General features: G+C 36.3%; 2 protein-coding genes across 2 annotated transcripts; both read right to left on the reverse strand.

Annotated features, from left to right (window-relative positions):
• Window positions 1–8,598: 8,598 nt before the first annotated feature.
• MS3_00009767 (uncharacterized protein) lies at window positions 8,599–78,413 on the reverse strand (the record flags this gene model as incomplete). Its single annotated transcript, XM_035733923.2, has 12 exons — window positions 78,298–78,413; window positions 75,366–75,461; window positions 63,782–64,062; window positions 49,202–49,427; window positions 46,996–47,254; window positions 43,844–44,404; window positions 32,505–36,044; window positions 27,915–28,669; window positions 25,618–26,052; window positions 16,016–16,084; window positions 12,567–12,767; window positions 8,599–8,846 (listed from the first exon to the last, which is right to left on the reverse strand). Exons 1-12 carry the CDS (start codon window positions 78,380–78,382, stop codon window positions 8,599–8,601), a joined length of 6,756 nt encoding a protein of 2,251 aa, XP_035590249.1. The 5' UTR covers window positions 78,383–78,413.
• A 9,652-nt stretch (window positions 78,414–88,065) lies between these two features.
• Window positions 88,066–120,949, reverse strand: TPD52_2 (tumor protein D52). The gene is made up of 7 exons (XM_051218166.1): window positions 120,821–120,949; window positions 115,433–115,557; window positions 105,264–105,412; window positions 104,473–104,553; window positions 94,022–94,082; window positions 91,035–91,094; window positions 88,066–88,972 (listed from the first exon to the last, which is right to left on the reverse strand). Exons 1-7 carry the CDS (start codon window positions 120,840–120,842, stop codon window positions 88,709–88,711), a joined length of 762 nt encoding a protein of 253 aa, XP_051064612.1. The 5' UTR covers window positions 120,843–120,949; the 3' UTR covers window positions 88,066–88,708.
• Between the last annotated feature and the right edge of the window lie 23,230 nt (window positions 120,950–144,179).

The following is a 144,179-nucleotide window of genomic DNA, read 5'->3' on the forward strand; positions in this document are numbered from 1 at the left end:
AATTAGCCGAAAATCATGTACTTTACATCCTGGAAATGTATTTCATATGAATTAGACTTTTAGTGGAATGACTAACAGTCTAAGTATCCATTTCACATTCTCTCTCTCTTTTCTTTTTTCTCTAAGATATTATTCTACAAATCAATTCATATTGTCTGGTTATTGTATTTAATTTTCTTTCCTTTACCCTGGATAATTCATCTCGTTAAGTTGATCGGGTAGTTTATTACTCTGGTTTACACAATTTTTAGAAATCAATCAGTATCATCAATGATCATGAATCCTAAATATGATTGGCTATTGAAGCAGAATGTAAGAGTGAAGTAAAAAACAAAAAAAAATTTTGTCCTATACATTTTTTTCTGGTCAAGGGAATGGGAATGTAGAATAAACGTCCTTTCACAAGAATTGTGTCTCTGATTATTCTGTATTAAATTTTATTATAAATGACAAGTTCTATTAATCTATTTATGTTTTCATTAGAAGCTGTAATGTTCACAGCATGAAGGGTTTAAAGTTAGTTTAGATCACATTTACCTCCATATTATTTTCAGCGATCTTCAATGATTAGAATAACAACGAATCTCTTGTAGTGGTAGTGATTTAAGTCATTTAAGTGGTACTAAGGTACTCACCATGGTTTGACATTACTTGAAGAAAAGTGAAATATATGAATCCATTGAAGAGGAAGAGAGCAGTATTATTTTACAATTTACAACCACTGAGAACCAGGAAGCATATGACAGTTGTCTAGTTCTATAATGGAAATCCTCATCAGTGGTCAACTACAACCCTTTGATGATCGAGCCCTGGACATTCAGGTTTTGCGCTGGACTCATAGCTTTTGGACTACTGAGTTAGCTCATCGGAAGGAAAAAAGTGTTTGGTCATTACACAACCAGACATTCATTGTCTCATGTATACAACAATGGCAACTGACTGGTCACTGAGTAGTAATCAATGTCATGTATGTCAATTCCCTCTTAGTGCTGATTGAATTCTATCGATCAAGTTACACCGCGGCCACGTAGTAGGGACTCTACATTGCAGGTACTATGTGCACTATGCCCTATGTAAGTTGATGGTTAGATGTAGTCATCAAAAAGCTCAGCCACCACCTTAGATCTTGTCGACTTAACTCTTGTTGATGCTTGTCGAAACGTAAGCCCATAATTTCCCGTTGACCAACTCAAAACCACCACCTTACATAGTGCACACGATATGGAGTCATTTAGATTGGCGGCCACTTCTCAACTTGATCGACGGAATTCGATCAGCACTTAGAGGGGATTGAAATATGTAAGATTAATCACTGTTTGGTGATCAATAAAATGCAAATACTTCTGTCCTAAAGAAAATCAGTAGCAGACTGTATAGCTCAGTGTTTGTGTATCTGGCTGTGAAGGTGGGTGGAACAGGATCAAAACAGCCAGGGAACATCAGTCCCCTCAAGACCACAGGTACGACTTACTGATGAGTGTTAAACAGCACGAAACTTGGGTTCAGAGTTTCCTGTCGACTACCTCTAACCATAGCCATATAATAAACACAGCTCAGTTTTTGGAAATAGTCAATAGGCGACTCTGGACATACATTTCATGCTAGTTGGGACTTCTTACCAACTCATACTTTAAATCTTGATGGAACTGGTGCTCCCTGTGGGATACGCAATCACATCGTCCAACTTCACAGTTTGAGACACCACCTATAAGTCTTGGGATAGTGACCAACTTACTTCAGAACTGCGAGAAACATTGGTTCTTTTAAGATTACTGGTACGCATTTTAAACGAGTACCAACTAGAACAAAACCTGATTCCATGGTTGCCTGTTCGCTGCCTACAAACATCAAACATCTCGAAGCAGTGAACGCCATGCCCTATCATGTAGACTAGCGGCTACATCTGAACTTGGTGCATAAAAACTGGTCAAAGCTAAAGGACTTGACAAACATGACAATGGTTACCACATAGTGATCAATCATTGATTGATTAACAATCAATTCCACGCATTTACTAACATTTTCCATGTATATTTCTACTCATTTCAGAATTTTTTACGCATTTTCAAATAAGAGCGGTTATTTCTACAGGAAACGATTGATCTTTACATGTATAGCTTTGCTTTTCTACTCCAACTCGATAAAGCTATCAGAAGAAAACTATTACCCTGTTACATAAATAAATAAGACAACCCACTCAAATTTCTGTATCTAACTGTGTAAACATTCCAAATAGAGTTTCTATTTTAGATTTCTTTTAGTCAAGAACATTATGAATATATGTATTGAATGTTTTAATGTTATATTATAAAAGGCTTATGCATTATTATGATTCTAGGGACTGGAAAACTTAAGTGGAAACATTGTAGTGATCAATGAATTTCCTTCCTTTTCTATCCTTTGGAAAAAACCCAGCGATGGATATATTCGAATTTATGCATCTTCTATATGACAGATAGAAAAAAAACTTGTAACTGAACTGATAGAAAACATTATTGAATGATGATGGGCGGTAAATAGTGACTGCTAGAAACATTAATAAAACAAGTTTGTTTTGAAAGATTACAAGTTGAATAGATGTTAAAAAGAAATTTGTTGCAATATTGTACAACCGATGATATTCATCTCTTACTACGATAAAATTTATAGTATCGAATAACGCTATTATTATTGAATAATTTAATCTTATTGTTCTATGACAACTAAATAAGTTATGCTTTAAAAGCGAAGATGGATAGTGGCTAGCAGTGGAATCTAAGAGTTATTCACTCAGGGACTCAAGATTCAGGTACGTCCAGCCGACGAGTCTGAAATAGGACAAAACGCATACTTTAAACTCCACCGCTAGCCACTATCCATCTTTTCTTAAAAAGCTTGTAGCTGAACGAAATATTGAATCAATTCCCACAGGATGCACATATACCAACAAGAGACTGATCAATGGCAGTCATAAGTATCAATGAGAAGATACAAACAAACAATACCAAGTGAATCTAAGTTATACTTTATCCTCATTTAGATTTGATATTATCAACCAATAGTTTATTGATCAAAGTCATAATCAATTGTACTCTTGTTATATTTGGATGCACATATTGAGGAAAGCACCCAACTGCGTCACAAGACAAGCCCTCACATGGAATTCTCAAAAACAACGAAAAAGAGGAAGACCAAAGAACACATTACGCCGGGAAATGGAGATAGACATCAGTAAAATGAACAAGAATTGGATAGAACTAGAAAGGAAGGCCCAGGACAGAGTGGGTTGGAGAATGCTGGTTGGCGGCCTATGCTCCATTAGGAGTAACAGGCGTAAGTAAGTAAGTGTATTTGAATGATAGTTATCCATTGGCTAGATTAATTGTGTAATCAATCTTTTCTTTTTTCATTTACTTTTCAATTTTATATTTTCTGAAAAAAAAATAAAACTGGATATGTTGAAATAAGATTGGTTGTAAATTAAAAAAATAAAAATAAAATAATATAAAAGGGTTTCCTAAATCAAAAAGAAAGTATTCACGGAACGTACATGAGCAGGAAAATCGATGGTTCAACCATAACGATATACATTAATGAATTACACTTTACTTCTATCTGAAGTTTGTACTGATGATGTTCAGAAGAACGATGAAAGCTCCATGATCAAATCAACAAAACTTCATCAATATCATTCACCTGAATTACAAATCTTCATCATTTCAAAATTACAAAAATAATAAAAATTCTAATTTCTTTATATCTAAAAATAAAAGAGAAGTAAAGAGAAATACTTCTTTGAAATTCGATTTTCTTCATAACTTTACATGAATAAATATTTATTTTACAATAAAAAAAACACTAATCAAGTAGTGTAGTGTGTACTACTGATGTCAACAGATATAAGTAGTATGTGTCGTCGATTGAAAGTGAAATATCTTGTAGCAGAAGGTTAAGAAGATCAAGGAAAAGAGAACGAGAACAGACAATGATTGGTGTGGAAACGAAAGAACAATGAAGTGTGAGACGATCGATCGACATTTTGTAAATGAAGTATTTACTGTATGGTTCTCAAATTTTAGTAAGATGATCTGTAATTTGAATGTTCAAATACATTCGATTGTTCCCATTTATGTTCTCGTTTACTACAGTGGTATTGGGATGCATGAAAAAAATACTGTAAATTCACGTGTACCCGTAGAAATTATGTCTAATGAATAAGGATATGATATGGAATGTAAATGAAGAGAACACGCTAATTGTTATATCCAGACTAATTAATATTAAGTGAATTTCAACATGTAATCAAAGAATTGAAGGACTATCTCATAGACAAATAATATAGAGAAAACTATAATAAAAATAACCCCGTTGGGTGTATAATTTCTATTTCACTAACAATTGTTTACAGAAAACAGTGAAATTTATTTGTAGTGAACTAATAGATAGATTTATAGAAACTGGAATTTACGTGGATATTATAGTAATTTGATATTTGAATTCATGAGTCATTTGAAGCTAGACCACCATGGAGAAGCTGGAGGTTGAGTCGTGGATGTGAACTGCTGAGGGATCCCATACTAAGACGAAACGGCCGTCCAGTGATTCCAGGTTTTCCATAGTGGCCTAGCTTCAATCGACTCATGAATTCAACTTTTAAACTACTATAATATCCACAAAACCCCTTTCTGATTATAATAATCATATGCTAGCTAGTGACGGTCTCTAAGAGGTATTTCCTGGAGTTCTAGTGAGATACAGAGACCAGTGAAGTTCAGCCGGGTCAGTTGTGAGATAGTAACCCACTGAAGATAATAGTGGACGGTGTCACAATTTCGTGAATTAGTCGGAGTTGGACATTAACACCATTGAATGCTGGCTCGGTGGCCTAGGGGTTAAACGTTCGCGCACGAGACTGATAGGTCGTGGGTTAAAATCTCGCTATGCAGGATCGTGAATGCGCGCTGCTGAAGAGCCCCATACTAGAACGAAACGGCCGTTCAGTGTTTCCAGGTTTTCCATAATGATCTAGCTTCAAATAACTCATGAATTCAACTATTTAATTTTTTTATTATTAATATTCGACTTATTAAAAAATATTGTTAATTCGTTTATTAAACATTATATAATCTCGTAATTCTTTGATTATATCTTTGAATGCATTCAACATTATTTCTTTTGATTATAATAATTACCTTATTCTCTTCCCCGTTTACAATTCTGATTATATCATTAATCATTTGATATAATTGTCATGGATACTTGTGAATTTACAATTTACAGTTTATGTATCACACTAAATTAAAGTGAATTATGATTAGCTCGATTTTCATCAGCTTTCGAGTCCATAATCCCATATCCTCAGGAGTTTGTATAATCTCTTTGGACAACTAACTTTATTATTCAAAATATTTCTAGTGCTTAATTCAAGTGATAAAATGAGTAAGAATTTCTTATCATTGGATAAAATTTATCAGCTTGATAACATATAACTAATATATCTACCAGGGAAGTCCTACTCACTGCCTTCTCGCACTATGGGTGTTGTTTACGAAATTGAGAGGATGGAAAGCGAATGTCCGGCGCTTTAACCGGGTTAGTGGACACGGAGAGTTCACATAGGAGAGTTGGAAAACCCTCATTCCAAACCAAGGGTGCACATGGGCTCCAGTATCCTGAAGGAACAAATAGCGTATGGTCACCAGCTACCATGAAACTGCATCTTCTTACGATATTCCACTGCCTTGTGGATCAGACATTTATATCGAAGGCTCTAGGTGTGGCTCTCTAAGAAAACTACGTGCATCGGTTTGGGCACTCGGGCAGTATCACAGCCTTCACACAAATCGAATGATTTATGTGGCGCATATGTGTTTGGTGCCTCCTTGTATCAATATCTATGTGTTCAAATAATAATAAATAAAATAAATGATACTTTATTTATATTTCTAATAGTTTGTATTTCCATGGTAATGTTAAACATTGTAAGTGGTCAGTCTCTGTCAATATATATAGATTCTGAACCAACTGTCTCAAAACTGTCGTTTAGTTATAAGTTTCAAGATTGACTACTGGCTACCAGTTGGGTCTAGAATGCCTGTTTTATCCCATTTGGAACTTGGCACGTAGACCTCTATGTTGATACTCACAATGAGACTCGCTTTTGATATAATTCACCTTAAATACCAATGTGTTATCCACTGAGCCACTGGTAAAATACAAATTTTTACATATAGAACATACACTAATTGCATAAGATAGTTGATATCTCGACTCAGTAACTCAGTGAGTAACGCTTTGGCGATTGAAGCAAATAGGATTTAGTTCAAGTTTCAGTTTGGGAATCAAAGTTGAGATTTAGGCATAATCAGCTAATGAGCCTCAAAGAAAAGGAAGCATTCATTGTAGATTCTACTGGAAGCTACTATTCAATTTCAATAAGATGTTTCTTTAAAGTTCATAAAACATTTCCTTAATAAATTCATCGATTTTCTAGCAAAATACAATTTATTGGCTAATAAGTTGTTCTTCCTTTAAGGAACTATTTAAGGAGTTCGAAATGAATACGAATGTCTTAAAATCATACGGAAAATTATTTGTACAACCCTCAATTCAGTTATAAACAATTAAAATATTCACACGAAATCTAGTTCAGTTTACCAGCCATATAGAAGGATTACGTGTATTATATTATTTAATCCATCGATCTGTATACTTATTGGGTTATTATACATCAAAAGATGACCCAAGAATAATCTCAATAGTTGAGATCATGAGTCAGTTGAAGCTAGACCATCATGAAAAATCTGTAAGAACTGGAAGGCTGTTTCGTCCCATTGTGGGACTCCTCAGCAGTGCGCATCTACGACTTCGCCTCGCGATTCGAACCCAGGACCTATCAGTCTCGTGCACAAACGCTCACGTACTAGATCATGAACTCATGACTCATAATCTCAACTATTGTAATTACTATAATATGCTTAAAAACCCTTCTGATATTAATCAAGAATAATCATTATGAAAAATTAAACACTTCAGTTGAACATGACAATAATTCTATTTTATCAACCAAATGATACATGGCAACTTCTTCATTTCTACACATAGATTTAAATGTGTAAAATTAATTTTGGAGAAAATGATTTAGCAAGGAGAAAAAAAACAATTATACAAATGACAAAGCGCAAACAAAACAAGACAAAAATAATAAACATCTACAACTCAAGCTAACAATGAACTGATCATTTCCAGTTGAACACAATGAGCAGTCGATTTTTTGAAGATATTTTTTTCATTGATTAATAAAAATGTAATTTGTTGTCACATAATTAACTAAGTTGCAATGAAAGATAAGTATAGAGTAATCGTAGCAATGATGATCTTTATGACTGGTGAATATGCTGTTGAAGAAAAAAGAAAAAGAAACAAAAATCAACAACGAATACAAGCAAACTTAATGTGGAACAATGAGAAAAATCAACACAACTAAAGATAAGCAAACAATTCGTTTGAAAGAGGAAAAGAAAAAGTAATTGAAATCCATTGAATTAATAAAGAATAAAGAAGAACAGAAAAGAGTAAATGTAAAATAACAGATCAAAATCAAGTTTTTTTTTGCTTTTTTGTTTGATGTTCTCCCCTTCATTTCTACGGTATTCATGAGAAATTTTTTTTAAAAAGTACAAGATATTGTCAATAGAGTAAAACTTCACAGATCAAAAAACAAAAAGAAAAAAAAGAAACTGCACAAAGAAAAGCTACACATAAACAATAACGACAACAACAACAAATGGACAAGAACTTTAATGGTTCAACTATGTAGTACCACAATAGAATAGTCAACTTCCTCATTAATAATATCCATTTACTTGATATTGTGAAATGACATAACCCGAATGCATCTTAATAATCAAGCTTTAACTATTCAAACAAATAAACTTCCATCTAGATTCAAGGCTAAATTTAATAAAATACAAAAGAAAATAAAGATAATTAAACGAAAGAAAAAAATGAAAAATAAAAATGGCATTATTAAATAGATAGAAAATGATAGAGAAGGCAAATGAATTAAATCGTTGTGTGTATAGTTCAGTTAAAAGTAGTTGAATTGAAAGAATACAAAGGAATAAGTTTATGTATATATATATGAGCTATAAAGTACATCAGTCAACAGATTATTCCCATTGACATGTTTCACCGTTTAATAAGCATTGGCGAGAAAAAGTAATCAGTTAAATACTAACATCATGTATACTTGAGTGTAGTCTTAAAGAAAGAGACAAACATTTCACCAACAATTAATATGCTTAACAAGTATAGAGCTGAACTGTATGCATTTGTGTGTGTGTGTGTTTATATATATTTGTACGATTTTGAACAATTAGCACAGCATGAATGTTGAGAAGAGGGAACGTGAAACTATGAGATTATTAGATATTCGCAGTTTACATGATGTGTTGATGAACTTAAAAACAGAAAAAACAGAAGCAAATATGACTTTTTTCAAAATTTTGATGACACAGTTCACCTTGTTCAACATGATTAATTTAATGAATACAGTACAACACGTTTAACTAATTCAATAACGTTAAGTCTATAGCCGTATAATTTTCTTATGGACATTCAAAGTTCAACACGTAATCCTTCACACTCAAATATCGTATCACCAGCATTAAATTGAGTACTGCATAGATTAGCTGCAGGTAACAGATGAAAATGATTTGCCTTTAAACGATCAGAGCCTTTCTGTTCGTCTAATCGACCACATGGTGTTTCTAACCAACGTATCCATTCTTTTGGTTCATCTGTTGGGAGTATCGTTATAGAGGCATCAGGTGAATTAGCGTCACAACGACAGAGATATGAAACATCTAAAAGAAACAGAAAATTAACAGTTAATTAGTTTAAAAATCAGTGTATTTAAGAAAACTGCATGTTACTCATAATTATTTAGCTGGAGATTCAAATTTCTGAGGATTTTCATGGATATTATGAATATTGAAGACAAAGACTAGATAAATGTTTCGCCGAAAATATGAGAAATATTTTGAATGGGGTAACATTAATCTACGTACACTAAATGCAGTTTATTCGAGGTTACATAACCTCAATCAGCATGTTTAAAAATTTCAGTGTCATGAAGTATGTTATGAGGTTGCATTATTACGAATGAAATGTAAACTTAACAGCCAACACTGTCACTATCCTAACTAAACATTTATTATCATTTTATGTTCTATAAATGCATAGATAAAGAAAAGCTTTCTTTACATAGGCCATTCATTGACAAAATGTGCCGCTACACATAAGGAAGCAGCCACCATCATCAATCAATACAGAATAAGTATAAAAATATCTATTCTACAATACAGATCACTATGAACATGCAGGATCGAACTCGACATCATTTATAAGATTATACCGAATCTACTGAAAAGCGTACGCACATATCTCCTTTGCTTTACAGAAGCACTGACGATGGACAAAATAAAACTATATATACGTGTACAGAACCAGTTAATATATGATAACATTCATTATTATCACCCTAGTTACCATCAGATTTCTGAATTTTCTTTTACGCACCATTTCATAATCATTTTATATGCTGTATACTACCCCTTTTATCTCCAAGTTACATTTTGCTTTATTGTTGATTTTTTACACCCAACTATATCCTACTAACATCCACTCGTTACATTCGGCCTTCATCCTATTATCATGACCTTTAATCAATTCTTATTCTCATCTACAATGACCTTCACTTGTAGACGTAAAATCACAGTAAAATATTTCATTTTGTAATTGTATCCTTGACCTTTAATCTTTCGTATATCCTATGACTTCTAGTCAATCTAATGACCCAGTTATTTAGCTAGTATCAGTCAATCGATCGCAGTAATCTATCATGTTGGTAATTATCTGTCAAAATCTGTTATATGCAAAGTTCTCAGAACGATAGACCCAACAGTTATTCGGATTAAAAAGCTGGAGTTTAACGTGTGGAAAAATTCATCCAAATGCTTCCTTTTCCCGTAGTCACATCAAACCCAACAGTCATTCTGGACATAAGAAACTTAATTTGACTTTGATATTATTCTTATTATTAACCCTTCAAGCAAATGGAGAATTTAGTTAACGCCTTACCCACTTCACATTCTAACTTAATCCATACTTGTGTATACATAAACTATTCTTCAGGCAAATATTCTATTTGATTTATAATTGCAACTATTATTATAATCACTCCAAGTTATCAGTATTGGTTCTGATCATTAGCAGAGATGGATAGTAGCTAGCAAAGGAATCAATCACGTGCGTTTCGTCCCATTTGAGACTCGTCGACTAAATGTACGTGCATCCCAAAGTTGATCTTCACTATGAAACTCAAACCCAGTACCGTTCGCTTCAAACGCTATCGCATTATCCATTTAGCCACTAAGTCCAGATAGTGACTTGCTTGCGAGATTGGGTGAAGTTTAATTCATTTATATTGGTTATTTGAATCTTCTCATTAATTTTTAGGATTGCAACTGATCAGTCTCTTATCGGTATATTTGAGGAATGCCTCGATACTGTCTTAAGTCACAAGCATAATAAGCAGAGATGGATGGTAGCTAGCAGTGAAATCCAGTTTTTACTGTGAAATCACAGTTCCAAATGCCTCACAAACTTATTCAGGTTGATATCGCATACTACTTAATTCAATGTTATTAATTTTTTCACATTTTACTCGCAATTCTAAATCAATGCCCTGTAATTTTTAAAAGATGTATTTGCCTTAAACTCAGGCAATCCTTTGGAACATTAATTTTAGGAACTTGAGGAAAAACTATTGAAAAGAATATTCTTTGTTCAATTCATATCTTTGTTAAAATAAAATGAAAATTTTAAAATACTTGTAATCTATTTTGCTTATCATTACGAACTATAACTCCATAACTTCCATTATTGTATTCTGGGATATTGACAAACAAATTTTGTTGATTATATTAATATTAACAATAATAATAATCCCCACAACGCCATACTGATAATTACCATGTTCTCACTAGTGACTACCTTGGTGAGGGAATTCTCGCACTTCCAGTGAGAAGCTGTGACCAGTGGAACTAATCCGTGTAGGGTAGAGACAGATATTTACCTCAGTACAATAGAAGATAGTCGCGCAATTTCGTGGATTGGTTGGGGTTAGACATTCACGTCGTTGGATACCGGCTCAACGGTCTTGAAGTTAGACGTTCGCGTGCGAGACCGAAGATCCTGGGTTCGCATCCCGCGAACGGGGCGGTGGGTGTGCACTGCTGAGCAGTCCCGTGTTACGATGAATCGACCGTCTAGTGTTTCCAGGTTTCCAATGGTGGTCTAACATCAATCGGTTCATGATCTCAATCAAAAACTTAATAATCTTCACAACCCCATACTGATGATTATATTATCATCTCATATACACACTACTATGCAGCTTTTAAAAATGAAATCAATAAAGAGAGAATTTTCTCTGCCAAATAAATAATGGGTTCAATTACACAGTTAATTACAATATCTCTCTCTATATATCTGTTAAACTGTGGAATAAATTAGAATGACGAGGAAACATAAAATGAATAAAAGGATTTTACTAAAGACATACGTATACATACACTCACTAATATACATGTAATATCGAAAAATGGAGAAAAAAATGTAATGATTGAACACACACACACAGAGAATGATCGATTTTTGATAGGATGCCAAAATGAAAATATCGACCCACTACTACTAATCGAGTGATTTTATTATTTCGATTAGGAATACTGGGATACAACAAGATTTTCAGTTCATTATTACATTGGCAAATATGCTATGCAACCACTGTGAACATATATTAACCACGCTCTTTGATAATAATGATTTATACATAAATAGATAAATGACAAACAATAGCTTACATGAATTAAACAAAAGACAGAGACATGCAAGAAATTCTACCATTTGAATATATATATATATATATATCAGTAAGTGAGCTAAACATATAACTTGTATTAAATTTTCCGAAATAAACTGAAAAAAGTATTTCTTATTTTAAAACATAAAGTAAACACAACCAACAACAACGAAAAAGATTTTTACAAAACAGAACTATTTTAATAGTTGAACTCATGAGTTGATGTAAGCTAAACAACCATTGAAAACCTTGAGGCACTCAATGCTCATCCAAGACCTCTCGTGCAGGACCCGAACTCAAAACATTCGGTTTTGCGCGTGAACGCTCAACCTCTAGACCACTGAGACGGCATCCAATGGTCTTAATGTCCAACTTCAATCGATTCATGGTCTTGTAAAACCCTTCATCCATTGTCTGAAGTGGACGACTGTCTCCGCCTGACACAGATTAGACTCCACTAATCACAGCTTCGCACTGGAACTTCAGGAAATCCATCTTGAATCTAATCACTAGTGAGCACGTGATCAGTATCAGATATGGCGATTTATGGAGATTGTAGCAATATTAATAGTTGAATTCATGAGTCAATCTAAGCTAAACCACCACTGAATAGAATTACATGAGAGAATATTTATGTATTGACTTATCATTCACTTACCATCTGGATTCCACTTTGTTTTAGCTGTAATTAATGCTTCAGCGATATTAGGATGTAATGCTTCACCGGATAAAATGTATAATTTTGCTCGAACGCGAATGAAAAACTCCACAATTAAAGATTGTGGTACACGAACAAGATAACTAGGAACCCAAATAGCATCAAGATAAACTGGTGGTCCAGGTGGTAGAGTTGAATCATCTAATATGGAAGAAAGAACAAAACCATCAATTATGTATACAGGTAAGTTGATTAAATCGTGAATAAGGATGATTGGCAACAGCACTTATAGAAAAGTGATTGATAGGAACGACTCTTCGATGATATATGTATAGTCAAGTATTAACAATTTATTTATCTATTCCCAGATAAAACTCCAGAGCTATAAGTTAATACGGTGTGGACAGGTGATAAACATTTGCATTGTCATCTCGTGTAAAATCAATTCGACCACACGTTCGAAAACCATTGACAATTATGAACTAGAAAATACATTTATCCTAATAGAAAACTGTTCTTTGTACAGATCGATGCTCAAGAACTGCATAAATTAATGGGATTAAATTAAGTGAATTGAAGAGGAAAATAACTAAGTATAATAATCAGCCATGGTAATTAGTCGTTAAGTCACTGAGTATAAAGCTGAGTCGTGCGAAAAGATTCATGTAGAAATCAATGACCTATTGTGATATGAAGTTATATCAAAAGGATAGGATCCTGACGAGTAAGAAATTGTACTTCGGACGTTTCGTAACATAATGTCAGCCACATCTTCACAGTAAATAAATAAACGAGATTACATTTCGGTTACATAACAAAAAATATATTTATCATTGACGTATTACCCAATGTTCAATTTATGTTGTAACTATAAAGTTCATTCTTGGCACTGATATCTATACTGAATTATTTCGAAATCAACAGACGGTTGTTTTATTATTATTACTATTATTATTAATGGTTTTATTCAGTATAATATTTTTGGCACAATATAGAATTCTCAAAACAAAGTATTTCAACAAGTTTCCGTTTCTTATTTCTTGATCGATCCTCACGATAAATACTGAGTGATCACCAGTTACATGTCAACAGTTCACGAATCGACATCTCAATAGTGTTCATTCGTCTCAATGCATATTGCCAGAAACCACGATGTTTCTGACTGTACTTCTTTGTGACTTGTACAGCGAAAGGTCGTAAACTTTTCACAAACGCAGCTGAATAGGTTATGCGATTAATAGCCATAATGATGTATTAAAACAAACAAAATAACAGATGACTTGTTGAAATATCTAGATTGCATGAACAGGTTGTCCAGATGTTGAAGCAGGCCGTCGTCCGTAAGTCACATTTAATGAGATTGTCTATGTCATGAGTAAAATAAGTTGAGAAGTGCCAATTATTCACCAAAAAGAACACAATCACAATGATGATAAGCGGGTAGTCATATCAATTTGAACGTGTAAAAGATACATATTTGAGTCTTCAGATGGAATTAGATAGTTTGCGATTTATCCCTAACATGGTATGTTGGAATATTTTATGTATTAATCCCTTGAGTTCATGGCATAATTTTTACCCATTCGAAAATTCAAAACCTTTATCGCCTATATTTATGACGCAACACACTGTTCCGATTTTCTAGTTCTACATAATCCTTAGCTGACTGAATTTCATGCCAAAATGGAATGATTTAGTTAAGGCAAGTAGTAACAAGAGCGTGAGATCATAAAACAAAGAGATTTACAGTTGATTCATTACTAATTGCTGACTATCGCCATGTTCAACTAGTCCTCTTGTGTAGTACCAATACTCCAAAGATTACAGGTTCTCCACACTTAGACGATGCGTCAAGATAAGGGTTTTCTGTTAGCTATCTCCAACCACTTAACAAATTATTCAGCTCACATGTCTGATTTTCATAGTATTGAAAAGAAATACTTAATTTTAAAACTGTAAATTTTTTTCGCATAATGATCTACAACTTCAGGGAGGTTTTCATCTAGAATTGTAGTGAACGAGAACGTAAGTGGGGACAATCAAATGTATTTGAACACTAAAATTACAGAATCACTTGGTAAAATCTGGGAACTTTACTGTAAATACTTCATTCGCATAATGTCAATCAATCGTCATACACTTCATTGTTCTTTCGTTTCCACACCAATCATTCACTGTGCTCGTTCTCTTTTCTTTTATCTTCTTAACCTTCTGCCTCCAAACATTTCACCTTCGATTGATGAAACATATTATTTATATCTGTTGACATCAGTAGCACACACCACACAGTTATCTAGTCGACAAATGCTTCAACGACAAACCATACAAACAATATCTGATAAATTGATTGACCAAACATATTTTTTCACAAATAAACCTAATACTACTAATAAACCTCTTTAAGGCAATAATCTAAGTTGAACAGCTAGTCCGATTCACGATGCGCGTACATAATCAATTAAAATATAACATAGAAGATACAGTTTTTGTTTCGATAAAATATCTTTTGCTGGTTATTAAAATCCAAAGAACAGTGACTAAATGCAAAAATAATATTCAGCCACATGGTTTCGATTTCTTTTTCTACTATTAAACTCTCTCTTATCCCCCCCTCCTGGGTCAAGGTATTTAGCCTTGTTCCACACAGGGCAAAGCAAATAAATCCAAGACATTAAGCTTTTTATCGATTAATTATAAAAATATACCACGGTCATATAAATAGTAATGATACTAATAATAGTAATGAAAGGATAGGAACAGTAAACTAATTATTGACAACGCCTGATAATGAAAAGAACGAGTAACACGCCAGTGTTATCACTATTATCCTTATTAACATTAGAAGCTCTACCGACATAATAACATACGTACACCTACGCATACAAACCTATATCAGAAGATATATACAAATATCTAAGAGAGAGATGGGGAAAATAAGAGATCACCTTATGGCGCTGCGGTTATGAACATAAGTAAAAAAAATAGTGGAGTGACAGGGTGTGGTATTCAGTCAAAAATAATATAATAGGCACATTTTTTATCACAGACTGACTTGGGCTAAATGTATACTGAAAACGATCGAACCCCTGAATCTTCTGATCTCAAGTGGAGTGTGCTATCCTTAGATTATTGGATTTGCATCCCATCTTTCACATTTTCAATTTCATTCAATTCTCGATATCCCGCGAATATCATCAATTAATATCGGCTTTATTAGTTTCACGTTTGATACAGCTGAAATTCATCGATCACGTCTACATTCAATGAAACTTCATGAAGTAATTATGATTATGAATAAGTGTGGATAGCTGAGGGATCTTATACTTGAACAAAATAACTATTCAGTAACTAACAATTCCCAGAAGAAATTTTCAGTTTTAAGTTAATATTCCAAACAATGATGATAAAACAAACGAGAAATCGAACGAATAAATGATTATCAAACTTACCAGTATTTAATGCCTTCCCGCTTGTATCAGCTGATCGTACACGTTTAGTTAAATTCGTTTGTTGATGTACTATAATGGTAAAATAAATACAATAATCGAGATGAAATATTTATAACGCAAGTAAATTATTGAAAACTGGAAAAATTGAATAATTACATTAACGTCATTAGGAATATTTAAATGTCTTTTCTCTAACAATTGATGACACTCTTTTCCTAATGAAAAAATAATAGATTAGAACAACACTGAATTGAACGACCCATTTTCTTTTAAAACGAAGTAAAAACCGGTTTTTTTTCCCCCAAGGCTGTTAAAAAATGAAATTTTGCTTCAATAGTTGAGATCATGACTCAATTGAAGCTAGACCATCATGGAAAATATGGAAGCACTGGATGGCCGTTTCGTTCTAGTATGGGAATCTTCAGCAGTGTGAATCCACGATCCGACATCGCGAGATTTGAACCTACGACCTGTCGGTCTCGTGCACGGACGCTTGACCTATAGACCACTGAGTCGGGATCCAACAGTGGTAATGTCTAACTTCAACTAATCCACGAAATTAAGCGACGCACCCACCATTGTCATCAGTGAGTTACTATCTCAAAACTGACCCGATTGAACTCCACTGGTCACTGCTTCTCACTAGAACTAGAAATTTTATTTATCAGTTCACTGATAGTTCAACTACTCATAAACATACAACAATTAAGTAGTTGACATAGGTTGGTTAAGTAGTGAATATACGAAATGGGTTAAATGAGAATCGTAACAAACAAAAGTCTAACAAATTTTCATTCTAACTTTCAGATTTGATTTTCATCATTAAAAATAAACTGCTGACAGTAGAAACACCTCATCAACACACAAGCCAAATATGAAACAGAAGAGCCACCGATAACTTCATATCTCGCTAAGCCAAAATCCAACGGTTTATATTTCCAACTTAAATTTAATTTCAATATAAAAAGTCAAAAATTGGAACGAAATAGCCGTTTTTTTAATAATCTACTCCGGTTAATATGCAGATCATAGTGGAAATTGTACAACAAAAAATAATTAAAAAGAATCTCTAGAAAATGTAAATTCTTTATGATGACTTGGTAAATGAGAAAATTGTAATTCAATCTAATACAATACAGTCAATAAACAACGAAATGAATCAAACTGTACTGCAAAAAATGAAATTTTCCAAAGATTAAAATTTAACATAAAAAACAACAACTGGTTTAATCATTTGCATAATACAAACACACATACAAAGTAAATACAAATTTTGTTATGTCACATTTGTCTAATCAAACAATCTTTTTTTTACTGCATATAAATGACAATATTGACTCAGTAACCAATTGATTTGGAATGTTACATTGAATAAATTTACTGAATAGAATTAAATATATAAAACATTGAAAAAGAATGTTAGATAATTGAATAAGTAATAGAAACTATGCAGATATTTGAGTACTTAAGGACTTTATTACTATTAATATCGATATCACCATTATTATTATTATTATTATTATTATTATTATTATGATTTTACGTTACATCCAAATGAAGGATAAATGGTTGGTGACTGCCAGGAATTATTTATTGAATGTAATTGCGAATATTCTTATTGGATAATTATGGTATCAATGGCGGTCTTCTTGAATATCTGGACAACCTGTTCATGCAATCTAGATATTTCAACAAGTCATCTGTTATTTTGTTTGTTTTAATACATCATTATGGCTATTAATCGCATAACCTATTCAGCTGCGTTTGTGAAAAGTTTACGACCTTTCGCTGTACAAGTCACAAAGAAGTACAGTCAGAAACATCGTGGTTTCTGGCAATATGCATTGAGACGAATGAACACTATTGAGATGTCGATTCGTGAACTGTTGACATGTAACTGGTGATCACTCAGTATTTATCGTGAGGATCGATCAAGAAATAAGAAACGGAAACTTGTTGAAATACTTTGTTTTGAGAATTCTATATTGTGCCAAAAACATAATATTGAATAAAGATAATAATAATATAACAATAATAATAAGTAACTACGTTATGAATATGTTTTCATTTAATCTATTGGCTATTATTATGCGATTTACTATTCTTAATTAATTCCCAATGTATTGGTTACAGTCTCCCTTACTCACAGCCACTTTCAGGTTGGTCTTGTATGATTGCTATTTTTCATTTTATATCGTGATGCAATCTAATTTGCTTGTATCAAATCTACATATGTTTGAAACAGATTATTGATAAAATGAAGGCTGATTATTGACTTAACGGGCAGGGTGAAATGAGGAGCTATTGTATGGAGGATCAATGCGAATATAGAGTTGTCTGAAGGTTGCTAGTGTTAGTTGACTTATCATTGGTTTAGCTCAAAAACAAGGTAATAGAAACTGATTTTTCAACAGGCAATTTCGCCAAGGATACTTGACAGAACTGTAATACAACATACTGATTATTACCATAATGATTATTATGAATAACACTGACTAGCAAATATAGCCCATAAAGGTAGACAGATTGATAGTTGACTAGTGTTTTATAGCCAGCCGTGTACGCGAGATACTTTAGATCCGTTAGCTGAATATCATCAGCAACAACCTTATGGGACGAAGAAAAAATCAGCTTCCAGTTGAAGAGGAAATCAGGAAAAGACGCTGGAGGCGAATAGGAAGCATATTGCGGAAATCATCAAACTGCATCACAATACAAGGTCTAACTTGGAATCCTCGAGACAATGGAAAAGGAAAATCAAAGAAAACATTGCACCGGGAATCGGAATCAAACATCAGAAGAATGAACAGTACTTGGAAACAGGTGGAAAGCAGAGCCCAAGAGAGAGTAGGTTGGAGGTTACTATTCAGTGACCTTTGCTCTGCAAGGAGTAAAAGGCAAAATTAAGTAATTTTATCATATATTTTTTACATTAGCATGACGGGATGAATGGAAAAAAAGTCGAAATAACCATACAACTAATGATAATGAGAAAGATTGAATATTGAGAATATGGTTCAAGAAGAAATAATGAAATGGTGAGCTATTGTGACTTGGCAATATTATATAACTTTTTAATCATTTGGACCGAAACTATATAGTCTACAAATACTAACAAGATTCAAAACAAAAACAGATAATTAAATAACTGATCCCATAACTTCTAGTCTACTCCTACCTAAGATAATATTTACGTATAGACATCCTAGTCGGTAACGAATCATAACCTCATCAAACAATATACTATCGTCACTTAATACTCTTTATCTAATCTTAGCATTAGTCACTCAATTGTTCTATCCTAAGTTGGCAATCATTCCAAGATATTTTTTGTGAATTACTAGTAACTTATGCAAGACTTACAATTTCAAAGGCCATGTTTTACAGCTGGTTGCTGGGCTGTATTTCCCTCTTTTAATTAGGTAGACGGGTGTCCCTTTTTATCAATGGTGGCTCAAACTAGCTGAATTCAATCGAGATTTCCAAATTTATCTCGAGGTATAATCAACTAGTAAGTCACCAAGGCTTATGAAACTTTTAGAATGGGTTTAAACTACTTCATACTTTGTTACCTAGATTAGGAATATATGTATTCAGTGAATCTAGCTTCATACCATTCCAATCAAACACTACAATATTTAATTTACATTGTCTCTCTAACCCTCCATCAATCCGAAAATAACCTATTCTCGTATTACATACAAACAAAAGAAAAAAAACAATACAAACATTGCATAGTGAATCGAAATACGAATTATAACTTCTTGAAATAACACTAACAAACTAGTCAGCAACAGAGAGAACATATGGAAACCACTTTAAAAGATAAATGTCATGGCAACTCATCATTTTCAAAATTCATGTAGAGATGAATGTCAAAGTATACAATTCAAAAAAGACACAATGAGAATCAACTGTATTTCCCTGTGTATACACATATTCGTATTTACGCATATCTATTGCTTGTATGTAAAAATCTGAACAGATTGTACTACTACTACTACTACTACTACTACTACTACTACTACTACTACTACTACTACTACTACTACTACTACTACTACTACTACTACTACTACTACTACTACTACTACTACTACTGCTACTACTACTACTGCTACTGCTGCTGCTGCTGCTGCTGCTGCTGCTGCTGCTGCTGCTCTGCTGCTGCTGCTGCTGCTGCTGCTGCTGCTGCTGCTGCTGCTGCTGCTCACTACTGCTCTACTGCTGCTGCTGCTGCTGCTGCTGCTGCTGCTGCTGCTGCTGCTGCTGCTGCTGCTGCTGCTGCTGCTGCTGCTGCTGCTGCTGCTGCTGCTGCTGCTGCTGCTGCTGCTGCTGCTGCTGCTGCTGCTGCTGCTGCTGCTGCTGCTGCTGCTGCTGCTGCTGCTGCTGCTGCTGCTGCTGCTACTACTGCTGCTGCTGCTGCTGCTGCTGCTGCTGCTGCTGCTGCTGCTGCTGCTGCTGCTGCTGCTGCTGCTGCTGCTGCTGCTGCTGCTGCTGCTGCTGCTGCTGCTGCTGCTGCTGCTGCTGCTGCTGCTGCTGCTGCTGCTGCTGCTGCTGCTGCTGCTGCTGCTGCTGCTGCTGCTGCTGCTGCTGCTGCTGCTGCTGCTGCTGCTGCTGCTGCTGCTGCTGCTGCTGCTGCTGCTGCTGCTGCTGCTGCTGCTGCTGCTGCTGCTGCTGCTGCTGCTGCTGCTGCTGCTGCTGCTGCTGCTGCTGCTGCTGCTGCTGCTGCTGCTGCTGCTGCTGCTGCTGCTGCTGCTGCTGCTGCTGCTGCTGCTGCTGCTGCTGCTGCTGCTGCTGCTGCTGCTGCTGCTGCTGCTGCTGCTGCTGCTGCTGCTGCTGCTGCTGCTGCTGCTGCTGCTGCTGCTGCTGCTGCTGCTGCTGCTGCTGCTGCTGCTGCTGCTGCTGCTGCTGCTGCTGCTGCTGCTGCTGCTGCTGCTGCTGCTGCTGCTGCTGCTGCTGCTGCTGCTGCTGCTGCTGCTGCTGCTGCTGCTGCTGCTGCTGCTGCTGCTGCTGCTGCTGCTGCTGCTGCTGCTGCTGCTGCTGCTGCTGCTGCTGCTGCTGCTGCTGCTGCTGCTGCTGCTGCTGCTGCTGCTGCTGCTGCTGCTGCTGCTGCTGCTGCTGCTGCTGCTGCTGCTGCTGCTGCTGCTGCTGCTGCTGCTGCTGCTGCTGCTGCTGCTGCTGCTGCTGCTGCTGCTGCTGCTGCTGCTGCTGCTGCTGCTGCTGCTGCTGCTGCTGCTGCTGCTGCTGCTGCTGCTGCTGCTGCTGCTGCTGCTGCTGCTGCTGCTGCTGCTGCTGCTGCTGCTGCTGCTGCTGCTGCTGCTGCTGCTGCTGCTGCTGCTGCTGCTGCTGCTGCTGCTGCTGCTGCTGCTGCTGCTGCTGCTGCTGCTGCTGCTGCTGCTGCTGCTGCTGCTGCTGCTGCTGCTGCTGCTGCTGCTGCTGCTGCTGCTGCTGCTGCTGCTGCTGCTGCTGCTGCTGCTGCTGCTGCTGCTGCTGCTGCTGCTGCTGCTGCTGCTGCTGCTGCTGCTGCTGCTGCTGCTGCTGCTGCTGCTGCTGCTGCTGCTGCTGCTGCTGCTGCTGCTGCTGCTGCTGCTGCTGCTGCTGCTGCTGCTGCTGCTGCTGCTGCTGCTGCTGCTGCTGCTGCTGCTGCTGCTGCTGCTGCTGCTGCTGCTGCTGCTGCTGCTGCTGCTGCTGCTGCTGCTGCTGCTGCTGCTGCTGCTGCTGCTGCTGCTGCTGCTGCTGCTGCTGCTGCTGCTGCTGCTGCTGCTGCTGCTGCTGCTGCTGCTGCTGCTGCTGCTGCTGCTGCTGCTGCTGCTGCTGCTGCTGCTGCTGCTGCTGCTGCTGCTGCTGCTGCTGCTGCTGCTGCTGCTGCTGCTGCTGCTGCTGCTGCTGCTGCTGCTGCTGCTGCTGCTGCTGCTGCTGCTGCTGCTGCTGCTGCTGCTGCTGCTGCTGCTGCTGCTGCTGCTGCTGCTGCTGCTGCTGCTGCTGCTGCTGCTGCTGCTGCTGCTGCTGCTGCTGCTGCTGCTGCTGCTGCTGCTGCTGCTGCTGCTGCTGCTGCTGCTGCTGCTGCTGCTGCTGCTGCTGCTGCTGCTGCTGCTGCTGCTGCTGCTGCTGCTGCTGCTGCTGCTGCTGCTGCTGCTGCTGCTGCTGCTGCTGCTGCTGCTGCTGCTGCTGCTGCTGCTGCTGCTGCTGCTGCTGCTGCTGCTGCTGCTGCTGCTGCTGCTGCTGCTGCTGCTGCTGCTGCTGCTGCTGCTGCTGCTGCTGCTGCTGCTGCTGCTGCTGCTGCTGCTGCTGCTGCTGCTGCTGCTGCTGCTGCTGCTGCTGCTGCTGCTGCTGCTGCTGCTGCTGCTGCTGCTGCTGCTGCTGCTGCTGCTGCTGCTGCTGCTGCTGCTGCTGCTGCTGCTGCTGCTGCTGCTGCTGCTGCTGCTGCTGCTGCTGCTGCTGCTGCTGCTGCTGCTGCTGCTGCTGCTGCTGCTGCTGCTGCTGCTGCTGCTGCTGCTACTACTGCTACTACTACTACTACTACTACTACTACTACTACTACTACTACTACTACTACTACTACTACTACTACTACTACTACTACTACTACTACTACTACTACTACTACTACTACTACTACGGGCTTTGTGTTTTCATTCTTCTTATTGTCATTGTGAAAGGCTTTAATAATAATAATAATAACAATAATAATAATGTAAACGAATTTCTATTTTTAATGGTTTTACCATTACCACATTTCATTTCCAAGGTGTAAATTATGTACATGAATGAATAGAAATGAATAAAATGCAGTAAAACAAAAAACACAAGTTAAACAGACACAAACAAAAATAGATAGATGGACAGGTGATTTGAATTATTATTAAATAAATAAGATAAAGAAGGACACATTAATCAAGCATAGAGACATACAAATACAAAAATTTGGGTACATATACGCACACTCCTTTATAGGATCAGTTACATACACACACATACACACATAAAGGGATAGACTATAGCAACAGACATATACATTTATAATAGACAGAAATCAATATAGTGCTGACTAATCAAAATAACAATAACAATGAAAAGTTGTTTTTTTAATTATTTTAATTACCATGACTATTCCATGTTAGTCTAATTCACTGGTAAGAGGTTTTCCAAAAAATCAAATTAATGAACAAGACTTTTATCCTAAACTATTTATTTCACTTTTGTTAAGAATGATCATTCCAATTTCAATCCGGACAAACTGATATGTACAAACGCGAGTATACACACGCACACACATTCGGAGATAGACATACAAATACATACTGTACAAGACTGGACGAAAACAATTGAATCCTGTCATTACTTAGTAGCAAATCAAATTTTCATCCAACGGCCGAATATTCATTTTCATTAAATTAGAAATTACTGTATATCAAGTCCCAATGGACAGTTGCTTTATTCTATAGTTTCATCAAGCAACTGAAGTATGAGTAATAATGATTCAACAATCGGTCAATGTTAAACATATTATTATTATTAGTTTAAGTGACCACCACTATACATATCACATAAGGAAAACTAACTATATTTTGAGATAATAGTAGCACAATATACTCAAAGAAAAAGAAACATGAGTTTGGAAAACCAGATGAAACAGTATTGAAATTCCAGATCTCGCAAAAGAAAACAGAAGAATACATCTGTTTGGACGGCTTCGAGAAGCATAACAAAGCCTCCAGAGGCTCTAAAGAAACTGGAGAGTTTTCATCCAATTAGAGCCTGATGGAGCTTTTAAGGATATTAACGTGACATGCTGTGGTTGGATGATATCATAATTTGCCTCCTTGCGGATTGGCTGATGTTATAGCCAACGCTAATAACTATAAATACCGATGATTTTCTGTAGATTTTTGGTTCTTATCTAATAATCACTACCTCTACTTCTTCCGTCTTCTGATTTGCGGTAGTGGGGTTCTACACGTTTGAACACCGTCAGTTGTATATCGTATTCTGCCGTAATAAAGTAGAGGAAGTAACAACACCTGCTTTATCGCCCACAGAATTTAGTGTCACTTGACGGTTTCCACAAGAAATCATGACCAATACATTGATCCTGAACAGGAAATTTGTGCAGACTGACATCTCTTAAATTAATAGACAAAGACTTGATAAATTAATTCCATGTATTGATTTATCCATTTAATTTGTTTCTCTTCTAGCTAACATAAACAATGTATATGTTAACTTATACTCATGAAAACTGGAGAGCACTAAATAGATGGGCTCATTGAATTTGAGTAAAGATTGTCCGATATGTTGGAAATAAACTGAATCCAAATATTTGTATTCTTGCTTAATGATTCATAGTCTTCTAACCACGAGATCACAAGTTCCGACACTTGATTTCTTATTTTTACTTTGTAAATACTTACTGACTAGGTATTTTAAACTAATATGAAACAGTTGTCCGGTACCCTATGATTTCTAACTGTTTTCCAAAGGTAATCAAATTTGAATAACCGATATAAACCTCTCAACTATGTGTGTTAATTCATATGCTTGTATTTAAATCTGTATTCAGTAATTTGCAATACACATCTTTGTATACTGTTGAGCTTTTGTGAAAAAAAGCCAGTGACCATGACAACTCGCTATCGTATAAGTTCGATAAAAATTGTGCAATAGTAACAACGATAATAATAATAATAATACTAGTGATAATAATAATAATCACAATGACGATAGCAACACAAGTGAGTAGGTAGACCAATGTGATCTTTAGCAAGCATGACTTCGTCATATTAAATTAGTATTAGATACGAATAGAAAATATGTATCATCAAGTAAAAATTTATAACGTTCAATGATAACCTTCCCTCATGAGTTGATACATCATTTGGAGAATACTAATAGAAACTGTGAAGCATTGCAAAGTATGTTTAGCTAAAATTTAAAACCATATAAAGTTATAGACTGCAAAATCATCTAGTGAGAAGCTGTGATATGTAAAGACAACCGACTTCAGGACTTAAGTAAAGCTTATGTTCAATGTAAAGTGATAGTACAGTCGAGATGTAGACTACTGGAGAGTGGCTATTGAGTAAAAAAACTGTATGAAAGTGGAACGAATTAGCTCTTTTATACTAATAGGTAATTTCAATTATTTACTCCACTCGAAACCAATGCTCATAACGAAAACTATCGATATATTTACAGGCTGAACAACTATAAATAACAAAAGAAAATCAAATGTTTAAACATGAATAATTCCAATTAGGAATAAGTGAGAAACCAAATACACACACACACACATAAGCTGCCTTCATTTGATATTCTATGGATTTTAGTCAAGAAGTATAATCAGAGTTTCATAGGAAAAAAAGTTGAAGTTTTAAGATGAAATTCATCCAAGAATTTTCAGACTGGAAAAAATTAAAAAACTACATCATCGTGTTAAGTAAAGACACAAGAATGAATTCTGAAACATTTTAGAGAATTGAGATAATGTCTCGAAATTAGTTGTAATCCAATTCAAATATTTCTAGTCACAAAAGCTAATAATTCTCAACAAGTTTAGTCATTTCCTTGCTTTCTATCTAGAATGTTATACTACTTATAACAAAATAAAAAAAACATAATCATAAACTTGCATTTCGAATGATTTGTAGTTGGCGGAACTGGTGCTGGTAGACCCAGTGGATGACCCCAAGCTTTCAATGGATCAAATTTTTCTTCAGTTGGACTACAATGAGATGATGTATTCTGACGTATATCCTGTAAAAATTGATCTTTGTCGATGAAAAATTTCCCAAAGTTTTCCATATCTTTCGATGGAGTTGTAGTAGTGGCTGTAGTAGATGTAGCAGATGGTGGTGGAGTTGTAGTCATGATCATATATGAACGTTCTTCATCTTCTTCTTCATGACAAGAATGTGTCATATGTGCTGCTTTCATATAATCACTTTCTGAGTCTTTTGAAAAGTTCATATCATCAATTGCTGTCTCTGAAAGATAGTGATTATTACTCTTATTCCACTGATTCTGATAAATTTCATCTAAATATACAATGCACAAAATAAGTCAATAAATTACTAATTACCAACATTGTCTTACAAAAAAAAATAAAGTAATTATTGAACTTTATTCCAATACACCGACATTTAGAGAAGAAACATCTTAACAGACAAACAGAATTTCACCAGAAGATGATTCGATAATATTCCAAAGGATACCAATGTAATAAATTTCACCTATAAATTATACATTATTATCCATAAAACTGTTTCAATAAAATAAATTTTAAATTCCTGGTCACTACTGACTCACTTCAAGATGAGTACCAGACGTTCTAAGGGGTAGCGGTGACCAATAAAGTTCAGTCATACTAGGAGTAGAACAACCGACATAAGTGGTACATTATTATACTTACAATATATTACAAATTGATTGATGTTGAAAATATGTACTTATCGCAAGACATAGATGTTCTTGATTAAACTCTTGATGGGATTGTTGGTGCATAACGCTAAAGAGTCCCATACTAGGACGAGACGGCAGTTCAGTGTTTCCAGGTTTTTAATGGTGATCTACCATTAATCGGTTCATAATCTCAATAAATAACCAATCCATTCTATCCTTATTAATCATAGAAATGAAATAATTAATTGGTTAATTTTAATAAAAAGTGTCAACGATATTTTATTTACCAGATAATTTAATAAACAGAATCTATTTACTGCACGATGTGGATATCCTCTGAGTATTAATTGGTCACTTTATTCTTTCAATTCCTTAAAATATAATTAATGAACAGTTGTTCCTATCTCTATGTATAGTCCTAATTTCTAAGTGAATTTAGTATATCATTCGTTTACACTGCTGATATTTAATACCGACCATAGTGTCTTAACTCCATAGCTGATTGTTTTAATCATCATATTAAACATTCTGAATAATTATGTGATTTAATGATGTTTTCAAGAATTACTGTAAAATCTATCTGATAGAAACTCTTGCGCCTGGTGACTAGTTTTCTTTGTGATGATTACCTAAATTAGTTTTATACCAACGGTTGTTGGTTCATTTTAAATTGATTTGAATTCGTATGGAGCAGTGTTTCATTATTTAACGTAACTATCATTTAACACATAGGTTATACGTTCAAACCCCACACCATCTAACTTGGTTTGAACAATTGAGTGGTAGTAATATTAACCTTTATGCAAATATCATAGCTGAAAATAGACTACATAAACCTGTAATCGATCAGTCAATTGCATAAAATTTTGAATTTATAAAGTTCGGAGAGTTTCCCAGTTAAAAATATTACAATTGAAAGTTATTTATGTATTATACTAATTGAATTCATTATTATGGTACCATCTTTCGCAGAAATGTTTAGAAATTTCTTTGATTTAAATTCTAATAAATACTAGAAGTTTGGCTTTCCAATTGCCATCTTACTTGGTCCATAAGATTTGGACAGTACTGAACAGACTACACCAACATGAAATCGGTCACTACCCAGTGATTAACTACGTGTACATATATCTCAGTCCTACAGAAGGTCAAGTGAGTTTCAAATAGCTCAATAGTAACGCCTCAACCAGTTAAACGGAATGAAAGATGCGAGTTCACCATGAAGCATTAGTTCTCTTAAGATTGTATGCAGGTCGTGTTGAAAAGTCCCAACTGGCAGAAAACATAGGTCTAAGGTTTTCTATCGACTAATCCTAATCACCTAAAACGTGTCACTTTATTTGCTTTTAATCACATAAAATGTATTCAGTATACTTCAGTTGTTGTTGTCATTTAAATTGATTTAAACCAGGTCACCATCTCCAGATTTACACAAACATAAAATGGTAGTAGGAGCAACCGAAAGACAAAACAAAAACCGTCTATGAAAAGAAAATACCTTGATTCTCATCCTCATTGATCTCATTTGTTTTCAAGTTGGAATATTCATTACCATTGGCACAGACATTAAATCCGTTTGTATGTGCAATATAACTGTCTTGAAGATGGTGATTAGTGATTGGAGTGATATGTATGGAATGATCGATATCGTTTACATTATCATTTGTTTGATAAATAGTGTTTCCGTTGAAATACTGCTGCTCTAAATTGACGTGACTATTACCACTTTTAGTAGTAGTGGTATCATCTGTGATTTCATCATTATCGTTATTATTTACATCAACATTTGTTGACATCATCATCGTCATTCTTTGCATCATTGTTTCTTCACTGTCATCAGTCGGGATTTCTGAATACAGATGTTGTTGTTGGTGGACGGCGTTAGAATAGTTTGAAAATCCATTTATTGTAGAATTCTCAAGTAGTTTTTCATCTACATCAAATTGTTGATAATGCTGATCCTGATGACGATCTATGTCTGACTCTTTACTCATCGTTACCGCATCATTGTGATACACGACAGTATCATCCCCAACATAATCTCTATCTTCTTCTTCTTCATTTGAATGTTGTTGTGTTGAACTGACAATATTGTAATTTGGTGAGACTGAACGATTTGGACTATAAATTAATAAATCAGCTTCAGAATGTTGTTCGTCTTGTTGATGTTCACATTCCTGTACACGTTCTTCATAGTGTTGCTGCACTTGTACGGTTGAATTATCTGAGATTTCTGAATCAGGACTAATAAATCTGTAAATTTTATTCAAATAAAATAAAAAAATTTCAAATACAATAATTTATTTACGCATATGAAATGCAAGTAAATGTTGGAGAATCAGGTTACAAAGTCAGGTGTCAATTCTGAAGAACCGATTGATCACATGATGAAACACTTAGTGAAAAAGTAGGAACTCACAACTGATGGAGTTCAAACACTTTGGGATTGAGATAACAAATGATGATAATGGATGTCTATTGTCCATTATTGTTTATTAGTTGAACTTTGAGACGTCGATCAATAGGTTCCAACTGAGCGGTTTGAAGGTAGAAGGCAGGGCACAAGGTATGAAGGTCTTTGGTACACTCATTAATAGGGTTGTAAGTGAGCACTGCTGAGTAGTCTCCTGAATATGTTATTTATTTAAACACATAAACATTGGTAAAACAAGAAACCAAATAGTTATGCGCCACATGAATCATTCGATTTGTGTGAGGGCTGGGACACTGCCCGTGTGCCCAAACCGAAGCGGGTGATTTTCTTAAGGGGCCACACCCTGAACCTTTGACCTAGAGGTCTGATCCACAAGGCAGTGGAGCATCGTAAGGAGATGCTGTCACATGGTAGCAGGTGACCAACGACTGGTTCATACGCCATTTGTTCCTTCAGGATACTGTAGCCCATGTGAACCACTGGTTTGTAATGAGGGTTTTCCAACTCCCCTAGGTGGGCTCTCCATGTCCACCAACTCGGTTAAAGCGCCGGACATTCATAACTGAATAAAACAGTTATCTAATACTTCTTCGCTCTCAACAGTTGTGCAACTAAAGCTAATATGTGATGTTAAATACAAACCAGAAAATTTTCACAAATCTCTTGTACTAATTTCTACAAAGATACAAAAGTTACGAACCATAAATATCTATATATAGTCTGGTAACATATTCCCCTTTACAAGAACGAATTGATGATACATCGAAGTCAGACTTAAAGAAGATAAACATATTAAAGATTATGAAGTCTTGAGTTATAGCGACCAATCAGTTAGTCAGTCATAATCAATGTAGAAACTTGCACGTATGTGTATTGTTTCAGTTTGAAACACTCAGTTAATGCTGCAAGATGAATCTATCAGAGACAATTTTAGAGGAGAAGAGGTAGTAACAATATTAATGGTAAGAAAAAAAAGATTTTGAGATTGGCTGACAAGAAATCTACAAACCCTAATGTTTTTCATTTCGAAATATAAATTTTCAAAAACGAAATTTCCTGTGCAACATACATAAAGTAATCTAGTTTATAGATGAAAATTAATCTAAACTGATGTACATAACCATACACATTCAACATACATATATTATAGGAACAGAATAAACCATACACAGTGTGATCTCATGATGTAATCACCTGTGGTAATAAAAGATTTCACCAACATGAAATACAACATCATAAAGTGTTCTAAATTCTTTGACTAGAGTTATGATGTTATCTATTACTTAAATTCAAACAAACACTAACTTTCATTGATAAATAGAAGTACAGCCATCATGATAACTACGCATCAATGACTTGAAATCAAAAATTTGCATTTTATTTTGAAAAAAAATTTTCGATCATAATACAAGTTAGTTAAATCTGATCTAATTTAATAGTGGTACTCCAGGTCATTTATGTAAATCATAAAACATTATTATGGTGATTTCATCAAATACTGTGATCATAATGATTGTCGACAATATAGGTCACAGTTAGTTTGTTCCATTGAATGAATATTACACATATATCCATTTATGCAAATGTATGATGGTCGTATTAACAATTTCAAAAGCCTTAACAAACTAACGACGTACATTAACAGAAAAACGTGATGTATATTCGTTGGTGAAAATAACTTATCACAGACATATACATATACATATAGAAGAACACACTGAGATTTTTTGTCATTTATAAGCAAAACAGAAAATTACTCTCCCTAATTGAAGAGAACCAATTTATTTACACATGAAACTTTCAATGATGACAAATGAAAAAACTCCACAGAATTCGGATCAATATCGATGGTCTCATTAACTGCAATTGTTAGATTGTCATATCTTTCTTCATCTCTACTAATATTTAACAGGATATAAGAACAAACAAGCGGAATGAGCAATTCTCTGCTAACAGAAAAAACGAGAAAAATCTCATACTGATTCATACACATAGACACACACAAACACACTGTGACGTGTTATTTACTCTCAGATAAAAATCTCACTAGGAAAAATAGAATCACTATGAGTTTAAGAGAAATAGTTTACCCATAGATTGGGTAAACTCAAGAATAATTTAAACAAACCAGAGAAATAAGTTAGGGATGAAAGCACATAGCTTTCAACTACTGAATTAATAGTGTGGCTATCACTCCATTAACATGATTGGGTAGTATCACTAGGTTTGAACAATTAAAGTGTAGCACAATAGTGAGAGGGAAATTTTTGTGTTTTTAGTTGTAATGTCCATGAGGATTTATGTATGATTATAATGTTTAGTCAAAAAGTAAGCTTATCTATCTAGTCAATAGTGTTGTTACCTAAATACACGAAAAAGAACTATTTAGCAGTGTGTGAACAGAGGTTTAAAATGGTGTACCTGATTAATTCCAAATATACCTTATATTTGAATAGGCCATTCATTAAAGCATGTCTGGAATTGTAAGGCTGTTAAAACAAATTATCTCGCTATGGTTAACCACTTTAACACCAATAGTTAGACAAAACGTTGAGTCGTTGAGTAGTATTGCAGTAGCAGTTTGAAATATTGAGTTAAGACAGAACGTTTACAAATTCTTATCCTCAACATTAAAAGAACTGAAATTCGACAGTACACTGGATTATCATACAGATGATAATAAAATACGTTAAACTAGTTACTCTCTGATTGGAAACTTAGTATCTCACTGTAGACTATCATTTAATCAAACTAACTACTCTTTAACATTTGCAACTAATGTACCATGTATAGGTTAATGTGTTTGGCTTTGAGTCACAATGTTTTATCTATAGATCACTGGCTTTGGATCCAGTGCCTAACAAGTTATTTTAACATAATCAATATTAATTTGTTTGTTTTGGTTGTTTGAATCTCCCCACTGACATTTAAGATTGCGATTGATCAGTCTCTTTTCAGAATATGTGCATCTTGTGTAGGTTGCCACGATATCTCTATTAAGTCACAAGTATTTTAGGCAGAGATAGATAGTGGTTTGCAGTAGAATCCAGGACTCGTGTTTCGTCCTGTTTGGGACTCTCCAGCTAGATGTACAAGCATTCCACGGTTGATGTTCACTAGATTTCACCTCTGACCAACATCCATCTCTGCTTAAAATGCTTGTAACTTAATGAAACGATCGAAGTTATCCACACAAAATGCATATATTCCTATAAGAGACTAACAAATTCCAGTCCTAAACATTAATGAGAAGATTCAAACAACCAATACAAATGAATTAAACTTCACCCCATTGCACAAATCAATGGCTATTTGGTCTCAGCAGCTAAATGCATGACGCGATGGTGTTTTGAAGCGAACGATACGGTGTTCGAGTGCCGGAGTGGACATCAACCTTAGGATGTAGGTACATCCAGTTGACGAGTTCCAAATGGGACGAAACGCGCTGCTGGATCTCTTTACTAGCTACCATCTACTTTTGCTAACAGATTTATTTTACTTTACCAATAACGTATTCGCCTTAATTCCAACCATATTTTTAGAGTAATAACTGTTGGATCTGATGAGTATTTGTCGAAAAGAATATTATTCCTTCATATATCTGTGTATTGATAGGGATTAAGATAGAAACGCAACACATTAATTCTAACTTACTGCTGTTGGTGATGACCTTCAACATTTGTTGCAGTGTCAATATGTAATGAGTTATTTAGTTCTTGGTATGAATTTGAGTGGATTTCAATAGGACTATCAATATCATTATGTATATCATGACTAACGATATGTGATTCTTCGTAGGTTGTCGAATCTACTTTTTGATGTGATTCTTCGTCAATTTCATTTGTCTCGACTTTTCTTTGAATCGTAAAATTTGTTTCATCTGACAGGTAATGATTATTGTATGGAAATCCCTCTAGAGTTTGAATATTATTTATTATTTGATCTGTACTTGAATCAACTTGATATTTAGTGGGATCACTAGGATAAGTCGTTGCTGTACTAAGTAATGAATTATCTGGTAACATCTCATCGTCTTGAGCATTTCCAATATCTTGTTCTAGAGAAACATTTCCAACCTCTGATTCGATATTTTGTTGTGAGTGAATTTCATGGGAATTCATTGTTCTATTGTAGTCATCAGTTGTCATATCATAATTCACATTGTAATCAATATTTATGTGACTTAAAGAGGATTCATCACATTCAGTATTGATTTGTTTTTGTTGATATGGTATGACAAATTCTTTTTCCATTTCATCAATATCTGAATGAGTTTCTTCAATTTGTTTATGATGATCCAATTGTAGATGATCCATATCAATATGTGTTTCTTGATCTGATAGATATTGTTCATGTTTTTGTTCATATTCAGTTTCAGTGGAATTAGGTACGTAGTTCTCTTCATAGTTTGCCGTTAGTTCTGTAAATGATTTATTTAATTTTCCTTCCTCACTTTTTTCATCTAGGTGTGCATGAGTTTGGACATTATATGGTTGAGAAGAATGATCTATAACATCATCATGATATTGTATATTATCAAGATTAGTAACTTCTTCTTCTTCTTCTTCTTCTTCTTCTTCTTCATCTGCTGCAGTTTGTGTTAAGTGTGTTTGTTCACCAGCGATGAGATTGATGTGTGTTTGTTTGTAAACAGGTTCATTATCCATTGCTTTTACTACATCAGTTCGTGAAAATTTCGTCAATTTATCATCTTCATTATCATCATCATCATTTTGAAGTGAATAATCTTCAGGCACATAACTATAAGGTTGATTGACATGCACATTATTCTGCTCGTCAGATAGAGGAATAACTTCTGTGAGAAAATCAGATGGTCCGATGATGTTTACTCCTTCAATTTTATTTGAATCGATTACTTTAGGCTCAGTTTCGTTCACATCAGCTTCTTCAATTACTTTTTGTTCTGTGTCTAAGTCATTTGAGGACTGTAGTAATTCATGAGGTTCTTCAACTAACTCTTTCTCAAAAACAGATGGAGACAGTTGATCCTGTAGCTGACTTATAGTATCGTTGAAATGTTCTGCGATTTGTTCTCTTTGGACATATTGTACATCCTGCACATTTTCATCATACGTTTCTTCGGTTGGTTGTGGCTGATAGTGTATTTCACATTCATCTTCGTTTCCAGATTTCTCTTCTTCTTTAAAGTGAGGTTGTTCTGTCACGTTACTAAATCGAGGATCAGTGAAATCAGGCATCAAATCACTAGTTATATTAGCATCAATATCTGTTACAGCATGGAATGAAGATAGTTCATCTTGTGAATGATCAACTGAGTAATTTAGCAACTTTTCTCTACCTTCCATTTGTATCGTTTCACCTTCATCTGGATACTGTTTAATTTGTTCATAGTATCCTTCTTCTATTGGTCGTTGACTTTGTATCTTGTCAAAGGAATTATCCATTTCACCTGGTGTAGTTACAAAAGCATCATCATTGCATGGGAACATTTGTTCGTCCAACTTCAATGTTTTATTGGTCAACGGAGATAAACCATTCCCTATAACACTCATAGAGTTGTCATAACGATGGCAAATAATATCTTCTTTTTCATATGATAAGTCTTGAGTGCCTAAATTAAATTCCTTCTCTGGTTGTCGCTGTTCACCTCCGTCTTGGAAATTTTCTTCGTTGCGTTCAACAACCTGTTGTTCTTTTAAAACATTATTTACATTGAATTCAGACCCAAAAATATTATCATTTTGTCCCGTTTCTTGCATTGTTGTCAAATAATTTATATCGTGAGAATTTTCGACCAGCGACTGTTTGTTGACAATGAATGGTAAGGATTCTTCCTGTAAATGATTCACATAGGTTTGGTTATCTTCGATATCAACATTTCTGTTTAATTCATCTTCTACATTTTGTTCTAAATGCTGTGGTTCATGTTGTTCGATTACTACACTATTACCTATAGATTTATTACTATCAGTTTCAAAAACTGTTGACGATTCTGTTATACCTACATCAAATGGAGTATCAAATGGTGTTTTGTAAGATTGCATATCATGAAATCCTAATGAAGATACAATTTCTTCCTCGGTTACTTGATTTTGTTCATACTGATTTAGATTAAAAGAATTCATTTCCTTCTCTACCACTTCGTGATCATGTTCTTCTTCTTCTTCCACCACCTCTTCCTCCACTTCTTCACCTTCGGCTAGTGAGTCATCACACGATAATGGTGTAGTTGGTTTTAATTCACATTCTAAGTCAATAGTCAATTGCTCATCGGATTCTTCTGCCAGCATTTGATTTTCTTTTAATACTTTATGTACTTTATACTCTTCTTCTTTTTCTTCTACTTCATGTTGTGGTTGTTTTACTACTTCTCTTTGTTCTTCTTCTTCTTTTTCCCTTTGTAATGATGTTCCTGTTGAAATGATGTGTTTATTATCTGTTATGACAAACTGATTTGTAAGTGATAAATTGTCTAAATGGTTTTCTGAGTTTTCATGTATAGATGATTTCATCAAACTGTTTAACATTGGATCGACTGATGTTAGTTCATTATTAAGTGATATATTCTGAAGTGTAGCAGGAGGTAAGGAGGAATCAACCAATTCTGTCGTCTGTTCAACTGTTTCTGATTCTTCTTTAACAGGTTTAGCGCTTGGTAGACGATTACTTGTCACAGTTAAATTAGAAGTCTTCTTTGTTTGTAATTTATTTGGCAAATGTGTTGTTGGCTCTGATTTACGAGGAGGAGCTTTTGATCCATGCTGGTTAACAAGATTAGAATGTGCTGTCAAACGTTCTGCCATGGTAGTAGTTGTAGTCTTCGGTTTTGCTAGCGGTGTTGCTTTAGGCCCAGACAATGGCCGATTAGTTGTTTTCGACTCGCCATTAACAGGCTTCGTAGTTGCAACATGTGGTTTCGATGCACTAAATGTTTTCTTTGTGTCTACTGAAGACAATGGACGTTTTTGATGAGAATCAACTCCATGGGAATTATTCATTAATTTAGAGTTAGTTGTATTCTCATTAATCGGTTTTTTCAATTGATTTACTGCTAACGATGGCGTCTTTAATGGAGTAGTAGTCGCTGTTCGTTGATTATGATTAGGAGTTGATGAAATAGGCTTAGTTGGTGATGGCTTAGCATTCATTGTAGAGTTAGCTGTTTTTGATGTAATTGTCTCTTTCTGTCCTGTTGCATGTAAAGTAGGTTTACTAAAAACGAGATAACAGAAGAAATTTGAATAAAAATTACATTTATTCATTGAAATTATTAAAAAGTTAATTGAAGAAAAAAAACAAAAGGAAATGCAGATTGCAATCTCAATTCCCTTTATACACACTGTAAATAATTACCAAAGATTTTTTGAAAAAATAATGCACCAAATTAAAACCAGAGACATTTCTATTCCATTCAATTCTATTGTAAAAGAGAGATAATCGTACTTGAGTAAACTGCTCTTCTCAATTCTCACTGACACATATACACGCCATACATATACACCAATCAATGGAGATTTTATCAATTGACTTTTGTATTCAACAAAATGTTATGTAATGAAATGGTTATTGTTAAGAAAAATAAGGCCAGTACACAATGAACAGTAGAAAAAGTGTATGTATAATTTTAAATGCAAAATTATACTCCGATGGTGCTAAACTAGGATGAATCGCACACAAAAAATATACTTCCACAATAAGATGAAATGACTATTTATGGAGGTTTTCTCCTTTATAGAATACTTAAAGGGATGTTTGAAAAATCTTTTGAAAGTCAATTGTTTTAAAAAGTTCCTTGGAACATTCGAGAAGCCGTGCTCTTGTGAATCTGTTAGCTATACTATTGATACGAATTGTTTAATTTGACTGATTTCGGAATAGGGGATCAATGAAGATCCATTTGATACAAAAACGGATCTATGTGACTAAAGAGATGGACCATCAATATGCAACTACACGTCAACGATAAGATAAAAGCAGTGAGTAAGATCAAAGATAGGACATTTGATAGAGCTCTTGCCTCAAGGTCAATTAAAAGCGAAGAAAATGAAATACGTAACATCATAGCATAGCTCTACATGCTATACTTGCAACTAAAAAAGGTGGAAATAACATGAAACTAACACATTTCGGTGGTTGTAATAATACACAGATTTGAGGGTCCACAATAATATTCATTTTTTTGGTAACGGAAACAGGTCACAATAATACTGATTTGGATTAGCTCTAATAACTAGCATGTTCGCTAAAAGTTTCTACAAATTTAAAATCGTTGATATTATCTGAAACTAACCTTAAAAGTAAACATCTCATAATCTCGCTTTCTAGACTCAATCAGTGTTCAAGTGTTGAAGATTGTATGAGTCAAGAAATTATCAGCATGAAGTTAGTATCAGTGTACAGATTTTATCGATTTCTGACCATTGACGTAAAGAACAACAATTAAGGCCTACGAGAGTGATCTCAAATTTCACCGGCTTGTGAGTGTCTTTTAATCAAATCTAATTTTGTTTCTAATATTTACGCTGACTTGCTAGGAAGAAAATGTACTTTTGTCGACCAAATGTACTTCCTGTCGGGACATCATTTTATAAAGAAACCGAATTGTATCATTGGCTACAGTTCAGTGATCAGAATTCCATTCATTTTCTCCACGATTCAAAACGTACTAATAACTCATTCTTCATAACATCTACTCGTAAGGCGATTGAGTAACAGAATAAAAATTCAATAACCTGATGATTTTGAGCCAGAGTTCTGTGAGTGCTAGTGATACTAAATAGACTGCAGAAAATGTGAAATAAAATGCCAATACAAATCAATGACATAAATATGAACCTAGAGTACTATGTTGTCAAGTATATAAATTTTGCAATGACAAGAAATACTACTGATCTGTCAGTATCCCAACAGTATTATTATTAGTAGTAGTAGTAGTATCATGAGTTAAGCGATTACAATTTGATTCCTATAGATTTATTCAAGTTAATATATTTATGCCAAATATATCAGACCATATTAGAGTTGAAATTTCTTTTTTCTTTTTACAAAAACTTCTTTGCTAAATGTAATAGATAGCGGTATTTAGGTGACGAAGAAAAGTAACTTTTGTTTTCAAAATTTTCCCCGAAATCTTCAGGTCAACAAAATGTGTTGTAAACAAAATGTACACCAAAAAATACAAAACTTTGGCACAGTAAACCTTAGTATAATTAAATTAAATTACACGAAAACAGTAGGATAACAAGATAGCGGTTTCGCTCCTAATTAACTGGGTCTCGATACCAAATGCTGACTGAACAGAAAATCAATAACATAGATATTGTAAATTTATTTAATTAGCCTCTGAAAACATGAACGAATAAATTTGAAATGACTTTCAAGGTTCCAAATGGGAAGTCATAACCAGTAGAGTTCAACTATTACACAAGTGATACAATTAATCACCGACAGCATTATGTAATCATCACAACATATAACGAGTCAACTAATTTTGGGAACGTAGATTATTCGATTGTTACCCATTTGTAAAGATATTCCGTGCTTGTTACTTGACCTGAAGATCCTTGAGTTTCAGTTTGTGGAAGTTTGTGAGTCGACATTCTAGGGAAGTTTTAAATTTTAAAAAAAACGACTAAGTTGTTTTTAGATTTTTAATTTTTTATTAGACTAACCCCATTTGATCATAAATGTATTGTCACTAGCTAATTAATTTCGAGATAAAATTTCGAAGTTTTCAGAGAAAATTGATGGGATGTGAAGTAAACTGGCCAACACAAGAGAAAGTAACTCTAAAAATAACAACTGGTTGTATTATCTCAAATCGAATGAGTTTAAAAATGTGGAAAGTTAGGATTATAGATCAATGACTAAAGACTATTATGGTCACTGTGCAACCTGAAGATTTTAATGTTGGGATCAATATAAAACTGTTAACGGACAATGCTAAGGAAAAAACTTATATTCCGCTGAATACTGGATTTTAGTGATTCACTGTCAATTATGATGAAACTTAATTTTAGATTTTAATTTCAGTAGATTACTGAATTACATTGTCCTTTGTTTCGGATTGAAAGGAGAAATATAGTAAACCAGTGAGACCAGTCAAGGATTCAAGAACAGAGGAACAGATGGGTAGGATGCTTTGAGGAACTCTTGAATAGACCACCTTCACTGAATCCACCGGACACTGAAGCAGCATACACATGCATTCCTATAAATGTCACTTCTGAGTGAAGAGGAAATTCGGAAAGAACACTGGAGGTGCATGGGACATACATTGTAGAAATCATCAAACTGCATCACTAGGCAATGCATAACTTGTAATCCTAAAGAGAGAATGAAAAGTGGAAGAGCAAGGGACACACTGTATCGTGAATTGGAAGCAGACATGCAAAGAATGAATAACAACTGGAAACCACTGGAAAGTTTCGTCCAGGACAGATTTGGATGGAGGATGCTGGTGGTTGACCTGTGCTTCTCAATGAGGGATTACAGGAGTAATTAAGTAAGTATTAAATGTATTCATACCCTGGCTATACTACTTTGATATATCTACAAAGTGTTTCTTTCATTGGATGCGCACTGCTGAGGAGTCCCACAATAGGACGAAACGGCCGTTCAGTGCTTCCAGGTTTTCCATGGTGGTCTAGCTTCAACTGACTCATGATCTTAACCATTGAAATTACTACAATCTCCACAAAAACCCATCTGATATTTAAATAATTATCTAGTTAATATAGAATTTAAAGTGAATTATTAAGACTGAAAATTGATTATATGAATTTGTGTACAGATGACATTGATTATATTCTGGATCTTATATCAACTCAAAGTACATATACACAGACAACTCTCTTTGTTTAACTATTGAATTAAACGATTTAAAGGTTAGAAATTAACAACTTGTTGTTTGTAGTCTTTAAATTTTAATGATTCAGTTGCAGATTTAGATTCTATAGTGTTTATACTTTGAATCGGGTATTTAGGAATTTCTTTATGTAAGATTAATTTCACTCTACTGAGCATTATTAGATGGAGTTATTACTAACAATAAAGTGACAAACTGTAATATTGTGGTGTATGTTACTGATGTCGATAGATATTAGTAGTATGTATAATCAGTCGAAAATGAAATGCCTGGCGGTAAAAGGTTAAGAAGATCGAAGAAAAAAAAACAAGAACAGAGAATGATTGGTATGAAAACGAAGGAACAATGAAATCTGAGACGATTGATTGACATTTTGCAAATGAAGTATTTTTTACTGTATGGTTCTCAGATTTTACTAAGACTTTGTGCAATTTTATATTCGTATTCATTCAATTACATTTCTAAGGATGTTTCAAATACTTAGTAATGAATAACATTCTGAATAAGTAACTGCAAGCTCAAACTTAATTACCTATCATAGTGTTATTTGAAATGATATTATTTCAATGAATTTCAAATATCTCCTTATTTAGTACTCGCTCAACTCCGGAAACATCACTAAGAGGTATAGCAAAAATATCCTAACTAACTATTTACCATATCAACTAATGGAAAAAAAACAATCACTATGGTAACAAATTCATTTGATGTACTAAATAACATATATGACCAATAGATCAAATCATTTCAATATAGTGAAAATGGCAAATCATTTCAGTCAAAGTTCATTTGAAGACTATAAGAGTATAAATAGTAAGTTATTAAGTTTAAATCTCACGATCTATTATATGAATTAGTTACAAAAAATGGTATCCTTTCACTCAATTCATTGATCAGTATTCTTTATTACTTCGTACTTGAACAGTAAACAAAAAAATAGGTTACATAACAAATCAGCAAATTTAATCGATATGAACACTAATTTACAAAACGAAAAAAAAACAATGACAATGTACACAAATTAAACCACTTTGGTGACAATAATGGTATTTCGAAGAAATTAAAGATTGAACTCAATGAATGACGACAACTCATTGAGAAGTTAACTGTCAGAATTTATAAACACATTCACACAAACAAATAAAAACTTCATTACTTTTAACATTTGACATGATTATACATTAAAAGAGTTTACATTATGCATGTTGTTCTATTTTCTTTGATTTATGATTATCATCAAAAATGAATCAATAGTAAGTTCTTGAATAGCTTACAAATAGCTCCCTGTGAAGTGATAGCTATATTGTGGTGTGTGCTACTTATATTGACATAAGTAATATAGGATGTTAGTCGTAAACAGAAGGTCTGGAAGCAGAGAGACAAGAGGATCGAACAGCAAAGAATGGAAACAGAATGCAATTTGTATGAAAATACAAGAACAATGAAGTCTGAGTCATTATGAGACAATTGGTGGACATTTTGCAAATTAAGCATTTACTTTATGATTGTTAGATTTTATTAACAAGTCCTGTTAAATACATTAGATTGTCCCTCTTTGGTGTTCTTGTTCACTACAATATGATTAAAATATTTGACTTTCAACCAATTAGTTTGAAGGAATTACAAATTACAATCACAAGTTAAGTTAGTTGTTGTAACGGCTCCTAGACGAAGCCGAAGAAATTCCATCCTGTCACATCCTAATACAATTTCCAGGATACCGACATGGCATACTATGACTAGACAGTTTTATACACTTCATGTTTGAGGATTGAGTGAACTATAATATTCTTTACAGTCTATACCAGAAACTATAAATGCATTGAGAAAGGCCCCTCGCTAATACTTTGGGATTGTATCCTCAATTTCGTGGATTAGTTGAAGTTAGATATTAACACCTTTGGATGCCGGCTCAATGGTCTAGAGGTTAAGCATTCGCGTGGAAGACCAATAGGTCCTACGTTCGAATCTCGTGAGGTGGGATCGTAGATGTGCACTGTCACGGAGGAGTCCCATAATAGGACGAAACGGCCATCCAGTGCTCCCAAGTTTTCCCTGGTCATCTAGCTTCAATCGAATCATGGATTTAACTATAAAATTACTAAAATCTCCACAATCTCCCCATTCTGATAACTAAATGAAATGTTTGTTTTATCCAAGGAAATTCCAAATTATTCATTATTTTTGTCTGCCAAATTAATCAATCTACAAACCCTTTATGAAATATAGACATACAGACATTAGATAGATATACAAACATATAGAATACAAAACACATCTATACAGCCATACAATTCTAAAACAGGATTGAATATTGAAAATTGAATAATGATGAGTCATGTTTCATTTAAACAAACAAACAAATAAACAATCTACATCAGATTATCTCTGATAGATCGATAGCATAGAGATAGACAGAGAGAAAGTTAGATACAATTTGACGAGAGTAGGTTAATTCCGTGTGCATTCAAATGAGTAAAGCATTTCCATGACAAATTTATTCAGGTTTTTTTTGTTTTTACGAGATATAAAATCAAACAAATTCATTGTATTTGAGTGAATATGTAAAAGAAAAGAAAAAAAACATATACATTTCTATATATATCATGTGCATATCATGAATATGTGTATCTATTTTGGTGAATAATAGTAACTTAGTCACTGAAATAAAATGTAATAATAATAATAATAATACTGTAGAAAAAGATAATTGAAAAATATCACTCTAGTGTATAAACATTAAAGTTTGTTTGTTTGTGATTAAGTGAAATTTCAGTGATTTCACTTGTAATTGAATAGATTACTTTTTAGTTGTATAAATGAAATAGCCAAAATCATTTATGTGTCGAACCGAATTGCCAAGTAGTACATTTAACATAAAAAACAATCAAATGAAATGAAACAAAATTAGAGTAAAGAAAAGGCCAACTGCATAAAGAATATGGTTCATAAAGGAGTAAAATATGTGGGAAAAGAATATTGAAACATAATATTTAAAGGAAGATAGGAATATAAGTTCATACCTTACTGTTATCGATGCTCATTCATGTCATTCAATGTTGCCAAACACTGAACACTGTTATCAGCCAAGGCTTAACCAGGTCTAGTTTACAAGTACCAACACGACCTCGGACAACATTCAATGACTACTTGTATTGATTTGACAGCATATTGTTTTCTTGCAACCTACTTTTATTTCAGAGGTATTCCTCATCGTGGAAAGTGGTGGTTGGGTAAACCTAACACATTTCGTAACCTACTCATTCGACCATGATTTTATCAAGTCATGAACCAGTTTATTATCAGTACTTAATCTCATCACTGCTCACTTCATTGTTATATCGTACTTTTCAACTACTAATATATATTTGACAAAAATGTGGAATTATAAATGCTAGAAATGACAGCAACGGTTACTCTCAAACTTGTACTATTAACAGTAATGGTGGTAATGAATGACAGCAAATTATACATTACAGACAAACACTTGACAGGATCTGAGATGAACACATGAAGCCTATGATCTACCAGCTATTTAATTGACTACCATGGTATGATAGGACCTTAATGAATGAGTTTACTCTAATAAACAGAACCTTACTCGATTTTATTGTCATTATTCGTAAGCCTAGCCACTGAGATTTTGTAATAACTCTACGGGTTGATAAGCAACAAATTCTTATCAATTTTCATAGGATAAATACAGATAATGTAGCAGTATTCACATAAAGAACTGAGACTGATTAAGTTTACTTGAGGACATAAACGATTGGAACTTTCCAGTGTTGTAATAAACTCTATATTCGTTAAACCAGTTAGTTTCAATTATCACTTATTTGTCAATTGGATAATGATCTAGGGTCTGATGTTAGTCAAACTTCAGTATAAACATTGACATTCTGATGTGTAAAATCATAAACTGCACGTAACAAATCGGGTTACAGTTGAAAATACGAATCTATGGGTGTAAATATTAAACATACAATCTATGTAAATGGAATTTAATGAAAAATAATCAAAAACAATCAAGTTTTAGAAACAGTAAATCATAAATTCGGAGCGATTATAAAAACAACTACTATTATTACATACAAAAATAAATTTGTATTAAACCTGTTTTTTTAACAATTAGGCATAAACTTACGAAGGACGTGCAGGTTGAGCTCGAACTAATTGTTTCGTCCCAAGTTTAACAACTGATTTGATAGTACGATTTGATGTTGGACCAGAAAGTTGTGGAATTTGGCATAATCCTTTAATGAATCGTGTCAAATTTTGAACTGGATTAGTGTTTGTTGGTAATACAGATGGCATTACAATGCACAAAGGTTGCTGTGAAGTAAAATCGTGTACAACTGATTCCCATATAAGTACAAGACCAGAACGATGTGACAAAGGTTGTAGTTTTAATTCACCCCAACCCAACTTTGAATAAAGAACTACAGAAGAAGGAATGGTGTCATTTGAAGGATTAGACGATGAAGCCCAAGTTCCTTGATGAGGACCTGATATAAGTGAAGGTGGAGTTAATATTAAACCAGTGGATATATCGGACAATCCTTCTGTAGAGGAGGTATTTCCAGGTGGCACTAATATTTCACCTAATATACCAATTGAATCCTGTCCAGATTTTAATAATTGCGTCATGAATCGATATGTCAAAATACTTGATGGACACCAATCAGGAAGAAGTGTAACATCTAATCTATAGGATACAGAAACGAGAAATACATTTAAATGGATTCTGGAACACATTAACTAACCAACAAAAAAACAACCTCAAAACTGTTGTTGAACATAAAAACGATCTTAATTGGTCGCTAGAGAATTATGTCAATTTAATGAGATTAGTCTATTTTAACGATATTCTTTCGTTTCATGTAAGTTGGAAAACAGAAAAAGAAAACAGTTTCATGATATTAATCACCAGAGTAAACTAGAAAAAAAGGAAAACAAATCTATTGAAATTTTTTTAAAATATTGTCGTTAGAAATCAGTGCATTGTCGAATTTAGCAGATTAATTAAATAGATACTATCCAAGGAGACGACTTGATATAGGAAAATCTATCGAATTAAGATTATTTATGGTATTTTCACTGATTATTCTTAATGGTTTCTTCCATACCAGTAAGTCAACAATCTATAGCTCAACAACGTCCTTCAGTGTTTTCTTTTTTTCCTCTCTCTCTCTCCCTCCTATTTAGTTTCTAAAGTCACCCATGAAACCGCATGTTTTGTATATGATTCATACAATACAAATGTTGGTGTACTTATCTGTTAGAAGTATTTGAATATAGGCTTTATTTTAAAAAAGCAATGAAAATCCAGCATACATAGCATACTGAATATAAATTGTGACGATAGACGATGAATATATATATACGAATAAGCTGTATAATAATATCACAAGATTCTATTTGAATAAGTAAGATTATTCATTGATGTCTGATTCCGATTCACGACACAGTGCGTTCATTGGTCGTCCTCTTTTCATTCGCTCTTTAGGATTCTAAGTTACGCATTGCCTAGTGATGCAGTTTGATTATTTCTTAATTGTATGTCCTATCCACTCCCAACGTCAATTCCTAATATCCTCTTCAGCTGGAAGCTGGTCTGTTCTCTCCCACCGTAGGCTGTTGCTGATAATATTCAGTCAACGGACATTGAGTATCTTATGTAGACAATTGTATACAATTACTAATAATTTTTAATGATGGTTGTAGCTGTTCTCTAAGTTCCAGCTCCATACTATAATAGAACTAACTGTCTTGACGTTCGTATTGACGATTCTGACTTTGATGTTGGTTGACAGTTGTATTGAGTTCCGCATGTTCTTCAACTGTAGGAATGCTGCTCTTGTTTTGCGAATTCATACCTTCACATTTTCATCAGGTCGTTTATCAATGATTCTGCTCAGATATGTGGAAGTTTCCACCTCTTCTGTGGCTTTGTCATCAAGTGAGATTGTGTTAGTACTCTCTTTATCTTATTTCAGAGTCTTGCTTTTTCCCCTGTGTATGTTTCCCCTGATGCATAGGCTGGCATTAAACTGGCTGTCTTCATCTGAATTTACTCGTGTGTATGGGATAGAACCGTTAGGTGATGTGCGAAGTCCAAATAGTCTAACTATATCCGAGCTGTCCATTGTATTTCGTGCTTCCAGTGAGATGTAGAGGTGTTCATAATCCAGTCATTCACCAGAAGGAAGAGAAATGGGTAGAATAAGCAGCCTTGTATGACACCATTACTCACTTTGAGTGCATCAGTCAGCTGTCCTTTATGAACAACTTTGTAGTGTATTTTGTCCTATGAATTTCGTGCGATGTTGACAATCTTCTGAAGTACACCATAGTGTCAAAGAATGTTCAATGAGTTTCTCGTAACAACGGCGAACTCAATATAATTAATTCTAATTATAAATATTGTAAGGTTTATATTTACCCATTACTAACAACCTTGTTATAACTGTTCAATCTATATTAATTTAGGCATTGAATTTTTCCGAATAATATACTCTCTTTGTTATTATTATTATTATTATTATTATTATTATTATTATTATTGGTTAACAATACGAATAAACTTGATCATGTCTTTTAATCGGCATGTATTTTGTTTTTATTTTAAGAAAAAATACCTAATATATCACTCTATTTATAGTTAAAGATGGAATTCGGGATTTGCTACCGGGTATATTCGAATAATGTATTCTCTTGGATATATACAGAAATTGTGTACAATTCTAATACTTCAATGGTAGCGTCTTTTTGACATTAACTGATGAAGATTCAAATCCCAAGTACACTAATAACCCTCTCATTACCGTCGAAAAACTTAACAGATGGCAGATAACCTCAATATACGGCTTTATGCTAAATGGCTTTAACCATCTAAGAACAGTGTAGGGAATTTAATTACTTTCAAAGTTGAATTCACGAGTCGATATGAGCTATACCACCAGTAACAACCCGGAAGCACTCGACGACCCTTTCGTTCTAGAATGGGACTCCTCAGCAGTGCGCATCCACGATCCTGAACGCGGGACTCGGACCTAAGAGCCCTCATCTCGCGCACAAACGCACAACCTCTAGATAACTGAACCGGCATCCAACAGTGTTAATGTCCAGTGCTTCCATGTTTCCAATGACGGTCTATCTTAGATTGACTCGTCAATTTGACTGTTAAAATACTACAATTCGCATAAATCCCCATACTAATTTAATTACTAAAACAATAGAGAATAGGGTAACATTTTAGAACATAAACTGATAAGATTCAAAATTATTAAAACTAACTTTGGCAAATGCTTCACCATTGACCACCAATTTGGAACCGTTTGTGATGTATAACTTCCACCTAGAAGTGCTGTAAAACCTTGTATAGCAAATAAAGCACATGATTGTGATGCTATTCCATGTCCTGGGAATATATAGATTACAGGACGTGTAGTATTTAATGCAGTACCAGTTGATATACTATTTAAATCAGACTGTATTGTAGTAATCGGATGTTGATGTATGATATGATCAACAAATGATCGTAATCCTTCAAAACCTACATATGTAAAGTAAAATATCATTTCAATTTTAGTTGATTGAACATAATCAATAAAAGAAGGAACTATTATATTTTAAAATATTGAATATACCCTACTAGGAAGGATCAAATACTGGAAAGTTACTATTTTTTCGGGGAGAGGGGAATATCTTACAAAGTATTACTGTTTACATTTTTTTGCTTGTTAGACAAATAGATCATTGTATTCTTCTATTTGTTGTATGTTTTACTTTACTTAAATTATTGTTAATAAATTATGAATATGTTCTAATTGTTCTTTCAATTATTGGATTAATTATGAGGATATTGTAAAATTTTCTATTCAGTTTATTCTGTAGTTAGGTAATTAAATAGAGTTTTGAGTTAGAATGAGAAGATAAACACATTTGCCAACTTCATCTTTTGACTGAATGATTGGTCAAAAGTAGCTCAATTAGTCTTGGGAATATTCCATGATAAATTTAGAAAAAAGACTGATAATCCATTTCTTTGTTCTTATTGGATAAATTAGTTGATCATAACCAACATATACTCTGGTACAAATATGCATTAGCTTTTATTGCCGCAGTAGATTAACAAGACGGGATGGAATTAACAAGATGAATAGTAAATTAATTCAAATAATCATAAAAGCAAAGAAGCGATCAAAAGGTATATATGAACAAAAGTTCATAATTACCGGAGAAGAGACTAGCAGTACACTGAAACAAACACTATCCAAAATGATAAACAACAATAAATTTAGCATGGAACAAGATTTCCTAAACACAATTGCATCCTACACTAATTGAAATGCCTGTTGTATCCATACAATGCCAAATACCTAACAGGCTTGAACGTGTTAATCTATTGAACACAATTTTTTTATATTTCTAACGCATCTTGTATATCACCTTACAGTTAACTTTCATACATGTGCGCATTGAATTAAATAGTGATAATTGTGTGTATGCCTCTGCCTACGCATTCATTTAATCGTTTAAGCTGTTTAAACTACCTAAATTCACACGTAGCTGACAATGATATATATTTGCATAGTGAAAATCAACTGAACTCCTCTCTCTGTCATCGTTAACCCGTTGCACCTCTTCAGTCATGTGCTTAAGTTATACCATTCTAGTTAATTCTCTTAAATTTATAGATGCTATACACAAGTGATGATTGTAATCGTACTGTAGTGGACGCTAATCACAAAGAAATTTGTAGGTAGTGTGTAGCGGAAAGTGGTGTGAAAATTGCAATAATTGTACAACAGATTTAAAATTTTCAGTGCATCAAAAGCATAGCGTTGGCAGAACACTTAAAGGCCAATAGAGAAAACAGTTTGAATTGTAGAACACTGGAAGACGAAAATGGACGATTGATGGTTATATATAAGTTTTATGTAAATACTTTGTAACTTCTCTAAACAAAATGTACATAAGTCTTGCTTATTGTCGTGTTTTACAGTAACTGTAATCTAATTAGCTTGATATTGTTTTACTTGAATCTTCCCATTGATGTTTTAGGACTGAAATTGATCAGTCTCTTATTGGCATAAAACATCAATGGGAAGATTCAAGTAAAACAATACCAAGTGAATTAAACTTCACCCATTGTACAAGCAATTGGCTATCAGGACTCAATAGCTAAGTGGATAACGCGATGGCGTTTGAAGCAAACGGTACTGAGTTCGAGTCCCAGAGTGAACATCAAATCTGAGATGCAGGTACATCCAGCTAACAAGTCCCAAACAGGAAGAAACGCGCGTCCTGGATTCCACTGCTAGCCACTATCCATCTTTGCCAGTAACTGTAATCTGTCTGACTGATAAACGAAGTATAAAATAATCAAACAATTAGTCGCTACAACAGTTTCACATAATCCAAAATAATAAATAAATAACTTGATATAATCTCACTTTTTGCTGAAAAATTCAGCTATAAATAATTAATTACAACTTACCAGATAAATTTCCATGAATATTTAATGGCTTCCCATTCAAACGCCAACTTGCTTCTATAAGAATGTCAATTTTAGCCATACGAGTGTTGATTTGTGTAAGTACAGTATGTGGACGACCAGATTTATCCACTGGCCAACATGTTCCAGTACCAGCAATCGGTGTGATAATGTGTAATTTAATTTGGTCACCAAAATTTGAAAATTTCTTTAAATAAGGCCACCAACTCTAACAAGTAAACAAATAATGAGAAATATTTTGACTTGGTTTTGTACAATATTGATAAATGTAAAAAAATTCGAAAACTGATTGTATTAAAATAGATTCCTTATGTTAGATTATTAGGATTGATTACTTATTCTTCGTAGTTTGTTCTTTTAAATAGTAATTAAAAGGAAACATCAGATAATTTTACTCTGATCATCTTTGAAAAAATCTTCATCATTTCGAATCTGCTTTTTGTCATAATTTTACATCATCTCGAGAATTAAAGAGAACTACACAATTATTTTAATCTAGTTTGACATCTCATTCTAACGATCTTCCAAGATATCTTCTCTCCTAACTGACATACAATTACGCTACTAAGGATAAAAATTCAATGTTTGGGATGATCTACGATCAGGCTGTTTTATATCAACACAACCTTTTCGTTGGAATTATTCATCGAACCTGTAAGAGCTGAGAAGACATTACAAGTTATGCTGATCGAATAAGTTTGACCAGATGAGGGTTTTGTTTCTGATTATTATTAGTGCTAGTTTGATGTATTTTGACAAAAATTGGTTCAGGTTAGCAATGAAATCTAGGGGTGGGCGTTTCGAATATTAACAACAAGAAAACTCCAACCGTTATTTATATATGTATATATTGCCTCAAACACTGTGAACAAAATAACGGCTATTTAGAATCAGTAACTTAGTAGGTGTTGTAAACAATAAGCACTATGTTTGAGTGTCAAAGTGAACATCGACACCGGAATTCATATCCATCCAGCTGATGAATAAAAAATAAGACGAAACAAGTGCCTCAAATTTCACTGCTAGACCCTACATATCTTTATTAAAAACTTGAAAAATAATCTGATGGGAATGCATATATCCTACTAACAGAAACTAATTAAATGAAATAATTGTGATCTGTAAAATTTTGTTTAAAAACATTTGTAATACTTTTTTTGTTTTTGAAAAAACACAACTACGAAATGGTATTCAATTAATCCATCATAACAATAATTAATAATAATAATAATAGAAGTAACGATAGTAACTAAGTGCAGTGGATCAAACATAGAAGAAACTAACAATATTCCTTCTCTAAGTGGTTAAAAGAGAATGATTAGGCGAGTGTAAAAGAATTTTAAAAAAAGGATTATACTGAATTGCATCAAAAACACTTTTAATATTCCTCTTATTCAAAATTTAATCATCATCATTTGATGGTCTAGTCTATAATGAATCTTGATTTAAATTCTTTAGAAAGATGAAACTGATAAATTTTAAAGGAAAGAAAAGTGTATGCAAAAAGAATTAAATGATATGACTTGATATATCAAGGAAAATCTCGAGAAAATGTAAGAGATTTTTGTATACTAAGTTTTATTGACAACTTGATTACTAGTTTATGTAGCTGAAGACCATTGCACATGACGTTTGATGTTGCATTTATAAATGAATATAGTTTGAAATATCGGACTTCAGTTAGTATTAATTGACACTAGTCGATGAGTTGGGTTAACGGTGTCAGGATAAATAATTTACCTCATGAAATAGATTTTACTATCAAAGACACCTTGTTAACAAATGCTATTGATCATGGAACTTATGTTTGGAGATTATCCCGATTTGCCTAACTACTTGACGCTTACTACATCATAGAAACCCATACACATAGTTCCCTTTATTATCTTATCAAGAGTAAGAACGAAGATTGGTGTAGAATAACGAATGGATTCATTTTATTTCTTTAAGTTCTCATCAGCTGCTTACAACCTTAAATATTTGAAAATCAACGTTATTACAGATTTTGACATACTTATATATACGAGGGTGATTAAAGATGAATGCAATACAATACACAGCCATCTAAAGTTTGTTAACCCCATAAGTTCCAATCACTATTTCAATGTTCTGGAACTTTCCTTCGAAAACTTTATTTATCCGAAACAAATTTTTATGACCTTATTAACTCTTGAAATCTTCCGTACATCATGATACATATATTCATCTTTAATCACTATCTTATGTATAAGTGTGTCAAAATCTGTAGTAACGTTGATTTTCAAATATTTTAGGTTGTAAGCAGTTGATCAGAATCTAACGAAATGAAATGAATTCATATTATTCTGAGTCAATCTTCGTTCTTGTTCTCTTATAGAAACTCATGATGAGCGATTAGAAATGAAGCTTAAACTAACGTTGGTTACGAATTCTAAATAATTTCATATAAGATGGGTTTTGTAGATATTATAATGATTTCAATGGTTAAGATCATGAGTCAGCTGAAGCTAGACCACCATAGAAAACCTGGAAGTACTGGACGGCCATTTCGTCCTATTGTGGGACTCCTCAGCGGTGCGTACCCACGACCTCACCCCTTGCGACATTCAAACCCAGGACCTACTGGTTTCGCGCGCGAGTACTTAACCACTAGACCACCGAGCCGGCATCCGACGGTGTTGATGTCTAACCTCAACTAATCTACGAAATTCAGCGACACATCTACCATTGTCTTCAGTGAGTTACTATCTCAAAACAGATCCGATTGAACTCCACTGGTCACTACTATATAAGGACGAAATGGTCATCCAGTGGATGCACACTGCTGAGGAGTCCTACAATGGGACGAAACGGCCTTCAAGTGGTTCCAGGTTTTCTATGGTGGTCTGGCTTCAACTGACTCATGATCTTAACCATTGAAATTTCATATAAATCAATATATTATTGAATAAACTACAGAAAATTGGACACCAATGTTGATCTAACCACTTGGATTGAAACTATCGGTTGTATAAAAAAACCCAACTATTGGGCATGCATTCATATTTCAGTTCGTTTATTAAACATTAAGCAGATAAATTCTAACTGATTCCACTCAATAAATAAATGTACAGTTATACAAATGAACAATATTAGACCGTTAAAAAGAAAAGGAGAATAAAACTAAAAATACTTCTGTTTTTTATTTTGAAAACAAACAAAACATTTATAAATTCAAAGCAAAAACAAAAAAAATGGAATAAAAATAAAACTATAAGGGGGTGAAAGTTACAAAATATTATCCAATCACAATTGATGATGTAATACACAAATATTCAAATTTGCTTAGTTACATCTATAGAAACATTAGAGAAGTTTATCTGGAAATCATTTAACATTTTTAAATGGAATAAAAAAATATATACTAAAATAAAATGGGTAATAAATTCATTTTTTGTTCATTCATATAAAGTACACATAAATATACTAATCAAGGGATTTGAATGATTATATTATAAAAATAGATTGTGTACTAAAATAAAAGCTAATGTACAACACTCATGTACTTGTGTGTTTATATGAATTAATATGGGGTTTTTTTGTTTCATTTTCACAAATAATCATTCAAATGATTACCATTTACAAAGTGAACAGTTTTAAGGTTGTTAAATTATATAATGGTTTATCAGTTACTATGCACGGAAAAAAAATAATAATACGATTAGATAAATAATGATATTTTATATAGTTACTATAAAGTGAAATGATTGAATTTAGATAAATCTATCATCAAATTCTAGCTCACACGATAATATTCTTACTCCAAGACTGGATTAATTGAAATTCCATCGTGTATGAAAGTTTTGAATATATACAACGTCAGTTTACGATTGGAAATAGTCAGCAGGAAACTCAACACTTAGGTTTCATGTATCTGGTTCTCCTTATGGAATTCGAACCCGAGTCACCCATATTCCCAATCTTACACGTTACCACAAAGTGATACAGAGAGCATCAGCTAGTTTAAGATTGTAAGTAAGGTTTGCTGATGAGTGTCAACTACCATGAAACTCAAGTAAACGGTTTCCTGTTGACTAGCCCCAAATACATTAATTAAAAACAGTTTACACGATCTCGAGTTATATTGCAACTTGATCTATAGAGTTGGATCAGCGCTAAAGGTCAGATAAACGTGCTACTAATCACTAATCGGTAATTAATCAATGAAAATATCTTAGAACTCACAAGTTACCAGAAATCTACCACAAAAAAATACTAATTAGGTGCTGTATGAATAAAATTAAAATACGAACTCATCAACTCAGAGTTTTAAGCAGTGAATATATTAATCGGTATATGAAAACTCTACAACAGAGGTGAATCATACAAATTTTTTATGTGTATATTTTAAAAAAATATCTTAATAGTATTTATCTGCATACACTTCATCAAGTATATTGTGTATTGTGGAAGAAAATATTTTCCCTCAGGATAGATACACTTGTCATAACGCTTTATTATCAAAGCGAAAGCATTATTTATTAAAATAGATATGTAAACGTTTGTTTACAACTTTTTAAAATAAGCAGAGATGATGATGGCTAACAATGGAACCCATGACCCGCTTTCATCTTATTTAGGACTTGTAAGCTGGATGTACCTCCATCCCAGAGTTGTTTTCCACTCAGGGACTCGAACTCAGTACCGTTCACTTCGAACGCCATCGCATTATCCACTCAGCTACTGAGTTCAGATGGCCATTATCTTGTGCTGGCAATTGCCAAGTATAACGGAACGCGCTTCCTGGATTCCACTGCTAGACACCATCATCTTCGCTTATAATGCTTGTGACTTAAGGCAATATCGAGGCAGTCTGCGCAGGATGCCCATATGCCGATAACAGTCTGATCAATTGCAATCGTAAATATCAATGGGAAGATTCAAACAATCAAATTAAAAATGAATTAGACTTTTTGACTGTTTATATTTTATTTTCAAAGCATAATAGACTGATGTAACACAGGAGACCATGATGGAACGAACTAAAAACAATATCAACACCATTCTTAAGCGCACGGTAGAAAATCCAGCTAATAAAAGCAACTGAAGGTTAAAGCATCAAATTCTTATGGTCATTAATTGAAGACAAAGTGTTTTTTGTGGTGCAACACTGTTTGACAAAATGCTTCTTAAAAACAGAAGCATACCTAAAACATTCTACCAAGATTCTTATACATGGTTGACCGGATAACTGTTAGGCTGTTCCTTTCACATATGTTTCATTTCATTTCTCCACATATAACTCACAGCTCGTCCTGTCAATCTAGATCTCGATTACCGATTGTTGACCTTTAACCTGTTATTGTTCACTTCCTTATTTCTATAGTATTTCCCTTTGATCTGATTTTTGGTCCTATATCTGTCTATGATTTATAAAATATTGGATAGAGGAATCTCTAAGAGCAATAGAGGATTTTTAGAAGCTCGAAATGAGGTCAAGCAGTAGTCAACAAATACATCAAAATCGATCCAATTTATCAACCAATCAGCTGACCTTAATGATATCAACTTCGATTTATTGCCAAAGGTATATATTTATCAATTTTAATGATTGGATTAATGTTGATTTTAAAAAACCAATTAAGTCACATCATGAAACTCATGTAATAATTGACCCTGACCTAAGTAAATTTGCAATTTGACCACTCAGCTTCTCACCGATAAGTAAGCGGTTCAAACCTCGATCCACCTGCTCCTGTATGGGCAATCCAGAAAGTATCCTCAGCTGTCACACAACGTATTACTCACAACGGTATGCATTAATATGTACTCGACAAACATGTTATATTATGCAAGAAAAAAACTATGAGTAATAACTACAGAGTATATAGAAAAAAAGTGAGGAAGAGATTTATAACCTTGATAGCACGTCGCCAAACGCTTTGTCATCTACCATAAATTAAAATTTGATAAAAATTTATGGATAAACATAAAGCAAAAAATGACAATAACGATGAAGGAAGGCAACCACATTACTATATTCATTATTGTATAATCTATTACCATACCCCCCCACACTATCACTAGTCAATACACAATATTCAGAACTGAAACAGATTTTTATAAATCATCTCACAAACTGACAATAAATTATTTTCATGGAATAGTGCAATGAATAGAGAGAGAAAAGGAGAGGAAAATGACAACATGAGAATCACTTTTAGTAAAACCTATAAAAACATTTTCACATACACATGCATACATAAAATACATAAAGGGAACAATTATAATAGAAAGAATTATTAGACAGATAACATAAAAGGATAATAAATAAGTTGGTGAATCGTGCAACCAAGTGTTCATACACGCGTTTATAGAATTTATGTGATTAAGAAGATAATTTTGTAGGAATTATGAATAAGTCGACAGGGTAGCTTTGATATGGTGTAAACAATATCAATGAAAGTGAAAGAAATAATATTGTAAATATGAATGACAAGTAATAAAAAAATGGGCAAACTTAGTATACTTGTGGGTAGCGGTAGAATCTAGGATCCGCGTTTCATCCTAGTTGAAACACGTCAGTTACATGTACCTATACCCCAGTCTTGATTTTTACATCAGAGTTGAGAATAGTACCTATTATTCGAACCTAAACACATTGTTCACTATGCTTCTACGCTCAGAAAACCACAAACTGATAGCTAGCCAATAAGGTAAATCCTGTGAATAAATACCATATTGAGGCAATCCTCTTAGGATCCACAGAGACTGATCTATTGTAGTTTTAAAATAGCAACATCGGGAATTTTTCAACTTTTACTAAAACAAATGGCAAGGAAGAAATTAGGTATCTGGTTCTACATTCAGCTGTAGTAAAAGTGTGTAAACAAAGAGGTAAAAGTTCTTAATTGAAAAATTATTATTGCATCATGGAATATGAAACAGTCCGTAATGCTGAGTTTAAGTGTAGGATATGGGGTCAAGTAAATGCACTAATTAAGGAGGCTGTGAACACTTAACATCTAACATGGTTAGAACATGTGCTACGCATGTATAGTTAACAGCTTCTTTGATAACCTGATTGGTATATGAACAAGGTGGTCCAACGTAAACTTAGGACAATATCATTAGTTTAAATTTGATTATTATTAAGGTAATTTCTATTAATTATAACTAAAGATACTACATCCAACTGAAAAATCCAAGATTGGACGGTACAATCAATGCAGAATTCCAATTGTCAGACATTATAGGTTATACAAATTAACACTACAAACTATTCTAATGTATTAAAACATATGATTATTGAGTCGAAACTTTAGTCAGTCTTGATGACAATAAGGTAAGCAAAAACTACTTGAATTAAGACATGAACAACAATGAATACTCTGTTTTGTCTTTTATTTACCTACTTTCAACTACTTAATGTTATCTAAAAATCGGCAATACATTACGAAAATCTAATATAAAAGTAATTGGAATACACTAAGTTAGATTAATCTTTTTTTAACTGTATTTATTTTCAGTGATAGAAAATTTACTTTGTAAATGTGTTCATGAGAAAGAGAGAGAGAGAAAGAGAGGGAGAGGAAGAGTGGTACAGTAAGAGATTACTTGGCATCAAGTTCTTCCAACATACTTAGATATATTTGAAATGGATAGAAAAAAAAGGAAAATAATTAATCAATATATTCTAATCTTGACAAAATCGACTGATAAAGTTAACTAACAATAATAATAATAATATTTTACAGTCCGATTGTTTAGATGAGATACACAATAATGTAAGTTAACTTCTCACTGAATCCAGATCTATCCAATCAACAATTCAAAGAAAATATTACATACATACATACATACATACATACATACATACATACATACATATTTACATAAAGTCAAAATTAAATAATATAATCCCTTCGATGAAAAATTAGTTTTGTTTCTCAGACTATGTAAATAGAAGCTAGTGAAGTCGGATTCGTAGGTAGTTAGGTGAGTGAGTGAGATAAAAGATAACAAATTGGTAGGATTACTGTTTCTATCAAAGACCACCTGCCTGTCTTCAAAATAGACTGACTCACGTATAATTTCATTTCATGACACGGAGGGGTAGAGAATAAAAATTAAAAATCCTAGATGAAATAACACCGCGACAGATGTAAATTTATTTTCACCATAATAAAGAAACACTAGCTTATGATATTCATTCGTTAAATGACTTAATTTACTTCCCACTTGATTCAGCTAAATGTTGAACAACTGATTGACTGAATCAATGAACAAGAATCATGTCTTTTTTCAGTTTACCCATGTACCTTTGATCTTATGGTGAAGCATGAAAACTTATGCATCCTGAATTGAAATTCGATAGTGAACATTTTTGTTTTCAACCTCCTCATAGTGTAGTATGACTATTACCGTCCATTGTAGTTGGTGTTAACTGTAAAGTTTCTAACAACATTGAAATTATCTAGTCATGGCTTATTACCAGAGCTTCGAAAATTTGTCTCGAAGTAAACAAAAATATTAAGCAAATGAAAGGTATATGCATAATTAGTTCAATTTGAAGTTAGTCAGTTTATGATAAAAGTAAATCTCTTAAGTTCGATAAATTTTATTGTCATAAGTTTGTTTTTAAAATTGAAGAAAGAAAACAACTAAAACACCAGTGTATGATAGATGATAGATGGTACTAACTGTTGGTTGGCTTTCATCCAGATTCGTAGGTATGCATTATTAAGCCCAGGCAGAAAGGCTTCCAAATAAAGACAATCCATGATATGAGCAATACTTTTTAAACGGAATAATCGGTGAATAAATTCTATTCTAACAACCTATACAACAGATAAAATTAACCTAGCTTGGCTCGTAATCTCGATAAGATTCAATGTTCTCTACAAGTCCCAAAATGATAATTATCATGTACTCGCTAATCAATTAATAAATTCCAGGAGTTTTAATGAGAAGCTGTGACTAGTGGAGTTTAACAGCTGCACGGTGAGAGACAGGTATCCCCTGAAGACAATCGAAGGTGGTCGTGTAATATTGAGGAATGATTAAAATTAAGCAAGCAAACCACTGGATGATGGCCCAGTAATCTAAGTCTTAAGTTCTCGCCGAAAGACTTGTAGGTCATGGGTTCGATCCTCGGTGAGGTCTAGTACTTTCAGGTTTTCAATAATGATTTAAATGAGATTGATGCGTGATTCCAATAACAGGAATGTATTTCTGGAATAAAACTAAAAATCAAGACTTATAAGAAGGCAAAGAATAAATGCATGAATGACAGTGAAACTGATTTTCAGCTTTTTTCCCCTACTATCTCTAATGATAGATTTAGATTATCTTGCAGCCCTAAATCAAGCCCTGAATATCAATAAAATTTAAGTAGTCTGAAGGCAAACTTTAGCAATATCATTCGGAAAATAGTTGTTTCATCTTAATCACTATAATCTTAATTTTAATTACTCGATTTCAGATTTAGAAGGAACAAGTTTTCTGGCAAAAAAGGTTACTGTTCAATTATAAAAATGGAGTTAATTGGTGTCATAAATACATTGAAAGCGAAGGGCCTTGTTTTTTTATTACTTTTACTAAGAATTTCAAGTTGAAAATCATTTAGCTAAATAACTATTAGTAATTAGTATCAGAAGTCTAATCTCGCAAGGCGGGATCGTGTATGCACACTGATGAGGAATCCCACAATAGGACGAAACGACCGTCAACTGCTTCCAGGTTTTCTATGATGGTCTAACTCCGATTGACTCATGATCTCAATAATTAAAATTACCATAATATTCACAAAACACCTTCTGATATTAGTTATTAATTAGTATATAACAACAAAGCAATTAGAATATAATGAAGTTATTGAAACACGCAATGAAAATACTCAAGTAAACAATTAAAAATCAATGGACAACGCCCAATTGACTATTAATCACCTCATTTACAATCACAGATACGCATACACATATATGAATATTTTTATTCATATAATAAAGACATGCATCCACATATAAGAAGAATAGAATTCATATTGTGTTAAATACAAAGAAGGAAAAATGAGACGAAAATATTAGAACAAATGAAGTCAAGGAAATCATTATACCTATTCAATTAATAAATTGAAATTGACTACAATTTTTAGAAATATACAGGCGTACATATTTGTAATTAGTCTAATCAATAATTGAACATTATTTTTTGTAAAACATATATATGAAGGCTTATAATTGTAGTGATCAGTTCATATAAAGTTCTAAATGTTATACTTCAATAGTAATGCTTCTAACTGTGAAATGAATTCAAGAATCATTGATTATAATTATTTACCTTAAATAAGCCTGTCTGATGAATATGAACTAGAACACGAAACTTCTATCCAGAATTTCCTGTTAATTGTCTAAAGCTATTTAACTTCAAGTAGTATCCACTCTAAATACATAACTACTTAGACATAATATTCTCATATCAATTTGATTGATAGAATTCAATCAATAATAGGAAGGAAATTTTTTTTTAAATTAAAATTGTTTATTACTATACAGTGATTAATCAATATACCAGGATGATTAAAAGGATAACAATGACCACAAACAAAGTTATAACAACATTTCACGATTACACAATTAAGTAATATGGAATAAAAAGTGGAGAAGAGAATCAAGTACTCCTCTTTGTTTATCTTTGTGTCTTATAAGTTTGTTTAGTGTTATTTTTCTTCTCTTAGAAAGAAAGTGATAGCTGATGACTTTTGCATATTTAATCAATGGTAACAGTTAAATTATTGTCTCTGTTTTAAAATAACGGAAATAGAAAGAAAAACAAACAAACAAACAACCTTATTTCATTTTTGATAATTCTAAAATTAAAACAAAAAAATCAAGTGTATAATCTATAACAAAATTGATAAGAGATCAAGGTAATAAGGTAAAGATAAAGTTGTCGGTAAATAATACAACATATAATGGGGTTGTTATGCAAATAAATTTACACCATATATATGCGAATATGAATAATCATTACCATAGGGATATTAGACTAGAAGAGTTCAAGGTAATCGTTTTACTGATAATAAAGAAAATCTACAAAATGTAATGTGAATTCACTTTAAGGCAGTATAAAATAGAAATGATAAATTTACACCTTTTTTTCTCTATTTTGTATGCTAATTGCCCAAAACAACAATAAACCATGAGATCTGATTGAAAACTTATTATTTACTTCAGTTTATGATATAGAAACATGAAGCATGTGAAAGAAAGGAACTCAATATGTAAGTATAAAAGTATTTTTGATATTTTCCAATTTAGTTCTATTTATGAAATATGTTTCAATCAATTCAAAGAGTTGTGGAGGATTGATCCAAGTATTGCATTTTGAAGAAACACAGGGTTGTAGTTACAAATGTTAATTCACTTATCGATATCATGATAACTAATATCATCCATATTTACATAATTTTAATCAATGAAACTTAATGTAACTAATTAAATAAATTTACTTCAAAGATGGTTAAGTGTGTAAACTGAGCGTTTCAACAGTGAACAGTGTAATACACTGAGTAAAATTAGACAAGTTATATAATCGCTCACAACCCTATGGTAAGCTACATAGTTGAGGTATTGTTGAAACAGAACCTAGCCTAGGTTTACACAGTTATCAGAGTAAATTTATTGGTTCGCAGTTAGCAATGTTTCTCTCATTTTTTTTCGTCTTCTCCTTTTACTCAGTTGAGTTGGTCAAGAAATACAAAATAAGTCAAACAGTTGATTAGAACTAAAAAAATAAGCGGCCAAAAACATGGATCGTCTATACAAGTCACAATTTATATCAACATAGCAACGAATAACTGATAAGCTGAATTCCACAAGAGTCAAATTAGTATCTAGTATCAACAATGACAGACAAAATAAATATTGAAAACAGAGTCCTAGCAGAATAAATGAAATCGTGGAATTAAAAACATCATAAAGTAACTAACAAACTACAGATTTAGAAAAAGACAACGAATAAATCCATTTACATCATCTTGACTGATTTCAAGAACAAATAAACTTATCGATGTTTTTGATGGAGTTTTACTCCTTGAGCTGGATGATTTGGTCGTGGAGCTTTCATTGTTCTTCTGAACACCATCATCAGCACAAACTTCAGTTAGATGTTAGATTACAATTATGTCGTAGATAATAACTACAACGTCTGATAAATACAACTTTTATTTTTTGATTTTAAAAAGAACTCAATGATCTTATATCGAGACACTGTTTGTGTTTTGATCAAAATTTTCTCAAAACAATAGTTATACTATTAGATTTATCAAAATCTCAATGAAAATCTCATAAAAAACAAACAAACATATAGCATATTATTTGATAAGATAAAACAAAACAAACGATACACATTAGGTATAGAATTATTGACAGTTTATTGACAAATATAAGTATTCACTAAAGAAATTATAGTATAAATAGTAATAAACTATCGTATTGAATATTGTATAAATGTATACAGACAAAAAAGCTAAACTATCCTGCTGTGTATTCAACAAAAAGTTCACTCTCTCCCTCACTCACTCACACACACAAACAACCAACCATAACAACAACAAAACATTTAGTCTTGATTACATGATTTAACAAGAAAAAGAAAGTAATCATCTAGTAGAATAATCAAAATGTAATGTGGATAAGATATTCATATAATCGTATAATGTGAATAAATACCTTAACCTCTAACTTTAAATGACAATTAATAGATGTACCATATCGAAATTTATTTAGTCTCTTTACTTTTTATTCAACTGTCACATAGAAATAACAGTCTATATGATGTTATGATGAATAAATGTTAAAGTAATGAATAAGAATATTACTGAGAAAATTTAATTGTTTAATAATAAATATAATAAACAAAACAAACGAAAAGTTTTGAAACGATCTTCAATACATTGTTATATTGTTTGTTTGAATCTTTCAGTGAATGTTTAGGACTATAATAGATCAATCACTTATTGGCATAAATACATCCTCTACAAATTGCCTCGAGACTGCATTATAAACAATGATAGATAGTGGCTAGTAGTGAAATTCGGGACACAGGTACATTTAGTTGAAGTGTCTCAGATAGAACAAAATGCCCGTAGTAGATTTCACTGCTAGTTGCCATCCATTTTTGTTTATTAGCTTCAATACATTTAAATAAACAGTAGTTATTATATAAACTTAAAATTAAACGTTACATGATCTTAATGTTAAACTAATTGGTTATATAATGATCGTTAAAGCTTGAAAACAAGTTGGCATTACGTAATCAACATTCGAACTATAAATATACTAACTAATTTTGAAATTTATTAAGATGATTGAAATCGAAGTAGAACTAAAGAATAATTATCTGATTTGTGATCATAATTTTCAATAGTGATTACTCATTGTGTATATACTGCTAACTAATCTTCCTTAGATATTTAATAGTTCAATTCATCAGTCAATTGAAGCTAAACCATCATGGAAAACCTGGGAGCACTAGACAGCCGTTTCGTCCTATTGTGCGGCTCCTCGGCAGTGCGCATCCATGTTGCTTAGATAGTTGTGAAATATTAAAGATTGACCATTGCAGTTGCTAATTTGAATTATTAAGAGTCAGTTCAGAAGACTGCACCTTTTGAGGTAGATTGTTTGTAAGGAAAATGTAATGGACATGGATTGTTAAGGAGTTTTCTACTAAAACGAAATTGATATACTGCATTATCTAATTTTTCAATAAACTTTTTTTTAATGGTTGAGATCATGAGTCAGTTGAAGCCAGACCACCATGGGAAACCTGGAAGCACTGGACGGCCGTTTCGTCCTGTTATGATCATGATTTCAACCATTGAAATTACTATAATATCCACAAAACCCCTTCTGATATTAAAAATTTTTTTATAAGCCAACTACTCTATTTTAAAATGTCTAGTCAATAATCATCAAGTAAGAAAGAAAGATTAGTTCAGCAAAGAGTTAGCCGAAAAGAGAACTCTTCGCTGAACTAATCTTTCTTTCTTACCTAATGTCATAATTGGGTGTATTCCGTTTATTAAAAAATAATCATCAAGTCAAACGTTTGGCAGTTAATTAGTTGTGATTCAAGGATCGATTGTAGAACTAACTTACCATCAAAATCACATTAGTCGATACGGTAACTTTTTCTCAAACTTATTATTTCAGTGGCATTGGATAAGAAGTGATTAACATGAAAACCAAGTCATTAATTTCTAAGTTATGGGTTTCTCTATCTCGGATTTTCATTGAATATTCTTCCTAATTATCAGGATATAAATAACTTGAACGTACGAAATAATTACACATATCATTATAGAGAAAATATAATTACTCAACTATATTCATGAAGTGCTTTGTAAAATGAAACTCGTCAGTCACACAAATATAGATATAACTATAGTTATGAAACGAATAACTTTGTGAAATAGAAACAAAATTATCATCATGAATTAACTACATACAAAGAGAAAGACGATTAAAGGAGTAAGTATATGTATCAACGAAAGGGATAAGTAATAAACACTTTATTTTAAATTCAAAGAATTCTTACCATAGCTTCTTCACTATTAAGCCATAATAATAAATTGTTTCCACTGAAAGATGAATCTTGTAATAGCCAATCACCAGTAAAACCATGTAGTTGACCATTATACACCATACAAACTTTACCCAATGTTGATGGAGTCACTGGGTATTCAACAACTGAATTATTATTGACAATCACATGACTAAGTGCTTCTTGCAAACCAAAACGTAATTGATCTGATGTTGGATTAAATAATACACGGATGGAAATATTTTCACGAAGAACATACTCCAATGTTGAGCCATCTGAAGAAAAGAGCAACGAATATTGTTATTAATTAGATTATGAAAGTAACTAGTGCAATGTAACTCATATTGTAGTGTATGCTACTTATGCAGACAGATATAAGTAGTATGTAACAGTAATCGGAAATGGAATACCTACCGACCGAAGATTGAGTTGAAAAGGAAACAGACAGCAATTGGAATAACAACAGAATTGGAAGAATCGTGAAGTATGTAAAGGTTGACTGGAGGAAGATGTGTAAATAATGTATTTAATGTATGATTTTCATATTTTACAAAGGCACCGTAAAATTACATTTAACAATAGACTAGTTCTCCCCAATACCATATATCAAGCACAGAATGTTCAGTGTCTGATATCTGAAAGCTAATGATGCTATCACATTACCGAAATACGTGTCAAAAAGGACGGAGTCTGTGCACGGAACCCTAACTAATTGAAACTCGAGTACTTTGATCATTAGCCCAACGCTCCCCAATAAACTAAGTATTACGAAACAAATGCCATGACGTTGAGTTTTATGCATCATATGAAGAAGGTAGTCAGTATTGATGGAGCAAAAGCAATTACATTATCATTTCAATAACTATGGATGTGCATACCTAACCTCGTTTTCTAGAAATGGAATTTGCAGTCATAATGTTGCGTCTTCCAACTGAACTACATATTCAGTTAACAACAGAAGTATATAGATAGTCAAATGAATAATAGTTTTATGATTTCATTTTATCGAGAAGATTTAAGTCTATCTGTGTGCATTGCTGAGGAACTATTATGTTTTTATATGTTGATTTATCGGAATTTTATTCGGTTACAACTAGATAGTTCCTGCCAGTCATCTTATCTCTTCCATGAAGTAATGCTGGCTACTTTTATTGGGTTATTGATGAAACGGTGACTCCATCAACTTCACAGTTTTTCATTTGAGATCATATTTTTATCCAGGTAATAGATTTAAACCATAGCATACACAAAAAGCTTATAATATTCTTCTATCATTTCGTGATTGGAGGGGAGAGGTTTATATTCTTACTATTCAAACGAGAATCGGTACTTTTTTATTGTTACATGAAATTTACCTGTTATTGTCAACTCAATTATATGTACCAACTGGATTCATATGAGTCAGTTGAAAGCTATATAACATTAATATTCAACCTCACCATCATACCTTATTACTCTAGATCAACTGAACCTACAGTCGGAGGTGCACAATACCTGGTGAAAATTATAATAATTCATTTATGTAATATATAAATTATCGAATATAACTCATCCCCCAAGTACAAGTTCATATAATCAACTTTAAGCTATACTATTTGTATAGAGACTAGTGATACAACTAACCAACTACGAAAAACAATTGAATTAGAGCAGAATTTAAACCATTGAGCTGTTAGTTGAAAGTCAAATAGACCATCGTTCTATGAGAACAGTTTCGGATAGTATTACAGTGAAAATATACATGGCCATATGTAAATATAATGAAATACAAAAAGTGTCGCCATTTCTTTCATAACTGAAATCTACTTAGTAAAATAACTTAGACGTGATTGCTTTGACAACTGAAAACAATTAAATAAATTAAAAATGTTGCCAGTTAAAAAATAAGGCAATCAGTTGTGAAAAATTAGAGGAACAATAAAAAGCAAAACAATCAATTGTATCAACTAGTATTGTTTGGAACTCACTAGGCAAAGACTTGTATACTTATCTTCGAGAGCTGGAAAAACTAGTTGATCTTCTAAATGGAAGAATGTGGGTTAGGATTGGAACCTGCGACTTAGTGGTCGAAAGTCGAACGCATTAACCACTGAGCCACAATTCCATTGGTAATCATCAACTAACACGCTCATATGATGAAAACAAGTGTCAACTACAAATCCATACACACTTCATCAGAAGCAGTAATTAGGTTTTTTTTACTTTATTGTTAACTCTTCCAATATAATAACATCGGAGAAAATAGAGGCCGATCATTTGCATCACTCACTTGAATCGATTAAAAGGCTTTAACATGTTTGCTGTTTTGACTCAAGTATTTCTTGTCGAACTACACTCTCTAAATGCAAAACTCTAAGGCTACAGATAAGTCGACTTATTTCGACAAAACAGCTTCCTGACAGTAGTGAGAATATCACTCTGAAACGTTTCATACTAATGGTCTCAACAAAAAGAAACGAGATGGGAAAAACTAATAAAACCTTGCATACTCAAACAAACTTTGTGATGAACATCAATCTACAAGGTTAGTTTTTAGGTGTATTTAAGAATAACATGTTCGGTTATCAGTGTTTATGGAGTTACAGACTGAGTAACTTATTCAGTCAATAAAAATCAATTCGGGATCTATTACAAATGTGAATTGTCACAACACATTAACACAGTAAAGTAACATTAAAAAAGATGAAAACGAAGAGGATAAACAGTATGGAATAAAATTAAAACGTGAGTTTTATTGGGAGAAAACAACGAATTAACCGATTTCGAATCATATCATGAAGATAGTAAAATGAAACATTTATACAAACAATGTAATGTTATTGGTTGCATCATCATGTTACATAAACCATACATTAAATTAGCCTAAAGAAAGCTCCAGAACGAATATGTTTCACATACATTAGACTTTAATATTGTATCAGATATCATTACAAAAGGAGGATAAGGAATAAGTGCAAACTGATACGACCAATAGAAGACAAACACTGAATAATACATTTCAAAAAATACTAAAGATCATAAAAAAGAACCTGTAAAATGAAAGAATTAAGCTAAAAGAAAACTGACGCTAAGATACACCATGATGAGAGTAATAAAAAGAATGATTAAACTGATATAACAAAAACAAAACAAGAAATATAGCATAAATGGATGGGATAAAAAGGAAGCAGCGAGACTATAATTTATGGACGAACCAATCAAATTTAGGATAACAGGTCTTGGATTTTGGAGCAAAATGCACTTATCCATTCGTTTGAATAGCGTCTTGGCATTTTTGCTTATGTATAAATCCTAACCCTTACCATCAACTGTAAGTCATTATCTTTATTCTTCAAACTGCTTTATAACCATCATTTTGCTCTATTAAGTAGTTAGACACTCTCAAGGTCACTTTGGCGTCGTTCAAAGTCGTCCATAAATTATAGTCTCATCAAGGAAGTAAGTATAATGTTTATCAACAAATTCACAATATAATTAAAGAAAATTATCAATAAACTTTTTTTCTTTTCTTTTTATTGTTGACGCCGATTGTGAATAATCTCATGATCAAGATAAATATAATTGAACTAGATTAAAACTAATCCATAAAGAAGGAAAAAAACTTGAATAAAGAAAAATGTAGATTTAGTTTTTGGTGTTATTCTTCTTATCTTCCCAAATAGGATGAAACGAGCGTCCCGAATTCCACTGTTAGCCACTGTCCATCTCTGCTTATAAATTATACTTATGTTTACGATAACATAAGAGGTAGTATGTATATTTCTGTATATTTCTGATATGTAAAAGTTTGGACCAAAATGTTGAATTTCTTTTAATTTCAATCGCTGGGGCTTTTTACAAATATAATTTTCATTTTCATGTAGTACATTAACTCAGCACTCAACTGACTATCAAAGTATTCGTTCAAACTTAAACAAAAATTATTATGGTTTGATATTTTTGTTATAACTGGTGGCCTCGTGCCCTATTAACATATGATGTAATTATACTGCCAATTAGGGAATAATGCATAAACCCGTACGAGCAATCTAGATACTTTATCGGTTCTTCTCCTTGCCTGTTCAGTCCAGAACATCAATCTCAGCCTCCGTGATATGAATCATATATACCAAACATACTGGGTTTATATACTAACCAAACATACCACATCATACCATAAAATAGAAAACAACATTTGTACATGGTCTAGCCAAAAGTGGCTGTGAATGCGGGATACTGTAATTATGAGATTAGGCATAACTCGAGAAAGGAAAATCGTATAATAATTGTTCATGGGTCAAAACAGAGCTTATAACAAGAGGAATATGAATATACATAGTTTAGTTACATATGTGTGTATGTATATATGTATCGTATTAGTCCATAAAAAGATCCCAACAGTTAGCATTCATAATTCTCGTCTCATCAATTCATTCTTAGTTTACCGTCCTAAACTTATTCTATGATTATATAATTAAGTAATCGCATTTTCGACCTGCAAATTTCGAATAATGCAACTTCAGGTTGTATATATAGAATTCAGTATTAGTATAATCCCAAAGTATATTCAACTATATCATTTTAAAGAGATAATTTAGCTCTGTTAATTAATCATTTGAGTTGATACAATTTTGTATCAGCCCACATTGACAGTTTGGTTAAAAAACATTCATCATTTGACTAAGAATTCTGAATTTCCAAACAAAAAACTAAATGTCACACTCAGACAAACAACGAACTAGTAAAAAAATGCTTCACGGTTGATATTGAGATAGTCAGAGAAGGAATCGGTATTTAGATGAACAAATTACCACAATCACTAGTATCCATTCTATTGATAATGTAATAATATACACAATGATGAAAAATGTATACAGTATTTCAGAATCTAGAACTAGTCACGTAACCAAACTATCAAGATAACCAATGGGGTGATAGCTAGCAGTGGGATTCATGGACACATGTGATCCCAACCGGTATCTAACACTTCAAATGTTGACACGTTATCCACTAAGCTACTAACTCATTATCATTAACTAACCAAAAAACATAATAAACTCTTAACTGTAGATAATACCTAGATATTCACTGACTAGATTCAAATACTAGTAGAGGCTGACTTATTTTTATCTTTAAGAACAACAACTGGAAAATATAGACCAATTAGAATAAGAAAGTAACAAAACTGGTTAAAAGAGAATCGAATAGGAATTTACAAATAATAATACAAGTGCGTTGATTTAATTGTATTCTTTACAAAATCAACCGAACATAGATCCACCCACTTGCCTATTATAAACAATGTTTAATGTATTATAATTAATTTCAATTAAATAATACTTAGACTAAATTGGATAAAGAAGAAATTGAAGTTAATAACTACAGAATGAAACGAAAACATCCCATTGTAGATTCATAATAAACTAACAACAGAAAAGATGCTCAGACAACTAAATTTTTAAGATGAGTGCTGTTTGAAGTATGAGGGCGGTTATCACTTCCCGGTTGCCCACACCGTGGAAGGGTTCTTCTGGAGGTACCTGAAAAGGAAATTGGATTAGATGTGGTCTTAATGACCTGAGAGCGTGACCGCAGTGCCCAAGGGACAACTGCTTGAGGCCGGTCACACACGTCCTTTTAATGGGTAATTTTTGTGTTGGCTCCGTACTTGTTGAGACCTTACCGCCGGAGACCGATGTCCGTGGGATAAGGCGAGGTGTGCATTTTTAGGGTCGACCTTTTCTAACCCCACCCCTCCTTGTGGGAAGGCAGCATCGCTGTCATGCTGGTTGTCTGAAGGAAACACCTTACTGCTGTCACACCTCTGTACAGTCAGCATTACGACTTCGCCTTCGGACATTAGGTTTGTTGCTTTTAGTCTTACCGCTCTTCAACCGACCTGTCTGACATGGTAGGACCTAGAGGATCGGTTGTTCCAGCCAGTATAGCTCGGTTGATTCATCAGGATAGGCAAGCCCGACCACCACGTCAAGGTAGCAACAACGGTCAGGAATTTTTAAGATAAAACAATAAACAGTTAAAATTAATTGTACCTACGAAATTCAAGGATCAGATTTCTACAAACTCTCTCATTTCAAGTATTGGATTTATCTTTGAGCACCGCTATGAAAAATAAGTAGTATGATTAAGCACAAGTATATACAAGTGAAGAACGGTATACGAACATGTGATAAGAAAGCTGACATGGACTACATGTTAGACATAACCGAAAAAAAAGCTGTATTTTCTATAAATTTTTCACTAGTTTACAATAATCAAGACAACTTAACTGGAATCATAATGGAACCAGTATTCTCTATAGGATTCAAATCCAAGTCACTCACAAAACATTACTAGTATGTACTATTCAATTATGTAGCTGTCCTATCTTCTATGCAATAATCAATGTCACTCTTATTCAATTCATACTACTGATCAAAATATTTAGATTAACATTGTTGAAAAAGTGAATGTGAAGAGAAACGTACAGTGAAAAAAATGGAAAAGTTATGTACAAACTACCTACAAAAAAGTACAATTCATATGTCTAAATAGAACTGGATGAAACTAAATTATACATATAACCTGTTAAGTAGATCAATGAAGAAATTGAAATTGAATTTCATAGCACAAAAAAATGTTATCCAGAAATGATTAATTTATTAACAGGTTACAGAAATAAACAAACAAAAAACCAACTAACTATACACACTTTAAAAGAGTTTTTCAACACTTTACAATACTGAATTATCACATGTATTATATCGATAAATTCCTGAGATTAACCAAAGTAAAATCATAACAACAACAACAACAACATTAACAACGTGGATCATTTAAAGTTAAAAACATCAACACAACTATTTACTACTTGAAATATTCTTTGATGGGGGTTGATGATACAAAACAATACAGTTAACGATTCATTTCACCAATAACAAAAAAAGATTAAACTAATTAAATAAATTCAATTATCATCTTTCTATAATTATCCCCTGGTAATTACACTTCATTAAGAACAATTGGTTAATGAATGAACAATAAGAAAAAACATAAGTGATAATAAAAAATATCCTGTAGATTTTGATTCTTCAGTAAAATGATGAATTTGAAAGGGGTTATTCACATTTATTCATAAATAGAACTAAGTAATCCACATTCCTACCAGGGAAGTAAGCCAGATGCTTCCAAGAATCATAACTCAGATAAACTTTGATCTCGAGTTTCGCTCTGTTTATATGTAACCACTAACTTACATTAAACACTTGAACTACTGGTTTAATCAACACTAAAGACTATACAAGTATGACAGTGGTTACTGTTCGATGATCGATCAGAGTTAAAAATTAATCTGCTTACAAAATCCACTGAATAAAAAAGCAGCTCAATAAGAAATAAAAAAGTTTCACAACAACACAACAAAAGGTATGTATATTCTTATAGAAGTAGTAGTAGTATGTAACACCAACCACAAGTGGAATGTCTGGAAGAAGAAGGTTGAGAAGATCGAATTAAAGAAAATAAGAATGTAAACAGAGAGTAAATGTAATAACAATAGGAATGAAGTTTGCAGGAGACAATGGATGGAAGATGTGCAAATGAAATATTTAATTTATGGTTTTCATATTTTACTAAAATATCCTGTAATTTCTCAATAAACAATAAATTGATCTTCCCCAAATGACTTCTTCGTTTACTTTGTACACATGGCTTAACAGTCATCTAATGATTATAAAATCAAGAGAAGAGGTGATAGTAGTTTATTGAGTAGCGAAATAAACATCATCAGTAAGTTGAGCTATACTGATATCTTAAGACAAAAACGTTTTTAAAGACTGATATCACTTCATATATCATTTAAAATGGGAAATGGTCAACGGTTTCTTCCATGTCTGGACATTTCAATAGCTTTTTCGATCATAATTATTTATTGATAATGAAATATTGAAAACAATCTGAATTCTATTTAAGATTGATTACCTGAATAAACCAGTATCCTTATGAGGTGTAAATCATCACATTGAACATCAATACTAATACCTCTGCACAATTTGGTATTGCTGAATACTTGGAATATGTACACATAACTATGCAATCCGTTTCAACAATATATTTATTATTATACCAAAAAGTTATTATAAAATTCTGATAAAGTCACTGCTTGTCCTTAACTGGCAATTACACTTTTATATGTATAATGTATTTCAGTCATATCAAGTGTAAGTTCATGTACTATTCATGGATTCACACTTTTTGAGTACAACCTAGGGATACAAACAGGCTGCCTGAACTGAAGCTGGAGATAATTACATACCTGCAGCATAATAATTAAAAGGCAGATGACGGTTTAACTACTATCTCACTATCCTACAAGGGGTTGGAGTGGAGAATGAAAACATAATCTTTTATTTTGTGGCCTCAAACTAAAATACTAAATAGAAAGGGTTCCGGACTCATACCATGTCAAATTGAATATTACAATTACTGAGTCATCCTACTCAGCATATACACAAACACAGAGAACACTGAGAAAGATAAACACTGCCAAACTAGTCAATATTATAAAAAAATTCTACTATCTCAAATCTTTGTGATTAAAAGTAATTTGTTCCATGATTAATAGATGCTCATGCAAACAGAGACATAATTCACTTTTCATACAGACTCTATAAATGATATTTTTTTACATCTTTATTTTTGAATAACTATTTCGAAATAGAAATAGAATGAAAATGAATTACCAGTCAAACCATGAAGTAGGAACAGGAATAATTCCATGCATCATTACAAAAAATAAACATTAATGTACATATTATGCATTGTAATGACTCAGTAGACACACAAATACACATACACATGTCTATAAGTATTAAAGATAACAGTGTAATTCTTCACACTGTCATTTAGTAGAATGCAATGACCCTGTCAAATTATAGACAGGGAGAAGATTAGGTATTATCATCTTGACTTTGTACTTGTAAATATTTACAATTGATTAAAGCAAAGGATGACGCATAATGGATAAAGAAAAATAATGTTTTAAAAGAATAAAGAGTAACAAATATCCTATAACAAGGAAGAATAGTTTAAAACTGGGATATTTTTTTTCAGTGAATTCAATTTTGAAGTTGTACAATCATTAATATATCCTGTCCCTTACAATAGTAATCGATTGTATATTAATTGATTGAAGTGCCCGTGTTCTCAAGGTACTTCAATGAATGAACTTATTATGAATCCATTCAATTAAACATAATTCATGGTTCAAAGTCAGTTAGAAAGTGATTAGAAATCTATTAAGACCAATAAGATTCCAACTTCTGAAGAAGCTAGACATTTTTATACAAAACAAACTTATTCAAACTCTTTGTCTTAACATACAGCTCTTATAAAAAAAAGACATTATCCTAATCTGTTCTACTCTATTGATCTTTTACCCTGTATCGATTCACTTTTATCCTTCCTGATTGAATTTCGCTCCAATTTCAACATTTTATCTTAGCATGCATCGTAATCCTTTCTCATAATAATTAATCCTTAACAAACTCTAAAATTGATTATGGAAAATCAAGCTCTTAACAGCTAGTTTTTTTAGTTTCGTGAGAAGAATAACACATTTTAGTGTTTCAGTTTATTTTACTTCACTGTTACTATTAATGAACATATTATTGATTGTCATAGGAAACAAGTATTTATTTATGATTGTACAGTCTTAATAATCAATTCATCGAAAAGAGGACTCATCTCTGGAAAAAACGCATTTGTTCTGTCTAAATGATTGTTTCTCGTTTACTTAAAAATTTCTTATGCCTGAACACACACGTTGATATGTGAGATCGCTTTGGACTAATTTTTTGAGTTCAGTACACTTAGGATATTTCTCAGTAGTTCAGTGAATGATATATTTTAGGCCAAATATATTCTACAGTACGCTAAGAAGGGAATAATAATTTTCCCAACATATATAATTTAATAGTTAAGATCATGAATCAATTAAAGCTAGACCACCATAGAAAACCTGGAAGCAGTGAACGGCCATTTCGTCCTACCATGGGACTCTTCAGCAAATATTCACTAGTAACCGGCTTCAAGAAATATTTCCTGGAGTTTTGGTGAGAAACTGATCAATGGAGTTCAACCGGGTCTGTTGTAAGATAGTAACTCACTGGAGACAATGGTGGATGTGTCGCTGAATTTCGTGGATTCGTTGAAGTTAGAAATTAACACTATTGGATGCCGGCTCAGTGATCCAGTGGCTAAATGCCCACGCGCGAGGCTGGAAGGTCCTGGGTACGAATCTCGTCAGGCGGGATGGTGGGTGCGCACTGCTAATGAGTCCCACAATAGGACGAAACGACCGTCCAGTGCTTCCAGGTTTTCATTGGTGGTCTCGCTTTAATTGACTCATGGTTTCAACTATTAAAATTACTATAATATCCACAAAACCCCTTCTGATATATAACTTATTTACAACGTACAAAGTCCTGTGCTCGATTTCGAGCAGTATGTTTAGCAGAAGATCTGCTGATATTTTGCAGTTGATGGACCAGGGTTCGAACATGAAACCTAGGTGATGTGTATTTATAACGGCCATCCTTGCTTTTATCAACCAACTATTACATTGGTCGGCATTGCATACGAAGATAGATGGTAATTTCATATGACTAACATACATATCAACCACGTTAGTTGAATATTTACAACCTAGTCAACTCGTTTAACACTTCTATGTATCATCCTTGATATGGTTCAAAAGTATTAATCATCAAATACTAGGAAATCATAGATGTTCTCTATAATCAAAAGCAGTTTTACAAGCATAGAGTAACGTCGAATAATGAAACGATTAAATGGACTGAACACAATAACGAAATGATTAGAACAACATATAAAACTTGGGCACAGGTGAACTACTGATAATGATTTCGAGAAATATCACTTCACATTTTGTTAGCGGGACATAGACTGGATTAAAGCATGTTCAATGTACGATTGCTTTGGTGCACGCCGATTGGATAAGAATTAGCCAATACTTAGTGAACACTCTAGAAATCTTCTCATGTGAAAAAATATAAATATACTAACGTTTTCCCTATTGCGCTTACTTGATTCTTGCTTCCATCTAACCTTGTTATTTGGGATATAATCTCTTTCCTATTCAACCGTGTTCTAATTTGGGGACTTGTCGAGTGATTTGGTGTCCAATGCCCTTCTTCATGTCCACGTTTGTTGCGCACCTAACATTTATGCGTCTTCAATGGACAGAATCGTACATAGTGCCAATCACCACATAACCAGCATGCATTCGTTGGTTTGTTACGAGTTGTTATCGGCCACAAAATTAGACCCCATTAAAAGATCTAGTTAAAATGTCGACTTATTACATCAAACTCTGAATGAGTTCACATTTTAATAGTAATTTCAAATGGACTTGACAATACTTTATCACTTATTACATCTTTTTTAAATTTATTTCGATTTAAGAGTTGACAGATAAATAGATTAAGATGAATATAAAATAATATAATAAAATGAATCGAAAGAACTGCGATACATATCACTGATTGAAAGGCGCAATAAAGGTATACATACAACTCACATTCTTTACTATCAATTGCATTCACAGGCTTGGTTAAACAATTTAAAAATTGTGCATCTAACTTGTCCAGATCCTCACCAAATGCAGCCAGTAAGCCTATAGAAAGTAAAAACAGGAAATATAGAAGAAACGACGAAATAATGACACTACTTTTGCCAATTAAGACTCAACAAAAACTTAGTGGTTTGTCAACCTAGTGTTTAGGAAAACGGACTAAGAAATCTGATCAATGCTAAGTCGTATACTCAATAAAACCAATAGAGGTTTGTGTTATTGAATATAAAACACACACATGTGAAGATTATTTGTGCCAGCTCGGTCCCCAAATATCATTAGATCGGATGGGCTTGGAGCTGATACCATGTCTGAACCGTGAACAACTGATCAACCACGTCACACCACTATAGCTGCATATTCAGATGTATTGTGTTCAACATAGGATTACTATTAATTATTTACCAAGGATCAGAGCATTGATTTGAACTATTACTCATGATGACAGTAAAAACAACACAGCACATAGCAAACTGACACGTGCCTACCTATAAACTAGTACAGTATATCATAACCACAGAAAACTCTGTGACAGCACAGTTGGGTACTGAAGTCTGAACTATACGCTGACTTTGAAACCATTTTGTTCATCAAGACATAAACAACGAAGAACCTCGCACAAATGTGCATCGTTTTAAGTCTAAATCTACAAACCGTGGACCACGCACTAACTATTTTTAGGTGAATCTATCAAGAACACAATGGCCTTGTAGCCCATCTTACTTCTTAATTTAAACCGACGCAAAACTGAAATATGGACAACAAGAGTCGGGATTCCATTGTGTCTTCCAATCCATTTATTGGAAATTCACTATCTTAATAAACGAAAACATCACCTTGTATCCTAAAATAATGTATAAGACTGACAAGGCTTGCAATGGATGAGTTTTTGACTCATCAACTTATAAAAATATCAGCAACATACCAAGGCGGTTAAGTGGCTGCTAGCGCATCCAAGAACTTTATTGTGTAGCATACCATGTGTTTATGTGAACAAGTTCAAAAACAGAGCTTCCAATTTGAGAGTTCTCTTACATACAGTATCCGAACGACGGAAGTTAATGCAAATAATATACTATAGTAATCTTGACAGGAAATAATGTTTGTCATTATCTCGAAAGGGAAATTCTCAAAGCTTTAAATGAATACTAAAGTGTAGAGCACCCATTTCAGATAGACCGCTTACAAATTGAAAATATTTAGTCAACACTGCCTAACTTAATGTTACTAATTCCCGTCAAAATGAATGTGGAAGCGTTTGAGATAACTAGAACAAGACTTGTTAATAAATGAAAGTTTGATTTAATCAGTTAAAAAATCACCCTCTGATGCAAAAAATAGATAGCGCTTTAAATTGGGTGTAAAAGAGATGTTATCAATGATTCAAGTGCACAGTGCTCCACCCATGCTATCTTATGGTGTAGCATTTATCACAATTTTTTCGACAATAAAAATACCAATTTGTAGCATGTTTCTTTATCAATCATAAATTATATCAATATGTCTTATGTTTGTAGATAAATAATTAAACACTACAGAGAACGAGTTTTGTGATAGTCAAATCAGGTATGCATCATAAAATGTATCACGGTAACTATGACAGAAAACCCTCTAATGACCACAGAAAGGAAATCAATGAAGGATACTTCTAGTTAAATGAATGGGTACAAAGCTTTTGGAATGGTGGTGTTATAGACATTGAGAAAACTTCAAAATATAATAATGAAGAAATATTTTATTTCAACTCCTGAAATGGTATTAATTTCGCGTTCAGTCATTGGTGTATATTAGATCAATCAAGCAATAATAAGAGCTGGCTTCTAATGAAACCTAGATATTAAAGGATGACATGTTTCGCAGACCATTCTAAAACAAAGGTGAATTCACATGCCACAAAAATCGCCTGAAGTTAGGGTTCTGTCGTTAATTTCACGAGATTTGAGCATCGGGAAATGAAACAAAAATCAAACAAATAATAGTGATTGCTGGAAGACACAGAAATAATTTTGGTGGTAAAAACTAGTTTGAAAGATCAAACGTTTACATCCAAAATTCGGCTTCCGTTTACCGATGTGTTCAAAAGCTAACAACAAAATAGCTACTAGATACTTTACACTATAGTATATAAATATTTTAGATGTTTTACAACTCTAAAATGTTTGGAAATGTGTCTGTCAGTGGTTTTAGAAATATGCCACTGACATATTAGTATTATCTTAAAGTTCGTCGTGTCTTATAGCAACACAACACGATATACACACACTGGCACCGAGCCGAAATCATACTCGCGCAGTTACTGGAAAACTCTTAACAACAAAATGTGTTGCTTTATGTGAACTAATGAAAAAGTATTACCTACTCACAATTACACGACAATCCTTCATCTAACAAATTTCCCTATTTTGCGGAAAGTAAGAGGAATATTGCTGAAATTTTTGGGTTTTTTAAAGTCCAATGGTTTTTCTCAAAGTTTCAGGGATTTCCCCAAATCTGGAGAAATGTTGGATTTTTTGTGCCGTTCCTTCAAAACGAATAAAATTTTCCTCGAAATTGGGATACAACACATAAACGATAAAAATAGAATTCGGCAACACAGATTCAATGAGGTTAAATGAGGTTTGGTAGGTTTTCTGTAAAATACTCAAATGGCCATTACGGACAGGATCTGTCAGTTTATCAGCTATTCTGGTATTAGTTTTCAGCATAAAAATTGGAGTTAAAAGATTCCAGTAACGGTTCAAGCGATATTTTTGCGTTCCACAACTTCACTACACTTATATAAGTGCACCCATGTTTAAGATGTATCTGATACTTGGGTGCATAAGAAATACATACATTTATCCTCACAGCAACCACTTTCTCAATTTGAAATACTTACCATCGTAAAGAAGCTTCGACAACTTCTCCTGATTCGAGTCTCGGTCAATACGCCCAGCAACTATCAAAACCGATTGGCAAGCCATCGACGCGATAAATGAAGACGTTGTTTGTAAATGACCTTTCAGAAACTACTTTGTTGAACAGTTCAAACAAGTATGTGATTCAATTTTCTGAACTGACGACTATCCTGCTTTAATGACCCGAATGAATAGAGCTTAGATAAACCATGAGGATAAAATGCGAAATCTATCAACCTACTGGTTTTAGGTTGCCCTTTTTTAACCTATTTTCAATGAAACAATATCCTTTATGACTGAATATAATTAAACGAGAGTTAGACTACTGTTTTCTCGAATAAGTCACTCAAGAGCGCCGAGTTTTACACATAAAACAACAACAGTAGAACAGATGCCAATATTTCGAAATGATTTCAGCTTCGTCAGATGGGTATAATGAAATCTATCATCTTTAAGTCAACACTTATTCGTACTGAGGTCTAGTGTAGCATTGTCGTAGATAAATCACACCGTTATTGCGAAACTAAATGTTTTATGTTACTTTTAATCTGCTATAGTAATGTGGTAGAATTTCCGTCTCATTACTTGTAATTTGACTTCAGAAATGCTTTTTTAAAGTCTTAACTCAAATGGGGTTAGCGTCAACATAAAATTTTATTTCAAACATTGCCTGGTGGTGCCAAATACATTCATTCTAATAATGTAAGGAATTCAATTCTTTATGCATAACTGGATGAAGTGGAAGATACATTTATAGTTTAAACACTGGGTATTTACCACGATATCACATAGACTATAGTTCTTTTGCTCATTTTGTGACTCACATTAAGAGAGAAGTTTTGTGGTATCATTGACTGATGATGGCTCTCATTTTGCCACAGATACAATCAATACCTGGTTGAATGGAATAGTATTCAGGAATCTGTTCACTGCTCACAGGCCCTCTTGTTCTAATGACCAAAGAGAAAATTTTGGCAGGATATTAAAAACTATCATGTGATTCATTACCGCTTCAACATTTGTTGGACTTGAAGGAGAACTGGACACTTTATGCACTACAGGAACGCTAAACATTATGTACCAAAAAGGACCCTGTCGAAGTTACTGAAAGGAAGGTCTCTCCGTTAGAATATGACGTGTTTGGAGTCTACAGATGTTTCAAATTATCATGGAAATGATGTTCGACCGGCCAATGGGATAGTGACAAAGAATGCTTAAAAAATCCACAGTTCAAATCCTAAATATCAATGGTCTCGGTACACATAACCGACATGCTGATCATGTGATACTCCAGGAACCAGGTGGGTCTGCCCCAATTCTGTAAGTTAATTCTTATACTAATGGGAAAATTCTTGATCACACAGAGTCTATATCCAATACGGGACCGGACAGACACATGGTGGACCTAAAGGGAAAACATATAATCCATCACGGAAATTTGGATTCCCATTCAAGCTATGAACATTGCGGCATTTGTTACAGCTGACGATTCCTTTTTACCTCATCAAGCGCTGCTTACGAATCTCAAACAGTAAACATTCATTTGTGCTCATAAAGTTATACCTACGTTAAATAGCACTATTTCACAATTTGTTAGATGGCATTGAAATTTGAATAATTTTTATTGTCACAATTTAAACGTCAATTAAGTGACTTGTTGATTAAATAAAATAGTACAGCTAATCTTATTGCAGTATTAAGACTATAGATATCATTCCAGCAACACAACTAAGGTCAGCACATTCATTTTGTTTAACTCTTTAGTCTCATTTCAGCTTATTTGTCCTGATGCTGCATACTCACAGTGAGTTTTGAAGAACACGTGTTTAACTCTTAATGGAATAATGAATATGCAATACTAGGAAGTGAAAATTTGAGCAAATCACTGATATATATGCTTGGCAATAATGATAAACACATCAGCCAGGTGATGTACTGAATAATATTATAAATCCGAGCATTGATGAAAATAGTAGTGATTGGTTGATAAAATGATTGTAAGATGAGGTGAACAAGGCGATAAATATTTAAAAATTTAAGTTAATCGGTTTCCATTCTGATTGTCATGTTCCTATCTACAAGCAACTGTCACCGTCCCTGCTTTTCTCTAATGGCTTGGAAAGTCGATGATCTAAAAAGAGCTTCAACAAGATCAGCCATGTCGCTCAGTCAGTTATCTGTTGTTTGTGATGATCACTAGTGTCTATGTCCCAATTTACCCAGGTTAGAACCCTTCAGCAACACGATCTTCAGAAGTAGTAGACTGAAGCTTACAAAAGAAGCTGAGGACAGACACTAGAACCAAGGGTAAAAATAACTTGTTGGGAACATATAGTTTTATCTAAACACCCATCTGAATCAGATAATGTATATCAGTCGGGCAAGGAAACTTTATTCTCTAACGAGATCAGGCACCCTCACCATATGCTTAAAGGTGATGAATTCATCTCTGTCATAAATTGCTAAGCTATGATATAAACCGTTTTCCCTTAAGTTTTATTTGCGTGTGCGGACCTAACATTTTATGATTAAAGAAGGCAGTTGAATCAATATTGCGTCATCAGTGCAACTGCTTGTGGGTGTAGAGCATTCTCTTCACGGCTGGGGTACAACAGCTGCTCCTCTGAAGCTAGTCTTTTTCGTACAACTTGCGTCCAATGTGTTTCACTGATTTCAAGCATATTCAGGCTGTATCTTTTCATTTATGCAGCAATTCAGATGACTCTCCCGGTCTCCCACATTTTACGAGCACTTCATGCACCTAACTTAATGGTTGCTCTGGTTTTCAGGAGGAGCATCAGCCTCGTGACTTCCGAGGGAAATCGGCTATCATCATGAGGCATCATGACTCTTGCCTTTAACATAACACTTCTAAACCTAGGTATCCAGATTCCAACATTACGATTGCCAACACTCCCTAAACATAACATCTGGACTTTGCAAGTTACTTGTTGAATACAGTTATATGAGATCTCTTTTCTCCGTAATCGAACGCTGTGGGTGCGAGTAGATTTTTGAATCGCTGAAATCGACCTGAGGAAATCCTCACCAATCAGGAAATGCAGGACGTTTCTAGGTAAATCATTGTATCCCTGTCAATATACACACTACTTACTAGAAACTAAGCCAAGACATAGGGACAATGTTTCCTTAAACTTAGGAATAATGTACTAGATAAGGGTGGTGAATCGAATGATCAGATGGTTGTCGCGTGGCGTCGAGTCACGCCTGACTATGATCACCACGAGTAAACTGAAAATCAAAAAACGGTTGAAGATTGTAACGAGATATATTTGTTGGCGATCTCGTGTTATCGAAAGAACACCGAGACCGTGCAAAGGGAGTACAAATGGAACTACTGAGCAAATGTAAGTCCGTGCAAAGTCACAATCAACGGAAGGATGTATGTACTTTGGTAGAGTTAAACAAACAAGTACGGTAAAACAATCCCTGGTACAATTAGTTATAATAATAATTGTTTCCATTACACCTATCGCGTTCTCTTGATAAAAACAGGTCACTACATAGTAAATCTTCACCAACAGAGGTGGTTGAGAACTATGCTACTTATGCCTAACCAACTCTTATCGCGACGGGCTATGTTGTCTGGTGTAGAAGTAGGCTGAAAGCAAGCTAGCGACAACCAAATTAAAACACGGGACGAATTCACGCAGTCCTTTGTGATTAGACTGAGGCAGGTAAATCGGTGTATATTGTCTGGTTAATGCCTGCGAGATAATCGTAACCAACGTTTAGAGATTACAAGCAGAGTTGGATGGTAGCTGGCAGCGAAATCCAAGACGTATGTATCGTCTCATTTCATATTAGTTAGAGACTTGGACGACACAACTCAACGTTGACTGCACTGTAGCAAGCAGATCCATTCTTTGTCCTAAACTAGATCCCCAGCTTATTGACTCCACGTAATCTTCACATTTCGATAATTTATATTTTCTTGGATCGTTTCTGTAATACCTACCCTCTCCTACCACTACTTTTGTTGTGAAGGAGAACACAGGTGAGGAAAACGGAACTATATTTAGCACAGCATCACAGAGTTACTTGTTAAAATAGAAAAACCCTACTATAATACTTAATTTGCGAAATATCGAATAATCGTCTCGGATTTCATTGTTCTTGCATCTGTATACTAGTTGCTTTCCATTCCCGTTCACTCTTTCTTGATCTTCCCAATCTTCTGCTGCCAGACATTACACTCCTGACTCGCCTTACATGCTACCCATGTCAATATAAGTAGCACGCACCACACCCACACCATGACTACTTCAACTACTCTGTGATTCATCCTAACAACCTCATCTCAATCTGCCAGTAGACTATGGCAACTCTAACCTATGTGTACATGTAATAAGTTCTACGTTGCGCATGACTGGTCGACTAGCCTGTGTTCTTGTCCCCTGAGAAGTAGCCATGTAACAAGAAGTTCAAGACTACGTGGTGAACAAACCTATCATTTTCCGAGGGCTGAAAGTCAAAAGTCAAATGAAAATCAAATACACTACTTGAAGCATAATATAAAATGTCTTTGTGAGAATCAAAATCGATTCGTTTGGAGAGTTTTGTCAGCGGAGTCAACTTAGAACCAAATTCCTTAGTATTTAGTGCTGGTGAACTTGAGCCTTTTGTTGTTTTTAAAGGCAGTAAATTTCGCTTATCCGTGTGTCAACTGCAAACCAGGTATGTTCGGAGTATAATACTGGGACGTGATCTAAAGGCGAGCTCGAGATCACTAACACATGCTCTTCGAGCCTGACGTGACCTCTCACCAATAACCGGAAGTATTCACCTTTTCACTACGGTATTAAGCCATTTAAACACTTTCAAAGATACAAACTGCGCCTTCACCTTGCTGGTATTCAACCACAATAGTGAATCCGATAACTCTAGCCACATCAATGTCAGATCACTGTGGGGTAGGTTTGGGTATCTCAGTCACCTGCCCCCTTCCTAGTTACTTCAGTCGCAGCATACGCACATCCATTTAATTCCAAACATAGGACTTGGGAATAACTCGCTGTATTCACGCGAAGTTGCCTGCCAGTGCAGTGAAAAGTGACGCTTTAAGGTGTTTCACATAGACAACCAGCATCTGCAGCGATGCTGCCTTTCACAAGGAAGGAAAGGGTTAGAAAAGGTCGACCATAAAAATCTCACACCCCACGGATTTCCGTCTCCGGCGGTAAAACCCTTTGAAGAACGGAGCTAACACATTAAAAACCTTCCACGAAAAGGCTGTGTGCGACCGGCCTCAAGCAGTTGTCCCTTGAGCTCTGCCGTCACGCTCCCAGATCGTCAAGACCAACACTAATTCAATTTCCTTTTCCGGTTCCTCAAGAAATACCCTTCCACGGTGTGGGCAGCCGGGAAGTGACACCAGCCCTCATACCCGTAACAGCACACGGAACCAAGTTTGTCACACTCAAATCCTTCCTACACCTCCTCATACCTCTCTTATCTCCATGACTAACCCTTCTCACGTCTCTTTATCACCTCACACCGCTAGGGCAAACAATTCGAGTACGCGGGACTCTATTCCTGGTCTACTGAAACCACACTCTAAACCACACGTAGGAGCTTTTAACGTCCGAACACTGTGCCAAATAAGACAGCAGGCTTCCTTAGCTAGGACTTTAGAATCTCACGCCATCGATGTGTGCTGCGTCTTCGAAACGCGCATACAGGATCCGAGTAGCGTCATTCATTTGACCTTACCATGTCAAAATAAAGAACCGACTCGATTTACGCTTCGTGTATCTGGAAGCCCTGATTCTGCTTCCCGTGGCCTCGCCGGCGTAGTTATAGCATTGAGTCCTAGGGCAGAACTAGCTCTCTTAGAGTGGATCCCAGTAGACAGTCGTTTGTGCAAGGTCCGACTGAACGGAACAGTAAGAATCTGGAAAGATAGGGACACTCGTCGTTGCCTCTTCGTCGTCTCTGCCTATTCTCCCACTGACTGCAGCTCAGATGATGTAAAAGACGAGTTTTAGAGAAAGCTTTCCGACCTCCGAAAAGCTAGGCGCTCTGATGTAGTAATGGTGGCTGGTGACTTTAATGCTCAAGTAGGTAAACTAAGCGATAGGGAAAGAAACCTAGGTGGATCTTAGGGTGTCGTGGCTCAACAAACAGATAATGGCGACCGTCTGTTGCAAATATGCCCAGATAACCGCCTGTTCCTTGCAAATACTAACTTTAAGCATAAGGAAAACATCTTTTAACATGGCGACCCCTTAATTCGTCCCAACGTTGGACCCAAATAGATCACATCGCTATCAGCCACCGATGAAGGGGCTCGATAGAAGACTGTCGCTCATTCTGGAGCACATGCTTAGATTCAGATCATCCTCTAGTGCGAGCGCATGCCCATTTGCGTCTTACTGGACGTAGGAAAGACGCTGCAAGGAAACCTCTTAGGGGCCTACTTAATGATAGTCAAGCTAAGAGTATATTTCAGGAACAACTAGGAAAACAGTTAGGCAGCCATGTATGTGATGCCCACCCCAAGGCAGCATGGAATGATATCCGAAAAGCTGTGGAAACAGCAGTGATATCTGCTAGTAAGGTAACCCGTGGGTTTAGGGAGCAACACTGGATCTCAGCAGCATCTACCACACTGATAGATGCGCGAAAACTCATTCCACCTGGCTCTGAACATAATGAAGAGCGGAGTCAGCTTAAGCGCCAGCTGACAAGAAGTCTACGCAATGATCGTGAACAGTGGTGGGTAGCGAAAGCAAGACAGATGGAAAAGGCAGCAGCAATAGGTAATAGCAGACAATTGTTCAGACTCGTTAAGGAAACCGGAATCAGGAACCCGACTGTTAGCGAAACAATCTCAGAGAAAGATGGAGATATTATTCATTCTCAATCCAGGAGATTGGATCGATGGGCAGAACACTTTAGGGATCAGTTCAATAGGCCTTCAGCCACACTTCGGTTTCCCACGATCTCCAGTCAACCTGAATGACAAGTCAATGTCGGTCCTCCGTATCTGTACGAAGTTGAAAAAGCCATAAGAAATCTGAAGCGAGGGAGAGCAGCATGCCCTGACAGGTTTACTCCTGAGATTTTTAAGGATGATGGTCCAGTAATAGCAATGAGATTAACCGAAGTCTTAGGTAGAATCTGGGAACTGGACGTAATCCCATCTGACTGGTCTCAATCACTGACTGTGCAAGTCTATAAGAAAGGACAAAAGTCCTCTTGTGAATTTATTTATTTATTTATTTTAACACATAGATAATGGTACAAAGAGGCACCAAATACATATGCGCCACACAAATCTCATTTGATATGTGTGAGGGCTGTGATACTGACCGGGTGCCCAAACCGTACCAGGTGGTTTTCTTAGGGGTCCACACCCCGAGCCTTTGACCTGAAGGTCTGATCCACAAGGCAGTGGAGCATCGTAAGGAGATGCAGTCACATGGAAGCCGGTGACCAACAATTGGTTCATACGCCATTTGTTCCCTCAGGATACTGGAGCCCATGTACAGAGGAATCAGTTTGACTAATATAGTGTCTAAAATATTAGCTTCAATACTACTTCGACGCCTAACTAAAGCTCGTGAGGAGCAGACTAAAGAAAATCAGGCAGGTTTTCGACCTGGATGTGGTTGTATATGATAAGTCTTGTCGATGAAACGTTATATACGATTCCTAAGCTATTCCGGTAACCCGCAGTCTAGAACTACACAGCGACTTGAACACCAGAGAGAAGACACAAGTATGAGAGGAAAATACTTTATCCCAAGGTTCATTTTTGTACAGAAAATCATAGGTATTTATAGATGTTGGCGTCTGTTAAATCAACATCATATTTCAGCCAATCCGTTAACGACATATTATGCTACCGACCAATAGTAGCACGCCACGTTGGAATTCCAGAACGTTACATCATGCTCTGATTGGCTAGGTCTCTTCGGCTCCTTTTGGGCCTCTGGAGGCTCCGTTGAAGTTCTCCGGAAGCCGACTCAACAGTATAGACCAGATGCTCACACTACGTCAGGTTCTAGAACACAGACACACATTTAGACGCCACACAATGGTAGTATTTCTCGACCTTAAGGCGGCATTCGACTCTGTTGATCGTGAGGTTCTATGGCAGTGTTTGTCACTGAAAGGAGTACCAAAGAAGTACATTAACCTTATAAAGGCTCTCTACTCGAACACAACTGGTCGAGTGAGAGCTTATGGCGAACTGTCATCAGAATTGATTACCTCAAGTGGTGTTCGTCAGGGCTGTCCACTCTCTCCATTCTTGTTCAACTTTGTCATTGACGTACTTTTAGAGATAACACTTTCCTCATCTAAATTTCCAGGGGTTAAACGTCTACCAGGAGATTCACTTGTTGACTTAGAATATGCTGATGACATAGTTTTATTTGGTGAAGACGCTGACAAAGTGCAGAGTCTTCTGACCACTCTAAGCAACAATGCAAGCATGTTCGGGATGCGATTCTCTCCCTCGAAATGCAAAATGTTGCTTCAGGATTGGGTTACATCGACACCCGAACTAGTGATAGGAAGTGAAGTAGTTGAGTGTGTCGACCGCTTCACTTATCTTGGAAGTCTCATCAGCCCTTGTGGTCTGGTGTGTGACGAAATCTCAGCACGGATACAGAAAGATCAACTAGCTTTTGCCAACTTGCGTCATTTATGGTGTAGGCGAGATATCCGTCTATCAACCAAAGCATGGGTTTACTGCGCAGCAGTTCGTTCCGTCCTACTTTGTGGCAGTGAAACATGACTGGTAAGAGTACAGGTTATTCCTAAGTTACTAGTATTTGATCATAGGTGTCTTCGAAACATTGCTCGTATATCCTGGGAACACCGGGTAAGTAACACAGTTGTTAGGAAACGGGTACTAAGTAAGGATGGCAAATCGATTGATGAAGTAGTGAAACTTCATTAGTTGATATGGCTGAGACATGTGTTACGTATGCCCAACCACCGACGGCCTCGACGCGCGATGTTCAATGGTATAGGAGTAGATCAGAAGAAAGTTAGGGGTGGCCAGACCAGAACATGGCACAAGTCCATGAAGTCACTGACAAGTGGACTGAGTCATGTTGGTAGGTGTAGACTATCTGGTTGCGATCCGCGAGATGATAGCAACCGATGGTTAGAGACCTTGAATGACATGGCTCAAAATCGTTTGCAATGACACGGGTGCATCCACTCTTTGTGTTCTCCCAAATTCTAATCTTCTGAATTCTTCATGTACCTTTCTTTTTTCTCTTTCAAAATTTATTTCACTGTATTACGCTTCTTGAATAACATCTTCAAACCCTAATTTTTCTGATTACTGCTTATACTTTTACTGTCTTTACCACTACGGGATTTGAATGGACAACTTCATCTTTGTGCTAATGTGGTATAGCAACTCGAACCGACGTACGAAGTTCTACGTCGTTACTGACTGACATCAGCATAGAGCACTGGCGCAAGTTGAAATACTACATCAGCACGAATAATTTACATAATGTATAGTAAGAATGGTTGGAATAATGTAGTGCCAGTGATAGCACAAAAGACTAAGCATTAAGAACAGAGTCCGAAAAGACAGTGTAAGGACATACATGAATGCTGAATCGTGAAAACGACATACTAATCAATGTCACGTAAACTCTACAGCCACTGATTGCAGTTATTGCGAAGACCACAACCAAGTAATCTGTATTTATTAACATGATTCAGAAAAACAGCCAATGACTTTATGGACTGATAACCTTGCTTATTTCCAACGTACTTCCATACAAGTAAACATTACCCGTCGAGGTAAAGGGTAAGTAAATATACGTAACACATGTCTTAGCCACTTCAGTCTATGAAGATTCACAAACACAACATGGCAATAAAAGTTGTCATAGAAGCCGGAAAAATTCTTAAAATTCACTGAGCAGTACAAAACTCCGAAAAAAAAACGCGTATTTGCATTAGAAGTATGGTAACGCTTATTGTGAGAAAGAGACTATGGGTCGATGATAATATCCACTGTCCTATAACTTTGGTTTTTAATTGGTATAAGACAACAGAAGAGCACAAATACCACAAAATGTCAAGAATATAAGATGATTGATATTTATAAATATGATAAACACAAAAACGTTATTAATACAGATAAACTATTTAGATAATTTAAAAAAAACCAACAATTTAGTGTATGTAGAACTGAATGAAGAAAAACGATAACGGGATCACAGTTAGCGTTACAAATACTCCCCCCCCCCAAAAAAAAGAAAAATTGATATGTTGTATTAATCCTAAAAACAAGATGTACATTTATCACAAAATTAAGTTGAATAACATAACAATACAAAACTGAATATATAATGGATATTGTGAAATAGTTAAGATTTATGGTCTTTATAATTATTTCTTATTATCTATTCTATTTGAATGTAATAATATATCGTCGTTGAGTAATTGATCAAAATGTATAGAATCATTTTCATTTATTTCGATATTATTCTCATCGTAATTATTACCATTCGAATCATTGGGATTGAACGACGACGACGTTGATAATGATGATATAACTGATACTGATTGAGGAACTGAATTATTACTATTTGTCCTTAAATTACACGATTTCGTTGTGATTTCTGCTGTTGCAAAAGTAGTATTAGTAGTGTTCTGTTTATACAAGAAAATGAGTATATAAAGTTAAGCAAAAATTAATTAATGAACAATTCATAGGATGATTACAAAAGTATACGAATACCTTCTTTTCAAAAAAGGTATGCTATGAGTTTACATTAACTGATCATTGAAAACCAACTGTTATGTTTGTCTAACCCACAATGATGACAGAATTCTATTGATGAAGCTATAAGTTGGTTACTAAATAGTGACTAAACAATTTAAAAGCTCTAATCATATAGGAAATCAATAGTGGATCTGATAGCTGAATTGTAACGTGGGTTTGAACTCCAAAAGTAGCACTAATTCTCCCAAATTCCCAGGTGTCAACTAGCACGAACATAGGTGTAGAGTTCCCCACTGACTTCTTTCAATTACCTAACACAGTGTGAACATCTTGTATTAAGAAAAAGGGTTCAATAAACTACCAAAACACTACGTAAAGACCTACGACACGTTTAAAACCAAATGGTTAAATTTATCATAATTATTTGTGCTTGTACATTTCAATCCATTAATCAATATATACACAGTCATTCATATTTCTTTGTAGTGAATTGCTTCAGAAGAAAAAAAACTCTCGAGAACTATAAACTCCAGAATGGAATAAATAAAACTTTATTGTGAAATCTTTTTGTTGAGTTGTGTCAAGGAAGTCAGATTACTCATTAGCTTATGGTCAAGATCTAAGTTAAATTCGAAGTCGGTGGTTGTTACGTATGCTCAACCACCGACGGCCTCGACGCGCGATGTTCAATGGTATAGGAGTAGATCAGAAGAAAGTTAGGGGTGGCCAGACCAGAACATGGCACAAGTCCATGAAGTCACTGACAAGTGGACTGAGTCATGTTGGTAGGTGTAGACTATCTGGTTGCGATCCGCGAGATGATAGCAACCGATGGTTAGAGACCCTGAATGACATGGCTCATAATCGTTTGCAATGGCGCAGGTGCATCCACTATTTGTTATCCCAAATTCTAATATTCTGAATTTTCCATGTCCTTTTCTTTTTCCTATTTCCAAATTTATTTCACTGGATTATACTCCTTGAATAACATCTTCAAACCATAATCTTTCCGATTACTGCTTACACTCTTACTACCTCTACCACTACGGGATTTCAATCGACAACTGCATCTCTGTGCTAATGCGGTGTGGCAACTCGAACTGACGTACGTACGTACGTACGAAGTTCTACCATGTTACTGATTGACTAAATTCGAAGAAAGTGAACATATCCAGTAAGAAAGTATGTAATCAAACAGAAGAACAAGTGTTTCCCGATTACTTCATTTAAATGGAATATTTAGTGTTATACATTGAAAACAGTGAATTTCCCTTCAGTCATAATTTAACTACTTAAGAAGTATTCAAATGACCATATAATATAAAGGCTAAGACAAATTACTGTAACGTGATAGGTAAAATGATGGCAAATATAATACAGAATAGAAAATCAATATAATATTATATGGATCCAAAATAGTTTAATACATATTATGCTTTATAGGATATAGGTCAAAGAGAGAGAGAGAGAGAGAGAGAGAGAGAGAGAGAGAGAGAGAGAGTAATGATAAAATTAAAGGTTGTGAATAAGTGTTGATAATATGTGATTGAAGGTAAGTGTAAGGAGATGAACATATTGTAGATTAAAATATATTCAGCACAAACGTAATATTTCTTAGCTCATATGTACTCGGATGAATAACTGACTTTAAAAAAAAGAGATAACATAACTACAAATAATATTAGACTACAATTGACCATACAAAAGTGAACTTTCAAGGGTGGCTTTTATGGACTAGTTTGCTTTATAATGACAAAACTCAAATCATAAAATAATAACATCACCGGAAATGTAGAAATATCACAGTAATTACATTTGATATGAAAGATGAATACTTTCAAAACAACTGAGAACACACATAGTTCTCGTATATTAGCACTGGAATGAATTAATAACAATAATGAAATCTCCAAGCATTAGATTACATAACTAAGTTGAATGATTGATAGACAACAGTATGATGATGTGAGATATTAAAATATGACTTACTTCAGAATTACTGATTTGTTCAGTACCACTTGATAATGTTTTAGAACGCGTCAATTTGCCCTAAAAAGCGAAATATATACATACCGGTTATCGTTTTAAACGATAATCTGGGTACATTTAAAAGAAATTAACCAGTTTCCATCTTATAAATAACTCATTTCAAGGTTTCCCATCAATCGTAAACAGTTGAAATTTACAACGAATTACAATGGTTAAAAATAAAAATAAAACTTATTTCATTTAATCAAAACGAAGTGGATGTTTTCGTAAACGGACAGAAAAATCACACACAAAAATACATTGTAGTGGAAACTGATATGACATAAAGAACATTTAGCTGTACAAAGAGAGATGAGACTACAATTAATGATGCAAATAACTGTAATTGATTACATAATCAAGATTGCATGGACAGAAGTTAATGGGTAGAGAAAAATACTTAGGTCATAATACATGTGGTCACTGCTTTAAGGAATCAAACCGTGCAAACAGAAAGGGAGGTTAGACATGCTTTCCTTCTGTGAATATATATAATTCAACAAACAACAACATAACAAACTAATTGAATGAAAATATAAATAAAAAGTAAGGTAAACTTGATTAATTTTGAACACTAGACGGGCTAATGAATAGTTGCCTATTAGTTTTGTGGTATGTGATAATGATGTCGACAGATATAAGTAGTATGCATCATCAATCGGAAGTGACAAGCCTGGCATCATAAGGTTAAGGAGATCGAATGTGAGAGAACGAGAACCGAGAATGATTGCTGTGGAGGTGAAAGAAGAGTGAAGTCTGAGACGATTGATTGACATTTTGCAAATAAGGTATTTACTATATGGTTCTCAGATTGTACTAGAATGTTCTATAATTTTGTATTCAAATACATTCGATCGTTCCCATTTGTGTTCTCATTCACTACAATATGAAGTGTTAAAACACTCGAAAGTCAAATGGAATAAATATGAGACAAAATAAAGATCCAAACTATTTTTGTGGGTTGTTTCAACAAAGAAAGAAAACAAGAAACAAAATATTAGAATGACAGTGAAAAATAGTTTAATAGAATTCAAATCAATTTATCGAACAATGTCGAATAAGTTAATAATATATGGATCGATATTTAGATAATAAGCTTAATAATACAGTGTCATTTACTGAAGATGCAAAATACAATAGTAGTAAATAGAACAGAATATACACATGTTAACAGATGAGTGTGCGAATGAAGAATTTTTTTGAAAAACAAACAAACAAACATTTTAATACGTAAGTAGAAGATAAATTATGTAATTTGAATAGTCTATATTGCAATATGATGAAGTTGATTTCAGAATTCCATTTGACAAAATGATAATTGTATGCAACATAAATGATTGAGAACAAGCAAATGATAATGTGTGAACAAAAGGGATAGATTTCCTAAACTAAACACTAAATTATTCCCAAAATAACTATCATCTTCAATAGAGCTTACTAATAAGGAGCAATACTGATATACATATCCTAGAATGATATAGACATCTAGATAAATAACAAGGAAAAATGGATAACGAATAGCATTGCATAACTATTACGTTTGAAAATTCAGAACAATATCCACTTATTCTTTAAATTACATCCAAATCCGAAGGTCGGAAAAAATACAATGTAAATAGACTTCTTTTTAAAGAATGAACTACTCCAACTATAGTCTTACAATACCGTGGAATTCTTAGAAAATATAAATGACTGCTCAATCCAGTCTTTCTGTTATTATAGGTTCATAAAAATGTTGGCAAAAATGGTAACACAGTAGAGCTGATTGGGAAATTTAACATATGCCCTTTTACTTCCTATAAAAAATTTCGATCTATTGAGGAGAAAAAATATTAATTTTTATCAACTCCAAGTAAAACTGGATTTATAGATAGATGAGTTATGTAGTTGACTATAAGTGAAGACAGAAAGCTGTAACGCTCGTAGTTAATAGATACAGCACAGTTTGCAATTGCCTGAGTGGATAACCAAACAATTACTTGGTTACCCAATGAAGACATCCTTCAAGTTGTCTGAACATTGAAATAAACATGTATGTACACAACAGAAACTAGAGAATTTCTACAGAAGGACAGAAGAAATTACATCACAAAGCGGTCCACAACTTCAAGGAGCTAGATAGATTAAGACTCTTCTACATAGCTGAATCTATCTGGGATCAACTCCAGAAAGTCTAACTTATGCATCCAGAAGAGGTATATTAAACTTTTGTGCTTATCTGGATCTACGACTAGACCACTAGGTACCTGAACTGGATATTGTAAATCCCTTACCCACACCCAATTTTTTGTGTGTTCCTATCTTTCATAATCTACACATTGATCTTTCGCAATTCACATGAATTCTTATCATAATCACTTTGACAGCATCTTACTTATTACGTATCATATTCACACGACGTCATTATCTCTATTAACGAGGGGAAATTTGCTCACTATGCATTTTAATAACATAATTTGCTTTATCATTATCATATTGATTATAACTTGACACCTAACAACGAAGCCTTTTGATTTTTTTAAGTTTACAAATAATACAATTTCAAGGTATTTATGCTGTAACAGAGGTAAAGATTCATCAATTTTTTAAAATTCACTAGCATGCTTTATTTTGGCCTTAATAAAATAACAACAGTTACGGATTTATAACTGCAGAGACCGTTGTCGAGGTTATTGGAAACAATTCGCCCAAAAATTTTTTTGCTTTGTTTTCTTTTTGACTAATCTATAGGGATTTTGTAAGTGATTTAAAAGCTATCAGACCAGCAATAAAACATTTGCCAACAGATGTCAAGTCTTAGACAAAGTGAAAATTTTCTTATCTCTAAAACTACAGTAATTCAAAGTTGATGTTTTATTTTGATTAATCATGTTATAAAACCAGAATCAGAAGATTAAAAATACGTTTTGAGGATTATATAATCTTATTAGGTATAATTAAACACTTACGTAAACATTGAGACACGCTGAACCCACTTTATTCTCCAAGGATTTGTATGTATTAGTTTGTCTAAAATGTATCAAAGAAACTATTAAACTAAAACACATTTATCTTAGTACAATCAAATTGGTTTTTTATTCAGTTACATTAACCTATCAGTTTACGGATGAAAATATATCAACTTTCTACACACTATGGCCTATTAATTTGTATAACCTTTAAAATCATTATCTATACATTGATTTGGTTGTGTTTTTTTAGTAGGCTAATTAATGTTGAAGAATATTGTTACTCACAGAAGCTAAATTTGAGTATAACTGTTGGGGGTATGACATATTTACGTATTTCTAACTTATAAACTCACGAACTTACTTACGCCTGTTACTCCTAATAGAGCATAGGCCGCAGACCAGCATTCTCCAACCCACTCTGTCCTGAGCCCTCTCTTCTAGTTCCATCCAATTCTTGTTCATTTTTTCTCATGTCTATCTCCGTTTCCCAGCGTAATGTGTTCTTTGGTCTTCCTCTTTTCCTTTGGCCTTGAGGATTCCATGTGAGGGCTTGTCTTATGACGCAGTTGGGTGCTTTCCTCAATGCGTGTCCTATCCACTTCCAACACTTCTTCCTGATTTCTTCCTCTTCTGGGATCTGGTTTGTTTTTTCCCACAGTTGGTTATTGCTAATAGTGTACGGTCAACGGATTCGAAGTATTTTGCGTGGACAACTGCAAATAAACACCTGTATCTTCTGGATGATTGCTTTCGTAGTTCTCCAGGTTTCCGCCCCATACAGTAGAACTGTCTTGACATTTGTATTGAAAATCCTGACCTTGGTGTTGGTTGACCGTTGCTTTGAGTTCCAGATGTTCCTCAGTTGTAAATATGCTGCTCTTGTTCTGCCGATCCGCGCCTTCACATCTGCATCAGATCCACCCTGTTCATCGATGATGCTGCCCAAATATGTAAACGTTTTAACATCTTCCAAATCTTCTCCGTCAATTGTGATTGGATTGGTGCATGTTGTGTTGTATTGGAGAATCTTGCTTTTCCCTTCGTGTATATTGAGACCTACTGTTGCTGAGGTTGCTGCTACACTGTTCGTCTTCTCCTGCATTTGTTGTTGCGATTGCGATAGAATGACCAGATCATCTGCGAAGTCTAGATCGTCCAACTGCATCCTAGATGTATACTGTATCCCGCGTTTCCCTTCAGATGTTGACGTCTTCATGATCCAGTCGATCATCAGGAGAAAGAGAAAGCAACCTTGCCAGACACCAGTCTTTACTTCGGACGAGTTTGTCAATTGTCCTCCATGCACAATTTTGCAGTTTAATCCATCATATGAATTCTGTATGATATTGACTATCTTCTGAGGCACGCCGTAGTGTCGAAGAAGCTTCCATAGTGTTGTTCTGTCCACGCTATCAAATGCTTTTTCGTAGTCAATGAAGTTGATGTAGACTGATGAATTCCATTCAATTGATTGTTCCACAATTATCCGTAGAGTTGCGATTTGGTCTGTACACGATCTATCCTTACGGAATCCTGCCTGTTGGTCGTCTACTTACTCACGAACAGCCTGGGTTATTTACTGTCAACGTGTTTATTTATTTCTATCTATAAAAATATCTCAAAATAATGATCGACAGATGCAGCTTTGAAATATACAAGTAGTTATCTGACAAAGAGTTACTTGAAGAATACTTAATCTATAAAGGTTAAGTAAGATCATTTTGTGAATGCACTTAACTCCAGTTATACTTAAATTGTAGTTAAATTCTGTACATATCGTTAAAAGTAATCCAAATAATAACGAGGTTGTTTTAAACGTAAAAAAAAAGTCTAGTGCAAAATTTTTCAGGAATGTTATATTTTATGCAGAAGTAATTAGCAGACTATAAGTTGTACAGCCTTTTGTAAACAGTGAGAATCGTATGTAATGTATGGTGCATGGACCTGACGTCCCGGTTAAGATCGTGCTATTTGGATCAATTGTAAAATCAGCAAGTCTACGAATCGTTAAGTGATTTTATATAGTCTAAGTAGGTAAAAAAAAAACACAGACACATATATAAGACAAGTGCACATAGATGAAAGTTAGTGATTCAGTTAGTCAGCTACAACGTAGGACCAGGCACATATATGACTGCCGTACAGTACATTCGTCCTTTAATTGATAGACGGATATCTCGCCTTCACCACAGGAGACAAAAGTTAGCAAGAGCCATGCAGATACTTTGTCAAAAACCAACCCATTTGGGTTGATCAGACTTCCAAGTGAAGTTGTTGACGCGTTCGACTACTTCACTCCCTATCCTTAGTTCAGGTGTTGACGTAGGCCAGTTCTGGAGCAACAACTTGCATTTAAGTGAGGACAAAAGGAACCCAAACATTCTGGCATTGTTGCTCAGTGCTACCAAAAGACTCTGCATCTTATCAGAGTTTTCGCTTAACAGGACTACGTCATCTGTGTATTCCAAGTCAATAAGTGGACCACTTGCTAGGAGATCGATTCCCGAAAATTCAGACGACGAGAACGTTATTTCCAGCAGTAGGTTTATGATGAAATTGACCGAAAATGGAGATAGTGGGTAGCTTTGATGCACATCACTTGAGGTTGAAAAATCAGATGACAGTTCGCCATAAGCTCTGACTCAACTGATAGTGTTTAAGTAAGTAGCCTTCACTGGACTGTTCAGCCGAACAACACATACGCAACTGTTACCACGGGGTCCATCTTAAAAGTGCTTGTTCTGCCCTCGTACTTAGTGATATGTCCACACCCGCCAGTCCACAAGAACTTGCCATGAGGTCGCCAGATAAACTGAGGGTATATCTCGTCAGCTCCTCATTTTGGCGAAGTGAGGTTAAGTGAATGACCACACTAGGATCTTGTATGCGTGCTTTGAAGACACAGGATATGTTAATCGTACGAGATTCTGGGGTTTCAGCTAAGGAGGCCTGCTGGCCGATTTGACATACGGTACGTACGTTGAAGGCTCCAAAGAGTAGTTTAGAGAGGTTTCAGTAGACTTGGGACAGTATTTCGCGCACAAAAGTCATTGGCCACGGTGACACTTGAGGAGGAACTCGAAGGAGGAATTTTAGAGTCGATAGTGGAGGTAGGAGAAATAATAGGAATCGGAGAATGAAAGTGATTATGAACACACTGGTCTTGAGTGCTGTTAGAGGCATAAGGGCGATCATCACTTCCCGGCTGCCCACACAGTAGAAAGGTTCCTCTAGAGATACCTGGACAGGAAATTGGGTTAGGGTTGATCTTAGCGACTTGAGAGCATGACCGCAGTGCCTAAGTGACAACTGCTTGAGGCCGGTCACACGACCTTTTTGTGTTAGCTCCGTACTAGTCCAGACGCTACCGTCGGAGACGGATATCCGTGAGATAAGACAGTGTATATTTTTATGGTCGAGCTTTTGGGAAGGCAGTATTGCTGTTACGCTGGTTTTCTGAGGGAAATACCTTACTGCTAACACACCTGTTGTACAGTCAGCAGTACGACTGTTTCAGTCACTATAACCACCACATCAAGGTAGCCGTTAAACTAAGTAAACTTGCTTTCCATAATTCTAGTTCTGATAAAAATTTCATAAGTTACATGTTTAACTTTGTCTTGTCAATTTTTATAGGGATGAAATAAATTGAATAGAAACTGTTAAATATCGTACGAGAACTACATACTTTTTCAACACTAGGGAGAACCGATAGCAGCACCACATGCGTTGAAGAATCACGATGTTTTTAATCGTGCTTATAAAGAACGAATATCTCCTGGTCTCGGTCATTCATGAATGTTAGATATACTACTAGTTACTTTTTCACCTGAAAAGTCCAATGAAGATGAAGTTAGGACGAAAAGCCCGACCGAAGCTGCTACCTTGACGCGGTGGTCGGGCTTGCCTATCGTGATGACCCAACAGAGCTATATTGGCTGGAACATATGTTCCTGTAGGTCCTACCATGCCAGGCAAGTCGATTGGAGAACGGTAAGACTAAAAGCAGCAACTCAAGGTCTGAGGGCGAAGTCGTACTGCTGACTGTACAGAAATGTGACAGCAGTAAGGTCTTTCCCTCGGACAACCAGAATCTGCAGCGATGCTGCCTTTCACAAGGAAGGAAAGGGTTAGAAAAGGTCGACCATAAAAATCTCACACCCCACGGATTTCCGTCTCCGGCGGTAAAACCCTTTGAAGAACGGAGCTAACACATTAAAAACCTTCCACGAAAAGGCTGTGTGCGACCGGCCTCAAGCAGTTGTCCCTTGAGCTCTGCCGTCACGCTCCCAGATCGTCAAGACCAACACTAATTCAATTTCCTTTTCCGGTTCCTCAAGAAATACCCTTCCACGGTGTGGGCAGCCGGGAAGTGACACCAGCCCTCATACCCGTAACAGCACACGGAACCAAGTTTGTCACACTCAAATCCTTCCTACACCTCCTCATACCTCTCTTATCTCCATGACTAACCCTTCTCACGTCTCTTTATCACCTCACACCGCTAGGGCAAACAATTCGAGTACGCGGGACTCTATTCCTGGTCTACTGAAACCACACTCTAAACCACACGTAGGAGCTTTTAACGTCCGAACACTGTGCCAAATAAGACAGCAGGCTTCCTTAGCTAGGACTTTAGAATCTCACGCCATCGATGTGTGCTGCGTCTTCGAAACGCGCATACAGGATCCGAGTAGCGTCATTCATTTGACCTTACCATGTCAAAATAAAGAACCGACTCGATTTACGCTTCGTGTATCTGGAAGCCCTGATTCTGCTTCCCGTGGCCTCGCCGGCGTAGTTATAGCATTGAGTCCTAGGGCAGAACTAGCTCTCTTAGAGTGGATCCCAGTAGACAGTCGTTTGTGCAAGGTCCGACTGAACGGAACAGTAAGAATCCGGAAAGATAGGGACACTCGTCGTTGCCTCTTCGTCGTCTCTGCCTATTCTCCCACTGACTGCAGCTCAGATGATGTAAAAGACGAGTTTTAGAGAAAGCTTTCCGACCTCCGAAAAGCTAGGCGCTCTGATGTAGTAATGGTGGCTGGTGACTTTAATGCTCAAGTAGGTAAACTAAGCGATAGGGAAAGAAACCTAGGTGGATCTTAGGGTGTCGTGGCTCAACAAACAGATAATGGCGACCGTCTGTTGCAAATATGCCCAGATAACCGCCTGTTCCTTGCAAATACTAACTTTAAGCATAAGGAAAAACATCTTTTAACATGGCGACCCCTTAATTCGTCCCAACGTTGGACCCAAATAGATCACATCGCTATCAGCCACCGATGAAGGGGCTCGATAGAAGACTGTCGCTCATTCTGGAGCACATGCTTAGATTCAGATCATCCTCTAGTGCGAGCGCATGCCCATTTGCGTCTTACTGGACGTAGGAAAGACGCTGCAAGGAAACCTCTTAGGGGCCTACTTAATGATAGTCAAGCTAAGAGTATATTTCAGGAACAACTAGGAAAACAGTTAGGCAGCCATGTATGTGATGCCCACCCCAAGGCAGCATGGAATGATATCCGAAAAGCTGTGGAAACAGCAGTGATATCTGCTAGTAAGGTAACCCGTGGGTTTAGGGAGCAACACTGGATCTCAGCAGCATCTACCACACTGATAGATGCGCGAAAACTCATTCCACCTGGCTCTGAACATAATGAAGAGCGGAGTCAGCTTAAGCGCCAGCTGACAAGAAGTCTACGCAATGATCGTGAACAGTGGTGGGTAGCGAAAGCAAGACAGATGGAAAAGGCAGCAGCAATAGGTAATAGCAGACAATTGTTCAGACTCGTTAAGGAAACCGGAATCAGGAACCCGACTGTTAGCGAAACAATCTCAGAGAAAGATGGAGATATTATTCATTCTCAATCCAGGAGATTGGATCGATGGGCAGAACACTTTAGGGATCAGTTCAATAGGCCTTCAGCCACACTTCGGTTTCCCACGATCTCCAGTCAACCTGAATGACAAGTCAATGTCGGTCCTCCGTATCTGTACGAAGTTGAAAAAGCCATAAGAAATCTGAAGCGAGGGAGAGCAGCATGCCCTGACAGGTTTACTCCTGAGATTTTTAAGGATGATGGTCCAGTAATAGCAATGAGATTAACCGAAGTCTTAGGTAGAATCTGGGAACTGGACGTAATCCCATCTGACTGGTCTCAATCACTGACTGTGCAAGTCTATAAGAAAGGACAAAAGTCCTCTTGTGAATTTATTTATTTATTTATTTTAACACATAGATAATGGTACAAAGAGGCACCAAATACATATGCGCCACACAAATCTCATTTGATATGTGTGAGGGCTGTGATACTGACCGGGTGCCCAAACCGTACCAGGTGGTTTTCTTAGGGGTCCACACCCCGAGCCTTTGACCTGAAGGTCTGATCCACAAGGCAGTGGAGCATCGTAAGGAGATGCAGTCACATGGAAGCCGGTGACCAACAATTGGTTCATACGCCATTTGTTCCCTCAGGATACTGGAGCCCATGTACAGAGGAATCAGTTTGACTAATATAGTGTCTAAAATATTAGCTTCAATACTACTTCGACGCCTAACTAAAGCTCGTGAGGAGCAGACTAAAGAAAATCAGGCAGGTTTTCGACCTGGATGTGGTTGTATATGATAAGTCTTGTCGATGAAACGTTATATACGATTCCTAAGCTATTCCGGTAACCCGCAGTCTAGAACTACACAGCGACTTGAACACCAGAGAGAAGACACAAGTATGAGAGGAAAATACTTTATCCCAAGGTTCATTTTTGTACAGAAAATCATAGGTATTTATAGATGTTGGCGTCTGTTAAATCAACATCATATTTCAGCCAATCCGTTAACGACATATTATGCTACCGACCAATAGTAGCACGCCACGTTGGAATTCCAGAACGTTACATCATGCTCTGATTGGCTAGGTCTCTTCGGCTCCTTTTGGGCCTCTGGAGGCTCCGTTGAAGTTCTCCGGAAGCCGACTCAACAGTATAGACCAGATGCTCACACTACGTCAGGTTCTAGAACACAGACACACATTTAGACGCCACACAATGGTAGTATTTCTCGACCTTAAGGCGGCATTCGACTCTGTTGATCGTGAGGTTCTATGGCAGTGTTTGTCACTGAAAGGAGTACCAAAGAAGTACATTAACCTTATAAAGGCTCTCTACTCGAACACAACTGGTCGAGTGAGAGCTTATGGCGAACTGTCATCAGAATTGATTACCTCAAGTGGTGTTCGTCAGGGCTGTCCACTCTCTCCATTCTTGTTCAACTTTGTCATTGACGTACTTTTAGAGATAACACTTTCCTCATCTAAATTTCCAGGGTTAAACGTCTACCAGGAGATTCACTTGTTGACTTAGAATATGCTGATGACATAGTTTTATTTGGTGAAGACGCTGACAAAGTGCAGAGTCTTCTGACCACTCTAAGCAACAATGCAAGCATGTTCGGGATGCGATTCTCTCCCTCGAAATGCAAAATGTTGCTTCAGGATTGGGTTACATCGACACCCGAACTAGTGATAGGAAGTGAAGTAGTTGAGTGTGTCGACCGCTTCACTTATCTTGGAAGTCTCATCAGCCCTTGTGGTCTGGTGTGTGACGAAATCTCAGCACGGATACAGAAAGATCAACTAGCTTTTGCCAACTTGCGTCATTTATGGTGTAGGCGAGATATCCGTCTATCAACCAAAGCATGGGTTTACTGCGCAGCAGTTCGTTCCGTCCTACTTTGTGGCAGTGAAACATGACTGGTAAGAGTACAGGGTATTCCTAAGTTACTAGTATTTGATCATAGGTGTCTTCGAAACATTGCTCGTATATCCTGGGAACACCGGGTAAGTAACACAGTTGTTAGGAAACGGGTACTAAGTAAGGATGGCAAATCGATTGATGAAGTAGTGAAACTTCATTAGTTGATATGGCTGAGACATGTGTTACGTATGCCCAACCACCGACGGCCTCGACGCGCGATGTTCAATGGTATAGGAGTAGATCAGAAGAAAGTTAGGGGTGGCCAGACCAGAACATGGCACAAGTCCATGAAGTCACTGACAAGTGGACTGAGTCATGTTGGTAGGTGTAGACTATCTGGTTGCGATCCGCGAGATGATAGCAACCGATGGTTAGAGACCCTGAATGACATGGCTCATAATCGTTTGCAATGGCGCAGGTGCATCCACTATTTGTTATCCCAAATTCTAATATTCTGAATTTTCCATGTCCTTTTCTTTTTCCTATTTCCAAATTTATTTCACTGGATTATACTCCTTGAATAACATCTTCAAACCATAATCTTTCCGATTACTGCTTACACTCTTACTACCTCTACCACTACGGGATTTCAATCGACAACTGCATCTCTGTGCTAATGTGGTGTGGCAACTCGAACTGACGTACGTACGTACGAAGTTCTACCTTGTTACTGACTGACTGACTAGGACGAAAAGATGGCAGTCACAACTTCTACGATTAAAACGGAGTGGTGTATATCGCCATCGAACACAAACCTTGGGGTTGCATTGGTAAATGACAAAGCTTCCCTGTGAATGCGTTCCAGATAGCGATTATGATATAAGCCGTTTGTTGGTCTACGCCTAAGCTTTCTTCACTCTTTGAGACAGCCAAGGTGAGTCTTTGAGGAGCTATCAAATAAGTAAAAGTTAACTAAAAGCGTTCCTTATTTTTTGGCTGAAGTTGCTAAAACATATCTTTGGCTTACACAAAGGTGTTTAGATATCAATTAAAACTTCGTCGGAATGAATTTCCTTTTCAAAATCGACTAACTGATTCACTACTTCGTCTTTGGATGGATTTCTGACATTTTAATCTTCAAATGAATCCCTCTAAAGAGTCTTGCTTTATGAGGTGTTTCTGCGTAAACTGCATGCTCTCATTAGATCATTTAGTCCAGATAAAGCATAATTGAAAACATTAATGAAAGTTGATAGCGAGATGGTTTGTGTGTCCATTGCTGTGTTGATTCTGAGTATGGTTAATTTAGACAATGTTTCTCTCTATCCCTATCATTGGTACTTTCTAGAAATAGACGGTTATCTAAGGATTAATGGCAGGCGACAGTCGTCATTATCTGTTTGTTGGGACACCAAAAGACCTACATAATTGTTTTTGAGCTTGACTTAGGATATCTACATGGATGTCAAAATCACCTGCTAGAATTACTACGTATGAACTCCTAGATTTCTAAAGATCAGAAGGCTTCCTCCAAAACTCACCTTTCACTCAATACACAAAAATCAGTAATGGAAGATGAGGAACAAGCAGCAATATATGTACGTGTCATCATGAGTCCTCCAAAACGAGTTCTTACTGTAGCAAAACGTTGGCCATCGCACAAGCAATTAGCCCCTTTCATATATTTTGATAGGACAATGACAAGACAGAGTTGATCTGATCAAATCAACACAAGCCATTGTAGATAGGAAACCATTTTAAGGAATGTTTTTTTTAGATTTTCCATCTTAGTATACTACTGAATTCACATACCCATCTATGAACTGAATAAAAACGGCTAGGTGTATAATTTTTACAATCTTCCAACATGGATCGTAAGAGATCGAATACAATTTCAGTTATGTTCACTTTCATTTTGGTCATTCTGTTGGATGAGTACAGTATGTGGATCTATATTAATACATGGCTTCAAATGAAAGCTAATTTACGTGGGAGGTAGGATCGACATAAGAATAACAATGTGAATAACTAGCACACTAGAGGTTAGTGATCACATTATAAAACCTAATGACACTTGAAAAAATGCAATGACCAATGCGAGCCGTGGCTTATCCATGAAGTCGAAAACTCACACCTATCTGTTTGGGTTTCCGCAGTAATAAAAAGTATGTAGCCCTAACCCACCTACCAATTAAAAGTATAGAAACGTGAAAAAATTTACTACAAATTCCTTTCACAGGGAAGTTCTCACTGCCTACTCGCGGCATAATTGTTGTTTGCGAAATTGAGGGGATAGAAAGCGAATATCCGGAGCTTCAACCGGGTTTCGGTGGACACGAAGGGTCCGCCTAGGGGAGTTGAACAACCCTGATTCTGAACCAATGGTGCAAAAGGGCTGGCTTCAGTATCCAGAGAGAACAAACGGAGTATGAACCTATTGTTGGTCACCGACTACATCTTCTGACGTTGCTCCACTGCCTTGCGGATCAGACCTTTAGGTTGAAGGCTCCGGGTGTGGCCCTCTAAAAAAAGCACCTGCTTCCGTTCGGGCACCCGGGCAGTACCACAGCCCACACACAAGTGACTTACGTGGCGCAAATGTGTATTCGGTGCCCCTTTATACTAATATTTATGTATTCAAATAAAATAAATAATAAAATTTTCTTTCCACCTGATGAGAATGTCTACATAAAATTTTGATATACATATTAAATGAAATAAACATCAATAAATAAATCTGTTGATAAACATACCGTAATAAGTTCCATTTCTCAAATAATGCAGCTGATGTCTTATCCTTAGCAGTTTTTACAACAGCTGATGTTTTAAGATATCTAGAAGGTTATCAGAGGACAAGAACAATTTCATATAATAAATGAATGTTATTTCTTTCTAAAATCATTTATCATTAGAGTGATAAGTGAAATTGTTAAGGATATGTAATCCTTAAATACAACTTATGATTAAATTATTCAATATGACCTCTTTTCATGAACTTCGTGCAGTGGAGGCTGATGTTGGCGTTCTGGTCTCAACAGGCAGAGCTAGGCAGAAAAAGGACTAATAAGGACACTAGGCTGTTCATATCGGTCAATAAGTCATTGTTGTGCCACAGTGCTAGGATTGTATGAGTCGTATTCTGATTGGCTACCTGATCACATGATATTAGCCGACCACAAATCACAACAATATTCACTTCACAAGTCTTGCTCTTGTCATAACAACTATCATATAATGAGGTAGAATCATCAACACTTTTTTTCAAATATATATATCTGAACTGTTGTAAAGAGACCCCTGACCACAGGTCTTTTAACGTGATTCAATGTTAAGAATGAAATTAAAGGCTAGTGTTGAATTCAAAATATAGTTTAAGTCATTAATATCATATTTCTAACTATTTAGTTTGCTATTCTGTAAACCATAATCACATCATATCAACAGCGTTATATTTTTTCAGGACACTCATATTACTTTGACGTGAACATGGGTAAGCCTATGCAACAACATCAAGAGAAATCTAGCAAATAACTAATAGACTTACGCATCACTGGTTCGCAAAGTATCTAGACCTTGTTTAACCTCACTTTTTAGTTCTTCAATTGGTGTTATACCAAGCTGGCGCTTTAAAAACTGCTGCCGACGAAATTTAGATAATAAGACTTGTCGCAGTGTTTGAATTTCATCTTCGACCTCAAAGAAGGATAAAAATAACAGTTAAAATCGTACATTTTTAGATTATTGATATGTAAAAGATTAGAATACGAAGAAATATTAGATAAGAATCTGAGAGGTAAAATCCAAGGAAATATACACTGAGACTAATACTTCTCATTATATAATACCTCGATACTAATAATTTCTCCACTGCCTTGTAAAATTAGCCTACTTAGGAAATTACGAGTATCTTACAGAACACAACCGCCATACTAAAACATGCAGTGCATTAAGCGAAAAATCAATCGACTTCCAAAGAAGTTAAGTTCATTTGGAATCTGAAAGAGTCAAAAGAAAATGGCCCTGCTAAAAGACATGCACACGAGTTGGAGTTAGCGGAATCCGCTATCAGAAATGTACTGTCAGAATAGGTTTTAGCAGTACATAATACTGAAGTGATAAGTAGGTTGGAGGCGAGACACAACCAAGAAGGATTTTGAAGTAGGTACATAGAAGTTACACTCAGACAGCGTAGAACTTGTACTTATGTACATAGGTTTAAGTTACCATACCCCATTAGTACAGAGATGAAATTGTCGGGCGAAATCCCTGAATAGTTGAGGTAGTAGTGTGGTGTGTGCTACTTATATTGACACAAGTGGTGTATGACGTTAGTCGTGAACAGAATGTCTGACAACAAAGAGACAAGAGGATCGAACAGTGAAGAATGGAAACAGAATGCTATTTGTATGAAAATGCAAGAACAATGAAGTCGGAGTCATTTGAGACAATTGATAGACATTTTGCAAGTTAAGCATTTACTATACGATTTTTAGATTTTATTAATAAGTCCTGTAATTTTGTGTCAAATACATTATATTGTTCCCACTGGTGTTCTTGTTCACTACAGTAGCAGTATTAGTGATAATACGAAATATTAGGCATCGAAGATACGACTCGAAAAGAAAACACAAATTAGCGAAATAAAATCAGAAAAAGTTATGAGGAAATTAGAATCTTAGGATTTGGGGAGAGACAGGGAATGAATGCACCTACGTCAGTGCAAAGGACTTTGAGCCGTCATTCAATGTCTCTAACCATTGATTACGATAATCGCGCGGACCCCAACCAGGTAGTCTGTACCTATTAACATGGATAAGTCTGATTGTCAGTAACTTCACGGATTGATGTCTAGTTTTGGTTTGGCCGACCCTAGCTTTTTCTCAGCCTGCTCTTGTGTAAAAAAACTGTCCGTTGAGGTAGGTGGGCATACGCAACACCTATACCAACCACCTCAGTCGATGAAGATTTACTACCTCATTAATCGATTTCACATCTTTACCTAGTACTCTATTCCCAACGCAGGCATTGCCTACTCCTTGCTCCCAGCATACACGAGCAATGTTTTGTAGAGACCTATGATCGAATACCATTAACCTACAAATATCCTCTACTCTTAATGGTCATGTTTCACATTTATAAAGTAGAACGGAGTGAACAGCTGCGCAGTAAACTGGCTCTAGTTTGAAGATATATATCTCGTCTAATCCACAAGTGATGCAGGTTGGCAAAAGCCGATTAAGCCTTCTGAATCCGTGCTGAGACTTCGTCAGACACCAGGGTGGGACTATAATTTATGGACGACCTTCGAGAGACGATAACGTGACCTTGAGAGTGTTCACCTACTGAATGAGGGTTATAAAGCAGTGTGAGAGATTAGAATTGCGATTTACAGTTGATGGTTAGGATAAGGATTTAGGGTTTTCATCACCGACTGACATCAGCCAAAATGCCAAAACGCAATTTAGCCAAATGGATGGATTTCGCGCCGAAATCAAATGGCTGTTATCTCATATCTGATTGGTTCATCCATAAATTGTAGTCTCAATGACACCAGACCATCAGTACTGATGAGACTCCTGAGATATATTAGGTGGTTGATATGTTCACCTACTTCACTCCCTATTAATAATTCAGGTAATGACGCAAGCCGATTCTGAATATTTTACCTTTGGAGGGGGTGAATCGCATTCTAAGCCTATATGATTTATTGCCTAAGATGTTCAAAAGACTGCACTTTTACAAACTTCACCGAACAGAACTATATCATCTGTGTATCCTAGGTCAACAAGTGAATTTCCTGGTAGAAGATCAATCCCTGAAAAGTCAGGCGATGAGTGCTATCCCTAAAAGCATGTCTATGACACAGTTAAATAAAAATGGGGAAAGCGGATAACCCTGACAAACATCGCTTGAAGTAACCGATTCCGATTAGAGAATTCCTCCATTTAAAGAAGATACGTCCTTAATTAAACGAAGAAAGTAAAATAAAATTACAGCAGGATCGCCATTGGCTTATATTCTGAGCTATATCTGATAACATCTCTAGGACCCCAACCAGGGATTCGTGAAGGACCGAAAGAAGCCAGTCCAGTAGAGTTTTCATTCAGACGACCTCTCCATTTTTTTCCAACCAGTCCCAGAGTCGGCAAATAATGCACGACGTGGAATTCTCTGGGATGACACTCGTAGAACACGTACAACCCACCGAAGTCAATGTTTCAAGATAGTGACATCAACTGAATTATCGTCGCTGTGCCCGAACACACAATTCTGAACCTCTGCATTACTAACATGGTGTTGCCACTGGATGCTGGCAATACTTCGGAGGTAACGATGATCAAACAGAGTCGTCTAGCATCCTCAGCCCCCAACTACCCTAAAGGTATAGCCAACTCTCTCTGTTGTCCGATATGCGTTAGTGTGCGAACGTTGAAAAAAGTCAGTTTGAATAATATACGTGGTTTCAGAAGGACTGTTTCGGTATTCGTATTTGGTGGAAGCATCGAGATCGTTCAGACAGAACAGCTCCCACCATAGGTGAGCTGCTGTATAAGTTGAAATATAAGGATACACAAAGTGGGGATAGAAGAGCGGACAAGTGACGTAATAATTGAAAAAAGAATGAACGCGAATTGTCTGACTTTCAGTCGAGGTGCGAATAGCATTTTCAGTAATTATCGTCATTTCATTTTATTTGTATGGGCTGTGATACTCCTCAGGTGCCCGGACCGAGGCATGTGGTTCTCTTAGAGGGCCACACCCGAAGCCTTCAACCTAAAGGTCTAATCCACAAGGCAATGGAGCAACGGCAGGAGATGCAACCCCATGGTAGCCGGTGACTAACAATTGGTTCATACGTCACTTGTTCCTTCAGGATCCTGGAGCCCATGAGTACCACTGGTTTGGAATCAGGGTTTTTCAACTTCCCATGTCTATGTCCCATGCCCCCATGTTCAACTCTTCATGTCCACCAACCCGGTTAAAGCGCTAGTGATTCGCTTTTTGTCCTCTCAATTTCGTAAACAATACTCGTGATGCGAGAAGGCAGTGACTAGGACTTCCCTGGCAGTGGTTGTATGCACGTGGTCATGTGAGAGCATTTCGAGAGAGAGAGCTGATTCTCCCCAACCTCGCATTTGGAAGTTATCTGAATAACAAGTGGTCACCGTTATCTGTTCGCTGAGCCGCAACCCCGTAAGACCTTCCTGAGTGCCTTTCGGTTTCGTCTAGTTTACCTAATTGGTCATTAAAATTACCTGCCATTATTACTACATCATAGCGTTTAGCTCTTCGGAGGTTGGATAGCTCCCCATAAAATTCAACTTCGTCCGGGCTGCAATCAGCGAAAGCATAGACAGAGACAACGAAAAGGCAACGGCATGTGTCCCTATCTTTTCGAGCTTTCTTTGTCCCATTTATTCACACATCTCACAAGTGACTGTGTAATGAAATCCAGTTCAAGAGAGCATGACCTGCTTTAGAAATTAATACTATATCTACACTAGAAGGGCCACAAGAAGTAGTAATAGGGTCTCCAGAAACTCAAAAGGTAATATTGCCCGTTCTCTATATTGAAAAGGTGAAGTCAAAGGAATGGTCACATTTGGATCCTGTATGCGCGTTTCGGAGACGCAGCATACAACGATGGTGTAAGATTCTAGAGTCCTGGATAAAGAAGCATGTTGTTCGGACATTAGCAGCTCCAACATGTAGTTTCGAGCCTGGTTTCAGGAGACTAGGAATAACATTCGTGAACTCAAATCATTAGCACTGGTGGCACGCTGTGATAAAGATATACTAGAATAGTTAGTAGCTGGTAAGGTAGAATTATTAAAAGGCGGGGAAAGAATTCGATCGTCAGTAAGATGATCGGGGGTGCTGATAGAGATATGAAGGCAACTGTCACTTCCTGGCTGCTCACATCGTAAAACGATGTCTTATTGAGGGACCTGGGAAAGAAACATATTTAGGGGTCAGTCAGTCAGCTACAACGTAGGACCAGGCACATATATGCATCGGTCCAAGTTGCCATACCTCATTAACACAACAAGATGGACACCGGATTCACAAAAGTAGGTAATTCAGAGGTGGTAATATATAGGAGAAAGATTGCATATAAGGATATAGTATAGGAAGAAAGAATTAGTTAGTAGAAAGATATGAAGTGATTTTAATTTATTAGTTTAAGGAAAAAAAAGAGTGTGTACACCGACGCCATTGTGATCGATTCTGAGCCATGTCACCAAGAGTCTCCAACCATTGGTTACGATTGTCATGCGGACCCCAACCAAGTAGTCTGCACCTACCAACATGGCTCAGACTAGAAGTTAGTGACTTCAATCACTGATGCCACGTTTTGGTTTGGCCACCCCTAACTTTCTTCCAACCATCCCCTACACCGGTTAGCATTGCACGTCGTGGTAATCGGTGTTCAGGCATACGTAACACGTAGCCCAACCATCTCAGTCGATGAAGATTAACAACCTCATCAACTGATTTACAATCATTCCCTAATACCCTGCGTCTAACCTCATTATTACTTACCCGGTGATCCCAGCAGACGCGAGCAATATTTCTAAGGCATCTGTGGTCAAATACTAGTAGCTTACGAGTATCTTCTACTCTTAATGGCCATGTTTCGTTGCCGTAAATTAAAACAGAACGAACTGCCGCGCAGTATACTCGTCCTTTTATTGATAGACGGATATCTCGCCTTCGCCATAGGTGACGTAAGTTGGCAAAAGTCAAACGAGCTTTTCGAATCCGTGGTGAGGTTTCGTCCGATACCAACCCGTTAGGGCTGATCAGACTTCCAAGATAAGTGAAGTTGTCGACGCGTTCGACTACTTCACTCCCTATCCTTAGTTCGGGTGTTGACGCAGACCAGTCCTGAAGCAACAACTTGCATTTAGAGGGAGAGAAGCGCATCCCAAATATTCTGGCATTGTTGCTTAGTGCTACCAAAAGACTGCATTTTATCAGCGTCTTCACCAAACAGGACTATGTCATCTGCGTATTCTAAGTCGATAAGTGGACCTCCTGGTAGGAGATCAACACCCGAGGATTCAGACGACGAGAAAGTTATTTCCATTAGTAGATCTATGATGAAGTTAAACAAAAATGGAGAAAGTGGACAGCCTTGACGGACACCACTTGAGGTTGCAAAAGTAGATGACAGTTCGCCATAAGCTCTGACTCGACTAGTAGTGTTCGAGTAAAGAGCCTTTACAAGGTTTATGTACTTCTGCGGTACGCCTTTCAATGACAGACACTGCCACAGAATCTCGCGGTCTACGGAGTCAAATGCTGCTTTTAAGTCAAGAAAGACCACCATTATCAGACGTCGATAAGTATGCCTATGTTCTAGAACCTGACGAATGGTGAATATGTGGTCGATGCAGCCACGACCAGGTCTGAAGCCAGCTTGGTTCTCTCGTGTTTGCAGTTCACGAGTTTTAGTTAGGCGTCTGATAATTATCAAGGCTAGTATTTTAGATACTATATTAGTTAAACTAATCCCTCTATGGTTGTCACAGGATGATTTTAACCCTCTCTTATATATTGGGACGATAAGTGATTGTGACCAGTCAGATGGAATAACGTCTAATTCCCAGATTTTAGCTAAAATATTAGTCAACCTAATCGCTAAAATTGAACCACCATCCTCAAAGACCTCTGGAGCCAATCCATCTGGACCAGCTGCCCTTCCTCGTTTCAGATTAACTATAGCCTTTTGAACTTCTGTTAGAGTTGGGGGACCTACTTCAATGTTCCATTCACACTGTCTGGGAATGGAAGGTAGTTGTAGAGTAGCTGAAGGTCAGTTGAACTGTTCTCTGAAATGTTCCGCCCATCGTTCTAAACGTCTGGACTGAGAGCAGATGAGAGTATCGTCTTTTTCCGAAATAATCTCACTTGCACTTGACTTATTAATTCCTGTCTCTTTTATTAGTCTGTAAAGCTGTCTTGTGTTCCCTATAGTCACCGCCTTTTCCATCTCTTTTGCTTTCGTTACCCACCACTGCTCACGGTCGTCTCTTAGACTTTTTCTTAACCTAGATCTTATTTGTTTACGCTCTTCATCATGTTCAGAACCTGATGGGACGAGTTTGCGAGAATCCATCAGTGTGATAGATCTTGAAGAAATCCACTGGTTCTTTGTAACTCTGTGGTTTAAGTCACTAATGGATGTCACTGCTGTTTCCACAGCTGTTTGTATGTCTTTCCAAGCAACATCGTGGAAGGGTTCTTCTGGAGGTACCTGAAAAGGAGATTGGATTAGAGGTGGTCTTAGTGACCTGAGAGCGTGACCGCAATGCCCAAGGGACAACTGCTTGAGGCCGGTCGCGCAAGGCCTTTTCGTGGGAGGATTTTGACGTGTTAGCTCCGTTCTTCAAAGGGCCTTACCGCCGGAGACGGAAATCCGTGAGGTAAGGTGAGGTGTGCATTTTTAGGGTCGACCTTTTCTAACCCCACCTCTCCTTGTGGGAAGGCAGCATCGCTGTCATGCTGGTTGTCTGAAGGAAACACCTTACTGCTGTCACACCTCTGTACAGTCAGCATTACGACTTCGCCTTCGGACATTAGGTTTGTTGCTTTTAGTCTTACCGCTCTTCGAACGACCCGTCTGACATGGCAGGACCTTGAGGAACGGTTGTTCCAGCCAGTATAGCTCAGTTGCTTCATCAGGATAGGCAAACCCGACCACCACGTCAAGGTAGCAACAACGGTCGGGGTGGTCTTAACGACCTAGAAGCGTGACTAAGGAACCCAACGGAAAACTGCTTAGGGCCGGCTGTGTACGGCTTTTTTGTGGGAGGGTTTTGATGTATTAGCTCCGCACTTCAAAAGACATTACCGGCGGAAACGGAAACCCGTGGGGTAAAATGAAGTGTGACATTTTTTGGGTCAACCTTTTCTAACCCCTTCCGTTCGTCGTGAAAAGTCATCATCGCCGCAGATGCTGGTTGTCCGAGGAAAACACCTTACTGCTGTCATCCCTCCTACAATAAGTAGTACGAATTTGCTATGGGTCTTAATTTACTACTTCTTACCGTTCTCCACCCGACTGCCTGGCACGGTAGAACCTAAAGGAACTGTGTTCTGGCCAATATAGCTCGGCTGAGTCATTACGATAGGCAAGCCCAACCACCATGTCATGGTAGCAGTTATGAGGGAAGGAATGTTATACTAAATAACATACAAAACTCGTAATTCGAATATTCGTATACCACCAGAATGGTTACTTGAGGATCGAATCAAGTGGAAAAATTCCCTTACTGAGTTAGAAACCTGAAAGCAAAATGGCGAAACAAGCCTTAAGATCCAGGGTTTCGGGGTAGTCACGTTTAGAAAGCCAATGCTTTCAAGACTTGTATGGGTAAAACGAGTGATTCCCAAAACATCATATGTGCAATACAAATGCTCGTAGTCTTAGAAATAAAACCTTCGAGCTAAGTTTGATGGTAGATGAATTAAGTCCCGATATAAGTGTTGTCACAGAAATGTGGCATATCATAGATGTAGACTGTTCTCCAATCATTGCAGGATACATCTGCATTGAAAGTGATAGAGTTATAAATCGCAAGGAAGGAGGCATGATATTATATGTCGGAGATCATTTTCGTGTATAATCGAGCACATCACAGGGGCACGTGATGTACATGAGGTAATTTGTTGTACAATTAAATTTACGTGAATTAGTGACTATAAGATGAATGTACCGTAGTTCATGTTATCTTGCTGACGACTTTGCCTGAAGTCGAATCTGTTCTTGAAGTAAGGTCGACTGTTGTCTCATCGTTGGAGATTTCAAAGTGAGGGGTATACTCTACAAGTAACGTTAATAACACTCGTCATAATCCCACCACTTAGATACTAGCTATAGGACCCATACATGTGACTGTGGAAGCTGTTTTTCGATTAGCCTAAGACCTGATAAGACACTAGGTCTTGATGGGTTAATTCCACCGTTGTTGTCATCTCTCGCAGACATTATTTCAGGACCACTCATGACGCTTTCCAGCATATCTTTTTCCCAAACTCAACTACCTTGGGATTGGAAAGATGTTATAGTTAGTCCTACACTTAAATAGACACCGTGTCTACGTATCGACCTGTCAGACTAACCAGCATAGTAGTTAAGTCACATGAAAAAAATCCGGGCTGTTACTACGTAACACGGACTCATGCGACCGGTTAAGCAACACAGGTTTCAGACAGAGTTCATGCTTAACCAACTTATCACGAGAGAGGATCGGACAAGTCTAAGATGACAGTTTGTCGATGTGATATTCATGGATTTTATCAGAGCATTTTATAAGGTCTCTCACTTAGGGCTTATGCAGCTCTCTAACTTTGGAATAACAGATGCCATACAATAATGGATAAAGAGCTTCCTCTCTGGCCCAGGACAGTGAGGGGAAATGGGACACTCGATAGAAGCCGGTCAAAAGTGGGGTACCCCAAGAGAACATCCTAGCTTCCCTATTTTTCTTCTATACATTAATGAACTACCGCCGCTGCTTAGGTTGTCGACTTCACTGTTTGCAGATGTCAAAATCTGGAGGACAAAAAGTGGTGAGGCTAATAACCTTGATCTCCAGGCTGACCTAGAAGAATCAGGTAGGTGTACCAAAGTTGGGGCTCAGAAACTGAGTTTAGGAAGTGTGATAATGCACATAGGACACAGTAACGATTACCAGTATACCACTGACCGTACTTCGCTTCCAAGTATGCACTAACAGAGTTAGGGATAATAGTAGTAAGTCACGACTTAAAAACAACTGCACATTGCAACGCAACAGCCATCAAAGGAGTTTAAGCGTTTTAGTCACTTGACCGAGCATTCAAATGCTTTGACGAGACGTTTCGGATTTTATATTCCACCTATGTAAGAGCGCACCTGGAGTACTGTATCCAAGCAGCCTGTTTATGTGTTGCTAAAAATACTAACACACCCAAGCGTGTTCACTGTATGAGAACAAAGTTAGTGAAAGGTACTTTCAAAATCTCTTACAATGAGGGTTGAAACCCTGAACCTTTTCCCCATAACATATCGTAGAACGCGAGGTGGCCTTACATCGGCCTTCTGTATTTTTATTAACGACTTGAGTGTTAATATGTTTCATCATTTTACTCCTCCCCCCAGAACTAATCATCTCCGAGGCTGTAGAAAAAGGGTTCAAAAACCGTGAACTCATAAACTTAGAGTGTGGTTCCGTTTCTCTCACTAAGTAGTCAATGACTGAATGCCTTACCCAAACAAGTGGCATCAGTTTTATCAGTGAACATTTTCGAGAGGATGGACTCTAACTAGAAAACCAACTGCAAGGATTAACACAGGTCCACCGACTTAATATCCTTATTACTGAAGACTAAATACCTCCACACTCCGTCAAATTCCGTATAGAAATTTTAGTATTAAAAAATATTCACCACCCTCGAGTACATTTTTGGTGTCTGAGTACATAACTCATGATATCATGCCACAGGATAAACATTTATTGCATGGGACCATACAGACTAACTAGAATCTATATTCATACTTAAGACATATTTTATGGCCAACCACTCTAACAACCATGAGTAGCATAGTTTGAATAGGTGACTATATGGTTGAGGACTAAGTAAACAACGAAGCTCTAATTCCACAACACGGAACGTTCATCTTATAGGCAAATTATTATTCTTTGGTAGTAAAATTTCACATACTTGCTTTAATTCTTCAGTCCATTGTGCTCTCATTTTAATGAGTGAATCACCAGACACATTGTTTGTTTGACTGTAATCCTCTGAAATATCGATACCAATAGCGATGTCATTACATTCATCCTTGTCTGTTTAAAAATAAGACTATTAAAAAGGTTTTACGCAAAAAGACATCTGTATGGAAAGTAAATAATCCAAAGGAAATTAAACGGAGACTATGCAATATGCTGAAGTGAAATTGACAAGGATATTGTTTACCCTGATTTAAACAGGCGTTCTAGTCATTTTTCTTAGCTTATATACTCTACTCTTGATGTAACGAATACGAATGTTTACACGAGCACCGAAGTCTAATGAATAGACGTAAATATACAAACTGTTTGCTAAACTGACATGAATGTTGAGTGAACAATTTATCTACGCTAGTAAAATTTTCTCGTTGATTTCACTTAGAGAAGCAATAGTAAAATTTCACAAGCTTCAGTATCTAAAACCACTAAAATGTAGAAGAAGCAAAGATTCCGATTTGTATACTAAAGACAGAAGACCTACGGCCTATGTTATTGCTTTCCTAGTATGCTTCTGTGAGTGTTCAGTCTTCTCTTGAAAGAGTAAATTGAAGATGCGGACAACACTGCTTCGGGCAGCAGGTTCCAATCATTGATGACTCGATGTGAAACCCTGTATGCCACGGGTATTTTGTTCGTTCTAGGCTTTTTTTACTCACCTGCCATGTCCTCTGAGATGTCCCGATCTAGTGGGAAGAAAAAGAGAATAAATTAGGTCCAAAATCATTTCTCAGTATTCTGTACATCAAAATGAGATCTCCCCTTAATCTGCGATAGGACAGAGTAAAGAGGTCCAGCTTTTCAAGCCGCTCTTTGTATGGTAAACCCCGGAGTTCTGGAATTGCACGGGTAACTGCCCTCTGTATTTTTTCTAGGATATCCGAGTCACCTTTTAAACAGGGGCTTGCAGCCTGAATGCAGTTCTCAAGCTTAGTTCTCACTAAGGATGTGTATACTGTAGTGAACATGGTAGTATCTAACTTAGTAAATGTCCGTTTTAAAGCCCAGAGGGTTCGAAACCCTTAGCTGAGACTTCCCGGCAATGGGCCGTCGTCTTAAGATCATGACTCACTGTCACCCCTAGATCCTTATGAGACCGGACTACGGGTAATGGCACTTCCCCTATGTTGTACCTATTAACCTTGGAATCCCCAAAATACATGTAGACACGCTTTGCCGCGTTTATAGGCATCAGCCACTCTTTAGACCAGTTTATCATATTATTTAAGTCTGCCTGAAGAGCACATGCGTCTTTGTCTCCAGTTATTACTCGCCAGATTTTTACATCGTCAGCGTGTAATAACATTGGAGACTGTACTATACTTGAAAGATCATTAACATACATTACAAAAAGTAAGGGACCTAGGACGGAACCTTGAGGTACCCCACTAAGCACTTGTCTCCAGATGGAGCACTTGAAGTTTATTCTTACTTTCTGCCTACGACCTACTAGGAAATCCTTAATCCATTTTAAAAGAGGTCCGGAAATATCAAGGTTTTCCAACCTCAATAGCAGTCTATTAGTTGGCACCTTGTCAAAAGCCTTACTGAAATCTATGTAGACAACATCCACTGAGTTTCCGTCATCTAGCGCATTTATCCAAAACTCCCTTGCTATAAGGAGGTTCGTTGTACAAGATAAACCCTTCCTAAAACCATGTTCTACGTTTAGCAAGTTATTGGTTTCCATAAATGTCATTATGGTCCGTTTGACTATTCTTTCCAAGATTTTAACTATAACACTGGTGAGGCTTACAGGTCTGTAAGTCGATGGAACTTGTCGTGGACCTGTTTTATGTATGGAAGTGACGATTGCATCCTTCCAGTCCATAGGTAACACACTTTGGTCAAGTGACATATTGAATATCATAGTCAGTGGGGCCGCGATATATTGTGCAATATGTCTCAAGATTTTGGGATGTAGTTCATCTGGTCCTGTTGACTTTTCCATGTTTAAGGTGCTAAGAGCCTTAAGCACATCTTCTTGGTCGAAGTCCACGGTGAGCAGTTGGTTAGTTGACTGTTTATTTTGGTCTGGTTCTTTCTCTAGAGGAGGTTCCTGAGTGAAAACTGCCCCAAAATAATCACCCATAGCCTCTGCTTTTTCCTGATCTTCCTCTATCATTTCAGATTCACACCCTTCTTTAATTATGTTGGGAATCCAATGATGCATCCTTGTTCGGTAGTTTATGTACGAGAATATTCCCTTGGGCTGCTTGAGTGCAGATTATGCCAACTACATTTCACATTTTCTTTGAGCTTCCCGAATTTTTGTTATACATATTCGGGATCCAATCAGTTTACGTGATTTACCTAGAATCAGGTTCCTTTCTTCAACGGTGTTGAATGTAACCTTCAAAAGGCGGTTTTTCTGGGGACTTTCACAATCCACCTTTTGTCCTATTCTATCAAGTTTACAAATACTAACTCCTGAAACTGTATCTGGGAGTAGTTTACTTATTAAGGACTTAATATGATTGAGATCGTATTAGAAATATTAGAAATCCTACAATATATGACTTCAGAAAATCTTCTTCTCTTTTAGATTTAGTCTTCACACACGGTGATGACGTTGGTCAAATGACTTTACTCCCACCACTAGGGAGAAGTGACCATGCAGACATCTTGTTCAAATTCATGGCTGACTGCCTGTCAAACTGCTGCGCCGGTCCGTCCTAACATATGGAGGCAATCAACTCTGCAGCATCGGCTGAAAACTGGGAAATTGACGCAAAAGCATCAGTACAAGAGGCATCGACTTTTTTCAGGCAGTTATGCAATCGGGTAACTCAACCATACATACCCTGGATAGGCCGGGATATTCGACGTTTGTTAAGACAAAAGAAGAAATGTTGGGATGTTGCCATCCGCCTTGGCACAGCAGGTACGATGGAACGTTACAAATCGATAATAAACAAGTGTATAACGAAAATTCGGGAAGCTCAAAGAAAATGTGAAATGTAGTTGGCATAATCTGCACTCAAGCAGCCCAAGGGAATATTCTCGTACATAAACTACCGAACAAGGATGCATCATTGGATTCCCAACATAATTAAAGAAGGGTGTGAATCTGAAATGATAGAGGAAGATCAGGAAAAAGCAGAGGCTATGGGTGATTATTTTGGGGCAGTTTTCACTCAGGAACCTCCTCTAGAGAAAGAACCAGACCAAAATAAACAGTCAACTAACCAACTGCTCACCGTGGACTTCGACCAAGAAGATGTGCTTAAGGCTCTTAGCACCTTAAACATGGAAAAGTCAACAGGACCAGATGAACTACATCCCAAAATCTTGAGACATATTGCACAATATATCGCGGCCCCACTGACTATGATATTCAATATGTCACTTGACCAAAGTGTGTTACCTATGGACTGGAAGGATGCAATCGTCACTTCCATACATAAAACAGGTCCACGACAAGTTCCATCGACTTACAGACCTGTAAGCCTCACCAGTGTTATAGTTAAAATCTTGGAAAGAATAGTCAAACGGACCATAATGACATTTATGGAAACCAATAACTTGCTAAACGTAGAACATGGTTTTAGGAAGGGTTTATCTTGTACAACGAACCTCCTTATAGCAAGGGAGTTTTGGATAAATGCGCTAGATGACGGAAACTCAGTGGATGTTGTCTACATAGATTTCAGTAAGGCTTTGACAAGGTGCCAACTAATAGACTGCTATTGAGGTTGGAAAACCTTGATATTTCCGGACCTCTTTTAAAATGGATTAAGGATTTCCTAGTAGGTCGTAGGCAGAAAGTAAGAATAAACTTCAAGTGCTCCATCTGGAGACAAGTGCTTAGTGGGGTACCTCAAGGTTCCGTCCTAGGTCCCTTACTTTTGTAATGTATGTTAATGATCTTTCAAGTATAGTACAGTCTCCAATGTTATTACACGCTGACGATGTAAAAATCTGGCGAGTAATAACTGGAGACAAAGACGCATGTGCTCTTCAGGCAGACTTAAATAATATGATAAACTGGTCTAAAGAGTGGCTGATGCCTATAAACGCGGCAAAGCGTGTCTACATGTATTTTGGGGATTCCAAGGTTAATAGGTACAACATAGGGAAGTGCCATTACCCGTAGTCCGGTCTCATAAGGATCTAGGGGTGACAGTGAGTCATGATCTTAAGACGACGGCCCATTGCCGGGAAGTCTCAGCTAAGGGGTTTCGAACCCTCTGGGCTTTAAAACGGACATTTACTAAGTTAGATACTACCATGTTCACTACAGTATACACATCCTTAGTGAGAACTAAGCTTGAGAACTGCATTCAGGCTGCAAGCCCCTGTTTAAAAGGTGACTCGGATATCCTAGAAAAAATACAGAGGGCAGTTACCCGTGCAATTCCAGAACTCCGGGGTTTACCATACAAAGAGCGGCTTGAAAAGCTGGACCTCTTTACTCTGTCCTATCGCAGATTAAGGGGAGATCTCATTTTGATGTACAGAATACTGAGAAATGATTTTGGACCTAATTTATTCTCTTTTTCTTCCCACTAGATCGGGACATCTCAGAGGACATGGCAGGTGAGTAAAAAGCCTAGAACGAACAAAATACCCGTGGCATACAGGGTTTCACATCGAGTCATCAATGATTGGAACCTGCTGAGTGTTGTCCGCATCTTCAATTTACTCTTTCAAGAGAAGACTGAACACTCACAGAAGCATACTAGGAAAGCAATAACATAGGCCGTAGGCCTTCTGCTTTCACTACACAAATCTGAGTCTCAGTAATCATATTATCAGGGCAACTCCCATCGTTTTTCTTGTAGGCCAAAGCCAATAGGCTCATAGCCTTCTGGAGCAGTAACTATTTACTTGTACAGCAGAACATAGAAAGCTAATGCGAGTTAGGCTTCGAGCAACTTTTGTATGCTGTATGACTTAGACGTTTATACATCTTATGGTACCACCTTTTACATTCATTGCAATGCATTCCTTCCTTAACGGGGAACAGGCAGTTTGGTTGTCTACATTTACAAGTCTTACCAACCATTGTAATTTGATTAAAAAGGTTTGAAACACAATACGATCACAATGTGAACACGAGTGTCAGTCAATAAGTAAAGAAAGAGGTACCACAGGACAAAGCTTAACAAAAATTTCAAACCTTAACAAAAGTTCTTATAGTTAAGCTAGACCAAGAATGCTTTACGATGCAACAAGTACACAAAGCAAGGATAATCACAATAAGTACAAAAATCACTTCCCTTTTCGAAACGATACAAATACTGACTTTATTTTGTCTTGAGAACTTACAGAGAATGCTTTTCACATGAACTGTTTAAAACGAAGATTTAGGAAAACTAACCGTCAAGATATGCTAGATTCATTTGAGGTCTGATGTGAGGGGCAACGCTTCAGGGGTCTCGTCCACTGATGGAGGTCGCTGAGCACTTCAAGGTCAAACTGTTGTAAAATGATTGGCGCGTCACCTCGATAGTTAGTCAAGTTTTGCAGAAGCGGTCAAATCAAGACCATTTTAGATTTGATTTGAGTTTAGCCAGGCTTCAATTAAACGCAACTCAAATTCGTAAATGTGTCCTTCAGCTTAACAACCAATCAAAATGAAGCGGGAATCATTATGTCCGCCTTCTTTGTAAGCAATGGCGGTCGGCTTTCTTCGTTCTGTGATTTTTTCAGCTATTTCTTTTGTGTAGCTATGTAATTTAATGTTTCAGTGTGCTAAAATGCAGAAGTTAATGTAATACTCTAAACGTTGGAGCAAAAGTTTTCCTGATTTTGTTTTGTTTTCTGGGTCTTTCCTGCTGCTACTGAAGTCAATGTATTTATTCAGCTAGGCTGGCTAGTATTAACATAAAACCTTATGTTTTTAAATGATAATCGGTTATATTTAACCTTGTTTTCTAGATATCCGAAACCGAAGTTCGTTTTTATTTAGCTAAAATAATTGTTGCTGCCGCCTGTGACTCTAACTGTTCGTATGTTCGTTCCTAACTGTCCTTTATGATATTAACGGCAAAATGAAGGGAAACAATCTACGGTTTTTAATCTTCTTCGGTATTATGGACAACACTATCCCACCAACGAGTCAAACTAATACTGAGTGCCCAGCAGTAGTGGATATCAGTACTGATTTCGTAAGGACCCAGACTTCCGACAACTACAGATGAAGTCACAGATGATACCAATCTATTGCAGAGGGTTTGTTATAAAAAATATGCCATACAGCAGTAATAGACGAGTTGTACTCATTACGTAGTGTGTTAAAGCAAGCTTAACATTGAAAAGTCGGAAATCTGCTACCAGTGTGTAGTGTATGTTTGCTGTTTTGGCCATAAAAGGAAGCCGAAGGGTCATGATCACGGAGTAAAAAGGCAATTAACTGTTATTAAGCTGACTTTTTTACGGATCATATTTCACCACTCTCAAATTTTTGTTTTTTTACGGTATGATGTCAACCGGTACCTAATATGTTTACCCTTACGATGAAAAGTACCTGCAAATTTTCACCTTCATATTCGAATCATTTTTGGACAACTGTCTTCCAGTTTGAGTGCTCCGTACGCTCCGAGAAACTATTTCTACAACATTCGTAGTTCCAGTATAACTTTCTCACGCGGTAAGTTCAAATTAGACACTAGTCTTTCTAAATAAGCCTGTTAAGCTAATATCCCTATTCTCTATTTCAGTTAATCAGTGAAGACATGTACCACGTGTATCTGCTGTATACCTCCATTTTACTCTAATTCTAACTGTTATATCTTCTGAAAAATAAAATTGCAATATGCAGCAAAAACAGACTTATTTGTTTTGATGGAGATATGGGGTTCATGTGATTTTTAGCAGGACTGTAGTAATATTCCCACTAAAGAGCAAAGCGAGTGCGTAGACCTATCTAAGGTGCAATACAGGGTGCCTGTGAGTTACTAGTGTTCCATTAGTGCGGGCAGGGGCATTGCTTGCTTATCATATGGCATTTGAATAAGGAGCTATAAGATTAGACGCGGGTACGGTTAGGATGTGTAACGCGTGTCCATCCATGGTGGTTAGAATAAATTATGAGAGCACCCAAGTCTGTAGGTTTCCCAAGAAAATAACGAAGATATTTACTAAGTCACTTAGGTTAACTACATATGAACTAGATGCTGAGAGGCTCGTGTATCACAAGTTTCTTGCAACGATTAAGTAGATAAAACAAAGTAGCATTAGATTTAAAAATTTATTCACGAACTTTCATTAGAAATGGAATATCAAACAAAGGTTTAAACAAAGTTCCCGTTTAAAAGTTGCAATGGTAATGTTAAGCTGCAGTCTTTGCTGTTCTTTTCCAAACGAAAGGGTAAAAGCAACTCAGAAAATACTGGAAGTGGTTGTGAGACTAGGATGGACGTTCAGCATCCCTTTTACAAACAGTCTTAAGGATCTGTGAAGCTTCACTCCTGTTGCATTCTAAATGAAAGAATAGTAATCAATTTAGTCAGGAATGTGGAATAGATAAATAACCGAATTACATGCTTTTTAGCAAATAATTTATGCAGTTGTGATTTACCTTGGGTTCATAAGTATTAGATCAGGTCAGCTACTATGACTTGTGCAAAGCATAACATGGGCTTAGTACCGTATCGCAACAGTACCAAAAGTATTTTTTCCTACTTTTAATCAGAGTGATTTGAATAAGTAAACTCATTAGAACCAGGCAGCTCTAATTACTGTAGCGGTAAATAAATCTCCAAAATAAATAGCTCTGTAAGTTTTCGACATTGAATGCTGACCACATGTTTTAGTGGACTCATCTAGCTGAAGGCATCCGTACCAGATCACGTGTGGTAACGCCATGCTCAACTGCTACTGCAATCGCTAGCCAGATTAGATCAGAGAATTCCGATATATTGGTTGTCGCCAAATATACTCTTCCGATCTCCTCGACTCTGTCTTTTGATTTCTCTTGGTGGTTACGAATTATATTAAAAGGTGTTACTGGTAAAAGCGTTGCCAAACACTGAATACCTGTATCATCTTCATTGGTGAGACCGACATGATCTGGTACACCTAATTGCAACTGTGAATCTGTTCCTTTTTGGGATTTTTATATATTATTGCCTTATTTTTTATACGTTGTGATTTTTTTTCGTGTTTTTTCTTGGATATATATATTTTTCCCCTCGTTCATTACCGTACTTCATATTTCATCATGAACGAACAGACTCCTAAAGTATTTAAGATTAAGACCACGTCCCCACCCTCGTTTCACCGTATGCTTTTCTGACCCGACAACATCGAAACCTGGTTTTGCTACTCAGAAGCCGACTTCTCCGAGCACGGCGTGATCAACACACGTGCGCGATTCCTCGCAGTAGACGAGGCACTACCGCGCGAATTCAACAGGTGCGTAACACCTAGTATGTTTACTAGTGATGTTTCTGAGCCTTACGAAACGCTAAAACGTTCTATTCTTAAACGCGGAGACCTAACCGATCGACAAAGATTAGACGAACTCCTCAATAACATCGACCTGCAACACGGTTCCGCGACGGACATGTTGCAAAGGATGAGAGAGGTTATAGCCTAAGAACTTTCGACGAAGGCCTGTTTAAACAACTTTTCTTGTCCAAACTTCCTCAACAGGTGCAAGCTGTGCTTGTCTCGTTTCAAAACAACGCCTTAGACGAACTGGCTGCATCTGCCGACCGCATTTTAGAAATTAAGAAATTTTCTACTACCGAGGCTTTTTCAGTCAAAGAAAAGCCTCAAACGACTCAGAACGACATAACCGAGTTATGTAATACACTTAAACGTCATTGCAGAAAACCCTGCAATTTTCCCAACTCAAAACCGACTGACTCGGGAAACTTCCAAGCCGGCACGCGTTAACGGCAACCGTAGCCGGCGAACATTGCCGCCTGTTATACGTCACAGATGTGACAACAAGAGTTCGCTACTGGCGAAGAAGTTAGCGTTCTCACAGCGAATCCCAACGATCGGCTCTAAACGTACAGGCGGCAATCGGAAAACCGATCGCAACGTATGGCAAAAGGTACGTTTACCCTAACATGGATTTGCGCAAACCCATTCACTGGATCTTCGTTGTTGCAGATGTTTCTATGCCAATCATTGGTATGGATCTTCTACAACACCATAATCTGATCATCTACATGCGCAAACGGAGGCTAGTAGACGGAAACAGTAATTTGTCCGTTTGAGTAACTTCCTTTTCTGGTTGCAGATTATCCCCAGTCACAATTAAGCATATGATAGACCCACTCTATCAACCACTACTCGACAATTACTTTGAGATACAACAAACTCAACTGGAACTACCGTGTGTAACCAGCAACGTTACACATCACATCACGACTACAGGACCACCTGTATTCTCTAAAGCACAACAACTAGCTCCTGGAAATCTAAGGTCAGAAAAAAACGATTTCGACCATATGATAGACTTAGGAATCATACGACCGTCAAGTAGCCCTTATGCATCTTCGTTGCACATGGTCCCTAAAAAGGACAGCAACGATTGGCGTCCAACTGGTGACTATCGGCGATTGGATGCAAAAACCATTCCCGATCGTTACACGTCACCTCAAATTCACGATTTGACAGCTACCTTGAAAGGTACAACTGTCTTTTCAAAAATCGACTTGGTTAAAGCGTATAACGAAATACCTATGGCCACAGACGACATACCGAAAACCACCATCATAACTCCCTTCGGACTCTATGAATTTTTGCGAATGCCTTTCGGTTTAAGAAACGCGGCTCAAACATTCCAAAGATTCATAGACGACGTTTTTCGAGGTCTCAACTTCGTACATGCGTATGTTGACGACTGCCTAATCGCAAGTTCAGACAGAGAATTACATCTCAAGCATCTGGATCTTGTTTTCGAACGACTACAAAAACATGGCATAACTGTAAACGTTCAGAAATGCCAAATTGGGACCGACTCATTAGACTTTCCGAGACACACTATCGACGCTCAAGGCATTCGACCCCTTAGAACCAAAGTGGCGGCCATTCTGGATTACCCAGAACCGACCACCGTCAAGCAATTAAGCACGTTTAACGGCCTGGTAAGTTTCTATAGACATTTCATACCGAAATGCGCATTACTCATGAAACCGCTAACCGACGAACTTCATGGAAATGCGAAATCCATTAATTTGGACGACACCGCACGAAAAGCATTCTCCACAGTTAAGGAACTGATTGCTAAAGCAACAATGCTCGCACATCAGGACACCCGAGCACCCATCAATATCGCAGTAGACGCATCCGACTCGGCAATCGGAGGAGTCTTACAACAATGGGTTAACAACTCCTGGCAACCCTTGGCATTTTTCTCTACAATGTTGATAGACTCCGAATCGAGGTACAGCACATTTGGTAGGGAACTCCTAGCTATGTATTGTGCTGTACGGCATTTCCAACACTATATCGAAGGCCGTGAATCCACTCTTTTCACGGACCATAAACCGCTCACTTTCTCGTTAAGCTCTCCTTCTGACAAGTACTCTCCCCGTGAGTCTCGACAACTGGACTACATTTCGCAGTTTACTTCAGACATTCAACACATCTCTGGAGCAAACAATGTAGTTGCAGACGCTTTATCTCGCATAACTTCCTTGAACAGTTTCCAAGGAATCGACCTTCTTAAACTCGCCCAGCTTCAAAAAGAAGACAGTGATCTTCAGCACGAGTTATCGTCCACAACACTTAAACTACGCATCGAACAGATGGGAACAGGTAAGGAAACCTTACTTTGTGACACATCTACGGGTAGGGATCGCCCAATCGTGCCGAAACATTATCGACGCAATGTCTTCAACACATTGCACAAACTTTCGCATCCAGGTGTTCGTGCAACCATCAAGCTTATAGCAGAACGGTTTTGCTGGCCTGGCATGAACAAAGACGTGAGGGAGTGGGCACGCTCCTGTGTAAGCTGCCAAAAATCTAAGGTTATTAGACACAATAAATGTCCCTTAGGCTCATTTAAAACTCCCGATGCTCGTTTCGACCATGTTCATCTGGATTTGGTAGGACCTTTACCAGATTCAAATGGATACTCTTATCTCTTAACCTGCGTAGACCGTTTCACTCGATGGCCAGAAGCAGTACCTATCAAGGACATCACTGTTGAAACAGTGGCTCGCGCCTTCGTCGAACGATGGGTAGCAAACTTCGGCTGCCCTTCAACCATCACTACAGACCGCGGACGTCAGTTTGAATCTGATCTTTTCCGTCGTCTGAGCACACTTTTAGGAATCACTCGATTCCGAACGACCGCCTACCATCCACAAGCAAACGGGTTGGTAGAACGTTTTCACCGACAACTAAAAGCTTCACTATCAGCTTCAAACGTTTCACAGTGGACCGACGCTCTTCCACTTGTCTTATTAGGTATTCGCAATGCAGTGAAAGCTGACATTGGATACACTGCGGCTCAACTCGTCTATGGAACGACACTTCGACTTCCAGGAGAATTCGTGGATCCTTCATCCTCTTCAATGAACATGGATCTAACCTCCTACACGAACAGGCTTACAAACGCAATGCATTCAGCTAAACCTGTTTCCACTCGACCTCAATCAACTGATGTTTTCGTTCAACCTGACTTACGATATAGTACACACGTTTTCGTTCGTCGAGACTCGCATCGACGACCATTCGAATCAGCATACGAAGGACCCTTCAAAGTTCTTCAACGTGAATCTAAGTACTATATAATCGATAAGAACGGAACCAACGATAGCATCAGCATCGATCGCCTCAAAGCAGCGTATTTAGAAGGAAATCCTATCTACGTCGATTTTCCTTCGGTACAATTGAACGATACGACTCCACTCATAATTCCTCAATCGACAACCAACACACGCGAGGATACTCCGAATGTATCTGAAAATAAACTTAAAACGACGCGTTCTGGAAGAGCAGTTAGATTTCCAGAACATTTAAACGACTATTGCACGTAAGGCACTTCTCGACATTTAATATTATCTCGATCTTTCTTTTTACGATATACAATATATTTTTAAAAAAATCAATTTTAATATGCTTATATATTTATATTTATATTTAAAAAAAACAAACAAAAAATAATGTAAAAATCCCTTTTTTTAACGATATTATATGTATATGAGTTTATTTTCCATTTTCTTCGCCGGCATTGTTTTTAAGGAAGTACGAGTGTATTTCGACATGCACTTACATTTATTTTTTCTTTTCCAGGACGGCTGGAAAAGAACGATGAATTTTACGAGGAGCCGAAATTTTAATTGTGCTTTTTCTTTTTTTTTACTTTACTGTACTTCATGGTCCTATATAGTAAGGAGAGACGACCAGACGCTACTAAACCTAGCAAGCTATCAGAAGAGTGTTTACCAACGACATACTCGTTGGGTTTAATTTTCTGGCTGACCACATCTTAGGGTCATCACTACCCAACTAGGGGGGGAGTGATCTGTAGCGGTAAATAAATTTCCAAAATAAATAGCTCTGTAAGTTTTCGACATTGGATGCTGACCACATGTTTTAGCGGACTCATCTAGCTGAAGGCGCTCGGTCATGCATCCGTACCAGATCACGAGCGAGAACGTCGTGCTCAACAACCCCTGCAACTGCTAACCAGATTAGATCAGACGATCCTTGATATTGATAGTCCATCAAATATATCTTCGAACTTCATCGCTCCTGTCTTTTGATTTCGCATGGTGGGTACGATTCATATTGGAAGGTGTTGTAGTGACTTACTTTTATCACAAGAACGCTATTGGTTTATTGAAAACAATTATTATCATAATCAATTGTACCAGTGCTTGTTTTAATGCGCTGTTGTTTAACTGTGCTAATGACAGACATATTGTGTACTTCCATTGTTGTTTCGTGGTTTGTGACTCTGCTCGCACGTACTCCCTTCTGCTGCTTCTGCTTGTACCATTTCTTGGCACGATCTTTGTATTCATTCGATACCACGAGATCGTCAATTAAATAAACTTGTTTCTATTCCACCTTCTGATTTTATTGGCACGTATTTCTCGGTAGTGGTGTTCATAGTCAACTGGGATACGACACCACGCTACAGTGTTACTGGTTAAAGTGTTGTAAAACTCTGAATACCCGTGACATATTCACTGTCATAGGGATTCTGTGATTGATGATTCTTCGCACAGTATAATCACATTAAGTATGTCACGTTAATATATATAAAAAATTAAGTATGACACGAGTCCAACATATCTTTTTGTCAGATATTTGCACGTTTTGGATGCGAACTCAATAAATTTTCCTATTTTGGGGAAATCCTCAAAGTCCAATGGCCTTCCTCGGAGTTTGGGGACAAACCTCGGAGTCCGAGTTGCATAGTCTTCCGAACAGTCAGTTAATAACCAGTGCATTTTCTAAACCCTTAGATGAAATGACAATTAATAAACATCAATCTTAATATTATTATGAAATTCAGTCAGCATTACATAACCGAAGTTCAGGTTTTGTTTTAGTTTATCAAACTGACACGAGACGACGGAGCGTCGACTACACCCCACTTTCTCAAAAATCTCACGCCATCCATATGTATTGTTTCTACTGTCCACAACTTCAATCAATGCTTCTGTTCAACCTGACTACGGTTAATTGTTTCTTTTAGACTAATAATGTAGAACGTAATGAAAGAGATGAAGGACGGGTTACAGGCAGTAGAGCGTCAAACTTGATGGGCTGCCCTAGATCAACCTTTAAAAGAGAGTTGATGAAGCTAAGATCTGAGTTTGAGAAAAGGTATCACTTAACGACTACTGACTATGAAAACTACAGTTCAGTTGGTGTAGGAGTAGGCATCGCCGTAGCTACAGAGCGACGTAGAAGTACTGACCCACAATCAGCCACTCCTTCATGTAACTGCGTTCAGTGTGCGTTGAGTACAGCAAACGGTACAGTTTACGTTTCTCTATCAACAAGGCGTAGGTGGTGCAACTGCGAAAATGTCTACATCTGTTCATCTTTCAATGAAGCAACAGCTAGACAGAGTTGTAATTGAGATGATGAAAGAGGTGACATAACTGGGAAGGAGGCGAACTGAATTCTGGACTTCTTTGGATGTATAATCCAGATCCCTCCATGTCCGTCAAAGTGTACTAAGTCGTTACCATAGTGTGAAACCAACGTTTCCAGAGGCAGGAGTATACTACTACATTGGACTGAAAACAGGTTTGCAGAGGATTTCAGAATATTGGCTAAGCCAAGTCAGTTTCAGCAAACCGAAACCGCAACTGAACTACGGCGGCCTGTCGTTATTCCAAATCTCTAACCAATAGTTGTGGTCAATCCTAGGTCCCCAAGTGGGTTCATTCATTAGTGAAATATTTACAATTGCTATCCGTTGTGGTGAAGTAAAACCATCTTATACACTGCAGCGCATCGGAATTAGATGCTCGCCTACAGGATGTAGATGAAGACGGCGATCAACGTACCTCCGAAGAGCATGTGCCTTTCAACTCAACACCACATTCTAGACAAAGAAGATGACGTCAGTCACTTACGCACGCTACGTTTCAAATGAATTTGACATTCAAGTCCAAATATTGCCGCTGCCGATCTGGACTCTGGATCCATAAAGTAAATAGTGAACTAGGGATTGTCACAATTCAGATAATGCTCAACCATCCTTGCAAAGGATATATTCCTGTAAAACCTTCAAAACAATGAGCGCTATTTAAAAGGGACAGTGGTATTTTTCTTTTGAGTATATTTCATAGTATCGATCGTTTAATTACGCATCAAGACTATCGTCTTCGCTTTGATTGGATTTATTTTAGCTAAAGTAGTCTCCAAGAGTATCGCTTTCTTTCTTAAGTAATTTATCACATGTGCTTCTTGAGTGCAAATAATAAATGGTGTACTGGTGTTTTCTCCCTCATCGAATACATCTTTAAGTATTGTTTGTATCCAAAGGTTTTAAGGTGTTTTTGTATCTACTCAAGTCGAATTTTCCATTGTCGTCAGTTAAAGTAATAAACCATATTTTTTTGTTTTCGTTCAGTATCTATCACCTATCAAGCCTTAAAGGACATTTATTCTAGGGATCAGTTTTGCTGTTGTTCTTTCTGTGAGATCCCAAACAGTTTTATGGTGCAAGTAAAACAAAATCGTGGCAGATCTTCATACTATTTCCCTGTGGATGATTGTATGCGTTGTGACAACAACCATACGTTTAGTCAGAGTGTGTGCACTGGACTCACACTGACTGCACATAGAATATGCTGTAAGACAATATCCTGTTGACTGTGCAAAGCATGATGTTCTACAAAGTCTCTATTGATTCATGAAACGATTGAGCTGCTGAGGGTGGTTGGAAAATCACACTCAGATAAACAGGCGGCAGTAAACTGGCAGAATTCAGTTTTTGAACAAACAGTGAGCGTTATTGTGAGCACAGCCTTGGATTTGAATGACACCGTCAAGGTTGACCCCATTAGAGAAACGGATAACAGGCATACAAATGCATGCATCACTACAAGAAATAAGAGAAGCACATCGAGAAGAAACAAGTTATAAGGTGAATGAGTGGCTTAAAGTCACACCCATAAAAAGAAAAGTAAGCAAACAGGGTAAGACCCCTGTGTTTGACCCCGAAACGGATAGCAGGGAGGATATTCCAAGAACTTAAATTCCACAGCGCATTGAGACTGACTTCACTGACAGGTCAATCATTTTTTCTTATTCATGAGAATCTTCCGATAAGCAACCAAAAGCTGGGTTTGAGCACGACCTCAGCCTCATTAAATCATTAATGTGCAAGGAACTCCCAGAAACAACTTCAGAGGTTAGCATCTGTAAGGTTTATTGAATAGGAAAGAAGTTGGATTCTGAAAATACTCAGAAAAGCCCCTTCTTAAAAGTGACCTTTGCTTCGTCTGAAGAAAGATACCAAATCCAGGAAAACTCAGGCATACTGACTGGATCCAGAATATACATCTGTGAGAATCTTAGCCTGGTTGACCGTAATGAAAGATGATTGGCAGAAGTAGAAATAAATGAGAGTAGTAGAAATGGTGAAAAAAGCTCAAACTTTTGGAGCGAAACGATTCTTAAACCACTCTGAGTGCTAAGGGAAAGTTCCCTACAGAAATAAAGGCGGGCTACACAAGAGCTCGCAGTCTATAAAATAAAATTTCTGAGCTAAAGAAAACAATGGGTGTAGTAGACCGGGATGTCAATTTAAAAGTCTTGGTTACATGATGAACAGGACTTTTGCTTAGTACAACTACATGACTTTAATATTAACCGTCAGGATCCACCAAGCTATAGATTAGAGGTGTGACTCGTAAACGTGCTCCATAGTCCAGCTCGGATCACTGTATAATCCGTGTTCTACTTCAAGTATATGAAAAACATGGAAAGGATACACTCCTACATCATTCCAAGAAAGTCAAATATAAGAAATTACTTGTAAGTAAATATTCAACATCTGAAAAAACATGTTTCATATACACGTTTAATCAAATGTTGGAAATGTGGCTGTGATATGTTTGGCCCCACCCAGCATTTCGAAACATTCAACCTTGGTGATGTGAAATCATGATCACTACTTCTGATAGGGTGAATAGACATCAACGATCGACAAGTAAGAGGCGTTTTGTTAACAGGATGATCAACGGTGTGCATAAGCAAGATATTCAATAAAAACTTGATATTCCATTATTGTATAGGCATCCTAAAATCATTCCGTTCAAAACACAGTCTATATCAGTTAATGTGTTAAAATCATATGTGAAACGTTTATATCTTTTCACCTACTCAGGCAAACATCTGCATCTCCAAAAGCTACTCTTCATATATGTCACATCAAAACTCAGTCTCACATGGTGACGACAGTTTTATAACTGATGATATACAGCAAAATGTCTCACTACGACTTTATCCATATGGAAACAAATTGAAACGAGTCAACCAACACGAAGGTCAGAATTTTCAATACAAATGTGAAGACGGTTCTACTGTATGGAGCGGAAACCTGGAGAACTACGAAAGCCATTATCCAAAACCTACAAGTGTTTATTAACAGTCGTCTATGCAAAATACCACGGATTCGTTGGTCAGAAACCATCAAAAACAACCTACTGTGGGAGAGAACAAACCAGATCCCAGTGGAGGAAGAAGTCAGGAAGAAGCTCTGGGAGTAGATAGGACACACATTGAGGAAAGCACCCAAGGCAAGACATCATCACTTGGAATTCTCAAGGCCGAAGAACACATTACTTCGCAAAATGGAGACAGACATGAGAAAGATGAACAGGAATTGGATGGAACTAGAAAAAAAGGACTAGGCTAGAGTCGGTTGGAGAATGCTGGTCGGCGGTCTATGCTCCATTGGCAGTAACGGGCTTAAGTAAAGTAAGCAAGTAAGTAACGTTTACGTTCAGTATTTATATTATTTCATTATCTTCGTAAAATGTCTCACAATGTCTCAAAACGCCAATGCAATTATGCTTTTCCTTTCACATTCGAATCGTTATTGTTTATAATATCACATGCTCTACACTAAATGACTATATATTTAATATGTCAACGACAAGCTTTTCAGTAGTTTCACTTCAGAAGTCCTAAATAAAAACTAACAGTTTGTGAATAAGTGGAATAAGTGGAGGATTGTTCAAACAGAGCGGGATAAGTATGCTAGTCGTTCTACTTTGTAATAACCGAGCACTAATGAACTCTACTGTCATGTTCGATGAGTGCGTGGAATTGTGGTCTACTTTGTTATTACCGCTTTATAAATAGAATTAATCCCAAAATTGAAGATTTGTCATGATGCAACTGCCTAATCTATAAGATTTTACGTGGGAGTCACATTATTATCTGTATCAACTCATTGCATCCTTTTGGTAAATAAAGAAGGAACGAATTGAGCGAAGAAATTTCTTTTCAATTAGTTTTTCATCATGGCTCTACACTAATATATATACGTTTTACAATAATAATATAATACTCATCGAGTGGATACGTTACGTAATAATTACATAATGACATTTAAATTAACATTGATTAATTGGAAGAAAGAGGATTATTATTATTCAAAGTGATCAAGAAGTTGCTAAGTTGAGTAATGTAAGAAACAAAGAAGGAACAGAATTTTAACGGATGGTCAATAGGATGGTAGTTACGTAAGAATCAAGAGATGAATTTTGAGAAGTTATTAAGTTCAAAAGCAACAGAAATAAAATTACAAAAGTTTAAAAAATTACAAAAATTACAAAAGTTTTAAAAAAAATTTAAAAAAAAATGGAAGAAGTATGAAAAATAGTTCTTTTGAAGGAAATCTTAAACTGATGGCCAGGGCAGGGAAAGTGGTTGTACGAATCTCTTTTGTATGCAAAGGTCAGGTTTGTGAACATGGATTGCGATGGCTTCCGCAATGTGCAAGAGGCGCACTCGTAAACCATATATATATATATGTATATATATATATATATATATATATATATATATATTAGTGTAGAGTCATGATGAAAAACTAATTGAAAAGAAATTTCTTCGCTCAATTCGTTCCTTCTTTATTTATCATTGCATCCTAACAATCATCAATATAATGAAGGACACACTTAGGCTAGAGATAGAACAGTATACTTAATATGAATAAAAGATATATAACAAAATTAAACAATGACCACGCCTGCAAGGTCGAGCCATGCCATCCGATCAATTCGAATAAATTTAATTCCATCTTCACGCCTTTCCATCGTTGGGTTTTTATCCGTATTAAATGTTGAATATCTATTTTCCCAGTTTTCTCCTGTTCAGCTTTGAGGATTGTGTGGGAAGGACCCAACGTCACTACAAGTGCTTGTCTATATGAATGTGTGCTTCTTGTCTTCTACTTTTTTTTAGCATACCAGTGTTATATCCGGACAGTACATGTGGGGCTATGTAGAGGATTTTAGAAAAGGCTTATTTTCTAATTGGATTTTGCTGTAATCTGCACTTTGTCACTAATTCATATCCTTATATTAACCGACAGATATCCTATACATTACATTCACTATTTCATCAACAATATGAAAGGACACACTGTCTTTCCGAAGATTGACCGAGAGTTAAAACTTATTTCCTAGGTCACGTCTAATATACGATATTGTAAGGGCCACGAAAACGAAGTAGCAGATGGTCTTTGAAGAACATCAATAAACGCGCTTATTCCAAGTGTAATCGAGTGTCACCGTCTGGCGAATTTACAAGAGTCGGACATTGAGTTAAACAAGCTTACATCCGACAAATTGATTCCGTCATATTAATTGCTAAACATGGATAGAAAAATGTTGACGGCACGCGATCCGCTAAAAGGTTAGGTAAATGAGCGCTTTTGATGAATTTGACTGTTTTCAATATCTTATATTCTCAACGTCATATCTTATAATTTCCATTCATTGGAATGGCACTAATAGTGCGCATAACAAGCTACAAAAGTAAAGGTTTACTAGCAGTTACATTTCATTTATTTCGCTGCTTTAATTTTACCAGTTTTTTTCTATTAACTCTTTCACATATCTTAACAAAAAAGGTGAAAGAACGTTGGTAATGTGATGTTCCTTGAGAGCTGCGAAGAGCCTGAAGTTGTAAACGGTAATATTTTTCAGGATACTTGTTCAGCATATTGTTGTTAGTAAATTTTTTTAAAGAAGGTTTTCAAAAAATTAAAGAGACATTTTTATCTGAAAGATAAAGATAAAGGATGCGTGCTTGAACACAGATGGGAATGATGGATCAATAAACAAGAATGCCAAATGTGGGTAATAATATCAAGCGTGTAATAGGGTTATACAGCAGTCAAAGAGTAGAAAGTATGCAAATGTCAAACGGTGTAGTGATGTGAAAGACAATTGTCTACTTCTTAAATATCAGGAGGACATGGAGGAGAACAATATGTATTACAATCAACTTAGAATAGGTGGATGCGTTATTCTGTTTATAATCAGTTCAACCACTAAACATGCCACTAGCATATAAAAAGCATCACAATTTTACCCATACAATATCAACATAAATGAAAGTAATAAGTGTAAAATAATATAAACTCACCGGACATTGAGTATCAGTGTAGGAATTCACCAAATGAAATATCTAAATATATCCATAACCAGTGAACTAGCGACGTTGATTCTTGAAACTCGAGTTTCTTTGGTGTGACTGATTTCGAGTTGTCTGTACTTGTCGAAGCTAATTTCGCTCAATCAATGCCAGCCACATCAGTCATTCTAGGTTTTTGAACCGTCACTGTTTTATCGGTCCTCGTAATCACGATCATAATTCCATTGCAATGGCAGATGCACACAGTCGCTTCTGATGAACACATGCGTGCTATTGTGTAGCCGTTGAGGCACGAACACTCGGCATTGTTGTTGTCTGAGGAGCGTTAGTTTTGAGTCATTCATGTGCTTCTTCAGTTGCTGTATGTAGTTGATACCATCCATCAGAAAACTAACCTGAATCACAAAACTCACCGGGTAAACGTAAAGTAGTTCTGTACATCCAACCAGCTGGACAGCATCCTATATCTTGTTTAATTGCTGTACTTAGATCTGTAGTGACCTACTTTTATCAAGAGAACACGATTGGTTTAATGAAAACAATCATTATTTTAACCAAATGTACCAGTGATTGTTTTACTGTACTTGTTTGTTTAACTGTACTAAAGACATTCTTCCCTCCGTTGATTGTGACCTTGCAGGAACTTACGTTTGCTCAGTAGTTCCACTTGTACTCCTTCGGCACGATCTCGGTATTCTTTCGATACCACGAGATCGCCAACAAATATATCTCTCTACAACCTTCAATCGCCTTCTGATTACTGGTTTACTCGGAGGTTTAGCCTGTCCTAGTACGCAATCTTCTCGTACTGGTGATCATGGTCAAACGTGACTCGACGCCACGCTACAACTGGTGAACCCAAAACTACGAAAACTTTCCAGTCGCGGTCAAATCTTCCAAAGCAGCCAATTGAGGTGAGTCTAATACTTATCTATCCACGTCTGTTGCACATTTTCATATTGACATTTTTCAATATATAATATTCTAGCAACAACTTGAGATGACGAATAACGATAAGAATAGTATTAATATAATAGACTCTGATGTAAAGGTTGTTCATTTCCGACCTATATTTTTTATCCTACACAATCCGGAAGTTTGGTTTGCCGCACTGGAGTCTCAGCTCGAGACCCGCCGCATTACGAGCCAACGGCAAAAACACGCCTACGCTCTGGAATCTTTACCAGGGGATCACATAGTCGCTGTCCGTGAAGTCGTCCTCAACCCCAAAATGCCTAACGTTTGTGACCGTCTCAGGGAGGCGATCCTCGGACATTCCCTCCCACCGAGAGAGGAACGGTTAAGGAGATTATTAGCGCGTCACCCTCTGGGTGATGCTAAGCCGAGACACCATGTCACGCGCCTGCAATCTCTCGCAGGATCTAGAGCAGCTGATTCTGAAATCGTGAAGGAATTGTGGCTCAAATCGTTACCAGCACCCATCCAACCAACGATCACGGCCCTTCTTGAGGATGCACCACTCAACCAGGTGACCACGTCACGCCAAAAGGCCGCTTCGGAAGCGAGGTGGGTTGGTGCTGGTTTCACTGCTCCTTTGGGTCCGGTGCAAGCATTTGTCGAGCCCTGTGATTATGCTAGGCGGGAAACTCCCGAGCCGGCGAGTAAATGCAGGCGTACTCGCCGGCCATTTATCACAGGTTGGCCGTTCATTTTAAGTTCACGCTTATTGCTCGAACGCTAGGTACTCAGTAGATATAGGTGCCCAAGTTTCTGTCGTACCTACTGGTAACAGTAAGTCACGAGCTACAATGCTTCGACTACGCGCTGCGAATGGCTCAGCCATTCCTACCTATGGTACACGACAACACACGGTTAACCTGGGGAACAGACGACAGAGTCCGTGGACGTTCATCATTGTCGATGTTCTCACAGCCATACTCCGTATTGATTTCCCACAGCATTATGAATTGATGGTCGATTCACGTAGGCTACAGTTAATTGATACTTCGTCGAACAGTAAATTCAAAGGTTAAACAAACGCGTACCGAATCTTAGGCGTATTTTATTCGCGTGACGACATGTTCAACGCTTTAGTCTAGAAATTCCCCTAAATTAACCAAACCACTCGAGGAGATTTCATCGGTGACCAGTAGTGTGGTACACCAAATAGTCACCCGCAGACTCCCAGTCACGGCAAGACTACACCGACTGGCACCGGACAAGTTGGCTTTCGCTAAATGTGAGTTTGACAATTTACTAGCTACTGGTATTAGTTGTTCTGCTCACAGTCCCTGGGCCCCTCCTCTTTACATGGTGCGCAAGAAGGATGGGGTTAGTTGGAGACCATGCGGCGACTACCGAGCATTAAACGTAGTTACACGCTTTGATAGCCACACCATTTCCCACATTCACGACATCAAGGCACCGCTCAAACGCACGACTATCTTTTCTAAGAAAGATCTGGTACGAGCATATCATCAGATCCCAGTCGCTCTTGAAGATATCGAAAAAACTGCTATCACGACTCCTTTCGGTTTGTTTGAGTTCCTACGAAATGCTGCTCAAACTTTCCAAAAATTTATCGATAGCATAGTACGAGGCATTTCTCGGTCTAGTTAATTTCTACCGACGTTCTATCCCACACGCGGCAGAACGGTTACGACCATTAACCGATTTATTTTGCGTTAATCCACGCAAATTAGAATTGAAAGAAGTCGTACGTATTGAATTTTCAGAGATCAAAACGGCTCTGACTCAAGTTACACTCCTAGCTCACCCTGACCCATCAGCCACGCTTAGTATAGCGGTTGATGCATCCGATTTCGCTATAGGAGCTGTTATGCAACAGAACATCTCCGGCAGTTCACAACCTCAATAATTTTTCTCGCAACACCCCAATCCCAAGGAGACGAGATACAGGGCTTTTTGTCGAGAACAACTAGCAGCCTACTGTGCCATCAAACATTTCCGGCACGCAGTGAAGAGGAGCATCAGAACCGAAAAACGCGAAAACGTGGAAGATTTAGCAATGATGGCGGAAAAGGATGCAAGATAAGGAAACATGAGACAACTGTATGACACGACAAAGAAACTCGCTGGAAATCACCGTAAACCAGAACGACCAGTGAAAAGCAAGGATGGCAAGGTAATCATCAACATTGATTAACAACGAAACAGGTGAGTAGAACACTTCAAAGAACTATTGTATCGACCAGCCACACTGAACCCACCCAACATCGAAGCAGCACCCACAGACGTCCCAATCGATGTTTGCCCATCAACAATTGGAGAAATCAGCATGGCCATCAGGCATACCAAGAGTGGCAAAGCAGAAAGACCAGACAAAATTTTAGCAGAGGTACTGAAAGCAGACGTAGCGGTAACTGTAAAGATACTCCACATTCTCTTCAATAAGATTTACGATGAGTAACAAGTACCAACAGACTGGAAAGAAGAACATCTGATTACGATACCAAAGAAAGGCGATCTCAGCAACTGTGATAACTACAGGAAACGTCTTCAACAGGGTATTGTTAAACAGGATGAAGGACTGCGTAGACGCCCAACTTCGAGACCAACAAGCAGGATTCCGTAAGGATAGATCGTGTACAGACCAAATCGCAACTCTACGAATCATTGTGGAACAATTAATTGAATGGAATTCATCACTCTACATCAACTTCATTGACTACAAGAAAGCATTTGATAGCGTGGACAGAACAACACTATGGAAGCTTCTTCGACAATACGGCGTACCTGAGAACACAGTCAATATCATACGGATGTTGTATATGATGTATTAAAATGCAAAATTATGCACGGAGGACAGCTCACAGACTTTTCGAGGTAAATACCGGTGTTAAGCAAGATTGCTTGATCTCACCCTTTCTCTTTCTCCTGGTGATCGACTGGATCACGAAGACGTCAACATCTGAAGGGAAACGCGGGATACAGTGTACATCTAGGATGCAGTTGGACGACCTAGACTTCTCAGACGATCTGGCCCTCCTATCCCGGACAAAATTGATGATGAACCGAATATAATCCGAAAAACGCTTCTGAAATATTTTCGCCAACCCATGTGCATTGAAAGCAATCTGAAACCGGGATGTCTAGTCAGAATATCTCCCTCCTTTGCAAAGAAAGTTCTGTTCTTGAATACTGAATTCAGGGGTGACAGGGCAGCTAAGACACCAAAGAACAAACGTACAAATACTTGAAAAAAGTCTTTTCTAATACACAGCTCCAAGCTGTTTTATCTATCAAGAAAGTCATTCGGGGAAGTCTTAAGGATCATCTGCTACCCCTGGCCACCTCAATATAGATCCACAAGTTTTCTTACTCTCGTGCAGCCGTTTGTAGCTGTACCTGATGAACGAATATCGAAGACTTGGATTAACATGAAATAACACCCTTCCATTTACAAATTATTGCTTCAAATACTTGAAGGTTCTTGATTATCTCGACTATTTATATGCGCAACACAATTTCCTCTTGATTGACCCCGCATAAATAAGTCTGATCATCTACGATAATTCTGCAACACCCATCTCTTATATCACACACTAATACATGCAAAAACATAACCTGGAAGTACAATCGTGCAAATTCAGGAATCCATATCGTCAAGAAGATAAGTTTCTTCATGAAACATCTTCATTAGTTTTATTGACAATTAGTGATATTCAAAGATACAGCGAAACATGATTTCAGTTCCATAATGATTATCATTGATGGCTTGTTGGTTTATCTATTTGTATTTTGTCTTCTCTACTTTGATCAAGCAGGCATTCATGTTTCACTTCTCTACTTCATTTGAGACCACAATGTGTTTGGTAACTAAAAGATATGGTTGGACGGCTTCAGAAGATAACATCGGTCGACAGGAACACAATAATCTCGATGAACAGTCTTTACTTGGCTTGAACACATCATGTATTTCTAACGTCCTCCTAAATCTATTGGGGTTAGGGACTGTCACTTGACGATTCAGTCAAGTTTACTTAGTTGAATATTGCATATAGTCATCGCATCTACTTCAATTCTACTTATCTGATATGCGTTGTCTCACAAGAAATATTCTTTTGAAAAACACACTGAAATAATAGTGAAAAACATCGGAATATTTCTGATGACCTCAGTTGTTTGTAAAAGTTTCAAAGGTTAACTTTCTCGTTATTCAACACCTCATTATATTTAATTATTCAAATAATATGGTATTCTCTATTGTGTGGTGGGCGTGATATGAAACTTTGTTAGAATAATGAATACCGCTTTCTAATTATGTGTTTATGTGACTGACAGTCATCTACTCACACAGAACAGAGATGAATGAAATTCTCATTTTACAAAACATTCCTGCTTTTGTGAAAAGCAAGTAAATTGCAAACAAATATTTTGGCAGTCAATTCACAGTTAGTCTTGCTTCAGCTATGAATAAACACTGTAACCATTTACTATCTACTTCCGAATTAGTCTAGTGATCGTTTTCTTTTAGAATCAGTTTGTTTTCACGTCCTCATATTCTGAACCTATGGAACGCCCTTTTATAACCACGATTCTATTCTACTCAGACAGTCTATAACACGCTAACTCTGACTTTGAATTAGGACTGTGTGGCAGGCATCGGATGAAAAAAAGAAAGAAAAAAATCATACAATGAAGGATATAGTTATTAGTTTTATTAACACTTTACTACCTATATGCACTATCTGTTCTAATAAACAGCCTTCCTTATTCCAAACTTGACCTCCCTTCCTTCATTTGAACTTACTCCACCTTGATAATTATCACAACTCATTGTTCTTTATTACTGCATTCTCTCATCTGGAGCCTCTGATCACATTTCACTGTGACAACAAGAGCTAGTATGAATTTGATCGAATAATTAATCATTTCTATGTCTGTTCCACTACAAAATGCTAAGCATTGTTCATCGTTCATATCTAAGTGTTTTGCTGCTTCTCGGTTTCAGTTTTTCAGAATCTTTCTCTAAGGTCACAGCTATGGAACTAATGACATTTGGAACAAACTCGATGTACGCGTCTTTCCAAGGTCACAGTTCACACCAAGTGCTCTACAAGTCTAATTTATAACAACTATAAACTTAAGAAGTTGCGTTGCATAAATGATTAGCACGACCAAAATCCTAACACAATTATGCGGAGGTTGGATCTGGTGTTTAACGTGGACGCCATGCCACTTTGGAAAATATTTTGAAGACTACTCAGTATATCTAAAAGAATGAACTGATCTTCACTTTTATAGATTATATTTATTTAACAACCCCGCTTGGGATGCGTACTGTGAAACAATGAATGTTGTAATTTGTAAATCGTGCCTGTAAAAATAGCGTGTACCTGCCATAGCAGAAACATATATTATTATTATTATTAATTAATTAATTATGAGCATTAGAAGAATGTATCCACAATTAGCCTACTATGTTTAGAGAATTCAGTGTCTGTGCCATGATGAGATCAGAGCTGGGACATCTCTAAGATCTTTATTCAGCTTTGCTGAAATTTTTACTTTACCATTACCAAAATAGCAAAGCGTTTGAATTTCCTATAGCAAATCGTATTACTGTTGGGCTTTTCACATTTAAACAGGCAATCAATCATTTTTTGTGCATGTCTAATCTCACTGTTGTTTGTTTCATTTAAGCTCTCTTTTCAAATTTACGATTATTCTAATGCTGAGCTTTACTACTCTAACTTTTAATCAAAATAACCGTTTCGCATCTCATCTGTTCAACTGTCTAATTAGTTATGACTTCTGAAAATCTACATAACACTTGAACCAGTATTATTATCATTACTGTTGTCACCATTATTATGATTACTTAACAGTCGTGTCTGCAATTACAGTTAATTGTATCTTTTAGTCAACCCTATTAATAACAAATTGAACTTGTTCACTGCGATTGACTGTATCATGATGTCTACTGCATGTTCCGTTTTAATATAAAGCAAACTTGCATAGTTTTGTGGAGAAATTACAATTGATAAATCACTGAGTGTCAGCCAATTTTATATTTGTCTTATCTTTTATTATTGATCAGATTTCAACGATTAATGAATTGTAATGAAATTTAATTAATTGTAAACATCTCAAAAGTACCAGAAGTCAGTTACGGGTCTAAATAGCTCAATGATTACCCCTCAGCCTGTTAATTTGGATAGTACGAATTCATAAAGCACTTGTTGTCACGAGATGTAGTGATTTGTGGTTGTAAATTTAATGGTAGGTAAAATTATAGATAACGGATTATTTCTACCAGTTAAAAATCATAATTACTGATGACGCCTGCAGAAACGCTACCTTGATATGACAGCATATACAGTAGCTGCACAAATGAATCTAAATTTCCACCGAACTAAATGGTCTCTTAGGGTGAAAGGCGTTATTTGGAAGTTGTGACCAACTATTTGGGATTTGAAAGCAAATCAACTTCCTCTATTCAATGAACGCGTTAGAACACCTCAAAATACAGACTCAACTTGGGTTCTGAGTAATGACGCCATATCCACAAGGCTTACCAGTGGTCATCATGTGAATAGTTATAAAAACCTAAATAAAATCGAATCCATAATCATGTATGTGACCAGTGATTACAGAAAATCTTCTTCATTCATTTATCTACAAATTGGTAGGACCACGACTTCCTCTTTTATTAACTGAACACACTTCAATAAATTAGCTTGACATTTAAAACGTTGATTTGTTTTTCGATCATATCTCACGAAACCAGTCTGACGTTTGTCTTAGCTCAACATTCGCAGTGTTCATTCAAAGTTCAGATATTTCGATACGGCTACCGAATTCGCAAGCTTTTGTAAAGAAATCGACTCGAAATCATATGTTTATTTTGAGTCGGTAACTGCGAATCCCCATATCGGGTATCACTGAGTGAGGTGCTCTGACTTATCACGGAGCAATGATGACGTTTTATTCTAATGAATGCCGAATATTCTGATTTATTTACGAGTTGACGTTTGTCTGTATTCCTGTATGTGTAAAACTCAATGAACGACAGTGTTTCCAAACTCGAAAGAATCAATGACAGAAATGGGTGCCGATGACACATAAAAATCGATTCGTCAAATGACTTGATCAACAGACAGTGATTCCAATAACGATGACAATACGAATGATGAAAGACAACAGCAAGTGTAATGGAAGTCTTAGTTTGGAAAATCGTATTGACGTAACGAGCAAGCCAGCGTAAATATTTATGACATGAGTGGTGCAACGATAGTGGAAAAACTCAATGAAAGCGTTAGAAGAATGGCGTTTCGAGAGTCAACAATACTACTTCATCATCGCTACAGAGGACAGTTCATCATGATATGAAAAAGACCAACCCAAAACAAACGACTATGACATCATCTGTAGATCATTAACAAAAACAGACATGAAAAGAGAGCTCAAGATTATTATCAGTGAGACTCCATTACTTGTTGGTCTTCATAAAGACAATCAGTGACAAATATTATGAAACTGAATTCACTCTTCACTATGTCTTTAAATATCACTAATTGCCATTAAAACGAATGCTGATATTCCAGTTTAAAAACGTATCTTTTTCACGAAATCAATTTCCTAAGCTGTATAGTCGTATATACAGGTAATATTTCTGCATGTATTGGTCTGTGCTAAAA

This window comes from Schistosoma haematobium, chromosome 7, assembly GCF_000699445.3.
Source record: "Schistosoma haematobium chromosome 7, whole genome shotgun sequence".
Classification (NCBI taxonomy): Eukaryota; Metazoa; Platyhelminthes; class Trematoda; order Strigeidida; family Schistosomatidae; genus Schistosoma; species Schistosoma haematobium.

Bases quoted from the DNA above. Each gene is read 5' to 3' on its own strand.
- TPD52_2 (XM_051218166.1), bottom strand. From the start codon at position 120,842: ATGAATCTAGCATATCTTGACG. The intron at 115,558-120,820 runs GTTAGTTTTCCT...ATTTTTAAACAG, and splicing joins GAATCTAGCATATCTTGACG to ACAAGGATGAATGTAATGAC. The intron at 94,083-104,472 runs GTATGTTTATCA...GATACATTTTAG, and splicing joins GAGAAATGGAACTTATTACG to ACAAACTAATACATACAAAT.